The sequence below is a fragment of the Pocillopora damicornis genome, chromosome 2, assembly GCF_964200805.1.
Source record: "Pocillopora damicornis chromosome 2, jaPocDami1.2, whole genome shotgun sequence".
In the NCBI taxonomy this organism is placed as follows: domain Eukaryota; kingdom Metazoa; phylum Cnidaria; class Anthozoa; order Scleractinia; family Pocilloporidae; genus Pocillopora; species Pocillopora damicornis.
This window is the reverse complement of record NC_142671.1, coordinates 28,785,035-28,929,213: the sequence shown is the minus strand read 5'-3', so window position 1 is coordinate 28,929,213 and position 144,179 is coordinate 28,785,035. Positions and strand designations below refer to the sequence as shown.

General features: G+C 37.8%; 2 protein-coding genes, 5 long non-coding RNA genes and 4 pseudogenes across 10 annotated transcripts in view; 5 read left to right on the top strand and 6 right to left on the bottom strand.

Annotated features, from left to right (window-relative positions):
* Positions 1-3,024, bottom strand: part of LOC149050700 (uncharacterized) — a 3,666-nt gene extending 642 nt beyond the window's left edge. Inside the window, exons 1-2 of one of the 2 annotated variants that reach the window (XR_016184357.1) lie at positions 2,574-3,024; positions 1,431-1,650 (exon numbers count right to left, since the gene is read on the bottom strand). This is a non-coding gene — a long non-coding RNA (uncharacterized LOC149050700). Of the gene's footprint in view, positions 1-1,430; positions 1,651-2,573 lie in introns of those variants that run through there. The other variant, XR_016184356.1, reaches the window with a different exon arrangement.
* A 3,938-nt stretch (positions 3,025-6,962) lies between these two features.
* On the bottom strand, positions 6,963-23,125 carry LOC149050699 (uncharacterized). The gene is made up of 15 exons (XM_089198245.1): positions 22,961-23,125; positions 22,105-22,176; positions 18,214-18,285; positions 16,685-16,756; positions 16,165-16,236; positions 15,474-15,539; positions 14,448-14,519; positions 13,608-13,679; positions 12,737-12,811; positions 11,525-11,596; positions 10,311-11,331; positions 9,230-9,311; positions 8,911-8,949; positions 7,755-8,129; positions 6,963-7,358 (listed from the first exon to the last, which is right to left on the bottom strand). Exons 5-15 carry the CDS (start codon positions 16,200-16,202, stop codon positions 7,219-7,221), a joined length of 2,052 nt encoding a protein of 683 aa, XP_089054371.1. The 5' UTR covers positions 16,203-16,236; positions 16,685-16,756; positions 18,214-18,285; positions 22,105-22,176; positions 22,961-23,125; the 3' UTR covers positions 6,963-7,218.
* A 9,589-nt stretch (positions 23,126-32,714) lies between these two features.
* On the bottom strand, positions 32,715-33,406 carry LOC149050698 (uncharacterized). Its single transcript, XR_016184353.1, has 2 exons — positions 33,219-33,406; positions 32,715-33,016 (listed from the first exon to the last, which is right to left on the bottom strand). It is a non-coding gene; the product is annotated as an uncharacterized LOC149050698 (long non-coding RNA).
* Positions 33,407-37,159: 3,753 nt separating this feature from the next.
* On the top strand, positions 37,160-38,379 carry LOC149050697 (uncharacterized). The gene is made up of 2 exons (XR_016184354.1): positions 37,160-37,222; positions 37,425-38,379. It is a non-coding gene; the product is annotated as an uncharacterized LOC149050697 (long non-coding RNA).
* Positions 38,380-52,763: 14,384 nt separating this feature from the next.
* On the top strand, positions 52,764-57,320 carry LOC149050696 (uncharacterized). Its single transcript, XR_016184349.1, has 2 exons — positions 52,764-53,542; positions 57,166-57,320. It is a non-coding gene; the product is annotated as an uncharacterized LOC149050696 (long non-coding RNA).
* Positions 57,321-73,582: 16,262 nt separating this feature from the next.
* Positions 73,583-76,705, top strand: LOC149050695 (uncharacterized; annotated as a pseudogene).
* Positions 76,706-82,782: 6,077 nt separating this feature from the next.
* LOC149050694 (uncharacterized) lies at positions 82,783-84,946 on the bottom strand (annotated as a pseudogene).
* Positions 84,947-91,936: 6,990 nt separating this feature from the next.
* Positions 91,937-94,521, top strand: LOC149050693 (uncharacterized). The gene is made up of 2 exons (XR_016184355.1): positions 91,937-92,828; positions 93,012-94,521. It is a non-coding gene; the product is annotated as an uncharacterized LOC149050693 (long non-coding RNA).
* A 477-nt stretch (positions 94,522-94,998) lies between these two features.
* LOC149050692 (uncharacterized) lies at positions 94,999-97,065 on the bottom strand (annotated as a pseudogene). Its single transcript, XR_016182718.1, has 3 exons — positions 96,826-97,065; positions 96,499-96,667; positions 94,999-95,557 (listed from the first exon to the last, which is right to left on the bottom strand). The product of XR_016182718.1 is annotated as an uncharacterized LOC149050692 (transcript).
* A 14,018-nt stretch (positions 97,066-111,083) lies between these two features.
* LOC149050691 (uncharacterized) lies at positions 111,084-119,183 on the top strand (annotated as a pseudogene). Its single transcript, XR_016184333.1, has 9 exons — positions 111,084-111,468; positions 113,175-113,296; positions 116,129-116,322; positions 116,719-116,848; positions 117,028-117,178; positions 117,305-117,424; positions 117,552-117,602; positions 117,695-118,324; positions 118,491-119,183. The product of XR_016184333.1 is annotated as an uncharacterized LOC149050691 (transcript).
* A 13,245-nt stretch (positions 119,184-132,428) lies between these two features.
* Positions 132,429-141,865, bottom strand: LOC149050690 (uncharacterized). The gene is made up of 6 exons (XM_089198249.1): positions 141,767-141,865; positions 140,412-140,744; positions 140,084-140,326; positions 138,032-138,155; positions 137,162-137,233; positions 132,429-133,374 (listed from the first exon to the last, which is right to left on the bottom strand). Exons 1-6 carry the CDS (start codon positions 141,798-141,800, stop codon positions 133,299-133,301), a joined length of 882 nt encoding a protein of 293 aa, XP_089054375.1. The 5' UTR covers positions 141,801-141,865; the 3' UTR covers positions 132,429-133,298.
* Positions 141,866-144,179: the final 2,314 nt, after the last annotated feature.

Here is a 144,179-nt window from a genome sequence, read left to right as displayed (position 1 = left end):
TACTGCTTTTAGAACACTTAAATCAACTTCTATAGAAAAGCAAACAAGTGGAAATTTGCACACGTGCTCGGTAACATGATATCCAATTCAGGTCTTTTGGTTCATAGTGTTGCAAGGATACACACTTTGCTATCATCTGCAGCCCACCAGAAAACAGGACATGTTGCTGGTTGCATCATTTTCTCACCATGAATTCTGAAATGCCATATTCATGGGCAATTTCACAATTGTTGTTGACTGCCTCAGCTTTGGCAACAATTTTCAACTTGAAGTTGAGGTCATATCAGTGACGGCAAGTGCTTAGCATATTTGCAATTGAACAAGAAGTTGAAGTTAAACTCTGACTGTTTAGGATGAGAACGCATCAGTTAGTTTTAGAACTGAGTTTTAAATCAGTTGGTTGATGTTTAACCCTTTAACTCCCATGGGTGACCAAGACAGAATTTCTCCTTAAAATATTTATACAATAGCAACTAGATAAGTGATGAGATTAAAGAAAAAGATTGATTTGGGGATAATTACTTGATCCAAAACAAAATTCTCTAAATGAACATTGTAAGAATTGTATGGTTGATGGTAAGGAGAATTACAAATTTGATCTGGGAGTTAAAGGGTTAATAAAATGAAATCAGGATCATTGAATATTCATAATCAGATGTGAAATTTTAGCCTTGGTTTTTATGTAGATCATTAAATGTGTGACTTTTTCACTTTTATTTAAATTTTAACAAAAGAGTTTGCATGCCAGTTGTGTAGGAATAATTGTTCTCAGTTCCATTAAATCCTTTTATTAACTCTCATCCTTTTGGTGCATCTTATAACCAAGTATTTTCACATAATTTTCAGTCTGGGAACTTGGCTTGACTAAGTTATTAAGTTTGAGGTGCATCTTAGAACCAAGTTCGCCTTATAACCGAGAAACTATGGAAAAGTTATTGAAAGCAAAATGTTCAGAGAGAATTTATGGTTAAAAGCTTCAAAAAGCCAGTGAAAATTACCCTTAAGTTTATATTGTCACTTATTGTCCACAATCCACAATGTGAAATCTTCATAATGCTAACTCATGCAGTTGCATGTAATCCATACAACATTTTAAAGGAACCCTGTTCAGGTAATAACTTTTCAAAACAATTTGGTGATAATAAGCACAAGTAAATTTCTCAAAGACAACATAATTGCAAGAACGCATAAGGCAAGTGCAATTTGTACATGTGTAGCACTTATTCACAATTTTAACAGCATACTATTTATAACATGCACTTGTGTTACAACTTTGCACTTGTGCTGTGTGAAAAATGCACTTGTTTTCAGCCTATCAGAAGTGTCTAATTTTTTTGTGTTTATTATCATGCATTTAATTGAACTTTATTTGACCATTCACAATGAAGTCTCTAAGAGTGGAAAGACTTACAAACAAAGGAGATACTTACTTGATAGTCTCAATGAAATTGTTTTCTTCACAGTCTTCCAACACAATAAGAGCCATCCTCATGGAGGCACATACAGTAACTGTGAAGCTGATGCAATGCTTGATTCCTAATGTTAACAGTAAATCCTAATGGTCTCCAGCTTCTTGATGATGATTGTTGTTGAATCTGAACTTTTTGCTGAGGACACATACAGGCATGCTCCCTTTCCACTTTCCTTTTCCTGTAATTAAAGTTGGTCACATTAATGACACTCTTTTAGAATTAAATTCGCCAAACCTGACTGCGTATTAACTAGTAACTGACAAGGAAACACTTCTTGTTCACAATCACTTTTCGTTTTTTTTCACGATGGCGATACTGAACTAACAGCTATTTCTTATGAGTTTGTCGACGACGATAACTGACCTCTCGAGGAAGGCATGGTTCGTTTACCCACGAGGAGCTTTCAAACATCTACCAAAAACCCACAGCAAAGCATATGCCCTGTTTAGCACGAGCAAGATTTTTAAAGTAAGACTACTGAAACTTTTAGGCCCCGTCCACACGTATCCGGATAAATTTAAAAACGGATAAATATTTATCCGTTTTTAAAGTTATCTGCATCCACACGTTGCCCTTTGTGAATCGTTTTTGGTGTCCACACGTAAACATCAAACAATGCCGTGATGAACTGAACAAAATGTGCAAAATTGAACCACTAAATGCTAAGTTTGAAGGGGCCAAAGTAACTTCTGTTGAAAGTGTTTAAAATACAAAGCTCTGATTTCCTGAAGCAAAACAGTGACTTTGACCCCATTACTGATAAAATCAAAATCAAAATCAATGGTGATGGAACCAGAATGACGAGAAATTCAAATTTTATTTTACTTTCATTTTCTTGTTACGTCATCGTTTTCAAATCGTTTTCAAATTTATCCGGATAAGGCGTCCACATGGAGACGCTTAGCCAGCGTTTTCAAATTTATCCACTCTTGAGAGCGTTTTCAAATTTATCCGTTTTCGGTGTGTGAAAACGCCGTTTACGTGTGGACGGAACCCGTAACCGTATAAATATTTATCCGTTTTCAAATTTATCCGGATACGTGTGGACGGGGCCTTAAAGGATCGTATCGCACGGTGAAATGATAAAACATACAGACTCACCTCGGCGCTCTTTGCAGTTGTGTCAGAATCCTCACTCTTACTTTCGACCATTGTTTAATTGAAGCGGCAGATTGTGATATGATGTTGGACTTCATCCTCTGAAGGCACTGAAGTTCTTAAACCTTTTTGCCTCTTTGCTTTGTACTAAAATACAGCCTGTCGGAAACTCTCGCTCTTCTTGCCAGCGCCAGCGCTCACAACAATAATCCACGTGTTCTTTCTTCCGTGATCTAATAGATAATTTTACCCAGTTCTCACTTAATTGTACCATTTTGGTACGCAGTCGAGCCAATATACCCCTGGCGATAACAAGCGAGCCTGATTTGTTGCCGAAGCGTACCAAGAAGGTACGTCTACTTATTCACTTTTTCTAAATTCAGTAAAATCTCCTGTGATGTTATTTTGAAGTTACGGCGATGAAATACGTCAGGCATCTATGGAGTGGCCGTGAGAAGAATAGTACGAGTCAACAAACGGCGCGAAAAGATGACGAGGGTCGCAAGAACACGAGGAAAATATTTTCAGATTGAGTGTTACAATACAACAAACAAAGTGATAAATTAGGGTCGAAAAACAAGACTGTCACCTTTTATGCCGATAAGAACTGTTTTAAAAACCTCATCACGTGGAAATGAACAAACAGAAAGCTGAAAAATTAAAATTATTTTGAGGCTTTAAATCAGTTCGTCTCATTAGTTTTAAAAACTTTCAGTTGGAGGAATCAGAGTTGAAGAAAAATACCACCAGCACTGGAACTCAAGGAATTCTGCGGTCTGCGATCTGGTCGTGTTTAACACTTCTGTTGGAATGATTTCCAAATTGTTTTCATTCCCAGCAAACTCGCCCCAGTATAGATGGTTCAAATTCTTCTCCCCACGCTGCGCGTGTTTCTCAGTGAAAATGCTTCAGAATCTGACAGTTATTGTTATCGCTCTTTTCAAGCCAATTATTTGCCACGTATGTGGTGCAAATTGTGTTGATATGCTTGTATTAAGACTACTTTTGTCTTCAACACTTTTTTCGAGTTCCTCATTGAAGTCTTTTTTAACTCCCTTTCTGGGAGGTTTTTTAGCTCGAAATACAACGCAAATTTAAGAACTCCGACTCCATTGATTCAATGTCAGCTAATGTCAATGTTTCAGCACTCTTCGACAAACATGCAATTTAATGGCGAGTAGGAGTGCTCGTAAGTCTAGTGATGACGGCAATATTTATCTATACATATATTTTTTTTCCAACCTGTAAACACCAGCTAAACTCAAATAATGAAGTTTTGCACTAAATCTCGCAGTCATAAAACCTACATTTAATTCATCTTACTGCAACATTCTTTATTATTGAAAGTGCGGTGTTTTGCAAGGTTTTCCAGCCCTGTGAAGAGCCCTAAAATGACGAGAATTTTGACTTGTGTTTGATATTTCCAATCAGTTCCTGAACTTCACTCGCCTTTCGCGCCGCTCTGCCAAGTTGATGAATAAGGGCCTGTTTACATGGAGGCGGGGGACCCCAGGTAGGTGTGGTAACCCGCCTAGCCGTGGTCAAAAAATAAAACACGTTAACATGCAATCTTACAACCCCGGGGTGCTGAGGTGAGGTTTCTTGAGGTTGTTGTTGCGCTTGCAATTAGGGAGTTTGAGCATAAGCGTCCCAAGCTCACATCTCTAGAAAGACGAAAGATTAATTCTCGGACATGTATGTATTTATTCATGAAAGCGTCATGCGTTGTGTTACGCGGTTTTAGATTACGCGAGGAATTGTAGACTTAATAAGTTACAAGGAATAGTTTGGGAAACGAAATATGTTCGATTTACAACGCTTAATATTCCGATATGTGAACATTTTACACTCTTGTGTGTCCGTTGCGGTTTCTGGTGATTTCTGCCTTGAGACGGCTAGGAAATGCTCAAAGTTTTAAAACACGTGTTTAGCTTTTGAGGTTTTTGCCATGAATGCGACCCCGGCTAGGCGGGTTAGCCTACCTTGAGACGTTTACATGGCAAATTGTCACCCCGGCTGACAGGGTTACCATACCTGGCAGAAAGGGCCCACTGATCATGTAAACGTGATCAAGCTAAAATGAGAGATTATATGGAAAGGCGGGTTACCCCACCTAAGCGGGTTACCTCACCTACTTGGGGTCCCCCACCTCCATGTAAACAGGCCCTAAGTGGCGAGGTGTTGTTCACCATTCTCATCAGAGGTCATTCGCCGAATTTCCTTGTTAGTAATATAAAGGCCAACGGTGTTTATGTAATGAAAAGAAATCATACATAGCTGCTTGGAGATATGGAATTTCTCTTAACGTCTTCAACTTGTTATCTCACGAGTTAGCGCAGCGAACGAGAAGTTTGAAGAAAGATTCCCTAACTACGCACACCCATGTATTATTTTCTATTTAATTTGAAAGTGGCCATGATATCGTGGCCAGGAGATTAAAAAACAATTTAATATCTCTTGGTCGTGGCATATCAGGACAGTGACGAGATATCCGGCGTAGGATTGGAGGGATGTTAGATTGCGTTTCTGATTGTTTACTTGTAAGTACCGGCGACATATCAGGTCAAACGTTTCCTTATACCCTCCCACACATGTAAAGACACGGACGCATGAATAGAGCTGAAACAGACTTTTCTATCCATTACAAGTGACATTTCTAGCTCTATGCAGTCTGCCAAAATACTCCGTCCTGATTACAATTTCTTTCTGGGCTTGGGGTGGGCAATCAGACCGAATGAGAAAATTTGGGATTAATATGACAGTTTGTTGAGGCGCGGGAAGTTTTAATGAACAAAAACTCACCTATGACTTCCACGCTGATAGACATACAACCTAACAACAGTAGGCATATTCTCCATGTTTTCTTCTGTACATGTTTATAAGATGCTGACGAGGAGAACATGTTAAACAATTGAGAACTTCTTAATCTAGTGATCATTTCCTTTATTCTCATGACCTTACTGTTTGACTGAGGGGAGAAATTAGATGCTAATCATTCTTAGGGGTCAATGGTTAATGGATAGTCATCTAAAATAAACCACATTTTTTTATGATTTTTATTTACTTAGGCAGACGAGCTTGACAATATACAGCATTCTACACTTCCATTTGTAACCGTAAACAGCATCTTCATTCGTTTGTTCAAAATGAATCAAAAGAGATTGACTGATACATATAACTTATTTCATGTTCGTCCTCCTGTCTTCCTGTATTACGTCAGTAATACCGTTTTCCTTTTGATTTGTGCAAGCTTCTGCAAAATTTACTTATGAGTCAAGATAACAACAAATCCAAATGAATAAATAAATGAGCCAGATACACGTGCATCATCTGACCTGAGCACTTAGTACATGCGTGCAGTAGGGTAAATAAGATTTATGGCTTAGCATTGTTAAGTAACGCAGCCATCTACTAATTACATAGGATGTTATTTTTTTTTCTTTTGAGCAAATCATGAGTAAGATATCAATAGTAACTTCAGATTGAATACATATGATTCATGGCTTAGCATTGTAATACAACACAACCATCTACGAAATATATAAGAAGTTACCTTGTAATGAAACAGGTATGAGTAAGCTGTTAATAGTAACTTGAAATTAATGGTAACTTCAGATTGAGTAAATATGATTCATAGCTTAACATTGCTATTCGATACAGCCTGCTACTGAGTACTTAACTTCAAATTGAATAAATACGAATTATGGCTTAGCTATACAACAGCCATCTACGGAACTTATGTCATATTTATATGTTGTCAAGATTGAATTAAACAAATTGAATTAAACAAATCATAGCTAATAATATTATGGTAAATTCAAATTGAAAATTTGAATAAATATGATTCATGGCTTAGCACTGTAATATAACACAGCCATCTACTGAAAATCTCAGATGTTTAAGTTGTATTAAACAAATCATAAGTAAGGTATTGATAACAGCGTTAGATTAAATAGGATATGTGGCTTAGTAACGTGATACAAGACAGCCATCTACCCGGCGAATATATAAGATATGTAGGTTACGTTGAACATTAAGCTTAAGCGAGAAATCGATTGTAACTCTAAGTTTAGTAATTACTCAAATTAAAATTGATAAAAAGGGCTCTCCTATCTTTGATTCGGGTATCCGCCAATAAAGCAAGCACTGTTTGTCCATTTTAAAGTTCACTCTCGTTAATGAAGTGTTATCTGAAGTAATATTACTGCAAAGGACAGAGATGGGCCTCTTAAATAATTTTAAGTTATACCAATTCAAATCTTACCTACTGCTGAAGGGACTTAACATACTTTTGATCTCTGATAGGACATGTACAAAGTGTTACATATACAGTCGAAAACCTAACTAAACAACACATTGACACGTTTTTTTTTATTCATTTAGCCTATTGAATCATAATCCATATGTATCTGGTATAACACGACACGAGCACTTACATTTTCACATAAACCAACAGGCTCGTATTTTGACGCTATGTACGAAAACTACTGTTTGTTGAAGTATTTCAAAGTCATTACAGGGGCCAAATACCTACCTACGCAATCGATTTTAAAGTTCATTTGTTAAACAAGAAAAAAATGCAACACTTAAGGTACATGTACTTCTCTTACATAACGAATGCACTCATCTGAGAATACAGTGTTGTTGTTTACAGACTCGTTTCTTTTATACCATCGAGCGCTGGGTAAAAAAAATCAAGGTCGGGGTCATCATCAAACGTGGCCAGCGGTGCTCTTGGAGACTTTCGCCCAGAGGCTGCTGGGAGATTATCATCTGCTTGGTGTTTATCTGTTGCATAATCACATGACACAAGGAAAAAAAGAAGACACTCAGTCACTTACCGTGTGTTAAATACTTAAATTCTGCTTAGACTAATTCATAGCGAGATTGTTATAAATTGGGGCACCGTAGTACAACGTAAGCCTCGCAAAAGCGCTCCCTGTAACTGCCGAAAGAAAAACTGCTCCAAGATTTTCCAATGAGGAAAAATTCCTTCACTATTCGAATAAACCGCTGAACGTAGTTAAGCAGGGCAAGGGAGGTAACGAAATTGTAGAAACTAACAATTTGTTTAAGGTATAAAATGAAGAGAGATAGTTCACCAATAGTCCTCCAAATTGATGAAAATAATCTCAATATATCAAAGTTCTTTTTTTAAAAGAAGCAGAGGGTTGATAAACATACCCTTATTCACAATTAACTCGTCGCCTTCCCCAGCCTCATCTTCCATGTTATCTTCCTCTTGCTCTTCGCATTCTGTGAGTTCCTTTTCTAGTTGTTCTTTTTGTTTGTCAGGTCCATGTTCCATGTTATCTTCCGCTTCCTCTTCGCATTCTTTGAACTCGTTTTCTGATTCTTCTTCTTGTTTGTTAGGTTCGTCTTTCAGCTCTGATGGGTCTTCGTGGTCTTCCTCGGGTTTTTCTTCTTGTTCAGTCACAGCTCTCTCCTCGGGCTCTTCATGCTCGGCCTGCTCAGCGTTTTGCTCATGCTCACTTTGATCTCTCGATTCGTCGTCGTTGTCATCGCTGTCATCACTCTCTGCGTCTTGTTGGATTTGAACTGTAAAGAAAAAAGTTTAAAAAAATAAAAAGTGGATTGTACCACGGGTGCTACTTCCTTTAGTACCATTTTCAGTATATCATTTAAAATCAAAGAGTATATCATAACATTTTATTGATCTTGTGCACTGTTGTTTGACATAAACTCTAACGAAAGGGCAATAGTCTTTATTGGAACAAAAACTTGGGTAGCAGCTCTTTCAAGAAAGATAAATAAGTTAACAACGATTGTTAAGCATTTTCTTCATTAAACATCCGCGGCATTTATTTTAAATTTAACCAGGTAACCCTGGCGTTTATACGAGTCGAGACGGCTATTGACGTGATTTAGTTTCCTGTCACTTTACGCCGATTTTTCTTCGCTCATCCTCCGACTTCAAGGAGTAGTCGGTCAATACGGCACGAATTTCACTTTTTCCTGTCGTAAAAACTTGTCACTCGTTATTCTACAGGGATTACTCTTTTTCCTTTGAACATTTTCTTGTATAAATTTGACAACAGTGCTCTTTAATCAAGTGTAGTTACTTGAAAGTGAGACTTAAACTAAAGGGCGGAACCTCGATTTAAACCTCAATTATACGCTTACGGCGTTCAGATCTAAATAAGCAGTTTCGCCTAGACGTTTCAATCAAGAAAATACGTAAAACTGTTTTCATATTTTCAGCTTTGCCCATTCATTCTTCATAGCATTCTGTCTCTCTTCGTTTCAGATTTACCCGAGCGATTTAGGAAATCGAGCGACTTTCCCCCATGTTTACTTGAGCCGAGTAAATATTTCATACCTTCTTCGATGACTTGCATTTCAACGCCCTGATCTTGGCCTTTGGAAAACAGCAATGACGTTAGTCAAACATACTCGAATACTATTTATCTTCATCATTATAAATATCAGTGATTTGTGGATGGGTGAATCATGTACGAAGATATAATCAACATCACCAAAGATAGTCATTTTTTTCCTTTTTTTTCTTTAAAAGATAATCATGCAGAAGTGCAACAGAAGCCAGAAGGTAATCACGTGACAATAAAATTTAATCAGACAGGTACTTAATCCTTAATCCTTAGTCCTTATTTCCGGAGGATGATTTTCGATAAATTTACCTTCATTGTTTTGATTTCGTCCACACTTTTCCACCAAATAGCTCCAGAACTGTTGGAATTTAGCCTTCAGAACACGTCGTACCTAAATGCAAGTCATCAAGAACAAAGAGCAAAACAAAACAAATTGGAATACTATGTGTACTGATTGGTCAAACACCTATGGTTCTCTGAACCGATCAATCTTGATCTAATTTTTAAAAGTAGTTGGGTAATAACTCTCTTTGGATGTCTGTGAGAAACTCGCAAAGTTCAAAAGTCCCTCGCTCTCGGCTGGTGATTCAAAACTTTTTGAAGTTCTCCCAACATCGCGCGTGGGATGTTCTGCCGATAAACCGAGCGAGAGTCCTGTCCAATGCTTAAATGATCAATATGAAGGTTTCAACCAGTCAGAGTACTAGTCACTTATGCTTAGTAGGTCACCCAGAAACAGAACCGTTTTTGTTAGTTAGGGCTCTTTTTTTTTTCCGTGCGATCTTTTCACTTCACCGGAAGTGTTATTACTTGACACAAACAATTTTATTTTTCGTTAGTTACGCAGTTTTTAGGCACGTATAGAAAAATTTAAACACTGCTTGTATCTTAGTAAGTAGCATAATAAGGCTGGTATACCTAATGCCGAGCAACGCGAAAATGTTGTCGTTCTAGATGACCGGACAAGGTACGGGAATTATATAATCTTTATTTTTTAACTGGTTAGTTAGTAATAGCACCCTCTGAGTTCTACAACTTCCACTACTCAAAAGGATGACAAGTGAAAAAACCAAAAAAAAATTTTATTTTAAAAAAATTACTTCAACGACGTTTTGAAGTAAACGTAATAAGTTTACGCGGCGTTTTTTTGGCGAGACTTTTTTTTATGGGAAATGGTTTCTTTTGGCAGATTAAGAACAGTCGGAAAAATATTCAAATATCAAAACCCGCTAAATTTCCTTGCAAATTGGAATGTATTTTCTTTTTAACTAGTTCTTTTGATATTCTTCACGAGATAGAATAAAATGTTTATGAAAGTATCCTTTAAACTTCAGCTGATCAAGCTGCAGCAAGAAGTTTAAGCAAAGATATGAAGGTTGCAAGTTACTACCTGTACTGTTGATAAAGTGTAGAGAATGGGATTGATGGCAGAGTTAACCGGCAGAACAAAGACTGCGATCCAAACTGCGAGGTCACCTGGTGTACGGAAGGATTTTTCCAAGAGCGACCTCATTCCAATCGCCACAATAGGCATCCAGCAGACACAATCTGTAAGAACAATGAAGAACACCCTTTTGGCGAGCGAGGCCTCCCTCCTCAGATCAGCTGCCCTTGACTTGGCTTTCATTCTCCTCTCTCTTTCGGTCCCTTGCTTAGCCATGCGCCTACTTGATGCGCAGGTCTTATAGATTATCATCGTATATGCCACGACGACAAAGAGCAAAAGGCTAAAGTTTAAACCAACAAACATGGCAACAGAGTACTCCCAGCCCGACGGCTTATCAGTGGAAAGTTGCAATGGCAGACATACAACTGATCTACCATAAAAGTGATGACCTTTCTGGCGACTACCGAAGTAGTCGAAGCCCACCGTGGGAATAAATGCAATTGTGCCACCAACAATCCAGATAAGGAAGCACAAAAGGTGCGTAACCTTAAGTGTAAGGGACTTTCCACGATAGGGGAACAGAACATTTTTCATTCGGTCGGCGGAGAGCAAACAAATCGTCATTACAGACACCTCACTTGACAACACGGCAATGGCACCTGTTATCTGACATGTCAAACTTGAACGCCAGTAATAGTCATGCAAATAATACTCCCCTGCCCAAATGGCATCCACCACACCTATGGTTATGAGGTAGACACCCATGAGTCCATCAGCCCCAGCCAAATGTATCAACATGATGGACTGTATCTTGTTTTTCTTCTTCGTCTCCCTAAACACCAACCGCCACACAATGACAAACACAGCACCGACCAAAGACATAATTCCAACCACCCAGAGGCACTCCCTTGGGGCTCGATTTCTGAACAAAGTTTCACAACTGGCGAAGCTGTCGACATAAGCAAAGTCGCAATCTGCGTCCTGCTTCGTCAAATGGCAACACATCAGGTTGGTGTCTACAGTCCTACGGTTCATAAAAAGAGTTCAGATGAGCAACAAAAGGGGAAAAAAAGACAAATTTGATCCGTCACAGGATCTAAACTTGCAAGAAAATGAAAGTGTAATAGTAATATAGTCAGTGCAGTATAACTAGGCACTGGCAAATGAAATTTTTCAATTTTAAACTCCTCGCGTTGAGAACGTTCCACTTGACTTACGCAGTTATTAGATACTTCATGTTTGAAAAGAAACCCTCCGGTAGTTCTCGCATTTCGTTGTAATGGAAGTACCTGCAAATTTAAGGAAAGCAATTAAGGCGAACTTTGCTCGCTAATTCTTGATAACATCGATATCTTTAGCCTATTAATCAGAACAATTACAAATTCCTCAAATGTTATTGGTGCATCCACAACTTCATTTTTCACTTATCATTCTGTACAATTGTAATCGGACAGTTGAAGCAGCCACTCGTACTAACTCCACTCAGCTAATCCACCAATCACAGGAATGATCGAGATAATCATAGCAACAACCACTTAACCAAAGAAAAACTGGGGAATTTCCAAAATGGAGGAATTTTTGACTGAAGAAATTGTCTCCACTGGAGATAATTATTTTAGGTGCGTTTTTTTTTTCGGAAATTCAAGTGGTTATGATAAATTGGTAACAGGACCTCTTGTAGTTCAATTCTTTCCTTAATCATACTCGTGATTAACAAATCGGACTCCCGCCTCGCGGTCGTCCGATTTTGCTGATCACTTGTATGATTACAGATCGAATTGGACTCCACTCGGTCTTATCACCGTTATGTATTAATCAGTTTTTCGGCTCTCTCTTGTTCCTTTTCCTGCCCAATTCTCAACAGCTATTTGAAAGATAACTAACACCGAAGACGGATAACTCGTCACTGAGTTTGTAAAACATACTTACACAGGCTATGCCGAAGTGTCTTTATTTGTTATATTCATATGCTGTTAATCCTCCAATGAGCACCTGATGCGCTCATTTCAAATTCAGGTAGAAAAGATGGGTCACTCATAACAGAGAGGGTACTTTATGGGGAGGGGCCCTCCCTTAAGTTTTTCCCCAACTTTTTCTTGTGACCAGATATGATCGTCCCAAGGAGTATAACATTTGGGCGTAAATAAAAGTATAAATTGTGCATTAATGTACAAAGCTGATCGATAATAGCGGCACAGTTGGTACTCTTAGTATATCAATGGTGGTATGTATGTGAAAATTGTTTACTCCATTTTCCCTTCTTAAACAATTCGGCCAGTGGTATGATCACTTGTACATTCATTAAAATGGGGGAGGGGTGCCTATCCGTGAGTTTACAGCACGTGAAGGTCGCACCAACAATATCTGTCTCCCTTGAACTCAAAGTAGTTTGAACACACCTGGAATATTATCAGTTTACTCATACTCACAGGAATCGAATACTTGGGGCGACATCTTTGAATTGTTCGTTGGTAACGGTGCGGATATTGTTGAAATAAAAGCTCCTACAGAACGATGAAACAATGAAAAGTGTAGAGCGTCAACTGATTATGACTGCATTAAAGCGTAAATTAAAACCACACTGGACAGAAAATTAGTCAAGGATGGAAGGCAATATCTACCATTTGTTCAAATGTTCTGCAACGAGAAAAGAACCTTACCGTACATTAGGCAGTGCGTCATACAGTAATGTCACATAAGTATTTTTACGAATTTTCATTTTTCTGAGAAGTTCTTCAAAGTGACAGTTAAGTTATCAAGAATGAACAAAACATTCTCTATTTAAATCGCAATCGATAGTACGGTTCCAGATCTATTTTATCCGCGTGGCCGATGCCGATTTAAGTAACCCCATGAGTATTGTCATGTTTACCCTCGAGAGGTTTTCACGCTAGAAGTCTTTGTAAACTCAGTGTTTGAATCTGGAAGGGGATACCTTGTTTTTGGTGGTTAAAGAGACCTGGTGTCTCTCAAGGTTTTGTCTGATTTGCCTTTTGGTGGTTCACTCTTCTTCTAGTTAATATGATCTCTTAGTCAGCCCGTTTTCACTTTCACAATCGTAATATTTCGTCGTCCATCACACATGGTTTTGATCATAAGGTATGATCTGTTCTCGGGGGTAGAAGATTGTCCGTGTTTTTGGTCTGGAGCTTTGTAGGCCTTTTGATTTACCTGAGCCGAACTCGTCGCAGATAATGGAGATTCCTAACATTGCTATAATTGCATCTTCACGAGACCCTTACTAATTTTACAGTACCTCGTTACCGTTAATCAGAGGATAGTTTAGAAACAGTTACTTACATAGCCATTATGTTTTTCATGCCTTTAAAAACTTCACGTGGCAGGTAGTTAATGTTGTTTTCGTAAACAGCCCTAGAACAACATAGAGGGCACATCATTATTATCAGAGATATAGAAAAATTTAAAGGTAAGCACGTATTAACATAAAATTTCTTCCTATCTTCATTGATTCTTAAATGCCCTCTCCTTACGACATCTTCAAGAGCTATCCGATATTGAAAACATAGTAATAAAGTGAAAAACAAAAACAAAAAAACAAAACAAAACCTCCCAGCCGGAAAGTTAGACTAATATGCAATTACTAATATGTTACCTTGCTGAAAATGTCAAAACTTAGTGCATGCTAGTATTTGGACTTCTATAAAAGCATTGTTTCACTGATCCGTTGATTTTTCTCGGGGGTGAGGGAGAGAATTGCTACATCTCTAATTCTCTTCTTTTTCTGTCTTTTTCTGGAGAAATCCGAGGTGGCAGTTGCTATCTTGGATGGATGACAAAGCATCTTTTTCAGAATTCTGCTAAGGTTTCTGAGGTTTATCCAATCAAAGTACACTAGCTTAAAAATTTAGCGAACTTTGGGCAAAAGTGGTGGGAGGAGGAAAGAAAGGTCTATTCGCCCTACTGATCCTCTGTAAAACTAAAATAATCATGAATACTTGTATTTTCGAGAGTTACTCCTTCCTTGTTTTTGCAGTTATATGTCCTCCAACCGAGAGTAGAAAAAAGAAGCTGAACAATTCGGCGAGCGAATGAATATCAATTAAAGTTGGTTAAATACATATTTGGTCAAGAATAGTTCCTTGTGTAGTCAGGTATGATTTCTATCGAATGCTTACTTACAGTTCTTCCAGTTTGGACAGGCCTTGGAACTGATCAGGTGACAGGTGTACGAGGCTGTTGTTATACATGTATCTACACAATAAAATGCACCAGGCGCTCGGTATAATTACAGAGTCTTTGATGGGGGGAGGTATTTATTGACCTTAATGATATTTGGCAGCAGAGAGCTGACTGCTAAACTTATTGATTCTTAAGTAACCTTGACTCAGCATAATCTTTTGAGGACCTCGAGACTAATTTAGTCCCGAACCCTGTCTTATATTATAGAAACTGTTTCATCCTTAATTAAAGTCAGTCGAATTAAACATGCTTATTATGGAAACCTCCTTCGAAAGCTTATTAGCGCCTTGGTATTCGGCAAACTGTTCTACTGCTCATCAGTGTGTTCCAACACTTCCTGGAAAAACATCCCATAAATGTATTTAGACCAAAACTTTGCCACGTGTACTGTGACAAGAACAATTAAGTTGCATCGTGTTCCGCCTTCACTGAAAGGGCTATGCTGGCCGCCAGGTAAACAATGGTTAAACCTTGGTAACGCTATTGTGACATGTAATTTCATGAATGATCAGACGTGCACCCATTTACGAAAACGTTTTGAAAGCCGCTAAAGAATTTTAATACATTTTTCAAGAAGAATAACAATCGATCGTTACAGTTTAATTTGGGTTAATCATCAATTATCAGCGATCATTTCTAGCATATGGTCCTTGTCAAGCCCCAAGGGAAGGGTGCTGTTAAAGTATTGTAGGGGATGTGTTTTATTATATTTTGTTCTATCACCTTAAACATTTGAACCCTGGTAATTCTTAGTTGATGGCATCTCTTTCCAAAGTGGATGTTTATTTTTAACTTTTTACGCAATCATTTAACATCCTTAAACAAACTTTTAAGTCATAAGAAGATGCCAGAGAAATAGTCCGTATCCAAGCTGATACTTTGGTTTTGGCCAACGCTACCTTTAACTAGTGCTTATTATACAAGACACGTACTGAGCCAGTTATATCACAAACGTGAATCACTTACAATATTTTCAACTCGGAGAGGTTTTTGAACCTTGGCAAGCGCTGAAGTTTGTTACTGGAGAGTAAGCTGTGAGTGATATATAAAATGAAAAAAAAGTCAGTTGAAATAGAATTTGAAGTTCTTGGAAAGGTTCTTGTTCTCTCCAAACAGGCAGGTCTTTAACTTTAATGAAATGAAACCCAATTGGTTCTAGCAAAGCTATTTTGAAGACTTACAAAGTTCTAACCATTTTTTCTGAGTACATAAACTGTTTACTCTTGATCCTGAGAATTTAGGCAAAAGATACCATTTGCACGTTCATTGTTAACATGGGCGTTTTCATATCATGACGTCACTTTTCAATACTGATGCACCAAACTATAATAAGTCACTTACATCACAAATCAATCTTAACAGAGTTCCCTGGTTACTCAGCCAAGAAATTATAGTCACAAGTCACGTGAAGCAAAAGGCTGTGTGAGACAATTGAATTTAATATTGACCTCTTTTTTTTTCAATTGTTCTCGATGACCAACTCCACCAAAGTTAGCATTATATAAAGGCAGTACGCATCTTGAAATAATAAAAAAAATCTTAATTCACAAAACTCTGTTTTTAAAATGGTTACATTGCATAAGTTTACTTCAAGCTCTATGAAAAACTGTACATCATAATTCCCTTTGCTGTGGAGTTTGTAGGGAATGCCACTTACAGCTTTTTCATTTGAGTCAGGTTGCCAAAAACATCCATGGGCAGACGCTGAATTTCGTTGTTTGATAAATCCCTTAGAGTATTTATTGAGATAACAGTAAGCTAAATAACAATTCAAGAACTTAAATACTATTTTAAGAATTGACTGATATCCCGCTACTTAGGTTTTCTGGTATGAGCTAAACAAGAGCCAAACGAGCCAACCAGTTTTATATACCTCAACATGTTTTTAGATATAAATTTTGCGAATAGAGACATTTTGAATACCCCTTACCCCCCAGATAATGGCCAGGAATCACCAATATGTATGCAGCAGATTCACTCAGTGAAGAAATAACTCCATGCAGTAAAGTGAGAGATCTTTCTTTTAACACTAAATAAAACCCACTAAGTGAATCAATTCATCACGTTGAAGCAGAAATAAGCAAACTCTTCAAGTAGATAAAGACCACCATCATTAACTATGTATATTGGACCTGTAACTTTGCTTTTCTTTTTTTTTTACAATTAGTTTTACTTACAGTTCCGTCAGATTGATATTATTGCTAAGTATCCCACGGGGCAAAAACTGCAACTGATTGTAGGACAAGTCCCTAGCAATGAAATAATCGGGGAGCGAAGTGAACAAAACTTGTCAAAAGTTGCCGTTAACAGTTAAGTAATGGGACAAATGTCCTTAACTAAATTAGTTTTCGATTGCTATAAATAGATGTTATGTCCACTATTATGTGCATCGAATTTATTTGAACCGTATCAAGAAAATGATTTTGATATGTGTCGACTTTGACCTTTCCATCGAAGATTTCTGTATTTCTCATCCAACAAATTTTTTTTAAACAACACTTCACGAAAACTTTTCAATCATTATACCAAAAAACAGTTTTATACAGGCTAGTTTATCGACAAACTTAATTTTGAATGCAAGATGTTTGACTCACCATGTGACAAGGCACTCATACTCGATGAATCAATTAAAAAAAATTTAATAAGCTGAATTATATATGCATTTTTATTGATCCTAAGTGATGATATTTTGGTGGAGGCACCCCCTAGATAACGTCACTATTAACAGCTTTCTGTTTCTTCATTATCATACAAATAGATTCCTTGTGGCTGATTGTTCATTCAATTAAAGATAACAGAAAACGTGTTTGGTGTTTGATGTTTGAGACAACGTGTAAAATTAGAGAATCACAAATTCCCCCCCCCCCCCCCCCCGCCCTACATCAGCAAGCTCGTCATTCAACTGGCTGTGTATTCCCTGATAGGACTGTCCCGATTGCGCTTGGCAACTTTTGAGCACCTTTTGAGTTTAGGAGCAAGTTTTTGCCATTCTAACAACCTAGCAATTCGTGCCTTTTGAGCAATTTTTCTGAACAATATAGGTTTAGAGCACATATCGAGAACGAAAAAGCCAACGATTTCATCGAAAACTTTGAGAGTTTTATGGTTTAGACTCTGAGAATGCAATCGGTAGAGCTAGTTTCATTCAATTTCCTTCATATCGTTCGGCAAAGCGTCTAATGAACCATGTGTTTCGTTCCTTTAAACTCAAGAGTATATATAAATTTGGCTCATATTTGCAAGCAACTCTTTAAATCTTAGTTTCAAGCTATTTTTCTTGACCTATGTTTGCATTTACTGAGAAGAACGAAAAATTAAGCTTCAATTTATGTTTATAGAAAAGTATCAAGAAATTTAGGTGGCAACTTTCAAAATTCAGGTGACAACCTTTTTGGACTTTTAGCCATTTTTTCAGAATTTTTCTAGAGGTTCGGTGAGAACCTTTCCAACATAATACGGGCACAATCGGGACAGGTCCACTCCCTGATAACTGACAGAATCTACTTTAATCGGTGAAAACTGACCATTCATTATCATTAGACGTTCAGTGATATTAATCTTTTACTTCAAATTTGCGAAGATTAATAGATTTATTCTTAACAATTCAGTGCTATGTTTTAAACTAGTTGATAACAGTGGATGTCATACAAACGCAATGTACAGAATAGTGATATCTCTAAAACTTTTGGAAAAAATTGTTACTTACAATTCTTCCAAGTCAGACAAATCAAGAAATATTTCACGTGATAGCTCTTTCAACTGATTGCCGCCCAACCGCCTGCATTGGGAGAACAACAATATAGTTTTAAATTTAGCAAAATGTATTGAATTACGGTTTGCATGGGTAATCACATGATTTCTCATTGAAGCTTGTTTAAATAAGCGTTTAAATAAGCACGAACACATTTTTCAGACGAACAAAAGCCTCTTTGATTAGTGCAAATTTTAGTTTGAAAAATTAACAAGTAATATAATATAAAAGAAAAAAGGAAGAAAGAAGATCAAAATAAGGGAAATTTTGACACCGCACGCTGCTATTTTATTTGAGATGCATCCAAATGATTGGCCGAAACAGATTACAGCGTTTGTTAAGGTCAAACTTTATCAAGACTTTCATTCAAAAGTCATTCAGCTGTAAGCTTGAAAGCGTGTGCAGATTGATTTTAAACCATTCAAAAACGTTCTGAAGAAAATTCACTGTGCAGTGATCAGCAAAAGTGCCCGGCTTGTACTGGTCTATCAGATTCAAACTCAACTATTAAAGCTTAGCATCTGTTAGAACTTGACCGTCGCTTTCAAATCCTTGGTGCGCGCTTTGAGCGGCCAAGCATGAGAGAAACTTGTCAGTTTTTAAGTGTCATCACCATGGTCTGTTCTTCTTGATACCTCATTATAGATGTGGCTGCATTCGCAGAGACTTCAAACCCGAATGTGAAAGTAGAAATTGGTTTTTCCTTCGATGCTGCTCATAATGGGCCGGCTCCTGCATTGTGATTCGTGACCTTTTCCATCCTTTGTTGAAGGCTACTACCCACCCCAATTGTTTTCATCACGTTGCATCATTGCTGTATTTACGCTCAACGGTTGGCTTTTAAAGCAGACATTGTCATTCAAATTTCAGTTCCGTTAGACACTGAGGTAGAAAATACCCAGCCATTGCATATTTAGAGGTCCTCGCTAGACAAACCGCTTGAAGAGAGCTACCGGAAACCTTTTTCTACCAGGCTGGAAATCTATGTTCTTACTCCAAAGCCCGCCCTGTCTCGTCTTTTTTGGACCCTCTGTAAACGGCACGAACTCCACGCGTTCGTCATTTTTTCATAGTTGAGTCATCTTACTTCATTCCACGATGCTCTTAACGGCCACGGGAACCAAAAGATAGCATTTAAAGCCACCACATGGCAGAAATAAGAGCGTGTGGAGTTTTAGAACCAAAAGTTTCTGCCTTCCATGGCACCTTCTCTTCCTCTTCAGTAAAACTTGGCGCTTTATACGGACGTCTGCTTTTGTTATGGACCTCTCATATTCTGACTTGTACATCTAATTACCTGTCGAGTGTAGCTATCATCCCTTTTAGGCTATTTAACTCGTATTTTCAATCATTTTTGGTTTTAGAAACTTTCAAGTGATTTGTTTCATTCGCTGGCTTTTTTTCCACGATCCTGTTGTCATTATTTTTCGCGGCTTAAAACCATGTTTTCACACATTCAGCCCCGAAGAAGCTCTCTTAATTGCCGCTCTCGCTAAGAGCGGTCCTCTCGACTACCCGTTTGCCCATGAAAAGGGTTTAGGGCACATGTTTCAAAAATAGTTAAAAGTTAAAATTCTCACTAAAATGTAAAATTCTTCGGTCCATTTAAATAAATTTCGATTCTAATTCGTTACACTAACTAATTTTGGTTTCAATTTGTAGAACTCGCGAAACAGGCTATATGGGAAGGGGGAAAATTTGCACAATCACGTCACGCAATATATCAAGCCGGGTTTGTCAAGTTGATTTTGATGTTAGCAGGGAAATGTCGAGTTTGTCGCTCAAAACCGTTGTGGTCCATAGGACCGTAACATTATTAATGACGGAAACAAGTTTGCAGAAAGGAGGGCTAGCTCATCGGGTTCCGTGAACTAAATCTCGGGAGAAACTGCAAGAATTGTTTCAGAGTGTATGCGTGTTGTTTTGTAAATATAAACACTGTAACCTATTTTAACTTGTTTTTGTGTCCTTTTAAGCAACGCGATATGTCTGTTATGACCAGAGTGCCAAATTCCATTCTTTAATTTTGATCTTCTCCACACTGTGCGTAGTCCATGACCTGATATTTCTACGTAAATTATCGAGAAAGCGTCTTCCGATCACCTTTGTCTACTTTTTAAGTCACGCAAGCGCGCAAGCCGATCACGTTTACGCAACGTTTTGTAGGACAACTCGGCATCTAATCTCCATTCAGTTGCTATGAAAACCTAAAATCCTCAACGTAGAAAATGAACGAACGAAGTTTGAACGGTCAAAAGGAGATCTTGGCTCATTTTCAGAATCATGCAAATGATCTTTGACACGAGCGCAATTGAGCAAACACATAAATTTTCGTTGTTTTTAAGAAGATGGTGGATGGAAGCTAGAGATATACCCGCGGGTTAAAGGCCATCCGAGACCTCATTGGTGTATGAAGTATGCACTGATATGCTTTTTCAGCCCGATTAACGTCTGCATTTTGAGAATTCTTTCGTACAAAGTAGTGAATTTTTGATATGCAAATTAAGGTCGAGGAGAAGGGTCTCCTCTGATCACGCTGGTATGAAAAATACTTCAGCTGAAGTTTCCATATTTTGTCTGTAAACTAAATGAATACATCTTGTAACTTGTAGCGTGATAGAATTCCGTGAGCTACATTGTTGCAGTTGCTGCGCGCTGGACAAAATCTTTGAAATGTACACTTTCGATCGCTGTCCACAGAGGTGGTCTGGCCAAAAATCATTTTTGGCTTGTGGCGACGCAAAAAAAGAGAATTGGAGAACAACTAAACTATATTTGAAACATTTGTCCTAAACACTTTTCATGGGCAAAAAATAAAAGAAAACTTTTTTCCGACGGGAAGTCGAGAGGACCGCTCTCAGCGAGAGCGGCACTTTAAGTGCTACTAGGTACGTGCAAACACAACTTCTTGTGTGCGGACAAGTCGGCCGTTCTTCTCTCACATCTGCGAAAGAAACTTTTCTTTTATTTGTTTTTGTTGATTTCGCTTGTTTTTAAGCCAATCAAAGCTCATTTGTAATTTTAACCTTGCGTTTCAAATTTATAAACGTGTTACATGAGAAATGCAACCTTTTGTAGCTGATCAGAACTGTGTAATAGTTTCGTGCACCTACTATACAATTATCAGTGTAACAAATTAGAAACTAACTATGAATTGATCACGGCAGAAAATATTTTCAGAAAGTCGAGCCAAAGAAGTAGAATTCTGTGATAAACAGGACAATGTTGTCCTCATTAAAGGCTAGGCAAGAGGTTCAGTTTGTCACTTACCGAAGTTCATATTTTCTTCATGACTATCCAGTTTAAATGGACAAGGCAATTTTATCTCATTTGACTCTGACTAAAATCGCACTCATCTTGAATGAAGTCAATGTTAACTCATACATCATTTCCACCACCATTTCATGACTACTTCCATAGGGAAGATCTTAGAGTATAAACCACGCTCGGGTTGTTTGTAGTTTTAGTAAGGTCAAAGCGGGTAAAATAAATTCTTCCTTTTAAGTTATTTTCTTCGCCTTTCAACCGTTCCTGCGATCCAGGACGACTCAAACAAAACTAAGGTCAGCAATGACGATTAAGTGATAGATGCATTGTGTCTTACTCCTTTGATAGTTCATTCAGTTGGTGATCGACTCCTGATCAGAGATTGCAATTGACACTGAAGCCCGCTGGTTACAGGTGAATGTGCCACTAGAATATTCGGGTGGTGCAAGTGGACTAACTGAAACGAGCTTTCCATGCTGAAATGTTGGTCATTTCTTAAGTTCAGGTTTTATTCGAATTTCATATATGTATAAATGAAAAAATTTTCGCCGCATAGTTAAACAATTTAGTACCACTCACAGATATTTTAGCTTATCCTGCCCCGCAAACAAGTTTTCAGGTAACTTTTTGATGTTGTTGTTTCCCAGCCACCTGTAAGATGCACAATTCTTTTCTTAGCTTCAGTCTGTCAAGCCATGTAATCAGTTCTGTCTCTGAGGGTAAGCTTTAGAAATCTACTTACAGTATACTTTCAACAAAGACAGTTCTAAACATACATTAATTAATAGACGGTAATCGTGAAATTGATGATTCCTGTTTTTTGAGATATCTATTCTGTGGTTTCAGTGAAATCCCGTCCGATTCTGATAAATATTGATGGGACATGGAAATGAAACCTTGGTTGATCTTTAAACTTCTTCTGAAAAAAGCAGCCTCTTTGAGGGCTATAAAATATCGATTAGTCGTCCAGCTGGTGAGAAAGTCAATGTTTTCGGGGGGGAAGGGAGGGGGGTTGGAGTGGGTGTCTGGGTGTCAAGCCCCTGTCCTTAAAAATTTGTTATAGAAGATTTATACTAGCATTTATAAAATAATTCAAATAATACGCGCGCTCGGATTGGCCATAAAACTATTTTACATGAGCGTATGTAAACACATACTCGATAAACACATACAAGATAAGCTGGAAACCGCTCCGCTTCGCGTCGTGGTTTCCTACGCTTATCTCGTGTTCTCCCAACCTCCCGCGTGTTTACATCAGGCTGTGTAAACACGGAAACTATTTTACATTTCTTCATTTTAAGTTTTTAAATTTAGTTTGCTAGTTGGAGTTCAATTTCATTTTCAAACAAAACGCTAAAAAATTGTTTGGGAAAATGGGAAATTAATCCAACTCAGCGGCAGTCAACTGTCTAAAGCTTCAAGATGAATTACTTACAGATCGTATAACTTGAAACGGTGGAATATATCAGGAGGAAGAGTCTCCAGCTTGTTGAAGTCCAGGGTTCTGTGTAAAAAGATACTAACATCAGGAGAGCAGCGGATACGTTAGAATCTTAAGACGACAGAACATTTTGGACTTTTAAAGACATGCCTCAATAGTTCGTCTGTCATCTTAAGTTTAATTTTTTTTTATCTTTGAATCGTTTTACTTTTGCACTTTTTCACATTTATACTCTGAAATGATTGGACTGAGATGTCTGAAAAAACTGTCGAAACATGTATTTCAGAATCATAATTATTGTTTCTTTTCTTAAAATGTAATGTGCCTTCTGACAGCGTCGATGACCTCTAAGACTTTTTGAAATAAGTTTTGAAGCTACAAGTCCGAACTACAAGAGGTGCATGTGTCCACGTCTCATATGAATTTGCTTTCATGACAGTCGTAAGTACAAATTTTTTTAAGGGATTACGATTAATTTTTTTGCCCATTGAACTTTTGACCGTTAACTATAAGTCGAGCTTCTGAGACCTCAGGCTCATCTGAGTGACTTTTGAGAATAACAGCGAAAAAATGAGTCAATGTATATAAGTTTAACTAACATGAAGAAGCGAAGAGAAACCTCTGGAATCTCATTATCTTGCTCTCTAATAATGGTCGAAATTTTAGTTCATAATAGTATGAGAACATTTGAAATTTGAATTGTACATCAATCACAATTACATCGACAAGAATCAGATTTCCGAAAATAAGAACAAATTAAATTGATTTAAAATTGGCAGTTTTGGGTGCAACATTGTTGCCCGATGACTTATCCAACATTGGGAAGAAAAACATGGCTCGAGGAGTAAACAAACTGAAAAAAGAATTCAAAGGGAAATGTTGGCAAGGACTTATTCGTTTTCTTAGACTCAGGTTTCATTCTTTTTTTAAACCAAAATTTCAATTTTTTACTTGCTTGACCTTGAACATGCCTCGTCAAATAAAAATATTTAATACTACCAAATAAAGGATGGTTCTTATAATACTAAGTGAAGATTTTCCCAAAAATTTAATACTCAGTGGTTTTTAATTTTCAGCCCCCGTATATTGAAAAAGGTTGTGTTACAAAATGCCCAAAGGACCGTCAGTGTAAGCATTTTACTCATCTAAAGTAGAATGAAAATCCAAAACTGCTTAACTTACACAGTAATTTGGTATTATCAACTGAGTTAAAAACGTAAATTGGCCACCGTAAGGAGGTTCAACGCTGACGTTTCAAGCGTTAGCCCTTTGTCAGAGCGAATGGAATTCCATTTATCAACTCATTTGATAACACCAAATTACCCTGTTATACTCTCCCATCGACGCAGCATCTCGGTTTTTTTTACCCCCTTTACTTAACTCACAGGTTTTCAAATCTGAACAGATGTGACCAATATGACCAGCTAGGTAGTTGATCGGAGGACAAATTCTTTAAGTTGTTGCTATTCAGGAATCTGCATCGTCAACAAGGAAAAAATAATAAAACTTTTATTTAATGGCTTCATTTGATTTCTTCTGGTGCTGTTGATATAGACTTAAAACAGTGAAAACAAGTGCAGGCACCTCGTTGACTGTTTCATAAACATGAATAATTGAGCCATTACGATGAGAGATTTTCGGTATTTACGTGTAACTGAGTCAAGCACAGACTGGTTAGCTTCTTGCAGTCTCCTGGCGGACGGAGTTTATATGAAATATATGAAAATCACAAAGGAAAGAAAAGAGAAAAACGAAATTCCGAAGAGAAAACTACACGTCTTTCTTTTTTTTTTTCAACAGATCAAAACCTCCTGCGAGACATCACTGCGAAAATCACTCTCATCCTCAGACTACATTTTGCATATAGTTCTTACGAAAGCCTCCTAAAGAAGAAAGTTTTGATATATAAAGCAATATCTGGCACAGACAATGCCTACTGCGGGTCTAAATTATGATTTCCTTTTCTCCTAGTACTTTTTATCTCATGGTATGACGTCAGTGATATTATGAGGTTTTGTTACGGATAGAAGATTCACCCACTCGATTCTGATCTGTTTGACAATTAACTTATGCATTAACACTTAGATTAAACGTGTTATCTCATGCCTGCCCCACTAGGTTTGCTTCTGTCTCCTCAGTCGTGTTATTCTCTTCTGTTCAAATATATGTGGAGTGGTACAATGGCCGAAATTTTTGCCATAGCACGTGGAGTAATCAACATGATTCAAAACGGCGTCTGTCGTCGGGCCATACGAAAACGATCTAACTGGTTTTTCCTTCATTTTGTCCATCTTCTCCATTCGAAAAGCAAACGTGCAGAAGACTATTAAACTAGAAAGAAAAGGGCTTTTGGGTTTTAAAATCGACGACGGCAATTGTCCCAACGATGGTTATGGAAATGTTTAGTCGCGCCGCGTACGCAATCTCAATTCTTTACTTGATTTACGGGTCACTGTTTGGCTCCCAAACAAATTTTGCTGAGAAAAATCGCGTCAGCGTTCAAAAGCCCGCGCACAAAACTCATGCTTGAGGAATTTATTTTGCTCCGCTTATCTAGATCAATCCTTTATGAGGGTAAAGTACACAAGTTCTGCCCAAAGTATTTAAACTGCTTCCTTGGCTTGCAAACTTTTTAAACTTTCTTTACAGATTATCAGATCACAATCACAGTGGTAGACTAAGTCTGGTCACAAAGTTCGCGTTTTCTCCTTCCAAATGGAAAATTTTTCATTGGCACTTTATAGTTTGTACCTTCATCTTGCAAATAGCTATTTCTCGTCAGTTTTCTTTACAATTTCTGTTTTAGTTTTTGGTGCCATTGCGTTTATTCGTTGACGACGTTGAGAAATTAAATACACTCTTTTCTCCTCTCCCCGGCAGTTCATCAGTTCAGTTTCCGACGCTATGATTGGTTTCTCGCGCATTTTTATGGTTTTCATGAAAATCAGCAACTTGATCAAAAAATGAGAATAAAATTGCCACTCTCTCTGACAAACTTTACACACGAAAAGTTTGCAAACCACTCGGAGTCGCCTCGTGGTTTAAAATCTTTATCGTGTTCCCCCAACATCCCGCGTGGTTTACTATACCAGTAAACTGTTAGAAAGTGTGGCTGTACTTAATTTTTTTATATAACAGCTGATTGTTTTGATAAGCTCGACCTTCTTTAAAATTCATCTGGCATGAAACAGAAGTTACCGCCATTAATTTGCAAAGAAACTTCGTTTAAATTCTGATATATCTCACATTTGTTTAAAGTGTTTCAGGTAGCCGCGCTATCATAATTTACGCGCAGACCCATGGCAATCACAGCTTGTAATTGATTCGCAAAGTTGAATTTCCTTCGCGAGTTGCGAAGTACCAGTTTGGGACCCAGTTTGTTACACACAGTCGATGAGCCTTGAAATTTTTGATTACTCACTTTTTACCAATCTCAGCTTTCGACATCTATTTCGCGGAATGTTACACGGGTACGAACTCATTCTATCAAGAATAATTTCTCGGACTATACTAAGACAAATACCTTGCACGCGTAATGATTACTTACTCAATACATCACACTTACTCGATTGTACATACTTATTGTCAGCAAATCCATTTGCAAAAACATCGCATTTGAAGAAAGGCTGAAAAGCTACGGCCCCAGGTTCACATTTGTTTCATTCCAAGTTTTGATACCTCCCGCCCCTATTGGGGGTAGGAAGGAACGGGGAGGGGTGGGAAAGGGAAAAAAAAGAGAAATATTAGGAAGGAGGTTACGCGAGAATGGCGGGCAAAAAACTGTAAGACAGCTTTAAGTGATTTTAAAGAAAGTCTTAAACAGTATTTTTCCAGTTCTAATAATTTGCGGCACTTGTCCGAAAAGTCATAAAATTGCCATCGAGCTGCTGCCCCGACCGAACTGTGACTGCGCGACGCATAATTGATTTAGGTAAACAAAGATGCAACCTTAGGGCGATAGACTGGAGAAATCATAAAGGTTCTTTATGGTCCTTTCCCCTTTATGAGAAATATTCCTTTGGATTTTTTTGTGAAGTATTTCATTTCTGGTGAACTCATGAGAACTTGAGGTTTATAAATGCACCAGACTGCTTTTAGAGAGACTGTGTCTTTCAAGTTGTCAAGTTTCAATGAAATGGGGATTAAGGTATTCAAATTCAACATTACTGCGCGATTTTTTGGCAAAAAGGCCCACGGTTACGGAAAATATCCACTGAAACTATGGAAGTAGGAATGGAGCAATTTTAAAAGGGGTTTTTTTTTTTGCATATCAGTCTCATCAGTAACAGTAAACATGGCTGTAAATCTTTCTAACCAGCCGAAATCTGAAATTGCCTCTCTCTGTGCTTCATAACTGGAGGACGGCGTGAGGTAAAACCCGGATAAACAAAGGAGAAATTTTAAAAATCTTGAAACTGTGCAGTGCTGTCAAAAGCTGACGCAAACATGAGGGTCAACAAACTTGTACGTGATTTGGATAACCTCAAAAATCAAGAGCGTCGAGTCAGTATTAAGTCATTGCGAAGCGGTATGAGATCTTTGTGGAATCAAGGTCACCAGTACAGACCGAACGCAGTGATGTCTGTACCAATGCATGAGATGAAGACGGCTCCCATTCAGAACAACCCAGCTTCGTTAACAGCGCTAGCATTTTAATTATCTGGCCAAATAAGGAACGAAAAGGACAGAAAAGATAACTACTTTGATTTGTTCCCATGTAAAGGCTCAAGAATTTAGTTGACCTATTTCTGTCATTACTTTCCAGTCCAAACTGGACAAAAATAACTGTCCAAAAATAACTGTCCAACATCCAACGGAGGCCTCGGTACAACAAACTCCTCAATTAATGAAGACAAATAATCGGTTTTTTTGTTTGTTTGTTTGTTTTTACACGGGCTCAATAGAAAAGGTTGAAGTTAAACAGAAGTTTACGAAAATTAAGCAAAGAAGCAACGAACTTTTATGCCAGTTTGTTGCTCGATCGACCGGCTATCAATTCTCATTCAGCCTTGCGATCTTTGACGGATCATCACAGAAAACGTTGATGCTGATACTTCTCAATATGCGCGCTAGAAATGATTGCTTTAGATTAGAATTAATGAACTGTGAAGACATCTTAACGTTTTATTGCAAGCACTGACTTGGTTCTCAGTTTGGAATAAGCTTAGGTAGGTCGCCTACAGAGACATGCTAAATGGTTGTCTAGGTTTTTAAAATCATTCTGTCAATTCTTATCGCCTAGTTTGGCATATCTAGAAAATCTCTGGACTAAAAGAACCGTTGGTAATGTTTTTTCGTTGTTTTTCTTATGTTACTTTTTAAGAACAAATATTACAAAACATCGATCTAAATGTCGGTATAGATTGAAAAATCTTGACCATGAGCGATATCGACTTTAGCCAATCAAGTACTTCAATTTGTTTGTATTTAGTCCTTTTGAGACATGGCCATATAATAAACAGTTATTTTCACATTATCATAACACAATATTTGGTAAAGGAAAACAACTTAAACAAAAGGTCCATATTACCTGTAAGAAATGTTCTACTTACAGTTCTCGAAGGCCAACATTTTTATATAAAGCTCTTGGAGGCAGTTGTTCCAGTTGGTTATAGGACAAGTCACTATAAAAGATAAAACAAGATGAACCCTTTATCATGAAATTTCAGGTATACGTGACTCAAAGACTGAAATCATCATAGGTAAATGAATTTTCTGGGGCTAACGAGGCTTTGAGGTTAAGTTACAGTAAGTTTGAGTTAAAAGTTTGTCTGTGCAGCCTGTTAATTCCCTGAGGATGCAATCTGCACTGAATCTCAAACAAAGCCTTTCCTTTCCACATAGATGATCATCTCCAACCCTATGAATCTTGTGATACTGATAGATAACAAAACCAGTAGAAGCTTTATCTGCTCTCTTGATAGGAATCACTTAGCTCTCCCTTTAATGTAAAATTACTTCCAAGTTTATCATAGAGGAGTGGTGCATCTTCAACACAAATAGACGAGCTTATTACTTAAGTTAAATTATAGATGATCACAAACAGAAACAGCTAACAGAGCTAAATAACAGCACTATGTACATGTTTTCATTTCTTTGACTGTCATATCATTACTCCCAAAGCAGCCGGAAAACGATCCTTTATCGAACGTAAGGAAAGACTGTGGCTGGGTACGGTAGAAGGTCACAATAGAGGAATTCATCAAGCTCGCGCTCTGTCATTTCAACCCCTGTTGAAAAGCCTTTTAGACTAAAAAGAAAGTGCTATGCACCAACATCCCGTGAACGAAACAAACGGTGCGACAAAAATTGATAGGAACGAAAGTTAGAGCCGAAACTTTGCATCTTTGACGTATTTTGTGTGTGACATTGTGAAATCAGGAAAATATTGCTTCTAAAGATATTGGCATTTTTTACTGCACTTTTGCGAGTATTTTCAGCCAGCCAAATGAAATAGATATTATTGCGATGGGAGAATTTGACCGATGTAAGCATATACTCACCCATAATACCTACACCTGTTAGCTTAATTTTGAAAAGAAATTGAATCGTGGAATTATATTTAAGACTGAATGCAAAAACCGTGCTGCCCGTGAATCTAAAAACGCAAGAAAATGATGCTCCAAAAGTGATGAAAAGAAAGTTGTCAAATAATTGAATTTGATAGGAGAGGATGAATTATAATCATGCATATGTCAATAAGGACAACGAGTGCAGTGCGAGAAAAGAGCAGGCAGACTGTGAACGGTTACAATGGACTATGAACCGAAGCGTTATTTGTCGAAGTTCACCGCGCTAGCTGCAAAATTGCGAAAAAAAATGAGAACGACAACAAAATAAAATAATAAGAAAAATCAAGTTGCGATTGAAAAGGCAAAGAGACAAAAAAAAAAAAGGGACAGGTCAGTTTTAAAACTTAAAGTGATTCCTTTCTCTTCCATTTCTCCCCTGTTTTCCAAGGGTTTCTTTACATCAATCTTCAACAAATATACTGCCACAAATGATATATCAGATGTTTGCAAAAGTGGAGGTAAGCACAGGAAGTTACACCTTATCTAAGACTCTTTGTGGAAATTACTCTCAACTTAACATAAATATAGAACAATCCCTTTATCAAAAGGTTGAAGAAATCATTGTACCGCTATTTTGAAAAGCCCAACATTGGACCCATTTTCTTTACAGACGATTGAACTAAACACAATTATTTTTTTAAGACACAAGCTCTCCGGTCTCTCTCAGCTTGTAAAGTCAGTCAACACACGTGGTATGGTGCGCTTCACCACCCGTTTATTCCTTTACCCTGTAAGTTAGTTGTATAGAGTAAGAAGCATGTTAAAGTTCTGTTAAATTTGGTCCAAATACTGCCGCTTGAATTACAAATCAAATTCAACGGCAACCTACACACTGCAACTTAGCGAAGGTTCTCCTTCAACATATTTTCAACAAACTAAACCTCTGATAGCTGCACCACATATATATCACGCCGGATGTAATGATATATGCACAAGATATTTCGTTGTCAGACTGGTCTGTGGGAATTACCCAGTAAGAGAATATGATGTAATGAAATATCCTTCTGCCAACACTGGGCTATTTTTTAACGCCGTAATCCACTAATCTCAGTTTAGACGCTGCACACTACGTAGAGAAAGAGTCGCTCTGTAATTCGACTTCTGAAGCTCACACCTCAAAGCTTCGTGGTCTCCCGATGGTTACTTGACCGGCCTGCCCTTCCTAATTATCTTCCTGGACGTTTTGTTCGTGACACTCATCCTTACTGAAACATTATATAGATTTCCAGTTTATTGTGCACCTCGAAATTTGAAATGTCTTTACACCAGTGTCGAGATGACCTGAAGATTAACTGCTGGTAATTAAGATAAGAAATCTCATTGGTTACGCCTAAATGAGATTAAAATTTGACGCCTGAAAACCAGTTAGCCGCTTGAGGTTAAACTCTTGGGCTTAGTCCGTAGCCCTTACTTTTCGAAATCCTCACTCGTTGAGCTCTCGCGGCGCATCGACGTTATCTAAGAGCTCCCCGCGACGCTCTAAGATCAACCTTTTTTTTTCCCAACGAATTTTTTAACTCGCGTGACGGACTTCGCCAAAAGGGAGGGAGCTCTGTATTCCAATGTAACGAAAGCTTCTAAATCCTCAAGTTCATTCCAGATTCCTGAATGTTGTCTCTTGAGGCCAGGATGCTAATGCTCCGAGGCTTTTGTTGACAGTGAGAATGCAGTGTGTCGTTTAAAGCTAGATAGTTTCTGCTGCAAGTAGGGAAAAAAGTCAAATTTTAAGAAAGGCATATTATGGGAAAAAAAGAAAGGCTCAAGACTGATAACCAGAGGACAAACAAACAAAAAGGGCGGGCAACATCACAGAGAACTAACCGTAAACACACCACGTTGGTCGGTTTTGGTCTAAGATGATGTTAGGGACGAACTGATTCCATAACCAACAGTGTTGGCTTTCCACGAAAAGTTTACACTTGTGTAGTTCATGCCACTTCTTTGGATGGAATTATATTGGATGACTTGGGCAGAGCGAAAATACATTGCCTGGTATCAATGGAAAGTTTCTGACAAGTTACATGCATGCCCGTGCAACCCCTTGCGAACTGAATTCCCAGTTTTCTGGGAATTCCTAGGAATTCCTAGGAATTCTCAAAATTCCCAATTATGCAAATGACCCTTGCAAACTGAATTCCCAGTTTTCTGGGAATTTCTGGGAATTCTCAAAAATTCCCAACTATGCAAATTAACTCTGATTTAAAAAGCTTGGAATTACTGGGAATTTCTGGGAAAGGAAGACTCCAGTTTTGTGAGGACTTGGAATCCCTAGGAATTCCTAGGAATTCTCAGTTTTACAAACTACCTATAATTTAAGAAGTGTGAAACTCTTGGGAATTTCTGGGAATTGAATTTGAGGCAATTTTAATACCCTGAGGTCCACATAAATTCTAAGAAATTCTCAATACCTTGAATGTGAAGGTTTTAAGAAAAAGAATAATTTCAGAGGCTTAAAACTTTGGCTCAATAAAAGGTATGCTATACAAAACTTACCTAGAGATATACATACATGTACATGTTTATAACTTAAAGATCATGAAATTTATTACTCAAACTAAGTTTTAGCAAATCTTTACATTAATATGGATTTTCTCATGAACCAGCTGTCAGTTATGTTAAATGGAAATTTCCAACTTCCACAATAATTAACAATAATTACATTGTTATCTTACTTCCCTAACCTACATTACTGGTTGCCTTTGTTAGAAAACCTTGGAACAGTCAAGCTCAGTTGCCTCAAACGCTGTCAGAGACTTTTTGTTAACAATACTTTTAGTAGAAATTTCATGCCTTAGACAAACAAATTTAACACCTAATTAATCTTTCTTTTTTCATGATTGTTGTTGCTGCTTTTTTTTCAGTTTTTTGCTCTATTTTCATAACTAATTGCTGTAATTTGTTTTGCTGTTTTTATTCTTACAAAACATTTTTGTAAGAGTTCCAATACTTGTGGATCATCCACACACTTTGCAAACATTTGGCATGCAGACAAGACAGAGGTAGTCAATGTTCCCTTTGAGGAAAAACACCTTTTATATGACGTCTTCAATTTACTTTATTTGAAACTCTGATCTGAAAATATTTGTCAACAAGACTTGTTAGTAGTGAGAAGTACCAACCAAGTTTCCTTTCATAACTTAATTTCTTAAATGTCCCAATCACTGGATCTCCCAAAAAAATATTACATCTTTTTATTTTTGGTGCAAATTACAAGTCCTTCTTTCTATAAAAATGAAAAGTGCTAGTCATACTTCAATAATAACAGCTCTTAAGTTTACTTGTTGTTCTTCTCTGTCTGTCAGCTATCAACAAAATTGTTTTATACTCCGGGCAGTGCATAACTATTTGTGGACCAGAGTTCCAACGCACCTCTGTAATCGCATATAGCTACTCCTGTCTCTTGTACAAATGTTTCTCCTTTGTAAGACGCACTCTACTCTGTTGTCAATACTGCTTTAAGTTCAGTGGAAACGACTGACTGAGGAATCGAGATGGCGGTGCTGGAACGTGTTGCTGAACGCTTGCTACGGTCAAGCTTTGTAGATTTAGGTACTGGTACACTGGGATCATCTATGTATCTCTAACACTTCCGAATGTGGTATCCTTCTTTTATAACTATGAGGGTAAAAGACGATTTGTAGTCGCATTCAAAACTGTGATTGGCTTGTGTTATTTCTCACCTTTGCCATTAACACAACTCAAGTGAGTTTCGAGTCTTTGTTTCCTCGACAACTTTCGGCCACAAATAGTGCATTTGTAATACGATCGATTCTTGTCGATTATTTCTACATGGAGTGAGCTCACATCTTTATTTATATCACCAAGCTATCCATCTTCTAGAAGCAGAAAACCGGTCGGAGAAGTCAGAATAAAGTTAGGCGCTTCTCTTAACACTGCAATCGGCAAGCTAGCGGATTCACTTTGCTAGCCAATGACAAGTCCTAAAAGATCCACGTGATCATGCTCGTGATCGGAAACAAAGAAGACTCCATTTGGCGCTCATCTTTGAATGTACTTTTCATCGGTTGATCGCTTTTCTCAACTGTTTTGCTTAATATAACATTTCTAAAAATAGCTTTTATTGTGGTTCAATGGGAAAACGAGAATAGCGTGAGTGTTGTAAAAGAGAAGAAAGTCGTTGGCGCCGTGGAGTTAAAAGAAGGGACAACAGTTGACATATGGACTGGTACAAACAAGGGTCGAGTGGCCATCTGCAAAGCTTCGATTTTGAAAGTTTGTTGTGAGTAAAAATTGCGATATTCGTTACGTGATCAAAATCTTATAAAAGAATAGATGTAGCGGGTTGAATTAAGCTTACATAACGCTCGGCGCAACTGAAAGTAGAATAATTCTGAGAATCGAATCGGTCACTTGCATGCCGCAGTTTCGTAAGCTTATGCTTTACAATGAAATAAACCTATCAGTAAGGTTTCAAGATTCCTCTAGTCACGTTTAGGAACATTCAAGATTCATAACAAACCCTAGTACATAAAGAAGCCCTCCTTGGTAAAAACAAAATAATGTATTCAGCTCTTTTTTAGTAAAATCCATGAGAGAGATGTACTAACTCCGATATAAAAGTCAGTCAATATAACAGAGATTTCTCAATTTGAGAATCCAATGAATGCCCTTTTCCTCAGAGCCATCTTAAAAGCCTGGTCTGAGCTTTAAACATACATATTTTAATGTATTATTTTTTTTCAAATTCAGATGTCAAGGAATCCACATACAAAATGGTCAAGGTTCTTGTTGACAACCTCATTCAAGGCCAACTCATTGTGAGCCCAGGACAAACAGCAGCTAAGTTTGCAGTTTAGGATAACTTCATTCTAATTTATTGTTACAGTTGCAACAAGATTTTAATCAAAAAATCAATTTTATTTGTCTGTAATTAGCCCCTTCACTCCCAAGAATATAACTATAAAAATATAACTTAAGATATTGTATTTTATGGAAGAGAATCAACAGATTTTATTCACAATTTGTGTCAAACCAAATTTAATGATTGATTAGAACTATTTTATATGAATAACTGTAATTGAGGATTAATCCGTATGAAGCTTTCAAGAAAAGAAAAATAAATCAAATTCCATCCCAATATTACCACACATTGATGTTAGTAATTAATCAAAAATATTTTACATGTAAGCCTTAATTAAGCTTCTAAATAAATTTCATTGAATACTTGAATTTTAGCTGGGTTTTTTTAATTTAAAGTATTTATTTTATATCATTAGCCTCAAATTTTTGCTTAAAATTCCCAGTAATTCTTAAACATTCCTAAAAATTCCCAGAAATTCCCAGAAATTCCTAGGAATTTTTTAGATTTACAGCTTTTCAGGGAAAGTCATTGGTTCTCTGAGTTGGAATTCCTAGGAATTCCTAGGAATTCCAAGTCCTGTTGGCTATAAACTTGGAATTTCTGGGAATTTCTGGGAATTTCTGGGAATTTCTGGGAATTTCTGGGAATTTCTGGGAATTTCTGGGAATTTCTAGGAATTTCTAGGTTTTTAGAACCAGAGTTGTTATGGTTGGGAATTCCTAGGAATTCCTAGGAATTCCCAGTCCGAATTTACCGTGAAAATTCACACCTTTATTCCTAGGAATTCCAAAAGCCATTTCGCAAGGGACATGTGCCTCAGGTAAGTACGTTGAAACTTTCACACAACATTATAATAAGAAACCCCTTGAAATTTAAATGAGAAAATGATAGGTCATTTCCTTTAATTTACTGTGCAGGTGAATTGGAAGTATCGAAGAGCACAGTGATTGGAATCAAATCGTGCCAACTGTAAATTACAAGGATAGAATCCCCTTGCGAAATGGCTTTTGGAATTCCTAGGAATAAAGGTGTGAATTTTCACGGTAAATTCGGACTGGGAATTCCCAACCATAACAACTCTGGTTCTAAAAACCTAGAAATTCCTAGAAATTCCCAGAAATTCCCAGAAATTCCCAGAAATTCCAAGTTTATAGCCAACAGGACTTGGAATTCCAACTCAGAGAACCAATGACTTTCCCTGAAAAGCTGTAAATCTAAAAAATTCCTAGGAATTTCTGGGAATTTCTGGGAATTTTTGGGAATTTTTAGGAATGTTTAAGAATTACTGGGAATTTTAAGCAAAAATTTGAGGCTAATGATATAAAATAAATACTTAAAATTAAAAAAACCCAGCTAAAATTCAAGTATTCAATGAAATTTATTTAGAAGCTTAATTAAGGCTTACATGTAAAATATTTTTGATTAACATCAATGTGTGGTAATATTAGGATGGAATTTGATTTATTTCTCTTTTCTTGAAAGCTTCATACGGATTAATCCTCAATTACAGCTATTCATATAAAATAGTTCTAATCAATCATTAAATTTGGTTTGACACAAATTGTGAATAAAATCTGTTGATTCTTTTCCATAAAATACATTATCTTAAGTTATATTTATATAGTTATATTCTTGGGAGTGAAGGGGCTAATTACAGACAAATAAAATTGATTTTTTGATTAAAATCTTGTTGTAACTGTAACAATAAATTAGAATGAAGTTATCCTAAACTGCAAACTTAGCTGCTGTTTGTACTGTTTTTTTTTTTTTTTTCCTGGGCTCACAATGAGTTGGCCTTGAATGAGGTTGTCAACAAGAACCTAGACCATTTTGTATCTGGATTCCTTGACATCTGAATTTGAAAAAAAAAATATTATTAAAATATGTATGTTTAAAGCTTAGACCAGGCTTTTAAGATGGCTATGAGGAAAAGGGCATTCATTGGATTCTCAAATTGAGAAATCTCTGTTATGGAGTTAGTACATCTCTCTCATGGATTTTACTAAAAAAAGGGCTGAATACATTATTTTGTTTTTACCAAGGAGGGCTTCTTTATGTACTAAGGTTTGTTATGAATCTTGAATGTTCCCAAACGTGACTAGAGGAATCTTGAAACCTTAGTGATAGGTTTATTTCATTGTAAAGCATAAGCTTAAGAAACTGCGGCATGCAAGTGACCGATTCGATTCTCAGAATTATTCTAGTTTCAGTTGCGCCGAGCGTTATGTAAGCTTAATTCAACCCGCTACATCTACTCTTTTATAAGATTTTGATCACAACGAATATCGCAATTTTTACTCACCACAAACTTTCAAAATCGTAGCTTTACAGATGGCCACTCGACCCTTGTTTGTACCGGTCCATATGTCAACTGTTGTCCCTTTTTTTAACTCCACGGCGCCAACGACTTTCTTCTCTTTTACAACACTCACGCTATTCTCGTTTTCCCATTGAACCACAATAAAAGCTATTTTTAGAAATGTTATATTAAGCAAAACAGTTGAGAAAAGCGATCAACCGATGAAAAGTACATTCAAAGATGAGCGCCAAATGGAGTCTTCTTTGTTTCCGATCACGAGCATGATCACGTGGATCTTTTAGGACTTGTCATTGGCTAGCAAAGTGAATCCGCTAGCTTGCCGATTGCAGTGTTAAGAGAAGCGCCTAACTTTATTCTGACTTCTCCGACCGGTTTTCTGCTTCTAGAAGATGGATAGCTTGGTGATATAAATAAAGATGTGAGCTCACTCCATGTAGAAATAATCGACAAGAATCGATCGTATTACAAATGCACTATTTGTGGCCGAAAGTTGTCGAGGAAACAAAGACTCGAAACTCACTTGAGTTGTGTTAATGGCAAAGGTGAGAAATAACACAAGCCAATCACAGTTTTGAATGCGACTACAAATCGTCTTTTACCCTCATATTTATAAAAGAAGGATACCACATTCGGAAGTGTTAGAGATACATAGATGATCCCAGTGTACCAGTACCTAAATCTACAAAGCTTGACCGTAGCAAGCGTTCAGCAACACGTTCCAGCACCGCCATCTCGATTCCTCAGTCAGTCGTTTCCACTGAACTTAAAGCAGTATTGACAACAGAGTAGAGTGCGTCTTACAAAGGAGAAACATTTGTACAAGAGACAGGAGTAGCTATATGCGATTACAGAGGTGCGTTGGAACTCTGGTCCACAAATAGTTATGCACTGCCCGGAGTATAAAACAATTTTGTTGATAGCTGACAGACAGAGAAGAACAACAAGTAAACTTAAGAGCTGTTATTATTGAAGTATGACTAGCACTTTTCATTTTTATAGAAAGAAGGACTTGTAATTTGCACCAAAAATAAAAAGATGTAATATTTTTTTGGGAGATCCAGTGATTGGGACATTTAAGAAATTAAGTTATGAAAGGAAACTTGGTTGGTACTTCTCACTACTAACAAGTCTTGTTGACAAATATTTTCAGATCAGAGTTTCAAATAAAGTAAATTGAAGACGTCATATAAAAGGTGTTTTTCCTCAAAGGGTACATTGACTACCTCTGTCTTGTCTGCATGCCAAATGTTTGCAAAGTGTGTGGATGATCCACAAGTATTGGAACTCTTACAAAAATGTTTTGTAAGAATAAAAACAGCAAAACAAATACAGCAATTAGTCATGAAAAAAGAGCAAAAAAACTGAAAAAAAGCAGCAACAACAATCATGAAAAAAGAAAGATTAATTAGGTGTTGAATTTGTTTGTCTAAGGCATGAAATTTCTACTAAAAGTATTGTCAACAAAAAGTCTCTGACAGCGTTTGAGGCAACTGAGCTTGACTATTCCAAGGTTTTCTAACAAAGGCAACCAGTAATGTAGGTTAGGGAAGTAAGATAATAATGTAATTATTGTTAATTATTGTGGAAGTTGGCAATTTCCATTTAACATAACTGACAGCTGGTTCATGAGAAAATCCATATTAATGTAAAGATTTACTAAAACTTAGTTTGAGTAATAAATTTCATGATCTTTAAGTTATAAACATGTACATGTATGTATATCTCTTGGTAAGTTTTGTATAGAATACCTTTTATTGAGCCAAAGTTTTAAGCCTCTGAAATTACTCTTTTTCTTAAAACCTTCACATTCAAGGTATTGAGAATTTCTTAGAATTTATGTGGACCTCAGGGTATTAAAATTGCCTCAAATTCAATTCCCAGAAATTCCCAAGAGTGCCACACTTCTTAAATTATAGGTAGTTTGTAAAACTGAGAATTCCTAGGAGTTCCTAGGGATTCCAAGTCCTCACAAAACTGGAGTCTTCCTTTCCCAGAAATTCCCAGTAATTCCAAGCTTTTTAAATCAGAGTTAATTTGCATAGTTGGGAATTTTTGAGAATTCCTAGGAATTCCTAGGAATTCCTAGGAATTCCCAGAAATTCCCAGAAAACTGGGAATTCAGTTTGCAAGGGTCATTTGCGTAATTGGGAATTTTTGAGAATTCCTAGGAATTCCTAGGAATTCCCAGAAAACTGGGAATTCAGTTCGCAAGGGTGTAGCTGACAAAATACAAGTAATCACATGCTTAGAAGAGTGGTAGTGTAAATTACAAGGACAGAATGTAGCAGACAAAATCCAAGTAATCGCATGCGTAGAATAGTGCGTAGTGTTAAACGAGCTCGACAAGAATTTCTGGGCTGATCTACGATGTAAACAGCGACCAATGTTCCATACAAAATCAGTTAAAATGACTCGCGTGCTGTCAGCTTAGTAGTGAATCGTATGATGTCAACCGTATGCCAGTTCGAACTGAAATACAAGACGAAAATAGAAGCTAAACATAACTAACGTATCGAAGTTAAAACAATACAAATGAGGGAACTATCGCTAACATTGCAATAACGACCGTAACATGGAAGTGTGAAATATAATCGGCGCTCATAATGATCGTAAGGAAGGCTGGAAGACGATTAATAAGCTACGCGGTGTTTAACTCAGACGATACCCCTATATTAAATAACCTTATATTGAAGATATGGACCTAATCAAGCACGAGTCCGAGCATACAAAAACCAACCGATTTAGTAACGATACAGGCCATTCGATAGGTGATAAAGGGAGACTTAACCGAAACGAATAACAATAGAAAAAGCCCGAGAACTAAGCCTGAAAACAAGGAATCGGTTACTTAATTGGTTTGCACACGCACTGAATTTGACTCGATCGAATAGATGAGTACCAGTGTAGAGAGAAACTATGAGTAGAAGGTGATGCAGTAGAATCTACACTTGAACTGAACAAAGCGGGTAAAACCTCGTAAATATATCTATTCTAAGAACATGCAAGCTATACCTAGTGGTAATGACTATTTCCTAACAGATATAGCAGCTGATTGGGCTGGTCAACCATGGCAGATTAAATAAGTAAGGCCTTGTTTGAAAGTGACAATTACTTGATAATATGTACTGTATAGTAAGTTCCTGGGATATGAACTGAATGAACATCATGTTACAAAATTAACACCAACCAATGCCTTATGGGACTGATCATCTCAGCTTGGAATGCCAACAAACCCACTAGAATATTATTTACAAAATCTGTGGCTTGTTCACTTTGAATAAAGAGAGTTCGACCATGGAGCAGTGTGAAAAAGGGTTTGAGATTTTTTTATGAATTGTAAATGTACAGGAAAATAGACACTCGTATCTTGACTACTGTTTAAAGTTTAATCTCATAAATGATCCTTTATGTTACAAATAAATTGATAAAAGTCACATGAAAATAAAATGTCTATCTAAACATTTCTGGTTGTCAATAAATTAAACAAAATACTTGTGACAATATTCATAGGTGTGAGGGGTATTACAAGGGTTCCTCCCCAAATATGGAGATTTAATGTGCCAAATGGCTGTGATGAGGAAAAATGAGTGATTGTCATTCCATCAGGCACACAAGGATGAATTCTGTTGGGAACCACAAGGCTCATAATGCAGTTTAGAGCATTTAGGACGCCTGTGACTTTTGCCACCATAATGAAAATTTACAAAAACACCAACCAAGAATGTCACCTAAAAAGATTCTCTGCGAGGGTGATAAATCTAAAGCTGGCCAGGAGCTTTTAATAGATAGAGGACCAAGAGTACGAAAAAGGTAAAGTAGACCAAGAAAATAATTTGAATATATGCATATGTACTGGAGGAATTAGAGGAAGGAGTGCACACAATGAGTAGTCACTGTGGTTCCTCCTCCTTAGGTTTCTTTTATAAACCTGTTCAGCCTTTGAAGCCGAACTGTTTTAGGTACCTGTACCATGTTGATGATGGCTGCATTGAATAAGGTTTTTCAAATATCCTCTTTTCTGTTAAAATGCATCAAATATGGCTGGTGATCTCCATTCTGATTCACAGATGTTTATTCAATGTCAACACCTTACGACTATTATTGATGTCACCTTCTTTAAGTAAAAGGAGAGGAGCAAAATGTTTTGTACCATGATGCCTTGTGTGTTTTATCAGTTCCTTCTGTTGACTAAAACAAGAAAGCAGGCTTGGGAGTTACCATTCTGGATCAGTGTAGGAAGCTGAGCTAAAAGCTTCTACATGAAATACCTATATCAGTCTTATGGTTAGCTGGCAGTTCGTGTGCTCTCTCTCAGGTGAGAAGTACAGATCACTGTCTTTGTAAAGCGGATACAATACACTTTTTCCAATCAATTGGTAACAACCAGGAGGAAAATTTTTGAATTTATGTTACGCATGCATTCTTCCTGTGATGATCGTGCTGCCTGGTAATAAAAGTTTGGTTTCTTCCCCAACAACAAGTATTGTTAAGACCATAAAAATGACTGCCACCTACATGCATCTTTAGAAGCATTCAATTTCAAAGTTTCTCTGACTCAGTGTTGTGAACTTGGTATTATTTGATGGGAGCTAAATTTAGCCAATGAAAATAAACTAGCTGATTTAATGACTAAGACTTAAATTGCATTTTGTTGAATTGTGTATTGCTGAGTGGTTAATTTGCATCTTGCCTCTAAGACAGCTTGTGTGTCAATTCCCTTTTATCCAAACAGTAAATCAAACAACACTACCTATTGTTATATTAACAGTTTTTTGGCAGCATTGCCCTGGTAGTTATGGGGAAAAAAAAATCAAGGAAAAAATCATGCAAACCACTGTTTTTACCTTAAAATCTAAAATAAATCAAGCCATACATGATTCAGAGGGCATGTTTAGTATTTACTACATGTAACAATTTGATATAACAAAAAGCTGCTTGTTTCATGAAAACAATAATTGTATTCCATTATTATTATTTTTTTTTTTGGACAGTGAATGTTTAAGTTATTCCTGTCGTGAAGGATTTGATGAAATGGAGTAAAATGACTGACAGTTTATGATTTATCAATAAGCAATCCAAGACTGGGGTAAAAATATTGCTCACAACTGATATTCAACTTTCACACATACTTACTTTAGATGGCTTCATTGTAATTCAATTCAAAATAAAGTGTCCAATGCAATGAGTTTTTGGAATAACAAACACAATGGCTGTCTTTAGTCGTTGAAAATGATGGTGGAGGCTTATATTTTGTATCTCAATATCAGTCTAAATAAAATTAATTGTATTAAAGATGTTTTCACCCTAAGGAAATCCAAATAGAAACTTATTCAAATTTTGCATCAAACTTTGAGTTACTTTTTTTTTTAATTCGGTTCAAATACATAATTATGTCGTTTTTTTTCTCTTTCTTAAAAGATCAGTAAAAATTTGAGTCTATTAGTTTGAGAACGAGTGCTAAGTTTGAACTTGTTATTATTTTTGTATGCTGTATGTATGTGTGTTGAGCAGGAAGTTACAATCAAACCAATATATGTTTCTCTTGATCATTTAATAGGGGTTTATTCTTAATGAATAATGTAATGATATTAATGTTAATGAGGGTGCATGGTAATTTTGTCCAACAGGTAGTAACAAAGTTCAATGAGTGATATCAGTAAACTAAAATATGTCCAGGGTATCTCAGTTCACTTCCTTTTGAGCTTCAGTCTCATATCAACAATTTGCATCTACTTTGTTACTTCAAAAGCTACTGGTGCATGTATGCATAACTTTACCTTTCCAAAGACAATAAGGATTTGAAGAAACAGAATTCTATTCCCCTTATGCATCTGGTGTTATTTAATAATCCTTTATAAATCATTGTGGCCTTTTTTTTCTAGGAACTAAGGTATCTTCATGAACATCATTGCGAATTCAACAAGAGTTTGATTTATGTGTAATTGAAACCTTTATCTTGGAAATGGAAAATGAATGATTAATAAAGAGTTAATCAATTTCATTGACCAGCAACAGTCTTGGTAGCCATTGATTCCTTTTATCATTTGTAACTGTTGACTTTCTTTCATTTGTAAGGGCTTCATGATGGATTGTTTGTGCTGTTCTCAACAGGTATTCATAAATTAGGCTTTCCTCAAAGTGCCAGGGTTTAGCAGTCAAATCATAGAACAAAATTCTTAATCTAATCAACAAAAATCATGAACATGAGCACATTGTTAGAATGCACAATGCTTTCTATCCTTTTGTTAACTCATTTACTCCTTGAGTGATTGATATGTGACTTCTCCATACAATTTCAAACTGTTCACAGAAGCTCACAAGAAATGAAAATGCTACAGATGATAATTCCCAGCAGGAATACTGATATACCACCAAAATCAATGAATTAAAAATGTGGTGAGGAGGTTATTTAAAAGTGTACATCATTATTAGTTTGTGAATGGGTTAACAAGGGGGTTCAGTTGTGATGAGACATAGACAGGAAAGAAAATACAGTATCACAATACATGACGAGCTTTGCTCAAGAAAAGAATTCACACCAGGGATGCGTAAAATGATCCATAGGCTTGTCAAAGTAAAGCGAGAGGGCTCAATTAGCAAGTGAAAGCGAGGTGTTTGGCTTCGAGCGTGAAATTAATCGAAGTTAACAATTAAAATGTAAACAGGCGCGAGGATCCGCGCGGCTTGCGCGTTAGGAGTGCTACGTAAATTTAGGACTCTTTTGCACAATTTTCTCTTTAGAAATAACTACGCATTCATGGCGTGAATGGCAATTTTCATAATTGTAGAATGATTCAGCGATAAGAACAGCTTAGCCAAGCCGTAGTGTGTCGTGGCATTTGAGGATAGCCTGGTTGTAGTGTGTGACATGACTATCAAGTAACAGTTGTTGTACCCAGCATGTTTTGTCCGTGATCTACAGATCTATTGGTTTGTGACGCAAAGAGCGATTATCTGTTCTGTCACGACAATACCAAAATTAAATTGTGTTAGCCAACTTATATTTCACTCTGATCAGACCTTTGATCCTAAGTCAGCATGGAGGCCGGTGAGCCGCTCGGTAAGGACCTTGTTTTCAAGAGAGATTTCGACTGCAGTATGTTCTGGAGATACAAGAGTATCATTTAACACTTGAAACGATTGGGTAGATATTTTGATAATACTTTTCTGGCGTCCATACTAAGGAGCTCTTTCAGTATAAAATATCATTTTAGTAAGTCTCAATCATCAGGTAAGCGCGGGAACTTATCCCGCGAAAATTCTGTGCGAAGGTACGAGTGTATTCGGCGGTATCTGCGAAAAGGGGCCATCGTTCTTTCCTTAAGGTAAGGTCTTAACTGTGTATTACTTCGCGAGGAAGAAATTCTACTCGCTGGCCTGTCCAATTTGGCTTTTAGGTAAGGTTGCATGCCTGATAATTTCTTTCCAGAGCTATATGATGAGGCGCGATAAATCTCGCTGCTTAATAACCTTTGAGCGGAAAATGATGATGCCCAAACCATTTAATCAGCAAAGCAAGGTTTACCTTTACTTCTGTGCTTTCGAAGCAAGAGAAGGGATTATTTCTGTGATAGTCAGGTGACAGATGCTTAAAATCACATGGTGTATTATCCAACTGTTGAAACCTAACATGAGCCAGATGAACTAATTATGGAATGAACCCTGACATCAGAGCTCAAATATTCCTTCCCTATAAGTTGACGCACTCTTAGCAGGTTAGTGTGTTTTCTTACTAATCGTACTGTACTATTTCGCAGTTTCGAAAGCAGAATCCTAAAGATGCTCTCGTTCTTTTGTTATTTCTTACCCACTCTCTCGGGTAATCAGTCTTTAGTTCCCTGGCTTATCTCCGTGAGGGGAGAACCTTCATTTTTTCATTTTTTTCTCGGTTTTGTCATTCGTATGTGAGTTGTTGTTTTCTGAAGGCAGAACCTTTCCTTTTTTTTTCACCTGGTTCTGTCTCTCTTGGGTAGTCAGTCCTGTTTGGGCTGTAGTTATCTGAAGGCAGAACTTTCCTTTTTTTTTCACCTGGTTCTGTCTCTCTTGGGTAGTCAGTCCTATTTGGGCTGTTGTTATCTGAAGGCAGAACCTTTCCCTTTTTTTCACCTGGTTCTGTCTCTCTTGGGTAGTCAGTCCTATTTGGGCTGTTGTTATCTGAAGGCAGAACCTTTCCTTTTTTTCCACCTGGTTCTGTCTCTCTTGGGTAGTCAGTCCATATGGGCTGTTGTTATCTGAAGGCAGAACCTTTCCCTTTTTTTCACCTGGTTCTGTCTCTCTTGGGTAGTCAGTCCTATTTGGGCTGTTGTTATCTGAAGGCAGAACCTTTCCCTTTTTTTCAACTGGTTCTGTCTCTCCTGGGTAGTCAGTCCTATTTGGGCTGTTGTTATCTGAAGGCAGAACCTTTCCTTTTTTTTTCACCTGGTTCTGTCTCTCTTGGGTAATCAGTTCTATTTGGACTGTTGTTATCTGAAGGCAAAATCGTTCCTTTTTTTATTTGGTTGTGTCTCTCTTTGGGAGTTGTTTCAATTTAGACTGTGTGTTTTCATCTTATGACAAACTAATTTTGAGTATGAATTGCGACATAATTAAATTTACTTGTCTTAATTTTTTTTCCTTTGCAGATTTCATTGAACGTTAACCGCGAAAAGTCGTGATGAAAAAGCAATGTTTGTTTTCGTAAAAAAAGATAGTTTTCCTGTTGAGATGACTAACCAAATAAGTGCACGTTCCCTTGACTGGTAATTTTTACGTCGATGTTGTGTTTGCCTTGGTGGTGTCTGTCCTCAAATCCCGTGATGTTTCAATTAAAAATAAATAACGAGTTTAGGAATAAAATTACCAACGAGTAAAATACCTCTTCTCGTAACATATTAAATTGTATTTACATTTCCAACTCTTGCTTCAGACACGAGATGTAAAATCGGTCATAGATTGTAAAAGAGATTTGTGAGTAAAGAACTTTTTCTACTTGTCCTTTTTTATTTTCTCGCAGCCTTATACAAGAGGTTCGCTGTGTTCGCAGTGGCGCGCCAGGAAACCCCAGCAGGAAAATTTTTTAAAGATTTTACTCCTTTAATGATCTCTTTAAAGTATATTACTCTCTTAGCATTTAGCCAATTATATGGTTGCGGCGGAGGGTGCAAAAAAAACTCCGTTATATATTTCTTTACAGGCCAATATTATCGGAAAAAACCCAAACAAACAAACAAAATGAGGTCTGTTGCGCTGTGTGATTCATGAGTGTTCTCATCGCGGTTAGGGCTTGCTGTTGCTTGCGGTATTATTTTCCGGAGTGGACATACCATTACTACATTTTTGTTAGCGTTTAAAAATCGGAAATACATGGTTTTGGTAAAAAACTTCATCTTTTTCAACTCTTAACGACTGTCGAGTTGTGTGTATCAATAGAGTGGGTCAGCAAATTTGCATTCTATGTTGCGCAAGGGGCAAGAGAAAATGGTTGACTCCCCGCGAGTGAAGCTGACGCTCCAGGTCGATGTCGATCCATTATCATCCTTCATAAACGAAATTTCGATCGTGTGGTTAAATTATAAAATTTCTTTGGCTTACATTGAGCGCTTTAAAGTAAACTTGAGTTGTTAGTTCCACGCGAGGGTTTAACCTTGAAAAATGCAATCACGCGAGTGAAGCTGACATTAACGCGTGTCCCTATCTGGAAAACATTCGTATTGTGACAAGAAGGGTCTACTTTAAGGTTTTGGGTTACTCTCGCCATGCAATTTGGACGCCGAAAAGTGCCAAAAAAGTAATTACTGAAAATTCATCCGCAACACCTCGGTCGTTCTGTGGGCGCGAAGTCAGTTCTTCTCTTACAGTTAACAATTGCCAGGCGGATCTCAGATCCGCCTCAGCCTCATTTGCATAAATTCTTTTGGTGAGCAAAGCTCGTCATGTTGCTTTGATGATCACTGCTGGAGTGTGTGTTAATCCATTCAAAATGTACATGTATGTACCCTGTCAAGAAAGGCTCTCTTGACTGACTGTACATATGTGTGGCTCCCAGCAGCCTCCACAACTGTTCGTGGGTGATGTATATGGAATCCGTGAACAGATTGAAAAGATTAGTGTTGAGGTAGACACCATTTTGAAAGAAAAACTTTTGACCCTTCTCTTCATCGTCTGTTAAAGGATTACAACATTGTGACAGCTGGGCTGTCACAATGCCTCTCATTGAAACCGTTGGAAATTAGAGTAATTTACTACATTATCAACTGAGTTGATAACATAAATTAGCCACCAGAAAGAGTTTCAAAGCTGACGTTTCGTGAAAATTTAAAGGCATTGTAAATGAATAGCTAACAAGTGCGTAAAATTTTTAGAATTTCAGTAAGTATTAAATATATGTAATAACGTCTTGTTTTGAGATGAATTGATTTAATAGACATATCGAGAAATTACCTTTCTTGGTATATGGATTGGTGAGTTTTATTAGCAAATATTTCGGTCACGAAATTTAGCTGAAGAATGATTTATAAATTCTCTTCTCTCTCTATTCTCTCTCTCTCCTTCTCTTTCTCCCAGTTTTAAATAAATGGAAAACGCGATTCCACTAAGCCTCTACAACATTTATTCCTTAATATTGACGGAAACAATGAAAAAGCAATTTACCCCAGAAATTACTCTATTTTTTTGGCTACGTTAGTCGCACAGCGTAGCAAGTATTTACTTGAAGGTACATGGCCCAAAAATTGTAAATCTTGCGATTGAAGCAGACTGCAAAGGTCCTTTTACTTTGGACAATTGCCTGATAACCCCGCGGCAATCTGAAATATTTTTGGTTCTTCCGCATGGCGAGTTTTGAATTAAATCCTGTTTTAAGGCATGAAGTAAACTTGATCTGAACTTCGAGATCCTTTTTGGAAGGTGCGAATCTGAATTTGCCCCTAAATTTCTTCCTTAATAGTTTCGGACATTCTTTTCCTTTGGAAAACTTTGCGCTTTGTAATAGGAACTTCTTCCAACTTGTTTTGCTACATATTATGTTTGAACGCAGATATTTTCAAAAATGTCATTCGTAGCAAATGCCCAACTTTCGTAGCAAATACTCATTTTGGTTTTCACTCAAGAAACGTAATTTTGCCTAAATACCTTTAACTGATGCGGAGTTTTAACAGAGCGCCCCAACAATTGTTATTTTCCTCTTTCGCAATGTTGCATTTTTGTCTATTTCACAAATACCCTCTCTCCGTATTTGCTACAGTAGCAAATAACCACCCATAGAAGCAAATACCCACCCTACGAATTTGCTACCGTAGCAAATGCTAACCTACGTATTAGCTACTGTAGCAAATACTAACCTAGGTAGCAAATACTTACCAGTGGGTATTTGCTACGGTAGCAAATACCCACTTATCGTAGCAAATACCCACATCAATCCAACTCCCTCTCTCTCTCTCTCTCTCTCTCTCTCTCTCTCTCTCTCTCTCTCTCTCTCTCTCTCTCTCTCTCTCTCTCTCTCTCTCTCTCTACTTTCCTATAAAAATTATGTGTTACAAAACGGGTTGACACGCAGCCTGAGCAAAGCTTCTCAAAAAGCAACTTAGACAGCAAAATCGTGAGGTACTTGTTCACAATTAGAATCGATCAAATTTACTACCTGAGTTCTCCAAAACAATTTGCTCGTTGTAAAACGCGATTTTTTTCTAGTCTCTAAGACCTACTACTGAGTAAACCTTCGTTAAGTCTGCAATTAATTTACATTTGGACATTTCTGTAACAAATTGCAAAACAGAAACCGAAGGAATTCAATGGCATGAGTAAACGCAACATTAAATTCCCTTGTGTCTGATTGAATATAGTGTCTCGTTTGAGTTCAACTTTGTACACGCCATTGCAGCAAACAAACGAACAGACTCTCACAACTTCAAACACATATTTGAATTTACATATAATGACTTCCTTTGCCATTTAAAATTGAACAGAGGTAAATCTTCTTGGGTTAATCGCCGTAAAATCACTAAATGTTCTTGAAGAAAACATCGTCTAGATAGTCATGTTTCAAAGATTGCTTGAAAGCCTTTTAAATTGCCTTTATCTCTACTCGCAAACGAAAATGTTTCAGTGAAGCCTCTCTCTTTAATTTGCATCACTTCTATCTTCTATACTATCCACTCACTGAAACATTTTTCAGTTAATGAAGGATCTTAATTACAGCCCTAAATCATTCGAGCTCTTTTATCAAGCATTTGGTTAAGTGTTTGAAAAAAACAAAAATTCTATTCACCAGTAGTTTGGTCCGTATTATGTATATTAAATCAATTAACGATTATATTTAAAAAATATATATTGAGACGAGTTTTCCAAATAAACTAGACGCATTACCGAGTCACGTAATGATGTGATGATAAATGCGCCCCAAACCAAATTTATTACCCATAGCTTATAGACTGATAGAAGGCAACCATTACACAAAATAAATTGAAAACATTTAAATAACCAAACTGCATACTCGTAATATAATCTTATGCTGAAGAAGTGAGAATACTTTGAAAGGTTTTCGAGCCATCTTTTTTCACGCACTGTGTTTTTCATCAACACCATTAGTTTTTTGAAGCGTAAGATCGGGTAAGCAGTTTTGACAAGATTCTCAAATTGTAACTGAGCTCAGATAACGACTCCTCCATGAGGCTAAAAAACTACTGAAATCATGAGATAATGTGGAAAAAAGTCCTGGTTCACTTTTACTCGCCTGGTTGCCAAGTCGTTGCCTTCCCAATACTAGGTTGAGGTTGAAAGAAGGGGTTGTACAATTGAAAGGTGTTTTCTTGCTCGTCATGAACTCTTTTTTTTTATCCTCCGGTTATATATTTTTCATTTGCAAGTCATGGAATTCCGCGGGAGAATGTTTTAGTCCCTCCCCTTAATCGCATGAATGTTACAGCAGTAAATAAAGATTTATGTTGGTTGGTGCTTACAGTCTCTCGAGGAATAAAGCCCTGTCGAAAACTCCCGGGGGTAAGTTCTTTAACTGGTTATTGGACAAGTCCCTGTCAAGGAGACATCAGTACATTAGATGGTTAGATTTGCACTGTTAGATGATGCTCAGAACTATGTGAGACTCTTACCGGAAGAAAGTCTTGTTTTATTGCGTTTTGAGCGCCCCCCTTGAATAAGCCCCTTCCCTTCCTGCGGCCCTAACTCCTTAATCCTTATTTTCTTAGATAGGAAGCAAACCTGTTTCTTAATAAGCGTTAATAGTTTCTTAATAATCGTCCCCCTTGATCAAGCGCCCTCCTTGTAATAAGCACCACTCCTATCAGCTGAAATTTTAAATAGGCGCCCAGGCAATTGTTGGAGAAAATGTGTTGAATAAAGTTGGTTGACAAAGTTTGACGAAAGCTTTTTTCTTAAAAATCAAGTGGGACTCGCGATGCAAATGTTTACGATAAAACTCTTTGATACAAATATCCTCAAGAATCCTTAGAATTTGTGTAGCTGCACGGACGATAAAAATAAAGCCATTAGCCATATCTTACGCTTACCAAAGACTGAATAGTGAATATTTGGATAAACTGAAACTTTTCAGACATTGACATGTGCACTCCCTTTTATATTTATCTATATAAAATTATACCCAACGTGAAAAACTGATTCTGATCGATCCTAGTGAGTTTATTATATCACCATAAATTACTCAAACAAGTGCACCATCATGGTGAAACATGTACAAGCAATCTGCGTCGTAAAGACTTTTGTTTTTGGCATTTTGCTTTTGAAAACATCATCGTAAACTTAACTTCGACTTTTTGCATGGTAATGAGAATTAAAACGGCGATATCAGTGATGAAAAGTCTCAAAAAGTAAGCTGAAAAAGGGTTTTTCGACCAAATTGAAGAACAAAGAAACCAACTTTTGGTTGGTATGAAGGCGAGAGCGACCCGGCATCAGTTCAACAAAATAATTTGTGAAATTTTCATCAATAAAATACGATGGGACACAAATGTTCATATCATAGAATACCAAATATGTAGAGAAACTCTGATAATTTCCAGCTTCCTTCACTTCATCTAAAAAAATCGTTGCCAAAAACAAGATAGTTTCAGAAATTAACGCCTAATACGTTAAGCGTGAAAAAATGTGTCTCAGAAACGGGAAATGAGATGACTGTGAAGAAAGCAGTCCTCTTGGGTGAATATGATGAGAGAAATATATGACAAAGAAAATGTTTGCGCAACTTTTGGAAAATAATTGTGGTAGGGCGCGCGGAGGTAATTTGAACTATACGTGCTTGCCTGGAACTAAGTGTTTAGATTATCACATATACCACATCATGCTATGGACACTTGAATAGGTCATATGAGTGAAATTTTCGTTATTTTTCTGGAAGGTTTATAGCCAGCTAAGAAATTGCACGACAATGTTTACCATCGGCTCATGCCAGTGGTGAAATAGTAAGTAGAAGATAGTTCCCCAAAGGCATATAATCAAGATTTTGTTCTTTACTTTTGGCCGCATCAAGTCTAGGTTTTTCAAAAGTATAAACGATTATCCTGGCAGCTTTTCACCGAACAACTTTTATTCATCTATTCACTTTTTTTCCTCTTGCGATGTGTCAGGGGAGAGGGCAAAGGGCAAGTTCCTCACGTGTGCTAGTCGCGCTCGCCTGGAAAGTAGACACAAATCACTCTTTTGTATTACAGTCCACTCTTCCTCGAATTCAAGCGGCGTGATCTCCTCAATTTTTGTCCGGGTTATTCACACAAACACAAAAAGCCCGACTTCAAAACGTCTCGACGAATTACTCCTATTTAAATTGGCAATAAAGTATACACGCTACCTAAGAGAGACTGACGGCATGACCTGGCTCATCGTCCAAAAATTAATTAGCCCTAATAAGGACAACAAGTGCAGTGCGGGAAAAGAGTCGGCAGACAATGAACGGTTACAATGGACTATGAACCGAAGCGTTTTTTGTCGAAGTTCACTGCGCTAGCTGCAGAATTGCGAAAAAAAAAACAATGAGAGCGACAGCAAAATAATAATAAGAAAGAATCAAATTGCGATTGAAAAAGCAAAGAAACAAACAAAAAAAAGGAAAGGTCAGTTTCAAAACTTAAAATGATCCTTTGTCTTCCATTTCTTCCCCGTTTTCCAAAGTTTTCTTTACATCAATCTTCAACAAATATACTGTCACGAATGATATACCAAATGTTTACAAAAGCAGAGGTCAGCACAGGAAGTTACACCCTATCTGACTCTTTGGGGAAATTACTCCGGCTCAACTTAACATAAATATAGAACAATCCCTTTATCGATCAAAAGGTTCAGTGATCAGCGGTACAATGATTTCTCGAAGTTGGAGAAATCATTTTACCGCTATTTTGAAAAGCCCAACATTAGATCCATTTCTTTACTGACGATTGAACTAAACACAAATTATTTTTTTTAAGACACAAGCTCTCTGGCCTCTCTCAGCTTGTAAGGTCATTCAACACACGTGGTATGGTGCGCTTCACCACCCGTTTATTCCTTTACCCTGTAAGTTAGTTGTATAGAGTAAGAAGCATGTTAAAGTTATGTTTAATTTGGTCCGAATACTACCGCTTGAATTACAAATAAAATTCGAAGTCAACCTACACACTGCAACTTAGCGAAGGTTCTCCTTTAACATATTGTCAACAAACTACACCTCTGATAGCTGCACCACATATATATCACGTTGGATGTAATGATATATGCACAAGATATTTCGTTGTCAGACTGGTCTGTGGGAATTACCCAGTAATCGAATTTGATATAATGAAATATCCTTCTGCCGACACTGGGCTATTTTTAACGCCGTAATCCACTAATCTCAGTTTAGACGCTGCACACTACGTAGAGAAAGAGTCGCTCTGTAATTTGACTTCTGAAGCTCACACCTCAAAGCTTCGTGGTCCTTGGTGGTTCCTTGACCGGCCTGCCCTCCCTAATTATCTTCCTGGAAGTTTTGTTCGTGACATTCATCCTTATGAAACATTTGTAGATTTCCAGTTTATTGTACGCCTCGAAATTTGAAATGTCTTTACACCAGTGTGTCGAGATGACCTGAAGATTAACTGCTGGTAATTAAGATAAGAAATCTCATTGGTTACGCCTAAATGAGATTAAAATTTGACGCCTGAAAACCAGTCAGCCGCTCAAGGTTAAACTCTTGGGCTTAGTCCGTAGCCCTTACTTTTGGATTGCCTTACTCGTGGAGCTCCCGCGGCGCATCGACGTCATCCAAAAGCTTCCCGCGACGCTCTAACATCAATCTTTTTTTTTTTTTTTTCAACGAATTTTTTGACTCGCGTGACGGACTTCGCCATAAGGGAGTTAGCTCTGTATTCCAATGTAACGAAACCCTCAACATCCTAAAGTTCATTCCAGATTCCTGAATGTTCTCTTGAGGCCAGGATGCTAACGCCTGATGCTTTTGTTGACAGTGTGAGTACAGTGTAAACGGTTAAGAATATATGAAAGTCATAAAATTATTACAGTACAGTGTGTCGTTCAAAGCGATTTCTGTCGCAATTAGGGGAAAAAATTAAATTTTAAGAGAGGCATATCGTGGAAAGAAAAGAAAGCCTCAAGACTGATGACCAAAGGAAAAACAAACAAAAAGGGCGAGCAACGCCACAGAGAACAAACCGTAAACAAAGCACGTTGGTCGGTTCTGGGCTAAGATGATGTTGGGGACGAACTGATCCATTACCAACAGTGCTGGCTTTTAACGAAAAGTTTATACTTGTGTAGCTCATGCCACTTCTTTGGAAGGATGTTTATTGGATGAATTGGGCAAAGCGAAAAGATATTGCTTGGTATCAATGGAAAGTTTCTGAGGAGAAGTTACATGCATGCCCGTGCAACATGTGCCTCAGGTAAGCACGTTGAAACTTTCACACAACTTTATAATGAGCAAGCTAACCCCTCGAGATTTAAATGAGAAAATGATGGGTTATTTAATTTACCGTGCAGGTGAATTGGAAGTACCAAAGAGCACAGTGATTGGAATTAAATCGTGCCAACTGTAAATTACAAGAATAGAGTGTAGCTGACAAAATCCAAGTAATCACATGCGTAGAATAGTGCGTAGTTTTAAACGAACTCGACAAGAATTTGACTACGATGTAAACAGACCAATGTTGTATACAAAATCAGTTAAAAGGAATCGCGTGCTGTCAGCTTAGTAGTGAATCGTATGATGTCAACCGTATGCCGGTTCGAACTGAAATAAAAGACGAAAATAGAAGCAAACGTAACTAACGTATCGGAGTTAAAATAATACAAACGAAGGAACTATCGCTAACATTGCAATAACGACCGTAACATGGAAGTGTCAAATGTAATCTTATATTGATTGTAAAGAAGGCTGGAAAGCGATTAATAAGCTACACGGTGTTTAACTCAGACGATACCCCTATGTTAAATAAACCTTATATTGGAGATATGGACCTAATTAAGCACGATTCCGAGCAGACAGAAAAAAAACTAATTGATTTAGTTACGTTATAGGCCATTGGATAGGTGATAAAGGGAGACTTAACTGAAACGAATAACTGAAACGAATAACAATAGAAAAAGCCTGAGAACTAAGCCTGAAAACAAGGAATCGGTTCTCGTAATTGGTTTGCACACGCACTTAATTTGACTCAATAGCTAGGATATACGAGTAACAGTGTAGAGAGAAACTATGAGTTGAAGTTGACGCAGTAGAATCTACGCTTGAACTGAACTAACCGGGTAAAACCTCGTAAATATATCTAATCAAAGAATAGCAAGTCATGCCTAGCGGTAATGACTATTTCCTAACAGAAATAGCAGCAGATTAATTAGTAAGGCCTCGTTTGAAAGTGACAATTACTTGATAATATCCATAGTATAGTAAGTTCCTGCGACACAAACTAAATAAACATCACGTTACAAAACTAACATTAACTAATGCCTTATGGGACTGATCATCTCAGCTTGGAATGCCAACAAACCTACCTGAATATTATTTACAAAATCTGTGGCTTATTCACTCTGAATAATGAGAGTTTGAACGTAGAGCAGTGTGAAAAAGGGTTAGAGATTTTTCATGAATAGTTATGCACATGAAAATAGACACTTGTAATTCTTGACTACTGTTTAATTTAATCTCATAAATGATCCCTTATATTACAAATAAATCGATAAAAGTCATGAATGTGAAAATAAAATGTCTATCTAAACATTTCCGGTGGTCAATAAATTAAAGGAAATACTTGTGACAATATTCATAGATGTAAAGGGTGTTACAAAGGCTCCTTCTCAAATATGGAGATTTAATGTGCCAAATGGCTGTGATGAGGAAAAATGAGTGATTGTCATTCCATCAGGCACACAAGGATGAATTCTGTTGGGAACCTTAAGGCTCATAATGCAGTTTAGAGCATTTAGGATGCCTGTAACGCTTGCCACCAGAATGAAAATTTACAAAAACACTAACCAAGAATGTCACCAAAAAAGATTCCCTGCAAGGGTGATAAATCTAAAGCTGGCCAGGAGCTTTAATAAATAGAGGACCAAGAGTAAGAAAAAGGCAAAGTAGACCAAGAAAATAATTTGAATATATGCATATGTACTGGAGGAATTAGACGAAGGAGTGCACTCAATGAGTAGTCACTGTGGTTCCTCCTCCTTAGGTTTCTTCTATAAACCTGTTCAGCCTTTGAAGCCAAACTGTTTTAGGTACCTGTACCATGTTGATGATGGCTACACTGAATAAGGTTTTTCAAATATCCTCTTTTCTGTTAAAATGTATCAAATATGGCTGGTGATCTCCATTCTGATTCACAGATGTTTATTCAATGTCAACACCTTACGACTATTATTGATGTCACCTTCTTTAAGTAAAAGGAGAGGAGCAAAATGTTTTGTACCATGATGCTTTGAGTGTTTTATCAGTTCCTTCTGTTGACTAAAACAAGAGAGCAGGCTTGGGAGTTACCATTCTGGATCAGTGTAGGAAGCTGAGCTAAAAGCTTGTACATGAAATGCCTATTTCAGTCTTATGGTTAGCTAGCAGTTCATATGCTCTCTCTCAGGTGGTAAGTTTGGTTTCTTCCCCAACAACGACAAGTATTGTTAAGACCATAAAAATGACTTCCACCTACATACATCTTTAGAAGCATTCAATTTCAAAGTTTTCTTTGACTCAATGTTGTGATTTGATGGGAGCTAAATTTAGCCAATGTAAATAAACTAGCTGATTTAATGACTTACTAAGACTTACGTTGCATTTTCATTAATTTGTGTGTGGCTGAGTGGTTAAGTTGCATCTTTCTTCGAAGCCAGCTCTTGAGTCATTTCCCTTTTATTCAATCAGTAAACCAAACAACACTAATTGTTATATTTGCAGTTTTTTGGCTGCATGTTATGGAAAAAAAATCAAAGTAAAAATCATGCAAACCACTGTTTTTACCTGTAAATCAAAAATAAATCTAATCATACATGATTCAGAGGGCATGTTTCATATTACTACATGTATAAAAATGATATAACAAAAAGGCAGAAAGCTTCTTGTTTCATAAAAAACAATTGTATTCCAAAAACTTTTTTTTTCACAGTGAATGTTTTAGTTATTCCTGTCATGAAGGATTTGATGAAATGGAGTAAAATGACTTTCAGTTTGTGATTTATCAATAAGCAATCCAAGACTGGGGTAAAAATATTGCTCACATACTGATATTCAACTTTCACACATACTAACATTAGTTAATGGCTTCATTGTAACTCAGTTCAAAACAAGAAGGTGTCCAATGCAATAAGTTGTTGGAATAAGAAACACAATGCCTGTCTTTAGTCATTGGAAATGACAGTGGAGGCTTATATTTTGTATCTTAATATCAGTCTAAATGAAAAATGATGGTGTTATAAAGATGTTTTTCACCCTAAGGCAATCCAAATAGAAACTTATTCAAATTTTGCATCAAACTATGAATTACTTTTTTTTAATTTGGTTCAAATACATAATTATATCGGTTTTTTTTCTCTTTGTTAAAAGATCAGAAAAAATTTGAGTCTATTAGTTTGAGAACGAGTGCTAATTAGTTTGAACTTGTTATTATTTTTGTATGCCGTATGTATGTGTGTTCAGCAGAAAGTTACAATCAAACCAATATGTTTCTCTTGATCATTTAACAGGGGTTTTTTCCTTAATGGATAATATGATGATATTGATGTTAATGAGGGTGCATGGTAATTTTGTCCAACAGATGGTTACAAAGTTCAATGAGTGATATCAGTAAACTACATGTAAAATATGCCCAAGGTATCTCAGTTCACTTCCTTTTGAGCTTCAGTCTCAAATCAACATCTTGCATCTACTTTTGTTACTTCAAAAGCTGCTGGTGCATTTATGCATACCTTTACCTTTTCAAAGACAATAAGGATTTGAATTAAGAGACAGAATTATATTCTCCTTATTCATCTGATGTTATTTAATAATCCTTTATAAATCATTGTGGCCTTTTTGTTCTAGGAACTGAGGCATCCTCATGAACATCATTATGAATTCAACAAGAGTTTGATTTATGTGTGGTTGAAACCTTTATCTTGACAACAGCTCAATTGTATGCTGTTATTTGCTATGGAAAATGAATGATTAATAAAGAGTTTATCAATCTCATTGACCAGGAACAGTCTTGGTAGCCATTGATTCCTTCTATCTTTTGTAACTGTTAACATGCTTTCATTTGTAAGGGCTTCATGATGGAATTGTTTGTGCTGTCCTTAATAGGTATTTAAAAAATTAGGCTTTCCTCAAAGTGCCAGGGTGTAGCAGTCAATTCATGTCACAAAATTCTTAATGTAATCAACAAAAATCATTAACATGAGCACATTGTTAGAATGCACAATGCTTTCTTTCCTTTTGTTAACTCATTTACTCCCTGAATGATTGATATGTGACTTCTCCTTACAATTTCAAACTGTTCACAGAAGCTCACAAGAAATGAAAATGATATACCACCAAAATTACTGAATGAAAAATGTGGTGAGGAGGTTATTTAACAGTGTACATCATTATTAGTTTATGAATGTGTTAACTAGGGGGTTCAGTTGTGATGAGACATTGACAGGAAAGAAAGTACAGTATCACAATAATTTACTTTGATAATCACTACTGAGGTGTGTGTGGGTGCTATTCCATTTGAAATGTACATTCATGTACCCAGTCAAGAGGTTCTCTTGCCTCCATACATATGTGTGGCTCTTGACAGCTTCCACAGCTTTTCCTGGGTGATGTATATGGAATCAGTGAGCAGATTGAAAAGATTGGTGCTGACACCTCTCTTTATCGTCTGCTAAAGGATTACAACATTGTGACAGGTGGGCTGTCACAATGCCTCTCTTTGAGTCCGTTGGAAATTAAATAATTAAGTATTATCGGCTGAGTTGATAACGTAAATTATCCACTATATAGAGTTTCAAAGCTGACGTTTCGTGAAAATTTTTAACGGACTGTAAATGGATAGCTAACAAGTGCGTAAAATTTGTAGAATTTCAATAAGTATTAAATATGTGATAACCTCTTGTTTTGAGATGAATTGATTTAATAAACTTATGGAAAAAATTATCTTTCTTGGTATGTGGATCGGTGAGTTTGATAATAAATCACCGGTATGATGGTCGAGTTATAGCGAAGCTGCACGTTTGGTGCCAACATTTTACTAATTGATTGTATTCTCAGATGTATTGCGTCGCTAAGTTAACGTAAATAAATGCTGATACGTTGTAGGTGGTTTAAGATGATTTCAGTTCTTGTCTTCAAATAGTGAAACAACTTTCAAATAGGTGTAATAATCTTAGTAGCAAGACTAGGGGCGGATCCGGATGACAAAAAGCAATAGACATAACAGTAGAGTGCACATAAAGCTAACGCGTTAGATCAAATGTCATTTTTTTTCTCGGTGCTTGAGCGGGCGGTGTTCTACAAATCCTGCTATCTGATTGGTACCGAGAGGGGGTAGTATTTTCCCATCCGGCCCCCTCACAGGGGGCGGTATCCGATCCGTTGCGTGTCGAGTCGCTTAGTGCGCCTAGCAACATTTGTTAGCAAATATTTCGGTCACGACAGTTAGCCGATAAATAATTTATAAATTCTCTTCCCTCTCTTTTCTCTCTCTCTCTCCCTCTTTAGATTCTCGAGTCAGTATTTGCTACTTGTTTTTGCCTACCGGTTTTAAATATTTTTGATAAATGGAAAACGCGATTTTACTAAGCCTCTACGACATTCATTCTCTAGTATTGACGGAAACAACGAGAAAGTAATTTACCCCAGAGATTAACCTATCTTTTTTTGGTGACATTCGTCGCACAGCGTAGCAAGTACCTTCTTGTAGGTACACGACCCAAAAATTTTAAAAAATCTCGCGATTGAAGCAGACTGCAAAGGTCCTTTTATTTTGGACAAATGCCTGACAACCCCGCGGCAATCTGAAATATTTTTGGTTCTTTCACAAGGCGAGCTTTGAATAAGGTATGAAGTAAACTTGATCTGAACTTCCAGAACTTTTTCGGAAGGTGCGAATCTAAATTTCCCTCGTTAAATTCCTTCCTTAATGCTTTCGGCCATTTTTTTCCTCGGGGAAAACTTTGCGCTTTGTAATAGGAACTTCTTCCAACCTAAATGCTTCTAGAAATCGAAGAGAATAGGTTGTCATTGTCATCGTTTAGCGAAGTTCATAATTGTAAACCAAGCAGAAGAGTAAATGCAAGCGCAAAAACACCCAACAAATGTAAATGCCGGATGAAAACACAAGGAATGGAAAGTTTTTTACTCTGTTGCGCTTGTGCTTTTGTTTGCGTCACGGTTGTTCACACGCAGTTCAGTGCTTCCGCTTCAAAAAGGTATCGGTGCCACGTTCTATAAGCTAGATGTATTTTTTGTCTCCTATTTAAAAGCGCCCGTATATCTAAGGTTCCTTGGGCTTGCTTTACTAGAAGTACATTGCTTGTGCGTGCGGTTAGTGCGGTTTTTCTTGCACTTGTTTTACTCCTTTGAAAGAGGCGTTAATGTCTAACATTAATTTAACTCAACTATCTACCAACCTACAACTAACTCCAGGCCTCTACGTTAAATTCCACTTCTATTTGTGCACCTTCATTTTCTCAATTGGCGTCTAAGAAGGGACAGAGGCAATGTCTCTTGTGGCGTCACTTCTTTTTCCGCGTGCCTTACTTCGCGCGACGCATTTCATGACGCACCTCGTCAGTTAATCGTTGCTTGCATTTCTTTAATTCTTCTTCGTCCTCTTTACCAGTTAAGCCAAAGTTCCTGTGATCTTGAATCATTTCACATTCTTTCCCAGACGATTTCCCCCTTCACAGTCATTTTCCACCAGGTCTTTAGTTAAGCTAAGTAAATGACTGTCTTGCTCGTCTGTAAACTTCCTCCAAAATCGTGAGGAATCAGATTGTAGGGCGGAGACGTTGACTGGACCAGATACATCACTTTCGAAGCTTTTGGAGGCGTTGACTGGATCAAATACATCACCCTTGAACCTTGTCGAGGAAAGAAAGCTACTTACCTTCTCGGTGCTTGTCATCTTCTCACTGGAAAGTGGGATGTCCTTTCTTTGTTCCGCGCTTATTTGCCGGAGCTTTAAGACGACTCAGGCATACGTGCGTGCATTTCAGTAACGAAGGATTTCCTGACTATTGTTGTGCACATCCTTCCTATTGTCGCTATACCTTCTTGCTGGCAAGTTTTGTAGACAGAAGTAGACACTTGCGACAACGTTAAGGGTATGCCAATACTAGACACGAATACCTGCTCGACCTTTGGATCCAAGGTAGTAATTTGGCTTCGTACAGTTCTTAGGTACATCTCTATTAGCTTGTACAAGTCATCGTAGAGCCTGACGACTGCTGCACCATACACTCCAGCCGTTTCATGATCATTTTCCAGTATCCTGTATCGTGCTGGGTCTTCAACTGTTCCAGAATAATAGGCAGCCTCCTGAAACTCGCTTATCTTCGTGTCTTCAAGTTTCTTACGATATATATGAAATCCTTCGGTTTCAGCGGATTTCTAAACAGAATCTAAATCGATACCATTACCACCCTGTCGATCGGTAACAGGCGGGCATCCGAAGACTAGTCTAGTTGATGTGTTGAAGAAGACTTAATTGAGATTTATTGTTGCATGAGAGAGCATTTTGCGCAAATTCCATAGAAAAACGCGATAAAATACATATCTGGGTAGTAACGTATTGCAAACGTAACAAATACTCCGATGCGTATATGATGTAGTCGGAAATATTTACCTTTACGTAACAAATACCTACTCTCCGTATTTGCTATTGTGACAAATACCCACCCGTAGAAAAACGCGATAAAGTGCATATCCGGGTAGTAACGCAATTGCAACCGTAAGAAATACTCACAATGCGTATACGTTGCGTTGGCAAATACCTACCTTTACGTAACAAAAACCTACTCTCCGTATTTGCTATTTTAACAAATACCCACCCATAGAAAAACGCGATAAAATGCATATCCGGGTAGTAACGTAATTGCAACTGTAACAAATACTCAAAATGCGTGTATGCTGCGGTGGTAAATACCTACCTTTACGTGACAAATACCCACCCTCCGTATTTGCTACCGTAGCAAATACCAACCTACGTAGCAAAAACCCACATATCTTAGCAAATACCCACATCAATCTAACTCTCCCTCTCTCTCTCTCCCTCTCTCTCCCCATGTCTCTCTTTTTTAAATCACTTTGGTTTCTTTTAACCCTTTAACTCCCATGAGTGACCAAGACAGAATTTCTCCTTACAATAGCAACAAAATATCAACCAGATAAGTGATGAAAATAAAGAAACATATTAATTTGGGGATAATTAGTTGATCTAATACTAAATTCTCTTAGCTAAGATTATAAGAATTGTATGGTTGATAGCAAGGAGAATGACGAATTTGACCTGGGGGTTAAAGGGTTAAAAAAACGGTTTCGGAATAAATTTTTTGGTAGCAAATTATGAGTGAATGTCTGAGTAAACGAAGTGAAAATCGAAATTTGTGGCACATGGTCGTCAAATTGAAAACCTTCATAATTTCCCCAGAGATATACTGTAGTGAACTTAGAAACGTGGTAAAGTTCTTTTTTTTTTTCTTTACTCAGACTTGCTTCTTTATTCGAGTAAATTTGCGAAAACCGAAACGAGCGTCGGTAGCAGTAAAATGGCGGAAATCAGTGCCCCGAGTTGCTAGGGGCACTTGAAATTTGCGCATGAAAAGAGCAAAAGAAAGCAAGCTCATATCAATTTGATAAATTTGTATCGGAGGGATGGGGAATTGTTCAAGTCTAAAACGGAACTATTTTATATCATTTGGAGCTCACGGAAAGCTTTTGAAAATCACCAATATTTCAAAAATTAAATGTTGCATTTCGTTACAAATTTTTAATGAACAATTTACCCATGCGGTATAACTCAGAATCGGCTCAGGTTAAGCTCATGATAGGTGGAAATAGTGTTATTTTCGAGGATTTAAAAATTAGTTCAGGGTTTTTTTCATTTCCGCACGGATTGAAATAATTTCAGTCTTGAGTGAGAAACGCTTGAGTGTGTTACATCTACACTGGTACCCGATTGCGGTCCGTCTTTAACGTCTTTGGCACAGAACTGCTGACCTCCAGGTGCAGATGATTGAATTTTTCTCCTTCAAGTCCACAATGAAGAATTTTTTTAAAAAACGTGTTCGAATTTGAAAGAAAAACAGACACCTGCCGCTAGCTTACGGAATATGTTATTATAAACAATGTAGCCCTGGGAAATGGATGAGAATTTGAAACGAAAGCTGGGATTGAAAACCAATCTGCCGTCGTTGGCCAATGAAAAACCAGAATAAGGGAAAACGAAAGCCCTATATGAGCTTATAAGGCAACCGGCGCACCACGCTTTCTAGCTGACGAATTCATACTTGCGCGTATATCGTAATACTTGGATCAGGTATCAACATATTTGAAAAAAGTTCAAGTTGTGATTGCTGCGAAGATGTCGATAGGTTCCTCCAGTCAAAAAGACCAAAATTCACTTGGGGCAAAGGCATTCCATGCTCTCGATCTGTGGTATTAAGTTAAAGGACACGACTCAATTTTAAGACACACGCAACGAACATTTTCTTTACTAGGAGAACCAAAATTAGACCAACTCCGCAAAACACGACTCTAATTTCCTTCAAACTCCGTCAGATATCTCAATATCTTGGGCTGAATTAATTCGGCCCGTACACGAGCTTCGATACCAACTCCGTGAGATATCAAAATACACAACAACTTATCGAGGACAGTAACTTTTGTTCATAAAGATACCAATTTACATACTACAAAAAATTACCGTCGAATATGTTTTCAAATTCTCCTGCGGCGGATAAAGTATACTTGATAAATATAAGACACTTTACATTGTAATCTGTTACAGAGATTCTGACACTGCTGTTGAACTACATTTGTCAGTATGTGCCTCGGCCATTTACTTGAACTAATTTCAATTCACCAGAAAATTTATCGATATCATACTTATTATCTTGGCCTGAATTAATTCAGCCCGTAGACGGTCTTCAATTCGAATAGTAACACGCAAATTAACCCGTAAAGGAACGTTGCCTTTCCCGAAAACTCTTACTCACATTTCGTGACCTTCATTCCTACTTCGAGAAGTTTAATCCCCTCGATGACAGCCGTGAACAACTATGAATTGCACAGGAATCCCAATGAAGGTCTATGACGTCAAGAATGAAAAACATAAAACTTGATTGATATGTTCTTGAACGCTTTGACCTCGGACACCAATAAAATGTCACGCTATTGTCACTCAAGCTACTAGAGAAGAAAGCCATGCAAAGCGCACATTATATGTATACCAAAGCTCATTCGCAGTAGAGTTAGGGGCGAGCGTGCACTTTATAGAGTGTCTTGTTTTGTACAATAAACGGCCTATTCAGGTCACTAGAAGACTGGAGTTGGTAACGCGACATGACATATAGGGGCGCTTGACAAATAGGGGAACTTGATTTAGTCGCTTACCGACAATCAATGTATATATCAATATTCGCTACTATTCGTTACTATTCGCGACTATTCGCAGTATTCGGTGATTATTCGGGTTTTATCACCAGCCGCCGTCGTTAGCTACGCAAGGCTACCTTACTGTATTGATTTCCTTATCGAACATGGTGCTAACTGCAAAAGATTTTTCGGAATTCTGGATTTAACGATGGGGTGCCTAATTATACTATGTCATGACGTAAATGACGATGTTACAATTTTCACATAGTTAAGCCTGGTCTTTCCGTGCGGAAATTAAAAGCCCCAAGCTAATTTTAATGCTCGAAAACAACACCATTTCCACTCACAAAACAAACATTTGAATTTACCTACACTTACTTTCTTTGCCATTTAAAAACTACACAAAGGTAAATCTTTGAGGATTAATAGACTATTTAAGTGATTAATACTTTCCGTAAGGTCACTGACTGTTTTTGAAGAGGGAAAAAGAATTGGCGAGGACGTACATATTTTTTCGAACCTTTACTAGTGAATCGATTAATTTTCGCAGAGAAATACCTTTGTGTTCTTTCTTTTGGAAGCAAGCGACCTCGACATGTCGAGTGGAGATGAAACATTTTTAAAACACAAGTTGAAATTCGTAATAAGATTTATTTGTTGTTTTTATTGCAAGAAAGCCCTAATGGATTTTCTTTGAGAACTACGATTCGCACTCTAGCAGAGGTAAATCTTGCGAGGCTAAGTTGTCCTTTTTCATTCGCAGGTAAAACTTAGTCCCAAACTGCTGGGCGTTATTGATGCCATTAATGCACCGACTCGTATCAGAATATACGGAAAATATACAGTGTTTTGTGAGATAAAGTTAAATTATGTTAGAACAATCAAATGGTAGCAAAAGCATGTAGACAGATGATCAATTTTACGGATGCGTTTTTATAGCGAATTATAGAGGCACTCCTGTTTTAAGAACGCACTCTTCTGTGACCGGTTTATTACAGTAACTGCTATTCTTTTGAACATAATCTCTGGCTATCACCCCTAAAACATCGAATCTGTTCTTTATCAGATAGTAAATTTCTTTATCTGGTATTTGACCGAAAAAGAAGCATTTCTCTGGCACGGAAGAGACAGTAAGGTGGTTCTGATTGATGAAAACCTGCGGTCCTTCTTCCCTGAAGATCCGGAAAATAATGTAAAAAATTATAGACTTTTGATGTGAGTATGATTGTGATGTTTACTAATTAAAGGAGGGTTGGTTTGAAACTATATTTACGTTTTAGCTCAATGTCCTCTAATCCTTTTGTTCGCTTCTTTTCCAGGCACCGCATAAGCAAAGAGTTTACGTTAGTGAATGGACTCAACAGATTCTTCTCTATTTAGGTCACAATTTTTAGTTGGGAAAAATTTTAGAGACATAATTGGAAATCAACTTAATAAAAAATGTTACGAAACGAGTCTTTGTCAGTACTGCTACCAAACCATCCATGATTTCAAGTTTATCTCTTCCTCAAGTTATAGATTTTGCAGTTTCCTCAGGGTTTTCCTTTGGGATTCGATTAAAAAAAAACATATTCCTTCAATAATATCACGCCATTTGGTAGGCCATGCGAATAATTTACCATGTATTGCTGGGAAGAAATCCAAACTGAACGTGATAAGGATTTGAAATACAACTACTTCTTTATTAGCAACTCAGGAGAGAAGGAATAACTTCTTTGGTGCGTAACTTACGTGCCACCAAGATTATTAAAGATTACGTGTGCCACGTTTACGGCGGGCGAAACGCCGCACATCTTACATTACAATTCAAAATTTTAACCTTTTTCTTAAATTGTGAGGAAAATGAATTTTGGAAAGGGTAGTAATGGAGGACATTGTCGTGGCGGCTTGATGAACGCAAGTTAAGCTTCTAACGCCGCCGGATAAATAAGACGCTTCGATTAGATTACACGCTTGATTTACCGGTGTGCAAACTTGTTCCACAAAATTTATCGATAAAACGAAGGAAAAGCCCCCTTTTAGTAGAATTAAACAGGCCCTCTTGAGAAGTGTTGTTACATGAGCATAGTTTACTTTAAAAAAGTCCGATAAGCGCGCTACAGAATTCGCAAGAAACAATGCTCGGCAAATCTGGAAATCAAGATTTTCAGAAAGCAAATGGACCACGCGAATACATCGAAAGGTTTTGCGACTACAACAGAAGTAAATTGTAACAGCATTCTTTGCAAGATTCGAGTTGGAAACCAGATGGCCTTTAATCGGATGTCGCGGTAAAGCTATTATTCAGTATCGGGTAAACTTTACTCGTGGTAAACTTAACTCAGCGTTTAATTTACTCCGGGTAAACTTTACTTTGGGTAAACTCTACTCGTGGTTAACTTTACTTCGGGTAAACTTTACTTTGGGTAAACTTTACTCGTGGTAAACTTTACTCCGCGTTTACTTTACTCCGAGTAAACTTTACTTTGGATAAACTAAACCAAGGTGAATAACACCATGCTTTACTTGGAGGGAGGATTTGGCTCAATGTAGCGTTGGAGTTCTTCGAAAAGCTTGAAAATTGGAGATTCGATGAATGAAACAAATATTTACGTATAACAACTCGTCATTTGGAACTCTGAAATACCAGTAACACTGATGTAATTTGTCAAGTATTGCATTATAGAAATCCTCGCTGAACGTGATAAGGACGTGAAACGCAACTACTCTACCACATACCGAATTGTTCGGCTCAGGAAAGAAGGAATGATTTAAACACAGATGACAGTTTTCATTAGTGCGTGACTGACGTAGCACCAAGATGTTTACAGATTACACGTGTCACGTTTTTGGCGAGCGAAACGCTGCACATCTTACATTACTACTCGAAATGTCGGCTGTTTTCATTTTGTAAAGAAAAATGAATTTTGGAAAGGGAACTAATGAAGCACATTGTCATGGTGGCTCGATGAACGATCGCGAACTTGTAAGTTATGCCGCCAACGAGGTCGCTAACGTACGCTAGGATTGCTGCAGAATTAGATTACACGCCTGATTTGCTGGTGTGCAAACTTATCACCTAGAACCTTTCAATAAAACACCTTCATGTCAACAATGTTTGATACAACGCTAAAACAAACATGACTTTCATGACATGAATCTCAACGAATCCAAAAGCGCGCCATCCTATTCGAAAGCTGACCGGTTTTGCACCTTATTTCACCTATTAATCGCGAAATTCGATTCTAGGAAGCTACAATTGAAAGAATGTAATTATCCTGCGCTGTTACAGCCCACATAAGTGCTCTGTTTCGCGAATTGCTAGTGGTAAAGTTTACCCCAGTCGGGTAACCTTTACCCGGCACGAAACTTATGGAAACAAAGCGCTGTGATTGGTCCATTCGGCTAAACTTTACCATCATCTGGTAAACGTTTTCAGTGCATATTGTTTTTGGTAAGGGCACAATGTTTCCGACACGTGTTCATAATAATTTGCTTCTAAGGAGTGTGTGTGTTAATACATTCAAAATGTACATGTATGTACCCTGTCAAGAGAGGTTTTCTTGACTCTACATGTGTATGGCTCCCAACAGTTTCCACAGCTGTTCGTGGGTGATGTATATGGAACCAGTGAACTGATTGAAAAGATTGGTGTTGAGTTAAAAGTTACAGGAAAAGCTTTTGACCCCTCTCTTTATTGTCTATATCTACAGGTGAGCTGTCACAATACCTGTCTACGAAATCGTTGGAAATTAGGGAAATTTAGTTTTATCAATTGGGTTGATAACGTAAATAAGCCACCATAAAGAATTTTAAAGCTGACGTTTTGAGCGTTATTACCCTTCGTCAGAGCCAATGATGAAGGGCTAACGCTCGATCGAAACATCAGGTTTGGTATTTTTAGAGAGTGGAAATTTTTAGGCTTTGTAAATGAATAGTTACAGTAACAAGTGCGTAAAACTTGTAGAATTTCAATAAGTATTATATCTGTGACAACCTCTTGTTTTGAGATGAATTGATTTAATACACATGTCGAAAAATTATCTTTCTTGGTATATGCGAATTTTACTTATTGATTGTATTCTCAGATGTATTGCGTCGCTAATTTAACGTAAATTAATGCTGTTACGATGTAGGTGGTTTTAAAAGAATTTCAGTCCCCGTCATAAAATAGTGAAACATCTTTCAATAAATTTAACTTACTATTCGAAAGCGCCAAAACAGTTTGATCGTTTTTAAACGCCAAGCGATGTTTTGATTTCTACGATCTACTACAAATACACTTTTGGCAAGTCCGTTAAAATTTGGACATTTCTATTATAAGTTGCACAACAGGAACCGAGGGATTTTCATGGCATGAATGAATGCAGCATTAAATCTCTTGTGTCGGAATAGTGTCTCACTTGACTTCAGTTTTTCGGTGGAAGAAGGACAAGATTTGCGCACGCCGGTGCAGCAAACAAACGAACAGACTCTCACAACTTCAAAACATACATTTAAAAATGGCGACACTGACTTTCTTTGTCACTTAATTTAACAGAGGTAAATCTACGTGGATTAATCGCCGATGGAACTGAATAATACTCTCTTTAACATCACTGATTGTTTTTAAAGAAAACATCGTCATGATAGTCATGTTGCAAAGATTGCTTGGAAGCTCTCTAAATTACCTTTATCTTTACGCAAATAAAACTGTTTGGGTGAAGCTTCTCTCTTTAATTTGCATCACCTCTTTTTTTCTATACTATCTACTCGCCAAAACTTTTCTTCAGTCTATAGCCGGGAGGGTCTTGCCGTAAAAAAAGTTCTTAATCATACAGGCTCTTTTAGCAAGCATTTGTTTAACTCTTTAAAACAAATGGTTTTCACCAGCCTGGGTCGGTCCGTATTATTTACATTACTTAAATAATAATTATGTCTTGTAAATTGAACGAACTACCGAGTCACTTAATGATTAATGCACCCGAACCCGACACCAAATGAATTTCCCATTACAAGATTTTCATGTCGTAACTGAGCTCTGATAACAACTGCTCCTAGGGGCTACAAACTGCTGAAAACCTAAGATAAAGTAGCAAAAAGTCTTGTATAACTTGTACTTACCTGGTTGTCTGGTCTTTGCCTTCCCTACCCCACCCTTGATACAAGGTTAAGCTTGATTTTGAGTCCAGTTTCTAGTCCTAGCATGGCGGGTCTTGGGGTTTTTGAGGGGGGGGGGAGGGGGTGAAGAGTTAGACGGTGCTTTGTTGCACGCCTTTATTTTTTTCTCGACCGATTGTACGTAGTGGAATTCTGCGTGAAACTGTTTCGGGCCCTCAACTCACTCGTGTGGACGTTACCGTAATGAATAAAGATTATGTTAGTCGGTACTTACAGTCTTTGGGGGAAAAGAGGTCTGCTGAAAACTCCTTGGGGTAAGTCCTGTAACTGATTATGGGATAAGTCCCTGTCGACAAGAAATAACCAAAACATATAGCTAGATGTGCGCTGTAAGATGAAGTTTAAAACTCCAAATGATTCCTACCGTGAGAAAGGCTTGTTTTATTGCGTTTTAAGTGCACCCGCCTCCCCCCCTGGAATAAGCTCTCCCCCAACTCCTCCCTCACTTTCTTAGATACAAAGAAAACCTGTTTCCTTGGCACTTTATCTGTAATTTTTTATGTTTCAACTACAGCTGAATCAGTACAGGTTAATAATTTCTCAATAAGCGTCCTCTTTCCATGTAAGCGCCTCTCCTTTCAGCCGAAATTATAGAATAGCGCTCCGGTGCTTATTCGAGGAAATACGCTAAATGAGATTGCTTGATTAAGTTTAACGGAATTTTTTTGTAATTTATTAAAAAATCAAGTGGGACTCGCGATGCAAATGGTCAAGATAAAATTATGCGATAGAAATTTTACATTTGGAAATAATCCAAGACGTCTCTGAATTTGTGGACCAACACAGATTTTGATGTCATCGTGCAGGATGTGGACCAGCCGGCTTTCGCTTATCCCCTTTCCCCGTCCCCCCTCACCCAAGAATGTTTTACATACTGTAGATGTGAAATTAAGTATTTCGACTTTGTATCAGGGGTCATCTTCAATTTCACAAGCCACCCCCTCCTCCGTGAGAAATTTCATTGCCGCCACTTTTGATAATGTAATACAATGATACATAAATACAGTTATCAATTCGGACAATGAAAATAAGGCAATTTGTAAAGCTTACACAAGTCTGGGTGATGAATTTTTAGATAAACTGAAACTTTTCAGACATTATTCTCTGCACTCGCTTGTATGTTTATCTATAAATAATTGCACCCATCGTGAAACACTGATTCTAATTGGTCCTAGCGAGTTTATTATATCACCATAAACCACTCGAACAAGTTCACCATAATAACGCAAAATATACATGCGATGTGCGTTGGAAAGACTTAATTTCGTTCCCGCGAAGAAAAAATTATATTTTTCTGCCATTTTGCTTTGGAAAATTTCTCATCGTAAACTGAACTTCGATTTTTTGCATGTTATTTAAAAATAAAAAAACAGCGATATCAGCATTGAAAAGTCTCAAAAAAGTAAGAGGAAAAAAGGTTTCTTAACAACACTAAAGAACAAAGAAACCATCTTTTGGTTGATATGAAGGCGAGAGCGATTCGTTGTAAAATTTTTATCATTTAGGTACAATGGGACACAAACTTACATATCATGGACTACCAAATGCAAAAGGAAGTTCTTTCAATTTAAAACTGCCTTTATCTCATCGAAAAAAACCTTGCCAAAAACAAGATAGTTTCATTAATTAACGCACAGTCAATGCTCTCACAAAATGTGGAACGTCAACGTGTCAACAGCACATTGCAGTGGTTAAAAACAACGAGTTAAAAACAGATGATTCCAGAGTTCTGAGGCTAGTCGTTGTAAAACTAAAATCAAACTTGAATGTTTAATTTCAGTTTCCTTGGTGAGAAAAGTGTTCTAGAAACGGGAAATAACATGAGATGCTGGTAAAAAAAGCTGTCCTGATGATATTAGGAGACCCTCGCAGCTAAGAACACTACTGAAACGAGTAGTTGTAAATAGGACCTGAAAAAAATTTCAGGCCCGAACGGGATTTGAACCCATGACCTTTGCGATACCGGTGCAGCGCTCTACCAATTGAGCTAACAAGCCAACTGGGAGCTGGTCCAAATAAACATCCAAGTCCTCTTGTGAACATGATGAAAGAACTATGACAAAGAGAATGTATTCGTGACTTTTAAAGAAACTGTGGTAGGGCGAAGGTACTTTGAACTATACCTGCTTTCCTGGAACTTATTGTTTAGATCATCACAAATACGACATCATGCTATGGACACCTGGACAGGTTATATGAGTTAAATGTTCGTTATTTTTCTGGAAGGTTTATAGCCAACTAAGATATTGCTTATCATCGGCTTGTGCCAGTGGTGAAATAGCAAGTAGAAGAGTCTCCAAAACAACTTAGCACTCAGATTCGTTCCTCAGGAATAGGAGTGGGGCACCAAGGCTCCTTGATAATACGCAACGAAACACTAGTCTCCGAAGCCGAAACAGTGATGACAGACAAATTCCAAGAATCAGCAAGATTTTTTTTGCGGGATTGCTGATTTGAGCAAACAAGAAACTCCAAATAATATTTCGTTGAGGATCCGGGTGTCACTCAGCCACAATTTAAAAACCAGGCGTCATCGTATTATGAAGGACAATGGATTATTCTACAACTTCAAGTCGCTTCCGTCCAAATGTGTTGCTAGATAAATGGCAGTCGATAAAATTGTGAGGAAGACTTACATAAATGTAATTAAATGGCGCATACTCTGATCTTTAAAACCCGGTCTAACATTTCAATGGATGTCACTGTCAGTTTGTATTCGTACTGCACACGAACTTAATTATTTCTGAGATAGCGATCAAGATGGGAAAGGAAAATAGACGTAAATGACAAGAAATTATTTAAATACAACTGAATTCACCTCTTTTTTCTTTTAATAACCGGATTACCATTATGTAATGGAGGAAGTTATGAAGTTCATAAGGTCATCGATTTGAGTTTCCATTTATTCTAATAAGTATTTGGAATTCGTTCCAATCTAAATATTGTCAATAAAGTCAAGAAATAGTCGAAGCTCAGTGTCGCAGTCCATGTGTTTTTATCAGGGTCTTTTTCGGGTTTAAGAGATAATTCGCTGAAGTCGAGATAACGTGCTGAGCGCTCGTTGTCGTATCGCTGAGATATTTTGGGAGGGATAAGTCAGCTATATATCCGACGAAAATGACTTTCCTGCTTTACTGTAAATCACATTAGTTCAGTGTCTCTCACCTTTAAGAGTGCTAAAGTAATTTGTCACCCTGCTTTGGATGATTTTCTCTATGATTTTAGGATCATATGGTCAATTGAAGTTATTTAAGCTAAGAAGCGTTTTCCACTGTTGTATAAAAAATGATCGAGTTCTGAAGTTGTCGGATGCACCATGCAGGCAGATTTTGAATGAAAATTTTCCAATAGTATTGCGTAACGGTCTCAGATCCCAAGATGGCGGACACATAACAAACGCGTACGGACGCTGTGATTATCATATCTTGTGAAGTCATATCCAGTGTATGGCAATGATCAGGGATCGATTCCGACAGTTATACGTTCAATAAAACTTGACTCTACAAACTGCCTAATTCCGTAAAAGTCGTCTTCTTGATATGTGCTATACACGACAAAAGAGAAATACGATACCTTTTTTTATCGCTTTCTCTCGCCTTGATGAAACCCTGGAGTTAGTGCCGACTTTTATCCACAGAAAATGGAGCGATAATTTTCTACGCAGGGTAGTTGGCGGGAATCACAGACTTCATATCCTAACTTCCACCCACTTCACTGTCGCGTAAAACAGTCGCCAAGTTTGACATCAAATTTATTTTCATGTCTTTTAAGGATTTTTGTAAATATTTTCACGTGGGAAAACACTGGCGTTCACTCAACATTTTCGTCTCTTTCAAAACCTATTCGAAACCAGTGATGGGCTCCTGTCAAAATTAATTAATGGCGTGGGGAACGCTCTAATTGAAATATTCACAGATATTAGAATTCCTTCTAAAAATGCAGACAAAAAAGGAAAGGAATGTAAAATACTGACTCGTGACAAGGTTAACTACAGAATGCGTTATCAGTTTGGGATTTGTGGGGCTTTTGCGTAGTTTTGTTCTTTTGCCACATGCAGAGCTATTTGTTCAAGGAGGATGTGTAAGGTAAAAAAGCATAAATTAATTCTTTCTCTCAAAATATTAAAGGAATTTGTGTGCGATGTCGACAGTCCCTAGCAAAAATAAAAAATAAGTTACAGTCGCAGAGGTTGGGTGCCACAGGAGGTGTGGAAAACATCACAGAAAGTCTAAGTGGTCAAACCTTGGTGAGTTTCTTCAAAGTGTCCATGAAGAATTCCCATCAAATATAATTAATAAAAGTGGAAAACCTTAACGCATTCTCTGAATTCTCCCTTCTCCGCCCTTTTCATGCCTAGGGATTCAACCCAGGTGGGAGAAGGGCGTATCCAGGCCAACTTGCATGCGCATGCTCAAACGCCGCCATTGCCGCCCGTCAACGACTTGGTAAAGCCATACATGGCACAAGAATTGGATGGGCGTGCTCTTCCCAAATAGCATATCACACTCCAGGATATATTCAAATAATAAAGGTTTTAAATTATTATATGGCTTCTCCACATTTTTTTCGAAATGCTCCAAATGGAAAATAAAACTGAGAAGTAACTGGATAAAGATATCAGGATAGGTTATTAGTAAGTTATATTATAAGGTGAAAATAATTATCGACTGTAAACTTCCGCCTTGCATGCGACACCCCGCGCGTGTATACGGTTGATCTCATTTTGAAGCAATCCAAAGCAATGTGTTCACTTTTTCGTCAGGTTGATGAACAAGGGAGTGACTCTGATATTCCTGTCACTTGTGCTGTCACTGTTGGTGATGAAGCATTGCCAGAAGGTTTCACATCCAGACGGCAGAGCCTATTTGTTCCGCAAGAAGATTGCTGAAAGAGTGATCAAAAGCTCGAGTCCAGACAACGAGTCCCAGGTGCAGCTAAATCGCTTCTTACACCTTCGAGACGTCAGTCCAGTACGTCACACGTCATCAGTGCCGTGGAATACAGCGCACGAGCGTACTAAACGTAGATACCCACGGAAAGCTCAACAATGTATTTCTGCAATGCTGGATGTCCTGGCACTTGAAAATTCGCAAGAACTGTGGACGGAGCTTTGTGATCGTTACGCTGTATGCAGTGAGAGTCAGGTTGTGGTCGAAGACAGAAGTGAAAAAGAGACGGAACTTCTTAATGCATTTGCTGAAAGCTACTTGAACGCACAACATTGGAGCACCAGACGGCAAATACTTTCTTTGATGGCAGAAAAGTTGACAAGAATATTTCAGGAGATGAGGGAGTTTATTCCAACCGTTACTAGCTATCGCTACAACACTGCCCGACGCCACAGGCTGATATATGGAAGAGCTGCTCCTCTTCCAAACCAGGAGAAAAGGAGAATGAGAATTGAACCTGTAAAATTAGAACATTTTGTTTCTTTTATAACAAGTCCACACGTTATTCAAGATGTTCCTTTCGGGGAAAAACTTCTGAAATTGTTGACTGGCGAGATCATAAAAACACCCAATGTTATCAGAACAATGATACCAGAGCGTATTGTCCAGCAGTATCAACAATACTGCTGTGAAACCAACTTTGAGCCTATGAGTAAGAGAACGCTACAGAGAGTTTTGGCCGTGTGTTCTTCATCTGTTCGGAAGTCTCTTCAAGGACTTGATAACTTTTCAGCATCAGGGGTGGAAGAATTTGATGCTTTAGAAAAACTCGTAGATAAGCTTGTTGACTGTGGCAAGACTCAGCAATGGGCGAGGGAAATTAAGTAGCAACTTCGTTTGTCGAAGCAGTACCTAAAGGGCGACTACAAAGTGGGTGCATATTTTATAATTATTATAATAATCACGCGCTTGTCGTTTTACTTTTTATTTAGGTACATGCAGTGGAGGCCTCAGAGGTTCCCGATCATTGTCGAATTTACGCGCTAAGTGACCCAAGCAATGCTGAATTTCGGGGCTCCTGCGACCATCTCCACAATGAGTCATGTGAACAGTGTTATGACTTACAATAAGTATTGTGTACCATAGAAGATGAGTGTTCAAGTGCGTTCTCGTCAGCAGAAGATCAAGCTGCAGACCATTAAACAGGCAAGGGATGATATCATCAGCTGGAAAGCCCATCAGCTACGTTCAGTCCACCAAGCTGAGGCAAAGCATTCAGTTTTAACCAAACTCGACAGCCGATCGGTGCTATTAGTCCAGGACTGGGCAATGAAATATATGCCCCGAAAATATCGAGGGGCACAGTCAGATTGGTTTGCGAAGCGAGGATTGCCATGGCACATTAGCGTTGCCATAAGACGGTCAGAGGATTCTGAGCACTTTGAATCGCAAACACTTGTTCACGTATTCCAAAGCTGCGCCCAAGACAGTGTGACTGTGGCTTCGATAATGCTTGACTGCCTCACTACCCTGAAAAAGGAAATTCCAGAGCTGGAAATGGCTTATTACAAACAAGATAACGCTGGCTGTTATCACAGCAGAAATTCAATCATCTCAGCTAAGCTGGCCGGTGATGCCGTGGGAGTGGCTGTTGTAAGAAACGACTTTTCGGACCCTCAAGGTGGAAAGGGGGTATGTGATCGCAAAGCGGCAACAATCAAGGGAGACGTTGGAAGGTACGTAAACAAAGGCAATGATGTCATCAACGCTGTACAGTTCAAAACAGCCATTGAATCTGGCCAAGGAACCACAGGAGTGAAAGCAAGTTATGTTGCTGCCAAACCGTCAAGCACCTTTAATATCAAATGGGATGACATAAGCTTACTCAACAATTTTGAGTACGATGAAAGTGGCGTACGAGTGTGGAGAGCATTCAATGTGGGTTCCGGTAAAGTAGTGCCATGGGCCAAGTTCGAAGGAGTCATGAAGCAGCCCGAAAAATTGGAAATCCTAGACCCGCCATCGCCAAATCCAAGAGGCACAACGACGTTCAAGATTGTGGGACACCGACATATTAAGAAAAGCTCTGTCAAAGCAGATTTCTCAACTGAAAGCGAAAACCAAGATCGACGCTGTATTGGGGAATATAAGCCAGATGACATGCTTTTCCCGTGTCCAGAAGAAGGATGTGTAAAAGCATACAGTTGCTTTGCAAACCTCCAGACACACCTAGATACTGGAAAACACCAAATGATGCTCGAACAGGAAACTCTCTACGATAAAGCCAAAAGAGAATATTCTTCCAAGCTGACGGAGGGACGCAGTCGAATACCAAGCGTTAAAGTTGCTGCACAATCAAAGAGTGACGGCTTGTCTCCTCTTTCAATGGGTTGAGCCCTGAAGAAAATTAAGAAAAAGGTGCGTTTTACAAAGAAACAGACCGAATTCTTAACTGACCCATTTAAAAAAGGGGAGTATAGTGGACGAAAAAGCGATCCACAGGAAGTTTCGAAAACCATGAGCCTAGCAAGAGACCAAGCGGGGGAACGCCGATTTCAACCAGATGAAGTCCTTACGTCGCAGCAGATTAGTGGCTTCTTCAGCCGTCTTTCAGGAAAGAAGCGATTAGAAGTTACAGCCGCCGATAACGAAGCAAAAGCTAGTGAAGTCTCAGACGTGGATATGGAGAGCGTCGACAAGGACGAAATCTCCGCCGAAGCTGAGAAGCATCTAGCTGCAGTGTGTGCAAATGTGATGAGAGATGTGGCTATTCAGCATCCGATTGTATCTTTCGATCTTAACATCTGCGAACTTGTACAAAAACGTACAATCACAACTTTAAGAGTGGATAGGCTAAGAGACATGTGCATCGACCTTGGGCTGGATATTTCTGACATTTCACCTCAAAAGAGGAAAAAGCCATTCATCGCGGACTCACACAATTAGTCCAGGAGTGTACCTGCTCTTCCAAGTAACTGAGAACTGAACGTTTTACGAGTAACTGATCCGCTGATCATAAAAGCGGTGCGTGTACTATTTACAAGAAGGTGTTGCGTGACTACATATCAGATTTCAGTCACTCGAGCCCACCACTGCTTGTGAAACCTTCTTACCTTTGTGTTGGACGATTTTCGGTATATTCGAAACTGGCGAGTGTAAAAGGCGCAGAGGGGATGCAAATGCTCGAATCCATGTTCACCGGGTGAGAAGTAAACGTAAACTAACGGCTTTGAGCCACATTTAACCTGTTGAGTGCAATTCAACCAGGTTTAACCTGTTGTGTGATGAATTATGCAGAAATTATGGCGTGATTCTCAGGGTAGCAAAGTCGAAAATTGTTTCTCCTGTCTCCGTATATAAGTGTAGTTATAGACATTTTAATGTTTCTAGTCATTTTAACGGCCAGTGAAGACATAACTGACCAAAACTGTTATTTGTGTCCAACGCGGTTAATTTTGTTATTATGCATCTCATTATGGCGTCATAGTAATTTAACCGAAATTCGGCTGGTGGTCATCTTTTGATAGTCAAAGGTCCCAAAGAAATAAAACCCAAATCGTAAAGAACTATCTTTCAAGGCTTCTTGGTAGTGTTATTGTAAACTTTGAGACACTACCACATGTATTTTTGCTAAGCTATTCTAGGCCACCTTTACCTTAATTTCAAAAGGCCGAAGATGTCGTCTCTTAATAGGGACGTAGCTCCGCCAAGAATAACATGAGACAAAAACTGTCACTTTGCCTCGATAATGCAAGTCCAACTCAATATTTCTATAACTAGAAAAGTTCTTCCGTTACATTTTTGTTAGCATGACAAGTGCTCGAAAAGTGCATAATTTCAGGATCGCGCTTGGTGAAATTTGAGCTATTTAACCCCGGAAATGTTAAAGCAAATTATTCCCGTTAAAGTGCATATTTCAAAAATCTAACCCCATTTCCTTTTGTTTACTAGATAGGACTACCCACAGGCAAGAAATGAACCAATCGATTTTTGACCGTGTCCGCGACTTTTTCGATAATCTGTGATTTTTAATGACATTTACTCTTAAACATTTTTGGTCAAAAAATAAATTTTCTAGGACTAAAGCTCCCGTTATCTATCTACATTTGAAAAACGTAGTTTGTTTTTACATAAATTCTCTAATGCAATCAAAAAACGCATTTGTTTGTTCCAATGTACCGTGGTCCCTCGTATCCCAGAGTTCAGTCCAGATTCTAAAATCTCGTCTTTTGAGGCCAGGATGCTGTTACCATTCGCGGGTATTAATTTTCTTTTAAAGCGGAATGGTCGACTCTGCTGAAGTTACAAGGGAAGCACTCAAATTTGCAGAAAGGTATTTCATGGAAGCGAAAAAGGCTTGAAATTATTAACAAAAAAGAAGCTAAAAGGGCGAGCAACGCCACCAGAGAACACACTACGTTGGTCGGTGTGGGACTAAGATGATGTGATGATGGGGACGAAGTGATTCCATCGCTAACAGTGTCAGCTTGATAGATAACTCCCTTAAATTTACCGTCCAGTGAATTTGAAGTATCAAAGAGCACAGTTATTAGAATCAAATCGCGACAATCGATGCCTATTTGGACTTGTTATCTCGACTGGGAATGGCAACGAACTCCACCTGACAGCTATTTGCAAAACCTGTGGCTAGTTTACTATGAATAAAGAGAGTTTGAGTGAGGAGCAGTGTGTAAAATGGTTCCAGATTCATCAATATTTTTGGGGTATTACGAAGCTAAAGGCTCCTACTCAAGTATGGAGATTTAATGTGCCAAATGGCTATGGCGCTGGGTGGTTGTCATTTCATTAGGTATGTACACAAAGATGAATTCTGATTAAATTCAAAGGCTCTTTTAAGTTCAGTTTAGAGCATTTAGGATGCTTGTGACACTTGATACCATTATGGAAATCTACAAAACGCTGACCAAGAATGTCACCAAAAAAGATCCTTGTGAGGTTGTCAATAATATTTCTCACTCAACATATTGTGCAGCTAGGGAGTGGAGTTTTGACTTGTTGAACTTTTCTTTTCTGAAATACTTTTGTTACCATGATAACATCAAAAGTCAAAACCCAATTTTGGTCCAACCAGGGGGAAATTTTTTTAATTTTATCCAGGATATTGTGTATGCATTCTTCCAATCTTATTGCCTGGTAAGGAAATGTTGGTTTCTTCCCCACCTAGAAAATCAATTGTTGTTAACATCATCAAAATGACAGTAATCTATCTTTTAAAACCATTCAATTTCAAAGTTTTCATTGACTTTTGGCCTTGGTGTGTCTGAGAGCTACATGTAACTTTAGCCAAGATACATGTAAATAAACTAGCCTATTTTATGACTGACTAAGACTCATGTTCCATTTTATTGAATTGTGTGTATATAGCTGAGTGCCTATATAGGATGCTTCTTGTCTCTAAGCTAGCTTTTGTGTCAATTCCCTTTCATCCAAACAGTAAACCAAACAATTAACACTACTTATCGTTACAATTTGCAGTTTTTTGCCTGAATTTTCTTTACAGTTTCTGGAGAAATTCAACTCAAAATGCCAACCACTGTTTTTCTGTCCTGTAACTCTAAAATAAATCTAATTATACATGATTCAGAGGACATTTTGATACTACATAATAATATTACTAAATGGCAGAAAGCTTTTTGTTTTGTGAAAACTACTGTTTTCCTTTAATTTTCTTTTCTGACAGGGAATGTTCTTAAATATTCCTGTCTTGAAGTAATTTTATAAAATGGAGTACAGTTTACAGTTTGTGATTTATTGATAAGCAATCCAAGGCTGGGGTAAAAATATTGTTCACAACTGATATTTAACTTTCATGCATATTAGCTTAGTGGCTTCTTTGTAATTCAACTTGAAATAAGAAGGTGGCAAATGCAGTTACTTGTTGAAATACAAAAAACACAGTGGCTGTCTTTAGTCATTGGAAATGATGTGAAGGCTTATATTTTGTACCTTGATATTATTATAAATAAAAAGTAATTGTGTGAAAGACATTTCCTCCCCAGGCAAATTGAAATAGAAACTTATTCAAATTTTGCACCAATCTATGAGTTGTTTTTGTTTTTTTGTCTCATTCGAATGACATAAATCGTTTCCTTCTCTTTGTTAAAAAACCAGAAATATTTTGAGTCTAGTAGTTTGAGAACTTAAAGTGCTATGTTTTAATTCCCCTTATCATTTTGTATGCTGTATGCATTTGTGTTCAACAAGAGATTACAATCAAACCTACATATGTTTCTCTTGATCATCCAATAGGGTTTTTTCCTCAAAGAATAATATGATGATATTGATGTTATTAACAGTGCATGGTGATATTGTCAATGGTTGATTTAGACTAAAAAATATAAAATACTATAAACCCAGGGTATCTATATATGTTCACTTCCTATTTAGCATCAGTCTCAAATCATCAACTTGCATGCCTCAAAAGCTACTGGTGCATGTATGCATACCTTAACCTTTCCAAACACAAAAAGGATTTGACAAAACAGAATTCTATTCCCTTATATATGTATGTGGTGATACTTAACTATCCTTTATAAATCATTGTGGCTTTTTGCTTCTAGAAACTGAAGCATCCTTGTGAACATCATTCTGAATTCAACATGAGTTTAATTTATGTGTGGCTGAAACTGTTATCATGAAACTGTTATTTTCTTAGTATTTTGTTCTATGAATAGCTATGGAAAATGAATGATTAATAAAGAGTTAATCAATGACATTGGCCAGCAGCAGTCTTGGTAGCCATGATTCCTTTTATCATTCATAACTGTTAACAAGCTTTCATTTTTAAGGTCAACTTTTTAATAGAATTGTTTGTGCTGTTCTCAAGAAGTGTTTTATAAATTAGTCTTTCCTCAAGGTTCCAGGGTGTGACAGCCAAATCAATTGGAAAATTCTTAATCTTTTTAACAGAAATCATTGATCATGCCTTTTTTTCCTTTTGTTAACTCATTTACTCCCTGAGTGATTGACATGTGACTTCTCCATACAATTTCAAAGTGTTCACAAAAGCTCACAAGAAATGAAAATGTAACATATGGGAATTTCCAGCAGGAATAATGAAAAGGGTGGCAAGGAGGTTATTTAACAGTGGATATCTTAGTAGTTTGTGAATGGATTAACTAGGGGGTTCAGTTATGATGAACATTAGCAGAAAAGAAAGTACAGTATCAAAATTATTTGCTTTAATAAACATTTCTGAATTGTGTGTGTGCTAATCCATTCAAAATGTACATGTATGTACCCTGTCAAGTGAGGTTCTCTTGACTCTGTACATATGTGTGGCTCCCAACAGTTTCCACAGTTATCCTTTGTGATGTAGAAGGAATCAGTGAGCTGATTGAAAAGATTGGTGTTGAGGTAGACGCCATTTTAAAAGCTACAGGAAAAGCTTTTGACCCCTCTCTTTATTGTCTGCCAGGGGACCACAATATTGTGAGAGGTGGGCTTTCTTATACCTCCCCAGCAAACCAGTGAAAATTAGGTTTGGAAACAAAATTGCTTTTTCAGAAAGCTAAATGATAAAGCATTGCAAATGAATGGTGGGTAAATTTAGTAGAATTCCATAAGTGTCATATTTGTGACAAACCTTGTTTTGAGATGGATTAATCGAATAAAGTGTTGGAAAAAAATTATCTTTCTTTGTATATGGGTCGGAGTGGGTTGAATAGCGACGACCTGAACGATGGTCGAATTTGCAATGCTTTACGTTTGGAGCCAAAATTGTACTAATTAATTGCGTTCTCAGATGTAATGCGTAGCGAAGTTAATTAAATGCTGATAAGCTGAGGGTGGCCTAGCAAAAACGGTGCAAAAGTGGTAAGTGGTAAGTAACTAAATGGTGGTAAGCACTTTGTTGAAAGCTCTTCAGCTCATTTTATCAGTTATCTCATGGTAGCTATTGGGTTACCATTACCATTACGACTCCAGCCCGGATTATTTGTGACTTACTGAAATGGGTGACAGCGCTGGATTTTTTACCTCGAAGGCTCGGTTTATTCCTTTGGGCATTACTTTCGGTGGCTGCCGAAAACGTGTCGAATGATTTCGGTTTTATTCGCGACGCCATCTCTCGACCACCACTGTACTATAAATTTGAGATACTGCAGCTCAGAAAAATCTGACGTGTTTCCGTATGACTTTTCATGTCAGTGAATAGAATCAGGATTCGCAAAATCCCCGTTTTTTACAACCCGACTTTCAACTCACAATTGTACCTTCTTGATTACCTCTAGCGTCTCAAAACTTTAACACAAGTTAAAGTAGATATCAAGAAATTTAACAAAGGAAAAATAGTTAGTTGATATTGTTCTCATTTTTTGGTGTTAATTTGAAGTTAACTAGATCTCAAAAAGGTCAGCGTTACAAAAGTTCCTGGTTTACCATATATTCCAGCAAGGGTTTTTTACACAATTTCTTGAGAGATTACAATCATTAATACCATCAAATTAAACATTAGCATGACAGCAATGATTGAATTAAATTCCAGGTTTGTTCTTTAAAACAAAAAGAAGTGAGACCTGTGATAGGTTATTTTTACGCTCTTCGCTTTTGCGCCACCGCACAAATTACAGGGGTGTTCCATAAATTCCCTTTGAGACTCACAATATAAGAAAGTTGTCTTCGAAAGACAATATTCAAACATTGTTTTACACAAATGGTTTCTTGCTTGGTATTATCTTTGTTGCTTACGTTTTAGATATTAGAAGTGGCTTTGAAAAGCGTAGCGAAGCGAAAAAGTTGAGTCGGAATACGAAACAACGCTCTTTTGCAGTAGTACTCTACACCACTAAAACACATTTATCCCTTGGGGTCTTTTTTTCGGGGTTGAAAAGAATTCAATAATCCTTTTCTACTGTAAGGTATTCAACGATTTTATAAATGAGTGTTTAAATTACAGAGGCAACCAAGCTATGTTCAATCGACGAGGGAGGGAAAGGATAGGTCAGTCTGGCGCTGGCATCGCCGGTCTTTCAAGTCAACAAAGCTACGATAATCCATTTTTCCGTGCTTCATGAAAACAACCACTCCTATATATTGTATGTGTACTTTTTTCTTTTTTAATACAAAACCTATAGCTTGTAATAACGATGATAAAAGAATATATAAAGAAGCCTACGTGAAACGCGGGAACGGGAAACGAAAGCTGGGATTGAAACCAATCTGCCGTCGTTGGCCAGTGATAAAACCCGAATAACGACCGAATACTGCGAATAGTCGCGAATAGTGACGAGCAATGACAAATAGTCGCGAATAGTGACGAGCAATGACAAATAGTCGCGAATAGTGACGAATAGTGATGACTAGTGAAAATAAATGAATTAATAATGAGATGAAAATTGAACTAGCCGTTTCTAACAGAGAGTGAAATGCTGTGAGCCTAGAACAACGAAAGCCCCATATGAGCTGATAAGGCAACCGTACTGGCGCACGACGCTTTCTAGCTGATGAATTCATACTTGAGCGTAGATCATAATACTTGGATCATGCAGTATCAACGTATTTAAAAAAAAGTTCAAGGTGTGATTGCTACGAAGACGTCGATAAGCTTCTCCTGTCAAAAACATCAAAATTCATTTGGAGCACAGGCATCCCAAGCTATCGATCTGTGGTATTAAGTTACAATAAAAAAAAAAAGATAATCCTTTATTCACAATGATCTCTAAAAATATTTACAAAAATTATAAAATCCTTAAAAAAATCGAAAAATACATTAAAATGTCTGATAAAAATTTAAGAAAAACTAACGGATACACGCTTCGTTTAGGTTTACTTCTTGAACTTAAAAAAGGAGAAGATAATAAAACAATCATAACAATAATAATGGCAAAGTAAAGAATTTTCAAAGTCCTGCTTGACCCTTCTCTATTTCTAGATCCCTGTCCTTAACATCTAAGTTTCTCCTTCTCGGGGTTCTCGATCCCCTTAGGCATTGCAAAGGACACTTTCGCCCTGACCCATGAAATTGTTGTGGCGTAGCTCTCTTGCTTTTTTGCGGATGATAGCTCGGCTAATCTTGAGTGGTATCTCAGGCATTCGTCAGCCATCCCTCCTGTCGTTGTAAATACCAATGGGGTGAATGTGCCTTGCTCTATTTCTGTGACGCGAGAGTTGTATTTTCGCTTCTTTTCATTTTCATGAATCTTGTAGATTTGCTTGGGGCTAAGATCTTTATACGAGTCCGCATTGGGATGACACACCCTTGTATCAAAAAAAGCGGGCCTCTGTCGCTCCCAGAAACCCCTACAGTGGACATCAAGGCGTGCATCAGGGGCTTGGTTATCCCCTCTGTCAAGCTCTTCGCCTGTGATAGGTTGCAATGCCCGTTCAACTTGCACATCATAACAGACCATGTCGAGCAGCTCGGCCTGTAGATCGCGAATTTCATTGTGGCGCTGAATAACTAGGCCTCCACGCTTGCAGATCATCGCATGATCTACTGTAAACATGCTACCACAAACGCACACTGACGGCTGATCGGGTATCGGCCAATCATATCGGAGCCTCACGGCATCACGAAATTCCCGCTTGTTGAGATCAAAATCCATGTCTTTGAGAGGAATAACTGTAAGCCAGTTGGATGCGCCTTTTTAACAGGCCAGGTCCACGGCTCCTTGTGTCTTGTCTGGCAACCTGGCCTTCACCTCCTCAAACTCTTCTTTTAGCCCATCATCCTTTTCTTTCCGGGTGGCGTATACCAGTCGTTGTACCTCGACTTCATCTGGGGTCTCATGGGATTGCGCCTCTATCTCGCTTACAAGTGGAGCACTTACTCTAATAGAGGCTGAGTACTCCGCATCCGCACTATCAGATGGATTTATGAGCCAAAGACCACCCATACGCACCGGCAATGCTACTAGATCGCGCTCTGCCTCAGAACAGTTACGTCCTATGAGCGATGGTATAAGCACATCCGAGATTGCACGCTCTAAGGGCTGCAGTAGGGTCTCGATATCCGGCAATGTTCTCATAAAATACGTCCACCGATGTCTAAGCCCAAATGTGAATGCTGCATAACTAGCTTGTGGCTGAGATCTTGCAAACTCCGCCAACCTTGTCACTTCTCCCACCCAATCTTCTACCTTGCCACCCACATAATGCTCAAGATAGGACCGTGAGCCCAGCGCAGCGCCCAGGTGTTTACGCCCCACGGTGGTGATGTTAATACCAATCCCTGCGAACATTTCCTTTGCACGACCTTCCTTTTCCGGCTTAACAACAAGCCAACACTTCTTGGGATTGGGATAATATCCAAGGGGCGAACCAGCCTGCCTCAACTTAAGTTACAATAAACGACTCAATTTTAAGACACACACAACGAACATTTTCTTTAGTAGGAGAACCAAAATTAGGCTAACTTTGCAAAACACGACTCCATTTTTCTTCAAACTCCGTCAGATATCTTATTATCTTGGGCTGAATCAATTCGGCCTGTAGACGAGCTTCGATTCCAACTCCGTCAGATATCAAAATACACAACAACTTATCGAGGACAGTAATTATCTCATAACTTTTTGTTCATAAAGATACCAATTTACATACTACATAATAAGTTACCGTCGAATGTGTTTTCAAGTTCCCCCGCGGCGGATAAAGAATACTTGATAAATATAAGACACTTTACATTGTAATGTGTTACGAGATTCTGACACTGCTGTTGAACTACATCTGTCAGTATGTGCCTTAGCCATTTACTTGAACTAATTTCAATTCATCAGAAAATTTATCGATATCATACTTATCATCTTGGCCTGAATTAATTCGGCCCGTAGACGGTCTTCGATTTGAACAGTAACACGCAAATTAACTCGTAAAAGAACATTACCTTTTCCGAAAACTTTCACTCACATTTCGTGACCTTCATTTACACTTCGAGAAATTTAATCCCCTTGATGACAGCCGTGAATAACAATGAATTGCACAGGAATCCCAATGAAGGTCAACGATGAAAAACATAAGACTTGATTGATATGTTCTTCAACGCCTTGACCTCGGACACCAAGAAAATGTCACGCTATTGTCACACAAGCTACTAGAGAAGAAAGCCATGCAAAGCGCACAGTGTATGTATAACAAAGCTCATTCGCAGTAGGTTAGGCACGAGTGTGCACTCTATGGAGTGTCTTGTTTTGTATAATAAACGGCCTAATCAGGTCACTAGAAGACTGTAGTTGGTAACGCGACATGACATATGGGGGCGCTTGACAAATAGGGGAACTTGATTTAGTCGCTTACCGAAAACTTGACAATCAATGTATATATCAATATTCGCTACTATTCGTCACTATTCGCGACTATTCGCAGTATTCGGTGATTATTCGTTTTTTATCACCAGCCGCCGTCGTTAGCTACGCAAGGCTACCTTACTGTATTGATTTCCTTCTCGAACACGGTGCTAACTGCAAAAGATTTTTCGGAATTCTGGATTTAACGACGGGGTACGTAATTAGATTATGTCATGACGTAAATGACGATGTTGCAATTTTCACAAAGTTAAGCCTGGTCTTTCCGTGCTCGAAAACAACACTATTTCCACTTACAAAACAAACATTTGAATTTACCTACACTGACTTTCTTTGCCATTTAAAAACTACACAAAGGTTAATCTTTGTGGATTAATCGTCCATTTAAGTGAATAATGCTTTCCGTAAGATCACTGTTTTTGAGGAAAACATCGTCATGGTAGTTATGTTTCAAAATTTGCTTGGGAGCCTTTTACCTTTTTCTTTACACAAATAAAAATGTTTCTGTGAAGCCTCTCTCTTTAGTTTGCATAACCTATTTTTTCTATACTATCTACTCGCTAAGAAATTTTTCAGTTTGTGGCAAGTATTTCGTTAGGTGTTTGAAAATAAGTATAAATGTTATTCACCAGCCTAGGTCGGTCCGTATTATATGTATTATATATCAATTAACGATTATATTAAGTAAAACAGAAATTCTTCTGACAAGTTTTCCAACTAAGTAAACTAGATGAATTACCGAGTCACGTGATGATTAATGCGCCCGAAGCCAAATGAACCGCCCATAACATGGCGGGCATTAATTACACAAATCCAAACCGCAGTACTCGTAATATGACCGCGTGCCGAAGAAGTGAGAATACTTCGCAAGGCTTTCGACGCATATCTTTTCATACACTGTTTTCATCAACAACGTTAATTTGCTTTAAAGTTTAGTCTTGGGTGAGCAATTTTGAAAAGATTTTCATATCGTAACTGAGCTCTGATAATGGCTGCTCCTGGGGACTAAAAAAACTACGTAAAGTCTTTTTTGACTTGTATTTACCTGGTTGCCTGATCTTTGCCTTCCCTACCCACCCTCGATACAGAGTTGACTTTGATTATGATGCGTGTGCTTTTAGTCCTCGTTTGGCAGGTGGTGAGGTTTGTAAGGAAAGGCGGGGGGAGGGGGGGAGGGGAACAATTAGAAGGAGTTTTATCGCCAGCCACAAACTTTTTTTTCTCCACCGATTATGTATTTTTCAGTAGCAAGTAGTTTATATCTGCGTGAGACTTTTTCGGTCGTGTGGATGTTACAGCTGTAAATAAGGATTTATGTTGGTTGGTACTTACAGTCTTCTGAGCGGCCCAACCCATCTGAAAACTCCTGAGGGTAAATACTTTAACTGATTATGGGATAAGTCCCTGTGAACAAGAAATCATCACATCAAATATTAGAACTACGTTGTTAGATAAAGCTTATAACTTCATATGACTCCTACCGAAAGAAGGTCTCGTTTTATTACGTTTTCAGCGCCCCTCGAATAAATTACCGCCCCCCTCTCCCCTCCTTCCTCACTGTCTCAGATACCAAGAAAACCTGTTTCTATTGCCACTTTATCTATAACTCTTTAACCTTCAACTACAGCTGAATCAGTACAAGTTAATAGCTTCTTAATAAGCGCCCTCCTTCCAATAAGCGTCCCTTCTCTCAGCCGAAATTTGAAATAAGCGTTCAGGCGATTGTTCGAGGAAGTGCTTTGTATAAAATTGGCAAATTTGGTTTGACGGAAGGGATTTATTATTGAAAATCAATAGGAACTCGCGATGTAACTGGTCAAGATAAAGTTTTTTGATACAAATATTACGTTTTCGGGAGCCCATTAAAATGGGCTCCTGACATTTTCAAATAATTCAAGACTTCTCTGAATTTATGGATTAACACACCCCCCTCACCCACCGCTGCGAAAATAAGTAATTTGAGACTGCATTAGGGGTCATCTTCAATTTTACAAGCCACCTCCTCCTCCGTGAGAAATTTTATTGCCGCCATTTTCGATATTACGATTACAAACCCATCAATACAGCTTTTGTTTTGTACAAAGAAAATAAGGCAACATCATCTAATGCTTACCAAAGATTAAATAATGAATTTTAGAAAAACTGAAACTTTTCAGACTTTGGTCTATTGATCTGTGTTTATTGTCTGGTACGTGGGTTGTTATGTTTATATATAGATAAATATACCCAACGTGAAAAACTTCTGATTGGTCCAAGCGAATTCAGTATATCACACAGTGCGACGTATCTGCGCAGTCTGCGTCGTAAAGAATTTTGTCATCTGGGTGGAAAAATTCTGTTTTTCTGTTATTGTGCTTAAGGAAATAACCAAGGAGTTCATTATGGCAGTTTTCGACAAAAAACAGATGACTCCAGAGGCATTAGGCTGATCGTTTTAAAACCTAATCCAAACTTTAATGTTTAATTTCAATTTCCTTAGCACGACAAAGTGACTTAAAAACGGCAAACAACACGAAAATTTGGTACAAAAACTGTCCCGTTGTGAATTGATGAGAGAAATAAGACAAGGAAAAACATCTCCAAACTCTTAAGAGAAAACTGCCGGGTAGTACTTAGGTAATTTGAACTATCTGCTAGCCCGGAACCGAGTGTTTGGATAGTCACAAATACCATATCATGCGGCAACGGACACTCGAGCAGGTAGTATGAGGCAAATTGTTGTCATTTTTCTGGCATCGCAGAAATGCACCAATATTTGGCATGAGCGGTTTTTGCCAGTGATGATGCGGATGCGGCATGTTGAAATGGAAGAACTGGTGAAGCGTGCGCCCTGTCATTTCAGTGGCTGATGCGAGGCCTTTTATCCTTTGAGAAAAGGTGGTATGTGCTAACTTCCTGTGACTGAAACAAAGGGTGCAGCAGGAGTTGAAAGGAACGTAGGTTAGCGCTGAAACTATACATCTTTGACCAATTGTGTGCTTGACTTACCAAATTCAGGAAAATCCTACTCCAAAATTTACAGGCATTTGTTACTGGATTTTGCATGTATTTTCAGACAGTGGAATTAGTGACAAGAAGACCCACACTCTAACTTAGTGAAGGTTTTCCTTGAATATGTTGTCAACGAACTAAACCTCTTATGGCTGCACCACATGCCACATTGGATGTATATTCCGAAGATATTTCGTTCTCAAACTGGTCTGTGGATATTACCCAGTAATTAAATACAGTATGATGTAATAAAGTATCTTTCAGCCGACATTGGGCTATTTTAGACACCATAATCCACGAATCACAGCTTAGGCGCCGTTACACTTTACTTACAGAGAGTCGCTCTCTAATTCGAAAGCACGCTCTTCCAAACCTCGTAATCTCTGGTACAAAGCTCATGTAAGAAACACCGTTCAGTCCTTCTCTTACAATGATTTAGGTTGCGTTTCTATTAGCCAATCTAAATCCTGATTTTCCGATCCACATACAGTTTTCTGCTTCATCAAAGAGAAAACAAGTTTAAGACTACAATCGGAACGATCTCCCTCAGAACTTGGATCGCACGGGTCGGTATATCACTTTGGATCCCGATTACATGGTGGACACTAGCGATTAACATGGCGGTTCAAAAAATGAAAAATGAGCAACTGTCATTTTCAAGCCAGCCCAGGTTCTTGAACACTGCTGTGCTCCTCTTGAAGTTTTTAAGATTATGGAAGTTGAACTTGAATGTTAAGAATAAAACGAAGAAGTTGGAAATTCGCCCAGTTAAGACCGAAAACAGCATTTAATTTTTTTGCACGGCGTAAGCATCCGTCCGAACTGCAACATTTCTGTGAGTTTTCTTGAGCTTCTCAAGCATCGTAAAAATGAGCAAGTCATCCATTTTCATGATGTTTTCCCTTGTTTCTGTTTTCTTTGACAAGTTCTTCCAGCATAGAGTAAAAGGCTGAAGGTAATCTAAAAAAACCGCTATCTTGCTTATTCCTGTCATTCAAAAGATCGTGTCAAGGCTGTTTGCTGTTCGGATCGATCTCTTTTCAGATTTTTGAAAAATCTGAAAATCAAAACAATCCAAACAATCCAAACAAAAAAAAAATCCAAACAAAAAAAAAATCCAAACAAAAAAAAAATCCAAACAAGAAAATCCAAAACAATCCGGTTAGTCCAAATCCAAAAAAGCGCTGACGGTCATGACGTGACGGCCTAGGTGATGTGCCAGGTTATTCCAGATGTGTGTTGGGGGCGGATTCCGGTAACTCCCATTGAAAATAAGGATTTGCTTCTGATTTAAAGTTGTTACTGTTTGATATTCCTTCCAAAGACCTGAAGTAATTTTGATATTTGAAATTTTTTAGAAAACCTTAAAATGTCTGTCTAGATTCGGAAAACGTGGTTAGTCTTTACGCAAATTCTCTTGCAGAATCAAAAAACACAGTTGTGGTGGTAACCAGCTATTAACAATAATCATTTCCCTCTGTGCAGCTCTTTGTTCCACTGTACCAAAGTTCTCTAAATCCCCAAGTTTATTCCAGATTCCAGACTGTTGTCTCTTGAGGCCAGGATGCTAAAGCCTTGGTCAGTTTGATTACTGTGTCGCTCAAAGCGAGTAAGGAAGGCATATCATAAAAACAAAAAGGCTTCAGGTTGTTAAAAAAAAAAACAGACAAACAAACAAAAAGAGCCAAAAGGGCCAGCAACGCCACCAGAGAACTAACCGTAAACACGTCACGTTGGTCGGTGTTGGGCTAAGACGATGTTGGGAACGAACGGAGTCCAAAGCCAACGGTGTTGTCCTTTTAACGAAAAGTTTACACTTGAGTAGTTCATGCCTTTTCTTTGGATGGAAGTTTATTGGATGACTTGGACAAAGCGTAGTTATATCGTCTGGTATCAATGGAAAGTCCCAAAAGTTTCTGAGGAAAAGTTACAGGCATGCTGCCCGTGCGACATGTGCATCAGGTAAGCATGCATGTTGAAATTTTCGCACAACATTACAATGAGGAAGCTAACCCCTTGAGATTTAAATGAGAAAATGATAGGTCATTTCCTTTGATTTATCGTACGGGTGAATTTGAAGTATCGAAGAGCAAAGTGATTGAAATAAAATCGTTCCAATCAATGCATTATCATCAGTCATCTCAGCTGGGAATGCTAACGAACTTACATGTGCCTGAAAGTTATTTGCAAAATCTGGGGCTTGTTCACCGTGAACAAAGAGAGTTTGAATAAGGAGCAGGGTGGAAAATGGTTCCAGATTCATTGGTGTTAAGGGTATTACAAAGGCTCCTGCCCAAGTTTGGCATGGAGATTTAATGTGCCAAATGGCTGTGATGATGGAAAATGAGTGGTTGTCATTTCATCAAGCACTCAAGGATGAATTTTGTTGGGAACCTAAAGGCTCATAATGCAGTTTAAAGTATTCAGGATGCCAGTAACACTGGCCACCATTATGAAAATTTACAAAAACACTGACCAAGAATGTCACCAAAAGAGATACCCTAGGACGGTGTTACATCTGAACCTGGAGCTTTTAATGAACAGAAGACCAAGAGTTAGAATATGGCAAAGTAGACCAAGAAAATACTTTGTATATATGCATACATAGATAGACAATATTTATTTGTTAATCCTTCACCTTGCAACCAGGGGCTAGGTGAGCCAAACTTGCATTAATTCTGCAAGTGTCTCTATAGAAATTTGATATCATCTTTTCAATCCTTAATTATCTTTTAAGAATGCTTTGCTGGAGGAATTCAAGGAAGGAGTGCACTCAATGAGTAGTCACTGTGGTTCCTCCTCCTTTGGGTTTCTTCTATAAACCTGTTTGGCCTCTGAAGCATAACTGTTTTAGGTACATGTACCATGTTAATGATGGCTGCGTGGAAGGTTTCCCTAAATTATATCCTTTCTTCTGTAGATGTGCATCAAATATTGCTGGTGATCTCCAAAAATGTCTTGGATCATGCCATGATGACCTGAGTGTTTTATCAGTCCCTTATGTTGACTACAGCAAGAAAGTAGGTGTGGGAGAAAAAGTTGCCAGTCTGGATCAGTGTAAGAAGCTGAGCTAAAAGCATGATAATTAAGCTGCTACATGAAATACCTATATATTTTGGTCAGCTGGCAGTTCATATATTTCCTCTCAGGTGAGAAGTTAACAGTTTACTGTCTTTGTAAAGCAGAGAGAATACACTTTACAACTAGGGAGAAAAATTGGGAATTTAAGATGTTGTGCATGCATTCTTCCTATGATGATCATACTGCCTGGTAATAAAAGTTTGGTTTCTTCCCTAACAACATCAAGTTTTGTTAACCTTTTCCACCCTTACATCAGTATGCATCTTCTCCATACTGTTCCCTATACATTCCCTAAGGTGCTGATGAGGAGAATTTGTTTCATAATCCAGAGCTTCTCTAAATGGTGACCATTTCCTTTATTCTCATTACCTTAATATGTGATTTGGGGCTGATATTGTGATGAGAAATTAAATGTCAGTCACTCTTAGAGGTTAAAGGGTTAAGACCATCAAAATGACTGCCACCTACATGTATCTTTAGAGGCAGTCAATTTCAAAGTTTTCTTTGACTTGTAGACTAATGATATTCTTCACTAGGAGTGAACTTTAGCCAATTTAAATAAACTAGCTGATTTAATGACTGCCTAAGACTTTTGTTGCATTTTTTTGAATTGTGTATAGCTGAGTGGTAAAGTTGCATCTTGCCTCTAAGCCAGCTTGTGTATCAATTCCCTTTTACCTAAACATTAACCCAAACAATGCTATTTTTTATTATATTTGCAGTTTTTTGGCTGCATTTTCCTGGCAGTTATGGAAGAAAAATCAAGGTAAAAATTATGTAAACCATTTTTTTTACCTGTGAATCTAAAATAAATCTAATTAAACATGATTCAGAGGGCATGTTTTATATTATAAACATAATATAACAAAAAGGCAGAAAGCTTCTTGTTTTGTAAAAATGAGTGTATTCCATTCATTTTTTTTCTGACAGTGAATATTCTTCATTCCAGTCATTTCATGAAGGATTTGACAACATGGAGTTAAATGACAGTTTGTGATTTATCAAATTGGTCACAAGCGATATTAAACTTTCATGCATACTTACTTAAAGGCTTCTTTGTAATTCAATTCAAAATAAGAAAGTGGCCAATGCAAGTACTTGTTGGAATAAGAAACACAATGGCTGTCTATAGTAACTGGAAATGATGGTGGAGACTTATAATTTTTATTTTGTATCATAATATTGGTTTAAATAAAAAATAATAGTGTAAAAGATATTTTCACCCCAAGAAAATTGAAATACAAATTTTGCACCAATCTATGTGTTGTTGGTTTTATTATTATTATAATTTGGTTGGAATGCACATGTGGTTTTCTTCTCTTTGTTAGGAGATAAGAAAAATTTTGAGTCTACTAGCTTGAGAATTAGTGCTATGTTTTGATTTGCTATTTTCATTTTATATGCTGTATGTATTATGTTCAGCAGGAAGTCACAATCAAACCAATAATGTTTCTCTTGATTATTTAGTAGAGGCTTTTTCTCAAGGAATAATATAATGAAATTAATGTTAATGAGGGTGCATGGTAATTTTGTCCAACAGATGGCTACAGAGTACAATGATTGATTTGAACTGAAATATACCTGAGGTATCTCAGCTCACTTCCTATTTAGCATCAGTTTCATATCAACAACTTGCATCTATTTTTGTTACCTCAAAAGCTACTGGTGCATTTTTGCATACCTTTCTCTTTAAAAATGCAGTAAGGATTTAAAGAAACAGAATTCTATTTCCCTTATGTATCTGGTGTTATTTAATAATCCTTTATGAATCAGTGTGGCTTTTTTCTGTTAGGAACTGAGGCATCCTCATGAACATCATCATGAATTCAACAAGGGTTTGATTGATGTGTAGGTGAAACCTTTATTGTGAGACCGCCAGCTCAATTGTATGCTGTTATTTGTTATGGAAAATGAATGATTAATAAAGAGTTAATCAATTTCATTGACCAGGAACAGTCTTGGTAGCCATTGATTCCTTCTATCTTTCGTGACTTTTAACAAAATTTTAATCGCAAGGGCTTCATTATGGAATTGTTTGTGCTGTTCTCAATAAGTATTTCATAAATTAGGCTTTCCTAAAGTGCCAGCGTGTAGCAGTCAAATCATGTAACAAAATTCTCAATGTAATCAACAAAAATCATTAACATGAGCACATTGTTGGAATGCACAATGCTTTTTTTTCTTTTTTTTTAACTCAATTACTCCCTGAGTGATTGATACGCGACTTCTCCATACAATTTCAAACCGTTCACAGAAGCTCACAAGAAGTGAAAATGCGACATACGGGAATTTCCAGCAGGAATACTGATATACCACCAAAATAAATAAGTGGAAATTGTGGTAAGGAAGTAATTTAGTACATCATTAGTAGTTTGTGAATGGGTTAACTAGGGGGTTCAGTTATGATGAGACATAGACAGGAAAGAAAGTACAGTATCACAATAAATTGCTTTGACATTGGCATTTTTGAGGTGTATGAGGTAATCCATTCAAGATGCACATGTATGTACCCTGTCAAGCGAGGTTCTCTTGACTCTGTACATGTGTGTGGCTCCCAACAGTTTGCACAGCTTTTCCTTGGTGATGTATATGGAATCAGTGAACTGGTTGAAAAGATTGGTGTTGAGGTAGACACCATTTTAAAAGCTACAGGAAAAGCTTTTGACCCCTCTCTTTATTGTCTGCCAAGGGACCACAACATCGTGAGAGGTGGGCTGTCTAATAACTCTCCAGCAAACCAGTGAAAATTAGATTTGGAAACAAAATTGTTTTTTCAGAAAGCGAAAATGTTAAGGCATTGTAAAAAGAATGGTGGGTAAATTTAGTAGAATTCAATTAGTGTTATATTTGTGACAAACCTTGTTTTGAGATAGATTAATTGAATAAAGATATTATAAAGATTTATCTTTCTTTGTATATGGATCCATAGTTAGTAGTTAGTTGCGCTCTGGGTCTGTCTGGGAAACTGGTGCTTTCACATGTGCAGGCTTTGCTGACCGACTTTCTCTCGATTTTCTAGCATTTTCTGAACAGCACATGAATTCGTCACATTCACAGCAGACAACACGTTGCTGACACAAGAAAAAACAGCCTTTTGCTCTCCAAAATCCCTTATGTGGGAACTGCTGCTCCTCTTCTTCTCCAAATGTGTCATGACTCAATGGTATAACATGATGATACAATTTCCCATTAAGTTCCATTATAGAGACTCCATCGCACAACCTGTATCCCTCCAGTTGCCTTATTAAGTTAGATACAGTAATATTTCGAACTGTTCTACGATAGTCCAGGTACAAAGGATGATCTTCAGGTAAATAGGAACCAAACACTTTCACAGTAAAGCCAAGACTGTCATCCATAATAATTTCCAAACGTGGCAGAACGTACGGATGCACGGTTTTCTTCAGCACAATTTTGTCCTCAAAGATCTTCAGGCTCCAATCACCAAGGCTTTTAAGGCTTTTAACTCGTTGGCAGGAATTACGGTCGTTTCGCCTACGGGTCGTTTCGCCTACGGTCTGTTCGCCTACCGTTAGAGTCGATTCGCCTACGTCTCATATGTCAGTTCGCCTACGTGTTAAAACATGTGTTACAACAGTTGATTCATCTACTTTATGTGCGATCGCGCTCGGATCCTAGTCGGTCGATTCAATTCCTAGAGCGTGACTCATAAAGTCAAGCCTATGGAAGTGAAATAATTGTAAATAAGGAGCGTTCGTTTATCTGAAAATTTCCCTTTTAATTTGATTCATCTTCGTTCGAGTAAAAACAAGTTATGTAAATATCGCATATTCTGAGTTGCGAATTACACGGTTCTCCAATTACACTCAGTAACCATGAAGCGTACTCATTTCGCGACATTTTAATTCTAATACACTTATTACATGCGGGGACGTTTAGGTTATCCGAGAGACACCTGCCCCTTAAACAACAGATCATTCGCGTTTAATTCCACAGGGCGCAGAGGAGTTCATTGTGACGGTAGGCGAGGCGAAAAGTTTACCGAGCCGATCGTACGATTCGCCTGTGTTAACTGTATAATCGACAATCAAACCGTCAGCGATCATAAAATTTAAGTCAAGTCAAGCTGAAGCTAATTTCGTATATGTTAATGAAAAGTCTCACCTTCTTTAGTTTAGGCGCCGCTCACGCTTCACAAGTCTACACAAAGACCGTAAACAGTGGTTTGTTTATTGCTCTGCTCGCGCTTTACACGACCACACAAAGACCGTAAACGGTGGTTAATTTCATTTTAATACACATCTTAATGCTCAGTTTTACAATCGCACGTTTCTTAAATCATTTTAAGCAAAATATCTTTCACACATTCGTAGACGACCGGGTTCCGCCATAATAAAGTTTTTAAAACATTCGAACTTAGATGTTTTAGCGCGTTGTTTTTCTAGCCATCGAGGATAGAATGGAAGGAATAATACAAGGAAAATCCCTTGTAGCAGCTGTGTGGTAAAGGCCCCTCGTTACATTTTACAACCGAACGTTCAGGACGTGGTGAAGGCTTGCTGCTTTCATGGCTTTTCTTAGGCAAGTTCAGCTACGGCAAAGCTCCAAATTTGGGCTTCTTTTTGGTCATTTTCGCAGATTGATCTATCAAAGAAAAGATAAAATTGTCAAACTTGGAAATAGTCAAACCTAACACCATATCCACTTTCAGAACGAACTTCAAACAGCAGCAACACTGATCGGTGAAAACTAACTCAAAGCAAATCCGACAATTTAACACGAAAATACAGATATGTACTTACACATTTCGATATCTTCGGGCGCAAAATGTTTCTCACAGGTATATATTCTATCGCTCTTCAACTGTTCCCTGAAGTTCTGATCCATTTCTCTTGTCTTTTTTATCTCACCAAGCCATTCGTCTCGCCATGTTCCATGAGCTTCGTCTTTTGCCACAGGCAACTTCCAAATACCAATTCCCTTCGTTCTTCTGCACGAACCACAGCCAAATACTGAGATACTGAGCAATTAGCCCCTGGCATAGCTTTTATATTTCTTGCAAAATGACAACCATATACTGATGAAAATTACGGAGAAACCTAACACATATCGCACAACTAACAAGAAACTACTCGACGGACGCCATGATCGTTTGATAAATGTGCACTGTCGCGATCACGTGACAAGGCAAAAATCAAAACAAAGACATCGGTCTTTGAAGCTCGCCGACTTTCATAACCAGTCTCCTCTACTAACTATGATGGATCGGAGTGAGTTTGATAATGACCACCTGTATGATAGTCGAATTAGCGATGTTTCACATTTGGAGCCAAAATTGTACTAATTGTAATAATTGCGTTCTCAGATGTAATGCGTAGCTAATTTAATTAAATGCTGATACGCTGAAGGTAGCCTAGTCTTAAAATAGTGAAAAAACTTTCAGAGAAGGGTAATCTTTCTAGTAGCAGGACTAAGGGTGGATCCGGATAACAAAAAGCGATAGACATAACAGGAGAATGCACATTAAGCTGACGCGTAAGATCAGATATTGTTTTTTCTCAGTGCGTGCGCATGCGGTATTCTACAAATCATGCGATTTGATTGGTACCGAGAGTGGACAGTATTCTCCCGTCCGGCCCGCTTACAGCGGGCGGTATCCAATCCACGTATCTAGTGCGCTAAGCAGCTTTTATAAGCAAATGTTTCCTTGACGACGTGTAGCCGATAAATGATTTATTAATTCTCTCTCTTCTCTCTCTCTCTCTCTCTCTCTCTCTCTCTCTCTCTCTCTCTCTCTCTCTCTCTCTCTCTCTCTCTCTCTCTCTCTCTCTCTCTCTCTCTCTCTCTCTCTCTCTCTCTCTCTCTCTCTCTCTCTAAGGAAAAGTAGGGCAAATTAGTAACATTCCCCTCTTTCGGTCATGGCTTCCCCAATATAAAGTGGTAACATCTGAAACTTACGTGGATGAAGCATCCTATTGGACACCCATCCCTGCAAACCCCAGAAATTTACGATCAAAACTGAACATTTTCAGCCAATTATTAGTGGCAAAAGCGTTGCAAAAGAGCCCTAAGTGGTGGTAAGCTCTTTGTTAACCCTTCAGCCCAATTTATCAGTTATCTCATGGTAGCTATTGGGTTACCACTACGACGCCATATGATTCTCTCGACCACCACCTGCACTTTAACTTTTAGATGCTGCAGCTAAGAAAAATCTGATGTGGTTCGGTATGACTCTTCACGTCGAGTAATAAAATCACGATTCGCAAAATCCCTGATTTTACAACCCGACTTCCAAATTACAATTGTGCCTCCTTGATTAACGTAATCTTCACAAAACATTTTTAAAAAATGAAAGTAGATATCAAGAAATTTAACAAAGGGAAAAAAAGTTAATTGATATTTTTCTCATTTTTTGGTGTTAATTTGAAGTTAACAAAGGTCTCAAAAAGGTCAACGTTACAAAAGTTCCTGGTTTACCATATATTCCAGCAAGGGTTTTTTTACACAATTTCTCGAGAGATTACAATCATTGATACCATCAAATTAAACATTAGCCTGACAGCAATGACTGAATTAAATTCCAGGTTTGTTCTTTAAAACTAAAAGGAGTTAGACCTGTGAAAAGCTATTTTTACGCTCTCCGCTTTTGCGCCACCGCACAAATTACAGGGGTATAGTGTTCCATAAATTCCCTTTGAGACTCACAATATAAGAAAGTCTTCTTCGAAAGACAATATCAAACATTGTTTTACGCAAATGGTTTCTTGCCTGGTATTATTTTTGTTGCTTACCTTTTAGATATTAGAAGTGGCTTTGAAAAGCGTAGCGAAGCGAAAAAGTTGACTCGGAACACGAAACTACGCTCTTTTGCAGTAATACTCTGCACCACTAAAACACATTTATCCCTTGGGGTCTTTTTTTCGGGGTTGACAAGAATTCAATTATCCTTTTCGACAGTAAGCTATTCAATGATTTTATAAATGAGTGTTTAAATTACAGAGGCGACCAACCTATGTTCAATCGACGAGTGAGGGAAAGGATAGGTCAGTCGCGCGCTGGCATCGCCGGTCTTTCAAGTCAACAAAGCTACGATAATCCATTTTTCAGTGCTTCATGAAAACAACCACTCCTATATATTGTATGTGTACTTTTTTTATTTTTTAAGACAAAACCTGTCGCTTGTAATAACGATGATAAAAGAATATATATAGAAGCCTACGTGAAACGCGGGAACGGGAAACGAAAGCTGGGATTGAAACCAATCTGCCGTCGTTGGCCAGTGATAAAACCCGAATAACAACCGAATACTGCGAATAGTCGCGAATAGTGCCGACTAGTGAAAATAAATGAATTAATAATGAGATGAAAATTGAACTAGCCGTTTCTAACAGAGAGTGAAATGCTGTGAGCCTAGAACAACGAAAGCCCCATATGAGCTGATAAGGCAACCGTACCGGCGCACGACGCTTTCCAGCTGATGAATTCATACTTGCGCGTAGATCATAAAACTTGGATCATGCAGTATCAACATATTTAAAAAAAGTTCAAGGTGTGATTGCTACGAAGACTTCGATAAGCTTCTCCTGTCAAAAACACCAAAATTCATTTGGGGCACAGGCATCCCAAGCTCTCGATCTGTGGTATTAAGTTGCAATAAACAACACAATGAAATTAGAAGATCCTCGCAGCTAAGAACACTACTGAAACTAGTAGTTGTAAGTAGGACCTGAAAAAAATTTCAGGCCCGTACGGGATTTGAACCCATGACCTCTGCGATACCGGTGCAGCGCTCTACCAATTGAGCTAACAAGCCAACTGGGAGCTGGTCAATGAATTGGGTACAAATAAACATCCGAGTGAATGAAGATTTTAGATATATGAAAATTCACATATTTGCACTGCGGTGGAAAGATGAAATTAGAAGATCCTGAATTTTCATATATCTAAAATCTTCATTCACTCGGATGTTTATTTGTACCCAATTCATTGACCAGCTCCCAGTTGGCTTGTTAGCTCAATTGGTAGAGCGCTGCACCGGTATCGCAGAGGTCATGGGTTCAAATCCCGTACAGGCCTGAAATTTTTTTCAGGTCCTACTTACAACTATTAGTTTCAGTAGTGTTCTTAGCTGCGAGGATCTTCTAATTTCATCTTTCCACCGCAGTGCAAATATGTGAATTTTCATATATCTAAAATCTTCATTCACTCGGATGTTTATTTGTACCCAATTCATTGACCAGCTCCCAGTTGGCTTGTTAGCTCAATTGGTAGAGCGCTGCACCGGTATCGCAGAGGTCATGGGTTCAAATCCCGTACGGGCCTGAAATTTTTTTCAGGTCCTACCTAGTTTCAGTAGTGTTCTTAGCTGCGAGGATCTTCTAATTTCATCTTTCCACCGCAGTGCAAATATGTGAATTTTCATATATCTAAAATCTTCATTCACTCGGATGTTTATTTGTACCCAATTCATTGACCAGCTCCCAGTTGGCTTGTTAGCTCAATTGGTAGAGCGCTGCACCGGTATCGCAGAGGTCATGGGTTCAAATCCCGTACGGGCCTGAAATTTTTTTCAGGTCCTACTTACAACTACTAGTTTCAGTAGTGTTCTTAGCTGCGAGGATCTTCTAATTTCATCTTTCCACCGCAGTGCAAATATGTGAATTTTCATATATCTAAAATCTTCAAACAACACAATGTTAAGAAACACATAACGAACATTTACTTTAGTAGGAGAACCAAAATTAAGCTAACTCTGCAAAACACGACTCCATTTTTCTTCAAACTCCGTCAGATATCTTATTATCTTGGGCTGAATTAATTCGGCCTGTAGACGAGCTTCGATTCCAACTCCGTCAGATATCAAAATACACAACAACTTATCGAGGACAGTAACTTTTGTTCATAAAGATACCAATTTACATACTACTAGTACATAAAAATTACCGTCGAATGTGTTTTCAAATTCTTCCCCGGAGGATAAAGAATACTTGATAAATATAAGACACTTTACATTGGAATGTGTTGCAGAGATTCTGACACTGCTGTTGAACTACATCTGTCAGTATGTGCCTCAGCCATTTACTTGGACTAATTTCAATTCACCAGAAAATTTATCGATGTCATACTTATCATCTTGGCCCGAATTAATTCGGCCCGTAGACGGTCTTCGATTTGAACAGTAACTTGCAAATTAACTCGTAAAGGAACATTGCTTTTTCCGAAAACTTTCACTCACATTTCGTGACCTTCATTTATAGTTCGAGAAATTTAATCCCCTTGATGACAGCCGTGATAAATAATAAATTGCACAGGAATCCCAATGAAGGTCAACAATGCAAAACATAAGACTTGATTGATATGTTCTTGAACGCCTTGAACTCGGACACCTATAAAATGTCACGCTATTGTCACACAAGCTACTAGAGAAGAAAGCCATGCAAAACGCACAGTATATGTATAACAAAGCTCATTCGCAGTAGGTTAGGCACGAGTGTGCACTCTATAGAGTGTCTTGTTTTGTACAATAAACGGCCTAATCAGGTCACTAGAAGACTGTAGTTGGTAACGCGACATGACATATAGGGGCGCTTGACAAATAGGGGAACTTGATTTAGTCGCTTACCGAAAACTTGACAATCAATGTATATATCAATATTCGCTACTATTCGTTACTATTCGCGACTATTCGCAGTATTCGGTGATTATTCGGGTTTTATCACCAGCCGCCGTCGTTAGCTACGCAAGGCTACCTTACTGTATTGATTTCCTTATCGAACACGGTGCTAACTGCAAGAGATTTTTCGGAATTCTGGATTTAACGATGGGGTGCCTAATTATATTATGTCATGACGTTAATGACGATGTTACAATTTTCACATAGTTAAGCCTGGTCTTTCCGTGCGGAAATTAAAAGCCCCAAGCTAATTTTAATACTCGAAAACAACACCATTTCCACTCACAAAACAAACATTTGAATTTACCTACACTTACTTTCTTTGCCATTCAAAAACTACACAAAGGTAAATCTTTGTGGATTAATCGACTATTTAAGTGATTAATACTTTCCGTAAGAGCACCGACTGTTTTTGAAGAAAACATCGTCATGATAGTTATGTTTCAAAAATTGCTTGGGAGCCTTTAGATTACTTTTACTTAACGCAGATAAAAATGTTTCTGTGAAGCCTCTTTCTTTAGTTTGCATAACCTCTTTTTTCTATACTATCTACTCGCTTAGAAATTTTTCAAATTGTGGCAAGCATTTCGTTCGGTGTTTGAAAATAAATTGAAATGTTATTCACCAGCCTAGGTCGGTCCGTAGTATATGTATTATATCAATTAACGATTATATTCAGTAAAACAGATATTCTTAAGCTTGTGACAGGTTTTCCAACCGAGTAAACAAGATGAATTACCGAGGCACGTGGTGGTTATTACGCCCGAAGCCAAATGAACCGCCCATAGCATGGAGGGCAACAATTACACAAATCCAAACCGCAGTACTTGTAATATGACCGCGTGCTGAAAAAGTGAAAATACTTCGTAAGGCTTTCGACGCATGTCTTTTCACGCACTGTGTTTTAATCAACACCGTTAATTTGCTATAAAGTTTAGCCTCAGGTGAGCAATTTTGAAAAGATTTTCATATCATAACTGAGCTCTGATGATGACTGCTCCTAGGGGCTAAAAAACTACAGAAAGTCTTGTTTTACTTGTGCTTACCTGGTTGCCTGATCTTTGCCTTCCCTACCCAACCCCGATACAAAGTTGAGTTTGATTATGATGCTAGCGCTTTTAGTCCTCGTTTGGCGGGTGGTGAGGTTTGTTTGCTCGGGCGATTATTCGAGGAATGAATGTTCAATTTTAGAAATAACTGGATATGAACTCAATATGATTACTTATAGTGCGAATACAGATTAAGTAAAGAGCAGTGCTTTTAGCACCTATGCGCTAAGTTGATATACCACGAAATCTCATCCGTTCCCACGGTTTTTTTATCATCCTAATGAGCGTCAATCAAACTATCCCATACCCTGTGCTCCTAAGCTAAAACAATTAGCCTTTTCCGAGCAAAAAAATATGTGTCACCTCTATACCGCAACTTTTAAAAAGCGTGTATGAATCGCTTTCTATTGTTGGGAATCAAACTTCCGCAGTACTCGTTCTGTACAATAAGGAAGTGGGATGGGGTATTTAACATAGAACGCTTAGTTAAATAGCCACTGGTGAAAATTTTGATGTTATTTCATCTTGTAAAATCAAGAACCATAACAGTTGTAGAGCGTCATGCCATTGGAGAGCATGAATCTTCACCCGGTACGTTCGGCCCATCGTGTGGTAAGTACCGATTCACTCATCATGCCTATTGTCTCTGAGAGGGAAAAAGAATTGGCGAGGACGTACATATTTTTTCGAACCTTTACTAGTGAATCGATTAATTTTCGCAGAGAAATACCTCTGTGTTCTTTCTTTTGGAAGCAAGCGACCTCAACATGTCGAGTGGAGATGAAACATTTTTAAAACACAAGTTGAAATTCGTAATAAGATTTATTTGTTGTTTTTATTGCAAGAACGCCCTAATGGATTTTCTTTGAGAACTACGATTCGCACTCTAGCAGAGGTAAATCTTGCGAGGCTAAGTTGTCCTTTTTCATTCGCAGGTAAGACTTAGTCCCAAACTGCTGGGCGTTATTGATGCCATTAATGCACCGACTCGTATCAGAATATACGGAAAATATACAGTGTTTTGTGAGATAAAGTTAAATTATGTTAGAACAATCAAATGGTAGCAAAAGCATGTAGACAGATGATCCATTTTACGTGTGCGTTTTTATAGCGAGTTAAAGAGGCACTCCTGTTTTAAGAACGCACTCTTCTGTGACCGGTTTATTACAGTAACTGTTATTCTTTTGAACATAATCTCTGGATATCACCCCTAAAACATCGAATCTGTTCTTTATCAGGTAGTAAATTTCTTTATCTGGTATTTGACCGAAAAAGAAGCATTGCTGTGGCACGGAAGAGACAGTAAGGTGGTTCTGATTGATGAAAACCTGCGGCCCTTCTTCCCTGAAGATCAGGAAAATAATGTAAAAAATTATAGACTTTTCATGTGAGTATGATTGTGATGTTTACTAATTAAAGGAGGGTTGGTTTGAAACTATCTTTACGTTTTAGCTCAATGTCCTCTAATCCTTTTGTTCGCTTCTTTTCCAGGCACCGCATAAGCAAAGAGCTTACGTTAGTGAGTGGACTCAACTCAACTCAGTTAGGTCACAATTTTAGTTGGGAAAAATATTATAAATATAATTAGAAATCAACATAATAAAAAATGTTACGAAATGAGTCTTTGTCAGTACTGCTACCAAACCATCCATGATTTCAAGTTTATCTCTTTTTCAAGTTATAGATTTTGCAGTTTCCTCAGGGTGTCCTTTGGGATTCGATAAAAAAAAAACATATTCCTTCAATAATATCACACCATTTGGTAAGCCATGCGAATAATTTACCATGTATTGCTGTGAAGAAATCCAAACTGAACGTGATAAGGACTTGAAATACAACTACTTCTTTATTAGCAACTCAGGAGAGAAGGAATAACTTCTTTGGTGCGTAACTTACGTGCCACCAAGATTATTAAAGATTACGCGTGCCACGTTTACGGCGGGCGAAACGCCGCACATCTTACATTACATCAAAATTTTAACCGTTTTCTTAAATTGTGAGGAAAATGAATTTTGGAAAGGGAAGTAATGGAGGACATTGTCGTGGCGGCTCGATGAACGCAAGTTAAGCTACTAACGCCGCCGGATAAATAAGACGCTTCGATTAGATTACACGCTTGATTTACCGGTGTGCAAACTTGTTCCACAAACTTATCGATAAAACGAAGGAAAAGCCTCCTTTTAGTAGAATTAAACAGGCCCTCTTGAGAAGTGTTCTTACATGAGCGTAGATTACTTCAAAAAAGTCCGATAAGCGCGCTCCAGAATTCGCAAGAAACAATGCTCGGCAAATCTGGAAATCAAGATTTTCAGAAAGCAAATGGACCGCCCGAATACATCGAAAGGTTTTGCGACTGCAACAGAAGTAAATTGTAACAGCGTTCTTTGCAAGATTCGAGTTGGAAACCAGATGGCCTTTAATCGAATGTCGCGGTAAAGCTATTATTCAGTATCGGGTAAACTTTACTCGTGGTAAACTTTACTCAGCGTTTACGTTACTCCGGGTAAACTTAACGCGTGGTAAACTTTACTCGTGGTTAAATTTACTTCTGGTAAACTTTACTTTGGGTAAACTTTACTTGTGGTAAACTTTACTCTGCGTTTACTTTACTCCGAGTAAACTTTATTTCGGGTAAACTAAACCAAGATGAATAACAACATGCTTTACTCGGAGGGAGGATTTGGCTCAATGTAGCGTTGGAGTTCTTCGAAAAGCTTGAAAATTGGAGATTCGATGAATGAAACAAATGTTTACGTATAACAACTCGTCATTTGGAACTCTGAAATACAAGTAACATGTAATTTGTCAAGTATTGCATTATAGAAATCCTCGCTGAACGTGATAAGGACGTAAAACACAACTACTTCCCTACTAAATACCGAATTGTTCGGCTCTGGAAAGAAGGAATGATCTAAACACAGATGACAGTTTTCTTTAGTGCGTGACTGACGTAGCACCAAGAAGTTTACAGATTATACGTGTCACGTTTTTGGCGAGCGAAACGCTGCACATCTTACATTAATACTCGAAATGTCGGCTGTTTTCATTTTGTAAAGAAAAATTAATTTTGGAAAGGGAACTAATGGAGCACATTGTCATGGCGGCTCGATGAACGATCGCGAACTTGTAAGTTATGTCGCCAACGAGGTCGCTAACGTACGCTAGGATTGCTGCAGAATTAGATTACACGTCTGATTTGCTGATGTGCAAACTTATCACCTAGAACCTTTCAATAAAACACCTTCATGTCAAAAATGTTTGATACAACGCTAAAACAAACGTGACTTTCGTGACATGAATCTCAACCAAATCCAAAAGCGCGCCATCCTATTCGAAAGCTGATCGGTTTTGCACGTTATTTCACCTATCAATCGCGAAATTCGATTCTAGGAAGCTACAATTGAAAGAATGTAATTATTCTGCGCCGTTACAACCCACATAAGTGCTCTGTTTGGCGAATTGCTAGTGTTAAAGTTTACCCCAGTCGGGTAAAGTTTACCCGGCGCGAAACTGATGGAAACAAAGCGCTGTGATTGGTCCATTCGGGTAAACTTTACCCTCATCTGGTACACGTTTTTAGTGCATATTGTTTTTGGTAAGGGCACAATGTTTCCGACACGTGTTCATAATAATTTGCTTCTAAGGTGTGTGTGTTAATCCATTCAAAATGTACATGTATGTACCCTGTCAAGAGAGGTTTTCTTGACTCTACACGTGTGTGGCTCCCAACAGTTTCCACAGCTGTTCGTGGGTGATGTATATGGAATCAGGGAACTGATTGAAAAGATTGGTGTTGAGGTAGACACCATTTTAAAAGTTACAGGAAAAGCTTTTGACCCCTCTTTTTATTGTCTATATCTACAGGTGAGCTGTCACAATACCTCTCTACGAAATCGTTGGAAATTAGGGAAATTTAGTTTCATCAACTGGGTTGATAACGTAAATAAGCCACCATAAAGAATTTTAAAGCTGACGTTTCGAGCGTTATTACCCTTCGTCAGAGCCAATGATGAAGGGCTAACGCTCGATCGAAACATCAGGTTTGGTATTTTTAGAGAGTGGAAATTTTTAGGCTTTGTAAATGAATAGTTACAGTAACAAGTGCGTAAAACTTGTAGAATTTCAATAAGTGTTATATCTGTGACAACCTCTTGTTTTGAGATGAATTAATTTAATAAACATGTCGAAAAATTATCTTTCTTGGTATATGGATCGGAGTGAGTTTGATAATGAATCACCAGAATGATGGTCGAGTTATAGCGAAGCTGCAAGTTTGGTGCCAAAATTTTACTTATTGATTGTATTCTCAGATGTATTGCGTCGCTAAGTTAAAATAAAATGGTGAAACAACTTTCAGAGAAGGGTAATCATTCAAGTAGCAAGGCTAATGGCGGATCCAAATGACAAATTTGTGGTTGCAAATTTTGAGTTATCAAATGGGTTGACACGCGGCTTAAAAACCGTTGGTAACTTTAAAATCCTTCACCAACAGCAACTCAGAAAGCAAGGTACTTGTTCACATTTACAATAGATTTAACTTACAATTCGAAATCACCAAAACAGTTTGCTCGTTTTCAAACGCCAAGTGATGTTTTGAGTTCTGCGATCTACTAAAAATATACTTTTAGCAAGTCCGTTGAATTTGGACATTTCTATCGTAAGTTGCACAACAGAAACCGAGGGATTTTCATGGCATGAATAAATGCAGCATTAAATCTCTTGTGTCTGAATAGTGTCTCACTTGACTTCAGTTTTTCGGTGGAAGAAGGACAAGATTTGCGCACGCCGGTGCGGACTCTCACAACTTCAAAACATACATTTAAAAATGATGACATTGACTTTCTTTGTCACTTAATTTAACAGAGGTAAATCTACGTGGATTAATCGCCGATGGAACTGAATAATACTCTCCTTAACATCACTGATTGTTTTTAAAGAAAACATCGTCATGATAGTCATGTTGCAAAGATTGCTTGGAAGCCCTCTATATTAGCTTTATCTTTACGCAAATAAAACTGTTTGGGTGAAGCTTCTCTCTTTAATTTGCATCACCTCTTTTTTTCTATACTATCTACTCGCCAATACTTTTTTTTCAGTTTATAGCCGGGAGGGTCTCTCGGTAAGTAAAGTTCTTAATCATACAGGCTCTTTTAGCAAGCATTTGTTTAACTCTTCAAAACAAATGGTTTTCACCAGCCTAGGTCGGTCCGTATTATTTACATTACATAAATAACAATTATGTCTTGTAAACTGAACGAACTACCGAGTCACTTAATGATTAATGCACCCGAACCCGACACCAAATGAATTTCCCATTACAAGATTTTCATGTCATAACTGAGCTCTGATAACAACTGCTCCTGGGGGCTACAAATTGCTGAAAACCTAAGATTTAGAAGCAAAAAGTCTAGTATAACTCGTACTTACCTGGTTGCCTGGTCTTTGCCTTCCCTACCTCACCCTTGATACAAAGTTGAGCTTGATTTTGAGGCCAGTTTCTAGTCCTAGCATGGCGAGTCTTGGGGTTTTTGAGGAGGGGGGGGGGGGGTGAAGAATTAGACGGTGTTTTGTTGCACGCTTTTATTTTTTTCTCGACCGATTGTACGTTTTCAATTGCAAGTAGTGGAATTCTGTGTGAAACTGTTTCGGGCCCTCGACTCACTCGTGTGGACGTTACCGTAATGAATAAAGATTATGTTAGTCGGTACTTACAGTCTTTCGAGAGAATAAACGCTGCTGAAAACTCCTGGGGGTAAGTCCTGTAACTGATTATGGGATAAGTCCCTGTCAACAAGAAATAATAAAAAACAGATAGTTAGATGTCCGCTGTAAGATGAAGTTTAAAACTTTAAATGACTCCTACCGGGAGAAAGGCTTGTTTTATTGCGTTTTAAGGCCCCCCCCTCCCCCCCTGGAATAAGCTCTCCCCCAACTCCTCCCTCACTTTCTTAGATACAAAGAAAACCTGTTTCCTTGGCACTTTATCTGTAATTTTTTAAGTTTCAACTACAGCTGAATCAGTACAGGTTAATAATTTCTTAATAAGCGCCCTCTTTCCAATAAGCGCCTCTCCTTTCAGCCAAAATTACAGAATGGCGCTCCGGTGCTTATTCGAGGAAATACACTAAATGAGATTGCTTGATTAGGTTTAACGGAATGTTTTTGTATTTTATGAAAAATCAAGTGGGACTCGCGATGCAAATGGTCAAGATAAAATTATGTGATAGAAATATTACATTTGGAAATAATCCAAGACGTCTCTGAATTTGTGGATCAACGCAGATTTTGATGTCATCGTGCAGGATGTGGACCAGCCGGCTTTCGCTTATCCCCTTTCCCCCTCCCCCCTTTAAAACGTCAAGCAATGATTTGAGGTCCACGATCTGCTATAAATACACTTTCGTTGAGTCTTTTCAAGTCCGTTAAATTTTGGACATTTCTATTATAAATTTCATAACAGAAACCGAGGAAGTTCAATGACATAAGTAAACGCAGCATTAAATCCCCTTAAGTGTCTCATGTTACTTCAGTTTTTCGGTGGAAGAAAGACAAGATTTGCACACGCCATTGCGGTAAACAAACGAACTCTCACAACTTTAGAGGATACATTTGAATTTACTTAGACTTACTTTCTTTGTCACTTAAATCTGAACAGAGGTAAATCTACGTGGACTAATCGCCGATGGAAGTGACCATTACTTTCCTTATGGTCACTGATTGTTTTTGAAGAAAATATCGTCATGATAGTCATGTTTCAAAGATTGCTTGGAAGCCCTTTAAATTTAACCTTTATCTCTTGACGCAAATAAAAACTGTCTCGCTGAATCCTCTCCCTTTGATTTGTATCACCTCTTCTTTCTATATTGTTTACTACTAGTTTTTCAGTTAATAGCCGGAAGGAACTTACTGTAATTGCAACCCTAAATTATGCGGGTGTTTAAAAATATATTCCCATATTCGAAGAAACCTGTTTATTGCCACATTAGTTTCTAAATAAGTGCCCCCTCGATTGAGGGCCCTCCTTCCAATAAGCGCCCCTCCGTTCATCCCAAATTTTGAAGAAGCGCCCTGGCGATTATTCGAGGAAATGCGTTAAATAAAATCGGTTACTTAGGTTTGGCGGAAGGGATTTTTATTGAGAATCAGGAGGAACTCGCAATGCATCAAGTCAAGATAAAATTCTTTGATAGAAGTATTACATTTCCAAGTAATTCAAGACTTCTCTGAATTTGTTAATTAACGCAGATTTCTATGTCATCGTTCAGGATGTGGACCAGCCGGCTTTCGTTTATCTCTCTTCCCCCTCCCACTTCACCCACGACTGCACAAATAATTATTTCGACAATCCAAAGCTCACAAAAGATTAAATTATGAATTTTTAGATAAACTGAAGCTTTTCAGACATTGTGTTATTGACCTGTGTTCATTCTCTGGTACGTGGGTTATTTTGTTTATCTATAGTTAAATATATACCCAATGTGCAAAACTGATTCTGATTGGTCCTAGCGAGTTCAGTATATCACCATAACGCGACAAAAAATTCTGTTTCTCTGCCGTTTTGCTTTGGAAAATTTCTAATCTTAATCTGAATTTCGACTTTTTGCATGTTATTTAAAAATAAAAACAGCGTTATCAGCAATGAAAAGTCTCAAAAAAAGTAAGGGGAAAAAGTTTTCTCGCCCACACTGAAGAATAAAGAAACCAACTTTTGGTTGGTATGAAGGCGAGAGCGACCCGGCATCAGTTCAACAAAAAAAATTGTGAAATTTTTATCATTAAAATACGATGGGACACAAATATACATATCATAGACTACCAAGTATAAAAGGAAACTCTTTTAATTTTCAAACTGCCCTTATTTCATCGAAAAAAGCCTTGCCAAAAACAAGATAGTGTCAGTAATTAACGCCCAGAGAATGCTCTAACAAAATGTGGAACGTCGACGAGTCAGCAACACATTACATTGGTAAAAACCAACGAGACAAAAACAGATGATTCCAGAGTTCTGAGGCTAGTGGTTGTAAAACTAAAACCAAGCTCGAATGTATAATTTCAGTTTCCTTAGCGCGAAAAAGTGTCTTAGAAACGGGAAATAATATGAGATGATGTTAAAAAAAGCTGTCCGCTTGTGAACATGATGAGAGAAATATGATGGGGAGAATGTTTTCCCGTTATCTTTCTACATTTGAAATACGTGATTTGTTTTTACATAAATCCTCTCACGGAATTAAAAATAGGAGTTGTTTGTTCCAATGTCCCCTCATCCCAGAATTCAGTCCAAATTCTGGAATGTTGTCGTTTGAGGCCAGGATGCTGATGCTCCACGGTGTATAATTCGTTCAACTCGAAATGGATTTTGCCGCAGTGGCAAGTGAAAACGTCAAATTAACAGAAATCTATATCATGGAGGCAAAAAAGGCTAGAGATGATTAACAAAATAGAAGCTAAAAGGGCGAGCAGCGCCATCAGAGAAGTAAACGTAAACACACCACGTTGGTCGGTATAGGACTTGGATGATGTTGGGGACGAAGTGATTCCATCGCCAACAGTGTCGGCTTTTTAACGAAAACTGAAAACTTGAGTAGTTTATGTCACTTCTTTGAACAGAAGTGTAGTGGATGTCCTGGGAAAAGCTTAAAGATATCGCCTTGGTGTCAATTCATCATGAACACAATTTCTGCAGTTCCTGAGGAGACATTATGTTCGATTAACATGTGCTTCAGGTATAAAACTCTTTGAAATTTTCGCACAATATTTTTATTAGGCAGCAAACCCATTGAGCTTTAAACGAGAAAATGATAAGTCATTCTTTTAAATTTAACGTGCAGGTGAATTTGAAGTATCGAAGAGAATGAAATCGTGCCAATCGATGCCTTTTGGACTTGTCATCTTAGCTGGGAATGGCAATGAACTTTACTGAAAGCTATTTGCAAAAACTGTGGCTTGTTCACTATAAATGTAGAGAGTTGGCTTGTTCACTATAAATGTAGAGAGTTTGATTGAGGAGCAGTGTGTAAAATGGTTCCAGAGTCATGAATGTTTTTGAGGTATTACAAAGGCCCAAGTATTGAGATAATAAATGTGCCAAATTGCTGTGGTGATGGAATTGAGTGGTTGTCATTTCGTCATGTACACAAGGATAAATTCTGATTCAAACTCAAAGTTTCTTTTAAATTCAGTGTAGAATTGACACTCTTGTGAAAATCTACAAAATGCTGACCAAGAATGTCACTGAAAAACTGATCCTAGTGAGGGAGTCAAAAATATTTCTCATTCGACATATTGTGCAGGTAGGCAACAAAATTCTGTTTTGTCAAAAATAAGAGAAGTTTTGACATGTTGAACTTTCCTTGAAATGCTTTTGTTACCAGGGTGACATCAAAAGTCAAAATCCAATTTTAGTTCATAATTGCCACCTATAATCTTATGTACTATGTGTAGATATAGTCATGAACCAAACCAATTGGATGTATTTTGTGCTTAATTACTTGAGGTGGCAGAAGATACTTAAAAAATGTTTGATTCTTTGTTGTTATTGTTAATAATTAACAAAGAATAAACAGATGTGGCTAACCCCACTCATTGGTTGGTATGTAGAGTGGTCCACTTCTTGCTAAATTTGAGCAGTTTATGAATGGTTCTAATGATGATTACTGATGATGACTATTTTACCAATGAGTCATTCTCTTTTGATGGATTCCAACCAGAGGGTCCCCTTAATATTGAGCCTATCATGTTTTGATGGCTCACAGTTAAACCCCATCAAGGCCTTCATTAACTGGTTTGCAAAATTCTAAGTCAAATAAGAACTTCCTGTACATGTGAAATGCCAAAATGATTTTTACAGTTGACATTAGCTCTAACCCTTTAACTCCTAAGATCTCATTAGTAATTCTTCTTACTGTCTGCCATATAGTTCTTCTGATGTTAGTTTTGAGAATTTGGTATTGGATCAACTAATAATCCCCTAATTAATATTTTCCTTTATTCTCATCACTTGTCTGTTTAATATTGTATTGATATTGTAAGGAGAAATTCTGTCTTGGTCACACATGATGGTTAAAGGGTTAACTATAATTATGAAACTGTTCTCTCTGTTTGATTATTCAACATTCATGGCATTACTAAACAAGTGTGGAATACAAATTAATAGCAGGCACCTCTTGATATGTACATACTTGTATTGTCAAGGTCTGAACTCCAATTGGTTTGAACAAATTAGTTAAATATTGACTGTGGGTCTTTTAAGTTGTGCATCAGTAATTTAAGCTGTTAAAACCATCTATATTTATTAGTATCTTTAAAATCCATCAACTGGGTTAAAAAGTGACAGGGAGGTGTTACTTGTAATTTTTGGTGGTTTCAATTGTGACCAACAGGTTTTGCCATGTAACGATTTGTTAAATGGTTTTCTGATTTTTAAATATAGGTTGGTTCAACTCTCCTAAAAAATGACCATATGATATTATCACTATGACTGGTGGCAGCACACATGTGGCATTGTACTGGGTACACTTCATGGCTGGATTATGGCTGTAATTTATGATAAAGGTATCTAAAGGTTTGTAATAGACACACCTATTCTATGTCACACTGTGCATATTTAGAAAGACAACATTTATTTGTTAATCCTTAACCTTGCAACTAGGAGCAAGGTGAGCCAGGCTTATGTATTCTATCATCTACTCAAGTCTCTGAGTGGCTTTTAAGAACACTTGAGTGGGAGGAATTAGAAGAAGGAGTACTGCACTCAATGAGTAGTGTGGTTCCTCCTCCCTAAGTTTCTTCTATAAGTATGTTTGGCTTCTGAGGCCAAACTGTTTTAGGTGTTAATGTACATGTATCTTTTTCATGGGGGCTGCATGACTGTTAAATGTTTTGAAATGCATTAAATGTGGCTGGTGATTGCTCTTATACACAAACATTTAATTATTTAATACCAATACCTTAATTGTGACTATTATTGATGTCACTTTCTTTAAGTAGAAAGAGAAGCGTAGAATGCTTTGGATCATACCATGATGACTTGTGTATTTTTTCAGTTCCATTAATTTGTTGACTAAAGCAAGCAAGCTGGCTTGGGAGAAAATGTTACCATTCAAGGGTAAACAATATACTGCATAAAATTGTGTTAAAAGAGGTGGGCAGTCTGGATCAGTGTTAAGGAGCTGAGCAATAAAGCTGCTACACAAAATACCTATATCAGTCTCTTAGTCAGCTGGCAGTTCATATGCTTTCTCCCATGTGAGCAAGACAGATCACTGTCTTTTTAAATAAGAGAGAGTACACCTTTTTTCTACTCATTGTTCTTAACATCATCAAAATGACAGTAACCTATCTTTTAAAACCATTCAATTTGACTTGTGGACTGGTGTTGTTGAGAGCTACTTGTTCCATTTTGTTGAATTGTGTGTATAGCTGAGTACTTAGGATGTGTCTTGCCTCTAAGCCAGCCAAACATCACTACTTATTGTTACATTTTGCAGTTTTTTGCTGAATTTTTCTTTACAATTATGGGAGAAATTCAATTCAAAATGCCAACCACTGTTTTTCTGTCCTGTAACTTTAAAAGAAATCTAATCATACGTGATTCAGGGGACATTTTGGATATTATGTAATAATATTACTAAAAGGCAGAAAGCCTAAATTTTGTTTTGTGAAAACGACTGTATTCCATTCATTTTTTTTTTCTGACAATGAATGTTCTCTACAAAATGGGGTGTAGTTTACAGTTTGTGATTTGTTGATAAGCAATCCACATTAGTGATATTCAACTTTCGTGCATACTAGCTAAATGGCTTCTTTGTAATTCAGCTTGAAATAAGAAGGTGGCAAATGTAATTTAGTGTTGAAATATGAAACACAGTGGCTGTCTTAAGTCATTGGAAATGATGGTGGAGGCATATATTTTGTATCTTTAATTTGATACCAGTCTAAAAAATATTGGGGTATAAGACATTTTCTCCTCAAGCAAATTGAAATACAAACTTACTCAAATTTTGCACCAATCTGTGAGCTGTTGTTGTTTTTTTATTTTATTTGAATAACAAATAATTTTCCTTTTTTTTTGATGAAAGGTTAGAAAAATTTGGAACCTATTAGTTTGAGAATTAGTGCAGTTGTTTTAATTTTCCATTATCATTTTGTAGGCTGTATGATTGTATATGTGTTCTACAGGAAGTTACAATCAAACCAATATATGTTTCTCTTGATCATCCAATAGGGTTTTTTTAAATTAATAATATGATGATACTGATGTTATTAACAGTGCATGGTGATATTGTCCAACAGATAGCTACTAAGCTCCATGAGTGATTTATACTTAAAAATATAAAATACTCTATATCCAAGGTATTAGTCTGTTCACCTTCTATTTAGCTTCAGTCTCAATTCAACAACTTGCATCTACTTTTGTTGCCTCAGAAGCTACTGGTGTATTTATGCATACCTTTACCTTTCCAAACACAATTAAGGATTTGAATTAAGAAACAGAATTATAAAATTTTCCCTTATGTATCTGGTGTTATTTAACTATCCTTTATAAATTATTGTGGCTTTTTGCCTCTAGAAACTGAAGCATCCTCATGGACATCAATGTGTACTCTATAAGAGTTTAATTTATGTACAGCTGAAACTGTTATGATGAAACCAGCTTGACTGGGTGGCATTACCTATTTCCTTAGTATTCTGTATGAATAGCTATGGAAAATGACTGATTAATAAAGAGTTAATCAATGACATTGGCCAGCAACAGTCTTGGTAGCTATGATTCCTTTTGTCATTCATAGCTGTTACTAAACTTTCATTTTTAAGATCAACTTTGTGATGGAATTGTTTGTACTGGTCTCAAGAGTTGTTTTAAAACTTGGGCTTTTCTCAAGGTGCTAGGGTGTGGCAGTCAAATCAATTGAAAATATTCTTAATCTTATCAATAAAAATCATTAATCATGCTTCTTTTTCCTTTTGTTAACTCATTTACTCCCTGAGTGATTGATATGTGACTTCTCCATACAATTTCAAATTGTTCACAGAAGCTCACAAGAAATAAAAATGTGACAAATGAGATTTCCAACAGGAATACTTATATATCACCAAAATTAATAAATAGAAATTGTGGTGAGGAGGTAATTTAACAGTGCACATCATTAGTTGTTCATATATGGGTTAACTAGGGGTTTAGTTGTGTTGAGACATAGACAGGAAAGAAAGTACAGAGCGGATGCGTGTGGCCATTGGATGGTTTAAGAGTGAGTTAATCATAGTTGTGTGGTCCCATTACAAATTGATAAACCTATACATCAATGGGAAATCCTATTACTAATTGTTAAATCCATATATCTCAAATACGTTTGGAGTGTTCACTGATCTACCTTGAATCTTTAGACCACATAGAAAGCTGCGGGGATTCTATGCCTCATGAAGATAAGATCTGCCTTCCATCTTGTCAATCGAAGGTGGTAGTATACCGCATGTACAAAGAGGAGATCGCAATTGGTAGTGGAGAGGCAGAGGCGATTTCTTGGTCATCCTCTATCACAATGTGGAAGGCAATTTTCAAGAATGTGATCATTCCTAAGGTATGAATTTATACGCATGAGGGGCGTTGCCATTGACATCGCTGGAAACGATGTGTACTTAATTGACGTGTAGCAGGAATCTAAGTTCACAAAATGTGGCGTGTATATCCTTTTAAAACATGGCCTGCAGACGACAAAAGACGCACAAAAGACAGAAACTCTAATCCTAAAGCAGAACGTCCATTTACAACAGCATTTCAGTGGATTTTGTCCTAGTCCAGGTTACATAAATACCACTAAGTGAAAGTCTAAATACGACTTATCACAGGCCGGTTAGTTTAAACCTTGACTTGCGTTTCCAGCAAAATTATCCGCACCTTTACAAACTTTAGTGCTATGAAATATTGTGCCAGTAGCTACATGAAGTCTGAGACTGCCCATTTTTATCTATTCCAGTGCTGAAAGAGAACAGTTCTATCAGAACAGGGTAAAAGCAGAGCAGCGGCCAAGGAAATATCTGTCTGTAATTGTTGATGGAATGGACCAGGTCAAGGCAAACATTCCACATTTTACAAGTATCTCTAAGGTGAGTAAATGACTTCAACCACCTGAGTATACATCTAAAATACTGGAACAAAAAAGAAATACCGCCTTTTCTTAACAAAAACGAAAAGTATGACAAACAATTTGAAACTAGATTTATAGCTTACGTCTTCTGCCCTCTCAAGCACACATACTTAATTGCTTTCTTCTTTTCTTCTACAGACAGAGCCATCTCATTTCCTCAAAACACATCACCGGCGCAATTTGCCATGGCCAGAAGAGGGTCATGTGTTTCATTGACCTGCTCCAATGGAAACATGATTCGAATCTAACTCTTAATGTTCTTCTTAATATATTCACCAACTTGATCAAGGTACAGCTGATTTTGGGTTTGTTCTCTGTGTTTTGTTTCTTATTTTGTTCAATTTGTTTTTTAACAGAATTTAATGAACGGCAGTAACATATTTTGATCCTTTTTTTTCACTTTTGTTTCTCGTAGAACGGTGGCTGCCTGCCCGAATGTTTGCTTTTGCAATTGGACAATTGTTACAGGGAAAACAAGAACAGATATATTATGGCTTTTTCCGCGTATTTGATAGAGATGGGAATATTTAAGGAGGTAAATAACGTTTTGCATTTTCTACAAGGTGCGACAGTGTATCTCTTGGTGTAACTTTTGTATTTTGCTGTTTCTCATAAAGAGACCCCTTTTGTGTATCTAAAAGAAATTGTTATTCTTTTAACAGATCTACATTTCTTTCCTTATGGTCGGGCACACCCATGAAGACGTTGATCAGGTAACAAGTGATGATGATATTGAGAATAAATCTTAGTGTTATTATTATCATTACCATTACTGATATAAGATAACTTTGGTTTTCTCTTGAAGGTGTTCAGCAGAATTGCTGTAAAACTGAAAAGAAGAAACGCGTCAACGCAACCTGACCTACAAAATGTAATCAAGGAGGCGTACAATCCTATGCCAGAATGTCAAGAACTCAAGGTGTTATTCGACATCTCTTGATGGATCGGGGAGCACGTCCTCCCCATGAAAAACCATGTTTACCCGCCTTCAGGTTTTTCATGGGAGAGGACAAAAAGGCTCAAATGCAATATAAAAATTGGGCCACTGATGCCACCTGGCTGCCACGCGGAGAACCGTTCACAATTCTCAGGTCAATCCCTAAGGGTATACCCTCTCTGGTGCGACCAATTCTTGGACGCAAAGAGGGTATGCAGCTTAATGATCTTTTGGGAAAGATTGAAACAGGTTCGAACAGAATGACGGACGCCCAACTGAAGTGGTGGAGGGACTTTGTGAAGGAAGAGGAGTCGGTTCGGACATTGTGGGACGGCATGTCTGTTGAGTAACACGAAGCCCTTAAAGCAAACACTGGCCGCTGAACACGCTCAGGCAGCACAGTCAAAGAAAAAATCAAACAGTATGAGTGCTCCCGGACCAACTCGACAAGACGACGAGTCACAAAGACTGTTAAAAAAGGAAACAACGTCTCCACCTGTAAGTAGCTAGTACTTTTCATCTTAAAATCTTAAAAAATTGAAAGCAAGGCCATAACCGCCTAAATTAAGTGATTCAAACGTTTTCTACTTTTCTCTTCGACACACAAATAGACGTGCAGAGTAAAAACACTGATGTGTTATTTCTTTTATTTCCCCTTCGACAGATAGTAGTGGGTCAAAAGAGAAAAGAGAAGTCTACAACAGCCAACAAAGGAGCAGCAAAAAAAAAAGAAGTGTTCTTGGTGTAAATTACCGGGCAACAGTGTCTGGAAGTTTCAAAACTATTTGCATTCGTAGTTATGGTATCAATAAAAGCGGATTAAATTTGATTACAACAGATTTTGTTAAACAATTAATATGATCTTATATGGCCTCTTTGGAACAATTGCGGCAACAGCTTAAATACGCGCGGGGTTTTTCAAAATGTTTTTTGCAAAACTGAGGGAAAGAGAAATCCTCCCCGTAAGGGTGATACTTGTAGAATTTTCTGGGTGCAGATAGTCACGGTGGGTTGGATGGTGGTGTTATGTACGTGACAAAATGTTGATCGTATGATCGATGCCTGCTTAACCAAGGCGCACACATTGGTTGCCTCTCTCCCACTCACTCTCTTCGAAACTACTTGCAGGGGAAAAATGGTTGGGCATATTCATCATTAAACCGACTGGTCGAGTATAACACACGAGAAACTTGCACCATTAATGACGAAACTATTCACTTATTTCAAGAATTTGGAACAGTTGTCATTTATTTAATGTGTTTATCCAGAGGTCTAGTGTTTGTGTAGTGGGGAGTGTAAAGCCCTCGTAAACAATATTTCTCAAATATATTGAGTTAATAAACATCATTAATCACAGGGCTTGAGCTCATGGAACTAAAGGCCAGAACTGTATTTCCTGAAAAACAGAACGTTCTCTGGTATTACTGAAATCAATTTTATTTCGTTAAAACAAGAGTAAATAAATCAAGGAAGAGGTGAGAACATGAGGTAAATCAAGCCCACAATTACCTCGTGCATTTGGGCCTTCCCTCACATTGATTAAGTGTGTGCACCATGAGTAACATAATGACCATAGTGGACGTATCGGCATAATCTCCTGAACTTTGCAAAAGATCGCGGGCAAAGGAGGCACTGATATGAACGTTCCATTTTAGAAATAACTGGATATGAACTCAAAATGATTACTTACAGTGCGAATACAGATTACGTATTGAGAAATGCTTTTAGCACCTATGGGTTAATTTGGTATACCACGAAATCTCATCCGTTCCCACGGTTTTTTTATCATCCTAATGAGCGTCAATTAAACTATCCCATATCCTGTGCTCCTAAGCTAAAACAATTAGCCTTTTCCGAGCAAAAACAAAGAGTCACCTCTATACCGCAACTTTTAAAAAGCGTGTATGAATCGCTTTCTATTGTTGGGAATCAAACTTCCGCAGTACTCGGCGTTCTGTGCATTAAGGAAGTGGGATGGGTTATTTAATATACAACGCTAAGTCAAATAGCCGCTGATGAAAATTGTGATGTTATTTCATCTTGTAAAATCAAGAATCATAACAGTGGTAGAGCGTCATACCTTTGGAGAGTATGAATCTTTGCCCGGTGCGTTCGGCTCATCGTGTGGTAAGTACCGATTCACTTATCATGCCTATTGTCTCTGAGAGGGAAAAAGAATTGGCGAGCGCGTACATATTTTTTCGAACCTTTACTAGTGAATCGATTAATTTTCGCAGAGAAATACCTCTGTGTTCTTTCTTTTGGAAGCAAGCGACCTTGAGTGGAGATGAAACATTTTTAAAACACAAGTTGAAATTCGTAATAAGATTTATTTGTTGTTGTTATTGCAAGAACGCTCTAATGGATTTTCTTTGAGAAACACGATTCGCACTCTAGCAGAGGTAAATCTTGCGACGCTAAGTTGTCCTTTTTCATTTGCAGGTAAGAGTTAGTCCCAAACTGCTGGGCGTTTTTGATGCCATTAACGCACCGACTCGTATCAGAATATAAGGAAAATATACAGTGTTTTGTGAGGTAAAGTTAAAATTATGTTAGAACAATCAAATGGTAGCTAAAGCATGTAGACAGATGATCAATTTTACGGGTGCGTTTTTGTAGCGAGTTAAAGAGGCACTCCTGTCTGCTGCTATTCTTTTGAACATAATCTCTAGCTATCACCCCTAAAACATCGAATCTGTTCTTTATCAGATAGTAAATTTCTTTATCTGGTATTTGACCGAAAAAGAAACATTGCTCTGGCACGGAAGAGACAGTAAGGTGGTTCTGATTGATGAAAACCTGCGGCCCTTCTCCCCTGAAGATCCGGAAAATAATGTAAAAAATTATAGACTTTTTATGTGAGTATGATTGTGATGTTTACTAATTAAAGGAGGGTTGGTTTGAAACTATATTTACGTTTTAGCTCAATGTCCTCTAATCCTTTTGTTCGCTTCTTTTCCAGGCACCGCATAAGCAAAGAGCTTACGTTAGTGAATGGACTCAACAGATTCTTCTCTATTTAGGTCACAATTTCAGTCGGGAAAAATATTAGAGATATAATTAGAAATCAACATAATGAAAAATGTTACGAAACGAGTCTTTGTCAGTACTGCTACCAAACCATCCATGATTTCAAGTTTATCTCTTCCTCAAGTTATAGATTTTGCAGTGATTAAAAGTTGACTTAATTCAGGGAAAAGTTCCCTCAGGGTGTCCTTTGGGATTCGATAAAAAAAACCGTATTCCTTCAATAATATCACGCCATTTGGTAGGCCAGGCGAATAACATAGAATTTACCATGTATTGCTGTGAAGAAATCCAAACTGAACGTGATAAGGACTTTAAATACAACTACTTCTTTATTAGCAACTCAGGAGAGAAGGAATAACTTCTTTGGTGCGTAACTTACGTGCCACCAAGACACCAAGATTATTAAAGATTACGCGTGCCACGTTTACGGCGGGCGAAACGCCGCACATCTTACATTACAATTCAAAATTTTAACCGTTTTCTTAAATTGTAAGGAAAATGAATTTTGGAAAGGGTAGTAATGAAGGACATTGTCGTGGCGGCTCAATGAACGCAAGTTAAGCTACTAACGCCGCCGGATAAATAAGACGCTTCGATTAGATTACACGCTTGATTTACCGGTGTGCAAACTTGTTCTACAAAACTTATCGATAAAACGAAGGAAAAGCCTCCTTTTAGTAGAATTAAACAGGCCCTGTTGAGAAGTGTTGTTACATGAGCGTAGATTAATTTAAAATTAGTCCGATAAGTGCGCTCCAGAATTCGCAAGAAACAATGCTCGGCAAATCTGGAAATCAAGATTTTCAGAAAGCAAATGGACCGCCCGAATACATCGAAAGGTTTTGCGACTGCAACAGAAGTAAATTGTAATAGCGTTCTTTGCAAGATTCGAGTTGGAAATCAGATGGCCTTTAATCGGATGTCGCGGGAAAGCTACTATTCAGCATCGGGTAAACTTTACTCGTGGTAAACTTTACTCCGCGTTTACTTTACTCCGGGTAAACTTTACGCGTGATAACCTTTACTTCGGGTAAACTTGACTCGTGGTAAACTTTACACGTAGTAAACTTTGCTCGCGTTTACTTTACTCCGGGTAAACTTAACGCGTGGTAACCTTTACTTCGGGTAAACTTTACTCGTGGTAAACTTAACTCCGCTTTTACTTTACTCCGGGTAAAGTTTACGTGTGGTAAACTTTACACGTGGTAAACTTTACTTCGGGTAAACTTTATTTCGGGTAAACTTTACTCGTGGTAAACTTTACTCCGCGTTTACTTTACTACAAGTAAACTTTACTTCGGGTAAACTAAACCAAGATTAATAACAACATGCTTTACTCGGAGTGAGGATTTGGCTCAATGTAGCGTTGGAGTTCTTCGAAAAGCTTGAAAATTGGGGATTTGATGAATGAAACAAATGTTTTCGTATAACAACTCGCCATTTGGAACTCTGAAATACAAGTAACATGTACTTTGTCTAGTATTGCATTATAGAAATCCTCGCTAAACGTGATAAGGACGTGAAACACAACTACTTCTCAACCAAATATCGAATTGTTCGGCTCATGAAAGAAGGAATGATTTAAAACCAAGATGTTTTCTTTGGTGCGCGAATGACGTAGCACTAAGATGTTTACAGATTACACGTGTCACGTTTTTGGCGAGTGAAACGCTGCACATCTTACATTACTACTCGAAATGTCGGCTGTTTTCATTTTGTAAAGAAAAGTGAATTTTGGAAAGGGAACTAATGGAGCACATTGTCGTGGCGGCTCGATGAACGATCGCGAACTTGTAAGTTATGCCGCCAACGAGGTCGCTAACGTACGCTAGGATTGCTGCAGAATTAGATTACACGTTTGATTTGCTGGTGTGCAAACTTATCACCTAGAACCTTTCAATAAAACACCTTCATGTAAACAATGTTTGATACAACGCTAAAACAAACATGACTTTCATGACATGAATCTCAATGAATCCAAAAGTGCGCCATCCTATTCGAAAGCTGATCGGTTTTGCACCTTATTTCACCTCGTAATCGCGAAATTCGATTCTAGGACGCTACAATTGAAAGAATGTAATTATTCTGCGCCGTTACAGCCCAAGCTAGTGCTCTGTTTCGCGAATTGCTGGTGGCAAAGTTTACCCCCGTCGGGTAAACTTTATCCTGCGCGAAACTTATGGAAACAAAGCGCTGTGGTTGGTCCGTAAAGTTGTTGTGTTTTTGTTGTTGTTGTTGTTGTTCGTTCGGGTAAAATCTACCCTCGTCTGGTAAACGTTGTTAGTGCATATTGTTTTTGGTAAGGGCACAATGTTTCCGACACGTGTTCATAATAATTTGCTTCTAAGGTGTGTGTGTTAATCCATTCAAAATGTACATGTATGTCCACTGTCAAGAGAGGTTTTCTTGACTCTACATGTGTGTGGCTCCCAACAGTTTCCACAGCTGTTCGTTGGTGATGTATATGGAATCAGTGAACTGATTGAAAAGATTGGTGTTGAGGTAGACACCATTTTAAAAGTTCGGGAAAAGCTTTTGACCTCTCTCTTTATTGTCTATATCGACAGATGAGCTGTCACAATACCTCTCTACGAAATCGTTGGAAATTAGGGAAATTTAGTTTCATCAACTGGGTCGATAACGTAAATAAGCCACCATAAAGAGTTTCAAAGCTGACGTTTCGAGCGTTATTACCCCTCGTCAGAGCCAATGATGAAGGGCTAACGCTCGATCGAAACATCAGGTTTGGTATTTTTAGAGAGTGGAAATTTTTAGGCTTTGTAAATGAATAGTTACAGTAACAAGTGCGTAAAACTTGTAGAATTTCAATAAGTGTTATATCTGTGACAACCTCTTGTTTTCAGATAAATTGTTTTAATATACATGTCTAAAAATTATCTTTCTTGGTATATGGATCGGATTGAGTTTGATAATGAATCACCAGAATGATGGTCGAGTTATAACGAAGCTGCACGTTTGGTGCCAAAATTTTACTTATTGATTGTATTCTCAGATGTATTGCGTCGCTAAGTTAACGTAAATAAATGCTGTTACGATGTAGGTGGTTTTAAAAGGATTTCAGTCCTCGTCATAAAATAGTGAAACAACTTTCAGAGAAGGGTCATCATTCAAGTAGCCAGGCTAAGGGCGGATCCGAATGATAAATTTGTAGTTGCAAATTATGAATTATCAAATGGGTTGACACGCGGCCTAAAAACCGTTTGTAACTTAAAAATCCTTCACCAACAACAACTCAGAAAGCAAGGTACTTGTTCACATTTACAATAAATTTAACTTACCATTCGAAAGCGCCAAAACAGTTTGATCGTTTTTAAACGCCAAGCGATGTTTTGAGTTCTACGATCTACTACAAATACACTTTTGGCAAGTCCATTGAAATTTGGACATTTCTATCGTAAGTTGCACAACAGAAACCGAGGGATTTTCATAGCATGAATAAATGCAGCATTAAATCTCCTGTGTCTGAATAGTGTCTCACTTGACTTCAGTTTTTCGGTGGAAGAAGGACAAGATTTGCGCACGCCGGTGCAGCTAACGAAAGAACAGACTCTCACTACTTCAAAACACATTTAAAAATGGTGACACTGGCTTTCTTTGTCACTTAAAATTTAACAGAGGTAAATCTTCTTGGATTAATCGCTGATGGAACTGAATAATACTCTCCTTAACATCACTGATTGTTTTTAAAGAAAACATTGTCATGATAGTCATGTTCCAAAGATTGCTTGGAAGCCCTTTAAATTACCTTTATCTTTACGCAAATAAAACTGTTTGGGTGAAGCCTCTCTCTTTAATTTGCATCACCTCTTTTTTTCTATACTATCTACTCGCCAAAACTTTTTTTCAGTTTATAGCCGGGAGACTCTTGCCGTAAATAAAGTTCTTAATCATACAGGCTATTTTAGCAAGCATTTTCACCAGCCTGGGTCGGTCCGTATTATTTACATTACATAAATAACAATTATGTCTTGTAAACTGAACGAACTAACGAGTCAGTTAATGATTAATGCACCCGAACCCGAAACCAAATGAATTTCCCATTACAAGATTTTCATGTCGTTACTGAGCTCTGATAACAACTGCTCCTGGGGGCTACAAACTGCTGAAATCCTAAGATAAGGTGGAAAAAAGTCTTTTATAACTTGGACTTACCTGATTGCCTGGTCTTTGCATTTCCTACCCCACCCTCGATACAAGGTTGAGTTTGATTTTGAGGCCAGTTTCTAGTCCAAGCATGGTGGGTCTTGGGGTTTTTGAAGAGGGGAGGGGAGGGGGGTGAAAAACTTGACGGTGTTTTGTTACACGCCTTTATTTTTTTCACGACCGATTGTACGTTTTCATTTGCAAGTAGTGGAATTCTGCGTGAAACTGTTTCGGGCCCTCGACTCACTCGTGTGGACGTTACTGTGATGAATAAAGATTATGTTAGTCGGTACTTACAGTCTATCGAGATCATAAAGGCTGCTGAAAACTCCTGGGGGTAAGTCCTGTAACTGAATATGGGATAAGTCCCTGTCAACAAGAAATAATCAAAACAGATAGTTAGATGTGCGCTGTAAGATGAAGTTTAAAACTCCAAATGACTCCTACCGGGAGAAAGGCTTGTTTTATTGCATTTTAAGGCCCCCTTCCCCGGAATAGTCTCTCCCCAGCTCCTCCCTCACTTTCTTAGATACAAAGAAAACCTGTTTCTTTGGCATTTTATCTATAATTTTTTAAGTTTCAACTACAGCTCAATCAGTACAGGTTAATAATTTCTTAATGAGCGCCTTCCTTCCAATAAGCGCCCCTCCTTTCAGCCGAAATTATAGAATGGCGCTTTGGTGCTTATTCGAGGAAATATGCTAAATGAGATTGCTTGATTAGGTTTAACGGAATGTTTTTGTATTTTATGAAAAATTAAGTGGGACTCACGATGCAAATGGTCAAGATAAAACTATGTGATAGAATATTACATTTGGAAATAATCCAAGACATCTGTGAATTTGAGGATCAACACAGATTTTGATGTCATCGTGCAGGATGTGGACCAGCCGGCTTTCGCTTATCCCCTTTCCCCCTCCCTCCTTACCCAAGAATGTTTTTCATACTGTAGATGTGAAATTAAGAGTCACTCTTCCTAACCACCGCTTGAGGGGCGGCACAAGGTCGGAAAAATGGACCCCTTGATATTTCGTCCAGAGATAACCTATAATATGCTAAGAATCGTGATGTAAGTCTTAGGTTATAGAGTTTTTACATTTTTTAGAAAATTACGAAAAACCGTCGACTACCCGTGAAGCTATAAAATCACAGAAATGAGGTCAAATTTCATGATCAGATAATCGAACTCGCGTGAAGGCGCATAACAAATTATGGTTTTCTTTAGTTTATAGTTTTATTTAGGAGGTATTGCTAAGCTGCCTTGATGATATTTTAGACTTACAATAGTAATTCCGAATTCTTGGAGAGCAAGCGAAGAGAACCGAAATTTCTAGACTCTGAAAATCAAAAATTCCATACCGTTTTCAAACATCTCAAAACATACTCCGTATTGCGTAGAATTCTTTCAAAATTAAATTCTAGAAATTACAAAAGCTGTTTTTAAACGTGGTATAATTTTTTTCATGGCAAAAATTATTTCTGAGGTGAGCGGCCCATGCAAGTTGACCCAATATGACCTTTCTAAGAGATTTTGTTTCACCAGGAAATGTAAACAATTCGACAAGCCTTAGCTCGCTTTCTGAGCAAACCATTGAAAAACCCTGCCATTTCTCATTGAAACTGCCCAGTAAACCTGTGATAATACTTGGATGATAGCTTCCTTCCACCGGCCTTTTCATACGACTACGGCATTTTTTGAGTGTCACCTTTCGTTTCTCTGGTTTGTGCAATATTTTTGCGAGACCTGGATCCATTTCTTGCATATAAAGCCTCCCCTGGGTATCTATTGAGTTTTGTATTGAGTGTTTCTAATGAAAAGAGGCAAGAAGTGAAGGAAGTAATTGAATTGATCTGAAAAATAGACCCAGATCGATGTCACGCAATCTTTACATCTAAATGCTCACGTACCGCAAATACATCCGCATGGATATTTTTGTCTTGCTTTTGCTCATTTCTTTATTTTCTTCCTTACTAGCATACAATGTTTTCGTTTGGTTTTTTTTTATGTTTTTACAAGCCTATTTTGAAGGGGAGTTCTTTGTATGCAATACTTTGAATCGGTGTATATACACGCAACAAATTTACTTTTCCCATTTTCTAGTGACTGTTCAACAAACTGGAAATCCTATCTAGTTTTAGCTCCAAAATTCAAATGCCTGCGCAGCTCCATTGCTAATGATTTCGAATTCCTAAAGCTAGATAAAAGGGAATAGTAATGTATAACTGAAAAAGTTACTGGCCGCAAAGCGAGTTTTTGTAATTTGTATTAATTATATTTACCAATTTGCCCATGGCAGGTGGACACGCAAATAGGTCCTCTTCGTGATGCATCTAACTTTTTAGGAATTATGTTCAACAAAATACCTTTCGATGCAGAAGTAGACGAACGCTTTTATATGATTCTTCGAAAACTATCCCTTTGGAAACTGAATATGATTTGCTTTTGGGTTCGCACAAGACATGTTTCTTTTCGTACGACCATAGAGCACGTAAAACTGTTTTGGTGATTGCCATCGAGAGAGATCTAAGTTTAAAGCAGACAATTACCATAAGTACCCCAGCCACCCCAGGAGGAAGCTTCTATTTGCCACCTAGCGACGACTCGTCCTCCTCTGAGGAGATATCCTTTGACAGCGCACCGGCTACAACAAAGCGCGAACCAAAGTCCAAGACCACTGACCCATTCAATGATTATTTGCGCACTCGAGAAATCAGGCCCATTCGTTCTCGGCTACAGCGGCCTTGGGAAGAAGCGAGTGAAAGAACACGACGCTACTACGTGCGGAAGGCAGGTCAAGGTCTATCTACACTACTACAAGACATAGCTCCAAGTAATAGTGGTTCTCTCTTCAAGGCAGTCTATCCCTCTGGTGTCGTACAAAGAACCTTACAATGTAACGGAGAGGAAGCCACAAGCAGTTCAGTCGACAAAACCATGATGAGCGCACTCGCCGAGTGCTACTGTGCAGCCGACAGCTGGGAGACGCGTCGGCAAATCCTGTCCATTATGGCTGATAATTTGACACTGAATCAGCTGCGACACTGGATACCCGATTTATCTCAGTATCGTTTTACTGAGGCCAGACGCCACTGCTTAGAAGGTGGAAGGGGAGCACCAGTGCTAACAGCTCCGACGCCAAGGATGAGAGTATCCACTGCTCAAATGGACCACTTCATAGCGTTCTCTCCTTTTGGCGAAAGAACAATCATGTTATCGACGAAAGAGACTATCAAGGTTCCAAACGTCATACGGATGATTATCCCAGAGCGAATAGTCATCCAGTACATGACTTACTGCCAGGAGTCTGGGTTCACGCCATTAAGCCACGCTACCCTTTTGCGGATTTTGAGCAAGTGCGCTGCGTCTGTTCGGACATCGGTTCAAGGCCTCGATTATGTTAGTGCTGCAGGTGCGGAAGCATTTGATGATCTGTGTGATGTTGTTGAAACCCTTGGAGATGTAGGACAAGGCATAGGATGGGCGAAACAGCAGGAAAATAATCTACGCGCAAGCAAGCGGTACCTTAAAAGCGACTTTAAGGTGGGTGTGACCCGCGTTAAACAAAATGTTAGAGCGGATTTTACTTGACTGTTGTAGAACTAACCGCAAATAATATTCCTCAGCCAACCAGGAGCGGAACCCATTAAACAACAAATCAATCAGGAGGCGAAATATGTCTGACTTGCGTTTAGTAGTGACATGAGTAAACGTGCGTTTGGGTTTGGTTCACCATTTGATTGGCTCACTGACAACAGACCAAGCCCCTCAATCAATAGGAAAACGATAATGATAAGGATAATGGAGGATAATGCCGGCTGCTACCACTGCGGAATCACTCTCGTCTGTGCAGCAGCCCTTGGCCATGAAGAAGGTGTCAAGATCAGGCGTCTAGATTTTTCTGATTCACAAGGGGGCATGTGATCGGAAGGCTGCGACAATAAAGTCACACATGAGGATTTATCTCAACGCTGGAAATGATATCGAGACGCCTGAGCAGATGAGAGACGCGATACTCTCTTTCGGTGGAGTTCCTGGTGTTAACATAGCATTGTGTGAGACTGTCCAAGTCCCGACGGTGCTATCTTCAAAGATAAAGGGTATTATTCAGCTCAGTAATGTCGAGTACAAGGAAGAGCGCTACTAGTTTTGAGGGCGTATGGTATTGGCGGTGGTAAACTCATCCTTACAGACAAATTGCATTGCCCATCCGCATCTGACCTACCGACCCTTACCGGAGTTACTCGCTCTTACTCAAGCGCATTTACATCTGCCAAGGAGAGGCCCATAAAAGCATCAAAGCATCAGTTCGAGATCCAGATCCACCAATGCATTTCGAAGAGGAAGACAGTAACGTGGCGATCTTCAGCTGTCCTGAGGAGGGTTGTGTCAAAACATTTGAGAAATATTCATCAATGCAGCGGCATTTAGACTGTGGAAAACACCAACGTGCTCTTGAGCGATATACTCTACTGGATAGCGAGCAAAGGCAAGTCGAATTGTTTACATTCAGGCTGGTGAAACAAAATCTCTTCGAAAGGTCAAATTGGGTCAACTTGCATGGGGCAATCGCCTCAGAAATAACTTTTGCCATGAAAAAATTATATCACGTTCAAAAACAGCTCTTGTACTTGCTAGAATTTAATTTTGAAAGAATTCTACGTAATACCGAGTATGTTTTGAGATGTTTGAAAACGGTAAGGAATTTTTGATTTTCAGAGTCTAGAAATTTCGGTTCTCTTCGCTTGCTCTCCAAGAATTCGGAATTACTATTGTAAGTCTAAAATATCATCAAGGCAGCTTAGCAATACCTCCTAAATAAAATTATAAACTGAGGAAAACCATAATTGTTTATGCGCCTTTACGCGAGTTCGATTATCTGATCATGAAATTTGACCTCATTTCTGTGATTTTTCGGCTTCACGGGTGGTCGACGGTTTTTGGTAATTTTCTCAAAAATGTAAAAACTCTAGAACCTAAAAATTATATCAAGATTTTTAGCATACCATAGGTTATCTCTGGACAAAATATCAAGAGATCCATTTTTCCGACCTTGTGCCACATTTTCTCAGTCTCACTTGGTCCTGACAGAGAGTCGCTCTTAAGTGGTGTTCATTACTGCGAGGAAATCTATATTCATTTCCTTATCCGCAGTTCATCTATATAACTTTCATATATTTACAGTCATTTATTCATCAATTCACGGGTTTATTTGGAAGCAACATCATGATCGACTCCCAATTGGCTTGTTAGGTCAGTTGGTACAGCGCTGCACCGGTATCGCAGAGGTCATGGGTTCAAATCCCGTACAGGCCTCAATTTTTTCATGAGTCATTTTCACTACTGCTTAAGATTGAGATGTTCATTACTGCGAGGATCGCCTCCATGCTCATTGTATAGACTGTTTTCATAGCATTATGAGCGGTTTTGTGACAACTAACGTCAAGCATTTATCAGAGGTGTCAGCGGTTTTCCCTGCAGAAATAGATGTGATCGGCGCATAATAATACAGAGGAAAATTTTTCCTTCGAGGAGAGAACGTTTACCGTTAAATCAGCAAATTATGTGAGTCGGAAGATATAATAATCTTTTGGTTCTTCCTGTGACACTACAAAAGACGATAAACATCTCAAAATAGTTTCACAGTGCCATCCATCGAAGCATAATTGGAATCAAAATTTTTCTTACAAAAATATCTCAATAGCTGTGATCTGAAATCAATAAGTCATCACAACGGAGCGGGAATTATGCTGCCTATGATATATTTCTCCTACATCTTGAAAGCACATGATACTTTTCAAAATTCTAGAAACGTTTTCATATGCTCACAATTCAGATTAACGGATAATAACTAGTTTGACATTTCTCTACCCTGGAGATCCTATTGCAAAACTGAATGCGTTCAAAGCAATCTGCCCACCACTTTCACACCATTTTTGTTTTCTGAGTGGGGGTGCACATTTTAATGAAGGCAAATAATTTAATCAGATTCATTTCCTAAAATTAAAATGCTCAAATATAAAGAAATGAAGGAGACATTATTTGATCACCCTCTGTTAGATTCCTTTTAAACTCGCTGGTCGTATATTCGAAACTTAAACTGACCAACCAACGGACGGCTTCCTCGGAGTTTCCGTCCTGACCGCTTAAAGTACTACCGCTTATTGTTCGTTTTCCTCGAGGACCATTCAATCGCATGGTCGGAAAGGCACCTGTAGGTGACCACTTCAGGCGTTATCGTCGGCTGTGCAACAAATTTTGTCTAAGTTTAGGACCCTTGGGTATTTACGCGACACAAGAGATTGGAAGACATAAGCAACGTGGTATGGGGAGAGAAGAAAAGCGTCGCGCTGTTTTCAAAGTTTATGATGTCAATATCACTTTCTTTATCGTCTATTCTAACTTGTTCATTTTATGACTGAATATTTCCGAGAAAAGAGAAATAAACATATGAACACAGCTCTTAGGCAGCAGAAGTAGTTTTATGGCTGATACGGGAGCAAAAAAAGTTGTAATCTCTCGTACGGGAGACAAAAGCGCAAAAAGTGTGGTTTTCAAAAAGACAAGGAACGAGTCGTAAAATTTTTTGGCTTGCCCAGTTTCTGAACTTCGAATGTTGATAATGTTAAAGAGGGTTTCTTATGTAGCTTGCGCAACGTCAGTGCATGAAAGCGTCATTTTAAAAAGGACGCGAAATAGATTGAAACATCATTTTGGGTCAATCGAAAAGGGTACGGAAGCTTTTGTATATTAAATACCGTTTATGAAGTTGTAAACAAAAATATGCAACTAGAGGGCGAAAGTTTGTGAGTTTGATTGTTTACGAAGCCGTTTTGGGCTCAAAGAAGTCTCAGAAGGAATTTCATGGGCAGTACGAGAGATAATTGTACAAATAAGGTGTGATCGTAAAGATGCGGAATGAGTAAAAAATGTCGATGAAGTCGCAAACAGAGTTTATCGAGTGGCGCATGCGTAAACAGTTTAAAAGCGCGTGATTATAAAAAGACGAGGAATGGGTGGAAAAACATTTGGCTCATTAAATAAAATGTGTGAACTTTGGACGATAATGAAGCCGCAGTAAGAGGTTATTTTGAAGCTAAGTTCGAGCGTCAGCTGTGCGAAAGTGAATGTTTTTCAAGCGCATAGTGGATCGAAAAACTTATTTTGCCAGATGGATGCCGGCGCAAAGATTGAACTTTCTTAACTCCTTCCCATGTGTCATCCATTTGATAAGCAACATCAAGATATGAAAAATAGAGGTTAATCTAGAAAAAAGCGAAAAACTAAAATTTTCCTCAAGCTAATCCCAAGAAACATGATTGGGTTGCTGACGTGCTTGAGAGAGCGGAAATTTGACTTTGGTGAGTTTTTTTATGAGGAGGAGCATAGACAACATTTAAGAGGGGTGAGGATTTGAATAAATTATCTTGATTACTTGTTCATGCGTGTACCTTCATGGAAACGAAATTAGAGATCAAGGGACAAGAGTACTTTAATGAAAAACTATTTTCCTCCAATTCAATTCGGCCGGGGTTGTCCTAGAGACGTTAACGTTTCAAATAAATCCCACCCTGAGACCTGGACCATCTCCAGAACTCATGTTTAAGTTTAAGCTTTGAAACTAAAGGATATTCGTAAAGTTAATATCTTTTGCGAGGAAAGTTCTATGATAGAGCTCAATGCTTGAATAAGCTATCTAAAGATAAAACTATAAGAATTTTCCAAAACCAAAACAAAAACTTGTACCCGGAATCGAAACTGCTATGTCACAGGCACACCATGATCCTAATAGATAACGCATGTTTTAAAGCCAAAACATTCCTTGGTAAAATCACACCATCTCAGGAATATAAAACCTTATTATCGACTCAATGGGCTAAAGAGGGTTAAACAGCGAAGATTATTTACCAGTTATGTCATCACGTTGAACGAGTTGGTGACACATAGTGAGCATCATCGAATTGTATTGTTTGAATTAATTTCATAACTGGATCTAACCATGATAAACGACATTTTGTTATCCAGTTACCATGGTACACTTAAGTCCCCTAGGAATGTACATAAGACTCTTACCGGACTTCAAATAAATATGAAATGTAAGTGGACTAAGTTGTACAAGAGAAGTTGCCAATCTAAGAAATATTGTATTGTTTTATATTTTTTGACAGGATGTTCAGATTCCAACTCATTCTGATGTGAAAGCCCAAATCATGTCTCTATACATCGGCACGTGATTAAAAAATCATTAACGAATGTTCGTAAGCTAAAGAAACGTCATTCTTACAGATATTCCAGTCTTGTGTTGTTACTAAAGGCCCCTGCTGACAAGTTCTGCAACTTGTTTTTGGACAAGTCCCTAGGAAAAAATTAACAAATCAATTACCTATTTATGGAGGGAGTAAGTTTTTAAAGAAACTGTGGTGCTGTGTCGGTGGAAGAGTGTAACTTATTTGATAACGTAAATTAGCGATTTGCTCTGACGAAGGGCTCACGCTTGAAACGTTAGCTTTGAAACTATATACGGTAACCAATTTATGTTATCAAATCAGTTGATTATACCAAATTACCTAATTATTTTATTTACTCCTCTGGTAACTAGAATTGCCTAGCTTTCAAATATATAAGAGACTCGCACTGTCCGTATGGTGCTTGTTAATTTGAGCTTCACGTACAAATGAATCAGCTACGAGTTTTTCCTTTAACTTCAAACCATTTGCCGATCTAATGGCTGGAAAGATCTGATGAAATGTACATTCATCAGGATTATCCTTATACCATTCACCTTTTCGATCAAGCAGTGACCATTTAAACTAACCATTACAACTCCATAGCGGATTAAATGTGACTTTCTGAAATGAGTGACACCGCTGGATTTTTTACCTCGAAGGCTCGGTTTATTCCTTTGGGCATTGCTTTCGGTGGCTGCCGAAAACGTGTCGGTTTTATTCGTTTCGAAAAAGGTGAGATATTTTGGAAGAAGACCAAAGGAACTGCGGAAGGTACCTCAAAAGACTTGGACAATAGTGTAATTAAGCTACCTTGCGCGAACAGACTTGTGATCTTGTATCCTTTTGTTTACATTGTCTTGAGATGAATGAACTCGAGATCGATTAACTGCAATCATTTGAATGGATTTAGTTTCTATTCACGGTGTATTTTTAGCCTTAATATGTTTTTAGGATTAAAGAGCGTCGCAAAAGATTTAAAAATGGATCTTGGACGAGTTGTTGTAATCACTGCGAAGAACAAAAGCGAAAATAGTTTATCATTTCGAGCGCCGATCGTTTTGTTTTCATCCGAATCAAGCAGATTCCCGGGAGAGTTTATTTCATCTGTTAACAAAAGAAAAATATCTCACTTACATCAAAGAAGTTGCGCTCTTCACGATCTTCGGAAGCATGCCGGCATGTCGGCAAACTCATCGGAATGAATAAGTAATGAGAAAGAACAATAGCCTGAATATATGAATACTTAACAACCTCAATTTTTGAGGTACACATTTAATCCGCTATGGAGTTGTAATGCAGATAACTTTTATCAACTAATAGATCAGTAAACCTCCTCCGACAATTCGGTTTGAACGTTTTAACCAATTCCACATCCACGAGGAATATCCGTGGCGAACAATTGCTTAACAAGTTTTGACCAGTTTTTTTGGCTCAAACGATTACCATAGCAACACTTCAGTCTACGACAGTGTCATCCAGTTTTAGCTTTCCGTACATATCAGCCAAAAACGAGTTCGGTGAACCCAAGATTTGATTATTCAGTGCCAGTCAGCATATCACGACTTAGCTCTTAGAAACTTTTAAAAATATCAGTGGAATAAATTTGGACCCATCATAAATTTTCGAAAAGCTATGATATTGCTGAAACTACCTTACAAGCTTTTTTTGTTTTCAAAGACTTAAACCTCACTATGTGCTAATTGCAATTTAGCATGAAGAAAAGGTGTGATCAATAAACTCGCTTTTGAGTGACAAGCTAATACAGTTAAAATTAATGTTGTTTTTAAAATACCGCATAGTTCAAATGGTGAATTTCTGCGGCACGGAAATAAAATGTCCCACCTCATTAAATCTTGGGTTTATAAAAAATAGGAAATTTTCTTAAAGCCTCCGTAACGGCCATGGGTTTTTGTAATGAGCTGACCAAAAACGATTTTCTTTCACTTGGCCTCGATCAAAGGGAGCGTGTACACTTGAAATGATTAATTATATACTAAAGATAATTTTGGAAAATACCAGAGCTTAATTAGACCAACGCTTTTGCTGTTTACTAAAACCAGCAAATAAAAAATAAATAAATATGCAATGGTAATGATGCTCACGGAAAAACCCGAAATGTTTTTTTGGCTATCTTAGAGGATAGTAAATACATGTAACATCAATTTTTCCTCCACAGCAAGGATTAGAAGCAAGTGTTCATATTCTTATAGTAATTTCAATGCTGCGCTCAGGAGTAATTCTGTCTCACTTTGTGTAACAGCTCTAAGTGACTTCTTTCCCATGAATATAGAGGTTAGCTCCGAAGGCTTAAACTGGGTCTGATCTACTACTTGGCTCTTAGCAATAAACTGATATGCTTCTCATGCAGAGCACTTTGTATAAAGCTGATCTAAGATATATCGACGATTCTCTGTTTAGTTCGAGTATTTTTACACTGCAATGGTAAGTGTTCTTTGAGTACGATATGAAATAATGAACTTAAGAAATTTACTGAAGTCCAAATTTTCAGCTGATCTCAATATCGTTTTCTTTTATTTATCTCGCCGTGTAACTTTCCAAGCTGCTTTACTTAAGACATTAAGTTTTTTCTACCTAAAAGTTTTACAGAGCCGGAAGAGAGCTTTAAAAATATAGTAAAGATGGACGAATTTTTTCCAAGCTTATCATGGATGATCTATTTCCCATGTGAGGATCATTTCGTCCATCAGTGTTTATATTCTACGTTCGAATCGAACAAAAGAATAAATACTCTGATATCGATGGTCCGACATAGATATCTTATCAAAGTTTACTCATCACTCAGAAATTACATATCACATGGAGGTTATCTCTGGAAATACTTCGGTTATGTCCAAGAGAAATGATAGATTGACACTGATTTCGTTACTAGATTCAACGGGTTTTCTTTGTCAGGTTGTAGTTGCTGGTGTTGTTGTTTTTGTTGTCCTTTCACCAACTTAACATTTGCAGGTGGGCTGTAAGATCTAACTTAATATTTTCATGATCAAGCTCAATGTGGATCTTTACGTGGAATAGCGAACATAATAATTTTTAAAATAAATTTTGTAAATCAAAATGCATGAATTTAGCTAATTTGCGAAATTCATGCAATTTGATTTGCGAAACGCGCCCGAAGAACCTCACTGAATGAAACATTATTTTCCATCCGTTAATCTTCAATACATCAAAATAAAAAAGAATTTGACAAAGTCAATATTGTGACGTTTATATGAAATAATTCATATTTGTACTGCGGTTGTAGATGAAAGTGAAATGTGATCATCGCAGTAAATTTTCCAATTTAAGCAATTGGAAAGAAGAAGCCTGAAAAAAAAAAAAAATCAGGGCTTCAACGGGATTCGAACCCGTGACCTCCGCGATACCGGTGCGATGCTCTACCAACTGAGCTATGAAGCCACACATTGGGAGCGAGGTCAATTCGTTGAGTTCATATCTTCCCGTGCAGTGAAATGATGTGACGTTTATATGAAATAATTCATATTTGTACTGCGGTTGTAGATGAAAGTGAAATGTGATCATCGCAGTAAATTTTCCAATTTAAGCAATTGGAAAGAAGAAGCCTGAAAAAAATCAGGGCTTCAACGGGATTCGAACCCGTGACCTCCGCGATACCGGTGCGATGCTCTACCAACTGAGCTATGAAGCCACACATTGGGAGCGAGGTCAATTCACATCATTTCACTGCACGGGAAGATATGAACTCAACAAATTGACCTCGCTCCCAATGTGTGGCTTCATAGCTCAGTTGGTAGAGCATCGCACCGGTATCGCGGAGGTCACGGGTTCGAATCCCGTTGAAGCCCTGATTTTTTTCAGGCTTCTTCTTTCCAATTGCTTAAATTGGAAAATTTACTGCGATGATCACATTTCACTTTCAAAGTCAATATTACTTACAGTTTTATCAGATTAGAATTTCTGCTGAAAACTTCCTTCGGCAAGTGCTTCAATTTGTTGTTTGAGAGCGTGCTGCAGCAAAAAAGAAAGTCAGTTTTAACTCAAATTGTGAAAGGATAATCAGCAGCTAGCAGAAAAGCCGTCATCTGTTTTTACCGAATGAGTGTCAAAAAAAGAAACCGGTAGAGAAACTCTTGATCGAAAGTAAGACAAAGTCAATATCTTAAACTCCTGCGTAAATCTGACTGAAATTAACCTGTGCAACATTTTCAAATACATTGAATATGCTTTCACTGGTTTTTTTTACACTCTAAGGTAAATCAGTTGGCTCTTCTGTCATTTCAACACTCTTAATGCAGATAGACAGGGAAAATCACCCGACGCACCTGGTTGAACAGTTATGGAATGTAATTCTTGTTATTTCTTATGAAATTTCTTATAAAATTACAAACGACCATAAAATTATGTTGTCTTTAGTATAACCTTCTCGTACTTTAGGCAATCATTGTGCCACTTCAAAATTCGAACAAAGGCCAAATTTGAGGCTTAATCGTTTACATGAAAAAATTACGCATGTCTGATTGGCTGAAAACGATTGCATTTTTCATATAAATTCTTATTGGCGCTGCCAAAATTTCGTCCTTCTTGACGTACTTCTGTGGTAAGTTTTTCATATGTAAGGCATCAACAAGACTAACAAGTAACGACATGATTTCGAGTGCAATTTGGTGTAAATAAGCGCACTTGTAAATCTGTCAAAGACGGACTCGTGCAATTTTGTTGTCTTTGAAAATTTTTAGTATTTATTAACATCAAATTGCACTCGAAATCATGTCGTTACCTAAACTTATATGATGTATAAGAACTTACAGTTTTCCTGTAGCTCGGGGAATTTTCTCTGGAATTGACTTAAGCTGTTTCGTTCCACAGTCGGTCGATAGTAAGTTCTTCATGTTACCTTTAAGGACTTTGCATTGGCACTGTTGAGGGCACTCTGACAAACAAAAACAGGCTTCCATTAAAAATTGATATTTGAATCATATCTGTTTGTTCGAATCAAACTGATGATGGCCCGTTACAAAGTATACCATCCGTTTAGCTAAGCATTGTTCAAAACCATCCAAAACTAAAATGCTCTCTTATCGAAATGAAGACAAATTTCACATCACATTTTATATTTCTATTCAGCCGTTGGTGCAAAACAGCTCATTATAATCATGAGCATGATTTTTATTCGCCATGTATGAAAATGATCTAAAACACTTAATTATTGGGATTTGTTGCTCTCTGGTATTTTCCGTTTGATCTGTTCAAAGATAAGGAGAATAGTAAAGTCAATCCAGTGCAAACTTTGTTAAATTTTTTCATGTTTACGTCGTAGATTCAAATAGACCGAACCTACTACCGCCAGAGTCGCATTAGAGCTTTTTTGTTTGTTTAAGCGAAAAATATGTCAACGATTTGCGTTAAATAAGTGCTACCCACAATTTTAAAGCCTTGCCAACTTTTTGCGGATCGCCAAAATTTCGCCAATCTTCAGAGGAGCCGATGTCCTACCTCGCAGGCTTCCAATCTTTAGCACACTTTTTAAACCATTTAGATGCCATCGTACACAAGACATGTTCAGATAAAATTTAAGCGGGAAAAATACGCTGTGGTCCGCTAGAGTAGTTTGGCGCACGCGATGGCAGGACATCTGACCCTCAGTTTTCGTTTGAAGGAAACGAAGAATTTGAGTGACGTTTTCATTCGAATGTCTGACTCGTATCCTGGGCCCGGTTTCTTTGGAGAACAATCGGTTTTAACGAGTACTTCTCCTTCCAATGGAATCATCGAAGCCAGCACAAGTGGCGCAAGCTGTAACCAAAAAGATCGACAGGAAACAAGAAAGCGGAATACGAAACATGGTCCCAAGGTCGAACCATGACTCCAATGAACGCGGAGACCTCGACTACGGACGGTTTCGAAAGCAAGCTCTATTTAATAGAAGTCTTCACCCTCTACGTCTAAGAGTTGATACTAGCCGCATAGAAGCCTGCTGATAATGTACCAACAAGATAAAAAACGCAACGTTGTTTTGCAGAGAAAGAAAGCTGCGAAGATAATCATTCGATGACGATCCATACTTTGCCCAGTAATTTTAGCGATAATTTTTTCTTTATCCTTTAGTAGAGGGAGATGGGTTCGTGATTGACGAACGTGTCCATCAATGAAGTTTTGATCAAAGGACACTAGTTTGATGCGTCCGCCTTCAAAATTTGAAAATTGCAAAAATTTTTGCCAATGTTTGGCTCGCGAAAAATTGACAGATATTTGAATTCGCTGTAGTGCGACCCGGCCCTTTAATTCTCAATTTCAAATAGATTCAAATAGACCGACCTACTAATCCTCTATTTTCCTATGTGAAGTATACGGCGAACGACTTAAAGATGGCTATCCTGACCGAGGCTCTCACTTTTCTATACACTGATTTTATTGCGTGCATTGCCTCTTGCGCGGTCGCAGTAATGGAAAATGCCTTTAGGTTAGCAATTTGAGCTCAAGGGAAAACCGCACTAACGTCACTTTTTACTAGTTGTTTATTTATCCATTCTGAAATATTTTGCGATTATTCAATAGTTTGAAAAGCAGAGTTTTTGATGGCACTTTTTCTTGGGCAGCGGTCAATCGAGTCAATTAATATTTTTTTGAAAAGCAAAAGCATGAAAATTAATATTTTAATAATTAAAAAAAAGACACTTAGTTGTTTTATGTTTTACTTCATAAATGTGAATTTTCAGGTTACCTTTGAATAAAATTGCAGAAGGTTTTATTCTAAAGCCAAAAGTTCCCAAAATCGACATAAGACAAAGAGTAAGGTTTACCAAAAGCATACACAACAACCGAGACCCCCTTGAAGTAAAGACGTAACTTGAGACTTACTCTCGACAACAAGACTGATGTTTTTCGGCTCCTGGTCGTCCACTTCGCAGCTGTAATTTGTATTTCCTTCTTCTTCAGTGACGTTGATTTGAAGTCGCGCACTGGTGCTGTTTTGCACAACAGCGCCATTCTTTCTCCAAACAATGCGAGGAGCTGGTCCACCTTCCGCCGGGCACCACAACGATGACAAATGATTGAGCAGGACAAACTGAGTCTTTGCGACGTTTTTCAGGTTGGTGGGAACTAAGCACAAACATAATAAGACATATTATCTAGAATAAATTATACCATTAAGAAAATCAAAACACTTAAACCTAAGAATACTTACCTCTTGCATTTAGTGCTTTTCCTTCATAGGAACTGTTATACGTTAGCCGGTATCTACGGTGAGGTGAAAATCTTAACCACATGTTCTGTCCACTGGAACGTAGTTTAAAGCGAGGAACGTATCTTCCACAAAATACACCCAAAAGATTTCCAGACTGATTATACCCATCACGGATCTCAAGATATTCGTCATCAGCACAAGGTGCTCCAGGTAAGTCACGGGGCAAATAAAGCCCCAATTCTATTTCCACATATCGCCCTTTTTCTACTTGAAGACGCTGGGTTGTGTCAAAGTTTGGGATATCTCGGGAGTATACTTCCGCGATTATTGTAACTATGACAAAGAATATAATTTCACAGAGGATAAGCATACATACTTTGAACAGTTAGCTCATTAATGACTGTCTACTTGCTTCCGTTATCGTGTGCGTAAACGATAATGCAAACTCATGATAGACTCTGAGATTAACTTCATAGGAAACTTTTCCCTGTATTTTTCTTGTAAACCTGTTATATGAGAAGTATTTATTCTTAATAAATCAGTGAGCATGTCAAACTCCTACGTCAGTAATTAACAACTGATCAGACATGCTGTGCCACAAGAGTCAAATGTCCCTGATCGTCTATGTGGTAAGTATGGATTGCACACATAATCTTCGCGCAAATAACGTGTTCTTGTAAAGAACCATTATCAATGGCCCTTGGTTAGGCTTGGATAGTTTGCGTTCGCTTAATAGTTTAAACTTCCAGACTGCAATGCTCATCGGTAAAATTACATAGTTTGCTCTAAATTTTACCAAGGCTCTTAAATTACGCTCTTAATTATCCTCGATGGCCAAAACAAAATCGTTCCTTCGGATTGTACGTATTTTGACAAATATGGATGGTAACCTTGGCCTAACGTGTGACGCCAATTATAACTAATTTATGGAGCATATATATTCCTCAACTTAGCACAATATCATTTCTTTGCTGAGTCGTAATAATCAAAATAGATGAGCTACTAAAAGGCATCAAAAAAACGAGAAATTATCAAGGTATACAATATAAGATTTGTATTTAGAGCCAATTAATTTCACTGAACCTTCCTACAACTGTTCTGCGTATAAATAATGTTACTGATTTCCCTTAGTTCTACCCATATTTTTGCGTGAACTTTCGACAGAATACTTGCCTCGAACATAGCTTATTTTTTACCATTCTGCCGATAGAATTGATCCAAGCTTACCTTAGACAAATCAGTATAATCTTTGCGTTAAAACTTTATCGTAAATTTTCTCACAACCAAAACTACTATAGTGTGTCTCATGCTCGCTCATGAAAACTACACGTCTTAAACAAGCGCAGTCGACTTACCCAAAACAAAAATGAAAGTCCACATGTTAGACATCTTTCCTAGAAAGAAAAGCAAATGAGTGTTAAAATAACTTCAAATCTATCTTATCTGTAAGCCTCTACTCAGCACCTCAGCATATCTATACGTTGTAAACGTTGCGATTCAGTATCATCATCGGCTTCGACCTCATTTTCTTTGTCGCGTGACTGAACCAGATTATTCATGCCTCAACGACTAAGCGTTCTCCCGGCCACTGTGGAGAGTGTTTCCACTATTTTACTATTTCATTTAACTTAAAATGGAACGTACAGGTTAGTTAATATCCCTACAATAAAAATTGTTCAATTCAAATTTTTAACGCTGTTTCCGAGCATTTCTTGTAATTAAGAGACTTAGAGGAACATCCGGCATATTTCCATTGACTGCTATGTTATCATTGTGTCACACCTACCCCAATTCTAGTAGTATTCCATACAGTGTGCTTTGTGAAAAAGTTGCGTCTGCATATGAAATAAAGATTCGTCGTCGTCACTACTTTATTAAGAAGTCAGTTACTCATATAACGACACAAAGCGTTATGTTCTCTTATCCTCGTTTTTTTCCTTTTATTTTTCTCCAGCAGTGTAGCATAAGACTCTACTTAAATCAATTTCATCACCAGTTATAACACAAAAAAGCTACAAGATTACCTGAATAGTGTTTTTTTCCTTTCTCCGTTAGAGTGTTTTATGCTGCAGTCGCATTTACCAACACAACAAATATTTTATTCACGTATACATCAATAAAACCCTAACAGATGTTTCAAGCTGGTGAGGTTATACGTAAGTTGCTAAAGTGGAGGCTCGACATATATTTATCTCACGTAGCCTCTGAAGAAGAGTTTCTAAATGCGCTTAACAAATCTGAACTGGAAAAAAAAGATAAAAGCAAAACCAGTGTTCGCACTAGTTGTGGCAAAATAATAACGTAAGTCATTTTTTCAGAGGAGAAAATCTTTCACAAAATGAAGTCAGCCTCTGGCCCCTCTTGTCATTTCCTCTTTGTTTAATAATTAGCATTTCAAATGTCTCATTCTTATTTTGAAAGGGAAGTTTTAAAACCCGCCAATACTTCATCCTAATCTGTGAATCAAAACATTTATACCTTCAACTTTGTAAACTGAAAATCGATTGCAAGACTCGGTGTATTTATGTTAAGCATTGTTCACATGCAAGACTAACCTGTGATGTAATTGTAAGTTATATTAAAGAAACTGTAATATTATATTAAAAACAGGCTCGGTAAACAAACTTGTTGTCCTCTTTCTGAAAACTAACAACATGAAAAATGGTTTTACTTATAGCGGTGCAACCCTTAGGAATAGTTTATCCTGTAACATTACAGAGTCTGGTTCATTAAATCAATTTAAACCCCTTCTCTATCATAGTTTTTAAACACGGCATTCATGGAAATCAGGTTTTTAAGTGCCTCATTGTTGTAAGTTAATATGATGTTAGGATTACGACTTTTAGTCATTGTATTGAAATTTTTTACCGTGTATAAATAATGATAAAATAAATAAATAAAGTTGACGAGAAAAAAAAGGGAACGAACTAAGTGACCTTAATGACGACAAACGTTTTAACCTTATCGAGAGCGAATTCAAAGATAACACAATGAAAAGGCATGTTTACAATGTTATATATTATTCTTTAGTGCCTCTGTGTATTCACGCGCTCGTTTGTATTTTAACCCCTGTTTATTAGTCCTGTTGTCCCCAGTGAATTTGTTGAAAATTGTTATTAGGATACCTTATCTAAATCTATATTGAAGAAAATAAGCACCCGAGCACCATTTGTTGTAATTGAAGATCTGCATTTAAAAACCCGCGCGGAATCTAAACGCTCGCAATTTAATTATTTTCCTATAGAAAATTTAAATCACAGAAAAAAGTGATCAACATTTAATAGCAACAAAATCTATAGGATGTGTTAATAAATACACAAATCATTAACTGGTCTTACGTACCGGTAACTTCTATTTTTTTCTTCTTTTCTGAAATGACGTTCATTCGCAAGGATTTCGCATATGGTGCAGAGAATCCAGCTCTCATCTTCATTTTTTAACGCTCTCTTAATTCGCACAAATTCCTTAGGATATATCTCGTGCGGCAATCAAAATTTGGAAAATTGAAAATGTAAATGAAATTGAGAGGCTTGAGTCGTGAAATTTAATGCCCCTTATTCGTGTTTGCCTTTTGAAATCGCGAAAATAAAACCCCGTAAAATATCGTCTCCCCAAAATCGCAAAATTAAGTACCCGCGAACTTTTAATACATTTAAAATCACCTAGTTGAAAGTAACTGTTAAATGAATAAAGAAAAAGCTCATTGAGAATCGTCAATTTTCATTTTTTATTTGCGTGAAGACTTTGGGAGGCCGTGGAAGATGTCAC

Bases quoted from the DNA above. Each gene is read 5' to 3' on its own strand.
- LOC149050699 (XM_089198245.1), bottom strand. From the start codon at position 16,202: ATGGATGTTTTTGGCAACCTGACTCAAATGAAAAAGCT. The intron at 13,680-14,447 runs GTAAGTAAGCAT...ATGTTGTTCTAG, and splicing joins CTGTCCAAACTGGAAGAACT to GGCTGTTTACGAAAACAACA. The intron at 11,597-12,736 runs GTGAGTATGAGT...TTAAATTTGCAG, and splicing joins GCCCCAAGTATTCGATTCCT to GTACTTCCATTACAACGAAA.
- LOC149050690 (XM_089198249.1), bottom strand. From the start codon at position 141,800: ATGTCTAACATGTGGACTTTCATTTTTGTTTTGG. The intron at 140,745-141,766 runs GTAAGTCGACTG...TCTTTGTCATAG, and splicing joins GACTTTCATTTTTGTTTTGG to TTACAATAATCGCGGAAGTA. The intron at 138,156-140,083 runs GTAAGTCTCAAG...TTTGTTTGTCAG, and splicing joins CATCAGTCTTGTTGTCGAGA to AGTGCCCTCAACAGTGCCAA.